The following is a 140,615-nucleotide window of genomic DNA, read 5'->3' on the forward strand; positions in this document are numbered from 1 at the left end:
ACTCTCAGCCCTTCCGACTCCAGCATGGCACAAAGGGCAGGGCCGCCCCCCAGCAGGGCAACTGCAGTGGAAGGGGAGCTGGAAGTCACCTGCGGGCTGCGCCGGGTGTCTCATCTCACCCACTCATCTGCCTCCCAGCAGCGCCAGGGAGGGGAAGCCCAGAGCGACTCATTTCTGCCTCGCACAGGAAACACGCAAACGTGGGACCTTGAGCATGCTGTGCAGGAAACCCCCGGCCCGGCGGCATCCTGGGCTTGGCCTCATCCAATGGGCTGTGCCATGTCCTGGCTGTGCTGTGGGTGCTCGTGGAGCTGGGGGCACACACCGTCCCACAGGTGGGATGCTCAGCCCCACGGTAGCTGGAAACCCTGGGAACCACAATCCCACCATGAGGAATAGCTCTCAGAATAGGAATTCTTTACCCATTCCGGTGGCAGAGTAACCGTGCTCCCTCCTCCTGGCTAGCAGGGCTGTCCCATAGGTATTGCCTTCAGCACTGCATGGCCTCAGCCTGAGCAAAAACAGGACAGAGAGCTGAGCCAGGTCCCCTGGTGCTTCCTAGTCAGGCTGAACGCCTTACAGCAATGCCATGTAACTCAGCAGAGCACCAGGCCCTACCTCTCTTTCCCCCCTTTAAGACCTTGGTCCCACTACACCTGATGGCTGCTAACCATGCCCACCTGTTCTTGGCTGTGCTCTGCACAGAGCAAAGAGCACGTAGAGGGGAGGTCACACGTGTTTCCATGCAGCACAGAGCTCAGATCATTTGTTCTTTCAGCATCAGTGAGTTTGAGCCTGAGCTTTAACTGTTTCCCTGACCTCCCTTGAGCCTTGGATTGGAGTGGATTTGGGGAAGCCAGGATTGCACTGAGATACAATTTCCAATTGACTCGCAGTGTCCTTTCTGCTGCCCTGGAGCCAGGCGGTGAAAACAAAACCAGGTGCTAAGCAGGTGAACTAGATTTGCCTGTGGAGATCAGGATGTAATGTTCTTCTTCAACCTAAACGTATAACATAGCCTTGTGACCCTGCTGTTCTGATTGTAGGGTGACTAATGCAGGATAGTCCCTAAGCTTCAGCGCACCCAGCGCCTTTCACAGTGCTGATTACAACAGAAAGGCAAAAGCCCTGAGACAAGGGGATTACCCCAGCACTCTAATCTGGAGCTCTGTCTGTTTGTCATGAGATAACCCGGCACTCTGCATCCCCTACTCCTGCTTTTTACTGGGGGTGTTACGTGCTGTGTCCCCGTAGGGGTCCTGTGCTACCCCTGGGTCATTGGGACCATCCATGGGTCTGTGCTGGTGGGAGATGGTGTGTGGGACGGCTGTGTAGGGCTGTCCTTGCTGCTCTGTGTGTGCTGCACTGACACAGAGGTTCTGTCTGTGCCTGCTGACTGCTGCTTGCCTTCAGGGACAGTCACCAGCTCTGGCCTGGGAGGAACAAAGCCCAGAGCCAGTTCCTGCAACTACGGAGCGTGCCTTTCTATCACTGTGACAAATTGGTTTGTCAGCAGCAGGAAGTGATGTTAGTGCCGTCCCCAGTGAAGGGAAACTCCTCGTGGTTTCCATGGGGACATAAGCAACTGTATAATGACAGTTTTACATAAGCTAAAACTCTACACACTCTTGTTGTGTGCTCAGTTCCTGGGGGTCTCAGGATGGAGAGAAGGGCAGGAGCTCAGCTGAGTACTACTGGCATGCGGAGAGACAGGGAGATGGAAATTCCAAGCTGTAAAGGCCACACGGTGAATAAATGAGGGAAAGAAGATGGAAAAGATCCCTCCAGCATATTCACAGGGAGTTCAGCTCGGCCACATCCATCCATCCATCTCCTCCAGTGCTGTGGCATCAGTGCAGAGCTCAGTGTTCCACTGCCAACCTCCTTCTGCCTGCTATTCCCCCCTTATCCTTCACCTGCCTCAGATGGGAGCAGTTTGGGCTCCAGCCATGGTCCCATCCACAAACAGTCTGCAGGAACTGGGGGCATCACTGTGCTGGGGGGGCAGCAGGAGGTCACTGCGCAGCCCAGGAATGTTGCACTGAGCTGGGGTGGCTGCACCTCCAGCTGGTACAGGGCTGTGCTTTGTGCTGCCGCAGCTCTGCCCCCATCAGGTGCCTGCTTAGGTTAGAAAAGCTGATCAGCTGCCAGGTAATGAGTTTTATTGTTCCAAGAAACACATAAACAAGCTCCCCCAGCTGACGGGGAGCGGATTTCTGTTTGAACTGTGATTAACAGGCAGGACTTTTTATCAGTTGCGCTGCCAGGGCTGCCAAGGTTGTATTTTTCCACTGAACAAGCCCTGCTTTGATTTGAAGGTGAAAGCTTGTTCCACAGGTGCAGAAGGGCTCACGTTTTCAGAAACAGCCTTGTGCGTCTTACTGGGAGCACAGTCCCATGGAGCAGCTCACCTGACAGGGGACCTCCCCAGGGGGAAGGAAAGGGCTTTGCAGGGTGGGAGAGACCTGGGATGCACTTTGAGGTTCTTCGCACTGCAGAAAGATGACTTTCTTTTCTTCAGCTCCTGGTGCCTGGGGAGCATTTCTTGCTCCCCTTTGGCCGCTCTGGGTGCTCTATCCTCAGCGTCAGGCTGGAGCTTGTTGGCTGCCAGCGGCTGCTGACGACAGAGCTGCGCATGTGGCTGCGCTTCCAACACAGCAGTGCCTCACAGCAGCCCGGCCTTCAAGGGCACCTTCTCCTGTAAGAAGGCTCGTGGATTTAGCGCTGTCAGTGCTCCAGGTAACGTGCAGAGTTTCAGCAGGAGTTGCACTCGGTGAGTCCTCAGTTATATGATGAGACTGCAGCTGCCTCGTGCTTAACAACCCCTACCTAGAAGCTTGGACTTTGGATTGTAAATACTAAGCTGCCTTGAATTGACACAAAGAATCATAACCCTCGGTTGTTTGCCTCAGCAAATCCACTTTTGATGGGGCAAGTGTAGCACCAACTCTTGAATTTCAGAGATGGGAAGACTGGTGCTCCCCCAAGCAGAGACAGAGCACCCAGCATCCCAGAGCTCTCCTACATGCCAGCAGCTGGCACTGCCATCACCACATGCTAAGAAAGCAAGCCTCCAGCTGCCCAGCTTTCTCTGGTAAGACATGTCACAGCAGCACTGCTCTCCCCTACACGTCACACAACAGTATCACACCCAACCCACAGCAGCTGCCCTACACTACTGGCTGTCACCCCACAGTGCTCACCCAGCTTTGGTTATGCTGGGTACAACTCCTCACGTTGCCTCAACTCAAGCACTGGGTGAAAGTCAGCCCAGTGGGGAAGCTGCAACAAGAGTTTATTCCAGTCTGGGTACAAAATTAGGTGACTGTGGGTTACCTGATCTGTTGTTATGCCCTGGTTTATTTACAGAGATGGTACAGTAAGCCAAATAACTCACTGTAGGGATCAGAAGGAGTTTGGGTTGCAAAAAGGAATTAAGAGGCAAGACAGAAAAAGAAAACACCCTGGCACAACCTCATACATGCTGGAGATCAGTTGGCAACAGGCTAAATTTTAGACTTAACCTTCAAAGAAGCAATAAGGAAGCTTCTTCCTTCCCAGGTGAGGACTCCTTTAAACCCACTGCAATCCATGCTCAGCTGGTTCCAACTCTTACAGCTGTGCAGCCACCACCACAGCCAAAGCCACCCCACAGCTGAGATCTGGCCCCAGCTGTCTGCCATGGCACGTAATTATACAGGGACAAAGGGCTCAGGCTAGAAAACAGTAGAACTTTCTAGTCAAGTGTGAGTATTTTAAAGCTCACTTTTTCTATCTAGTTAAGACCCTACTCAGTCACATTGCCTGAGGTTGAACTCCATCAGAAACTCAGACTTCTTTCTTTAGGAAGCTTCTAAAGTTAAGCTCAGGGACAGTAACACACACAAGGTTTTGAAGTATATCCAGCTTTCACTAGAAATATCATAATTTATTCTGTTTGTATAAAAAGTTATAATCAAGTAACAAAACTATGTCTTCCTAAGAAGAAATATATTATTTCACATCATAAATAAATCAAACATACAACCCTTGGCAACTTAAGAAGCACTCGCCCAGTGCTTTCATGTCAGTGCTTGGAAACAAGAAGAGCCGACAGATATATACACACAGGATTACAGTACCAAAAAAAATACTGAGGTATTTGGTTTCTCTAGAAATGCAACTTCAGGTTCATGAAGGCAAAACAATGAACTAACAAAAATAAATAAATAGGACTGTCATGAAAGGGGACAACATCAGTGTTGCTTAAAGTGTCCAGGAATGGAAATACTGGTGAGCACGCTACTGAACATGCAGCAGGCTTAGGACAAACAGAAGACAAGGGGAACAGCTCAGGAAAATGCAGCATCCTCTGATCTCTGAGCAGGCATCCCAATATTGGCTTCAGCAGCCAGCAATACACAGAACACTGGTTGAGCTCCTCGTGTTTACAACAGCGTTCTAGGACACGTGGATGGTTCCCCACAGGACAAGTGGCTGATGATACTGTCCCCATAGTTATTGCACTTCTGAGACAAGAATTCTGAGTTCTGGTCACGCTTCTGCCTGCCTTTCAGCAGCTTGGGGAGGTGGTGATGGGGCTCTGAAGGTAGCTTAAAGCACTGGATGAGGTGTGAACAGGGATGGAGACTGGGAAGTTGAAGACTGTGGTGGTCGATGCTCCTCTGTCCAATACTGACATAGCAGGGCTCCCAGCTTCTGCTGAGCAGTTGGGGGCAAGAACCTGCGACTCAAACTGCAGCAGCTGCCCCATGAAGCTGAAGTTTGGGGAGATGATGCTCCTTCTCTGCTTCACAAACTCAAAGGCTTCATCCAGCTTGACTCTGTTGGTCCTCATGAGATAAGCGAGGCAGATGGTCGCTGACCGGGAAATGCCAGCCTGGCAGTGCACAAATACCCTTCCTCCATCATTTTTAACAGAATCTGAAAGAATTAAAACACCCAGTTAACAAACAAGTCCCACTGCCTCCAGAGGTGGGAAAGCAAAGGCTGCTGCTTTCCATTTCTTTGTTTCATCCCCTCCTTAGGAGCCCAATAGGTGAGCCCTGTGCTTTGGAGACAAAGAGCCTTTGTCCTGAGGGAAGCTGCAGTCTAGCTATTCTCATTCTGGGCTCCAATTCCAATTATACTAATAGCTCCTCCGGGTCACTTTAGCAGTCTTGCAAGATTACTTTAATACTGATCCACTTAAATTCACTAGCACTTTTCTAGAGGATACCATTTCTCTTGGCTCTAGATTTCTAATGGTTTGGTAAAGCTGAGATTATCCCTCTCTCAGCCCAGAGAAAGTGATGGGCGCATCCCCTGAGAACACCTAAGCCTGCAACAAAGGTTCCCCGATCCCAAACGCAGGCAGCAGCGCTGGGGAGCACAATGCCCTAAAAACCACTCCCGAAGGGACGTCATCCGAGACAAAAGGATCGCAGGGAGAGCTCATTTACCTATGAAATCAATCGCCTCGTTAAACCAGGAGCTGATATCCGCTTTGTGGTTGTCCTCCACCGGGATGCTTTTGTACTGGTAGTGCCCCTCGAAGTGGTTGGGGCAGTTGGCCGACACGTTGATCAGCGCCGTGATGCCCAGCGCGTCCAGCATGTCCTTGCGGGAGGCGTGGTAGGCGCTGCCCAGGTACAGGAACGGCAGGATCTCCACCGGTCCGCCCTGAAACAAGAGGGGCAGATGCCCGGTTAACATCGCTCGGCGGATTTACGACTCCCGTCCTTTCGCCCGCGAGCGGCGGGGCAGCGCCAGCCCGGAGCCCGCACTCACCTGGTCGTACAAGGGGGTACCGCAGGAGCTGCACCCCGAGTCGGCGCTGCCGGGCGCGCTGCTGGCGCTCAGGGGCAGGCTGAGACCGGTAGGAGCGGCGGGTTTGGTGCACAGCTCGGAGCAGGCGGCCGAGAACGCTTCGTAACCTCCTGCGGGGCAGAGAGGAGAGAGGCGCGGGGTGAGCGCGGCGTGCAACGGGGCGGGCAGAGCCCTCAGCCGGCGGCGGGGCCGGCTCCGTCCCGCGGCGGCTCCCGGGGCCGCGCACTCACCCTTGAGGAAGCAGATGCGGGCTCCGCGGGCCTCTCTGCACAGCGTGCCGAGGGCCAGCAGCAGCGTGCTGTCGCGCTTGGGCAGCTCCAGGTCGGCGCTGCGCTCGTCCAGCAACACCACGGTGTGGACTTGCCCCTGGCGCAGCCGGGTGCGGAGCTCCTCGTTGGGGACGACGTGCTCCAGGGCCAGCACGCCCTTGGCGCGGCGGCGGACGATGGTGCTGAGGCGCACGTTGCAGGAGCCGCGGATGTGCGCGGCGTTGAAGGAGAAGAAGGAGCGGCAGTCGAGGACGAGGCACTGCGCGGCGCGCTCCTGCAGCAGCCCCCGCAGCGCCTCGCACTCCAGCGCACACACCCGCAGGTTCACCATGGCCCCGCCGCTCGGCTCCGTCCGGCTCGCAAGGAAACAACGCGCTGTAGCTCGCGAAACAACGGGGCTCCGAAGCGGTTCAACGCGGCCCCGTGCGCCCCAACCCGCCTTATATAGTGGCGCGCCGCGCGGCCGCCGTTTTCTCAATGGGGCGGGTCACGTGGTCCTCGGGGCAGACGTCACCTTGGCGGCGCGCCAAACAGGGCGCGCCCAGCACCGCCGGTATGACGTCATCTGCCGCGGGGCCGCCGGAGCGCGCCGGCGCGCACTGAGAGGCGCGGGGGCGCGCTGGTTTGTGTGTGTAAGCGTATATACACACACACACATAGATAGGGTTACATGTTACACGCGCACACACGTGCCTGAACATACACAGATATACACACATATAAATACTCAAAGCTATCACATTTCTCTCCAGGCATGCGCATACAGGCACACACCATGGATATATATACACACAAAGGTACATAAACACACATATGTGAGTGTGTTCACATGTACGTGTACAAGCAGCAGCACCGTGAGTGGATGCAGGCGTGGGAGCAGTCATACAGGTTCTCCTGCAGCACATACAGAAAGATAAGCGCACACAGACAGGGATTGGTGTTTGTGCATATGCATATATGCATGTACAGACACATCTACACATCAATATATGCACATGTATGCATATATTTGCATGCATATGTATAATGTAAACATATCTGAGAGCTGTTCTCATGTTCCATATGGAAGGAAAATCTCACAGTAGACCCGCGGAGGTTCATTTTCCACACAGCAAGTTCCCCAGAAGTCAAGGCAGCCCAATGACCGGCAGTGAAGCAGTTGGAGCTCTGTTTTTCCCCCCTTGGTAGTGTTTCAGCACTTCCCAAAAGTTTGCTTTTCCCCGTGGGCGCCCAGCTTACACCAAAGCTCTCAGCTGTTTCTTGCTTTCCGCTTCCCGTCAGCACCGCGTTCACTTCCCCTGCCTCCCCAGCGCTTCTCCCCCTCCCCACACTCCTGCCCCCAGCACCATCCCTGTCTTCAGCCCTTCTCCCCCAGTCCCTTCCCAGCAATTCCTCTTCCCCTGCTCCACCTGCATTGCTCCTTCCTCGCACCATTCAGCATCTCCAGCGTTCAGCAGCTTTCTCTCATCACTTCCTTTCAGAAGACTTCCTTTCTTCACCCCAGGTCCCCCCCCAGCCATCCTCTCCCATCACCCTGACAGTTCCCCACCCCCCAGCCCAGCAGCCTGCCGCTTCTCAGCCTTCTCGAATTTTCCAGTTGCTTCTCCACCAGTTTCCACCAATCTTCATCCATCCCGACCTAAAACCAGCCCGGCTCCTCATCAGGTTGAGTGCTGCAGGGCTTTCCAGGCTCCCCACAGGTGTCAGGAGGAGGGGACACGAAGAAGGATGCGGGTGAATGAGCTCCAGCTCTGAGCTCCTGCTTACTGCAGAGATGTCTCTGCTCTGCTGAGCAACGTTGGGGTGTTATTTGCCAGAACTGCAGTCTCAAAGCAAATGTGTTTTTTCAACGCATTCTTTAAAAATAAACACTGGATTGTGCTTTTCATTCTATTTATTTATTGCTGTTAAAAGAACAGCAGGTTGGAAACAGACTGTGGGAGAAACATCCATATGCTTTCAGTGCTGGGAAATGACTTTGCCTGACCACACAGTCACTGCTTGGTTACTGAGATGTGGTGGCCCATTGCTGGGTATGAGTGGTGGGACTCAAGCAGCCCAATGGGTGACACACATCCCTCCACACCATGGGGACACAGGAGGATCTGTGTGTGCCCCTGCGATGTGCTCCAAGGCAAACCTTCCCAAAGATGTGATATCACTGTGACAGTACATGGCCAGGTTACACTGATCTCTAAGACCCATCCCAGATTCCTCCAAGGAACAGAACAGTAGGAATTACCAGTGATCGACTGCTTGCCATCTTTCTCCAGAAGGAAACAGTGCAGCAGATGGCCATAAGACAGGTCTTTATTCAACATCTTTTCCTACAGAAAGTGTTCTCAATGTCAGCTGTCACCTTGCAAGGGCAGCTCATCCGTGGGGTCAGGATCAGTGTCTTCTCCCACAGGATCCCACCAGGATGCTGAGCTCCTCCAATGAGCTCACAGCTCTGTCTTCTGCAAGTGGGAGTGGGAGCTGAAGAGGGTATTTGATGCCTTAATGGTGCTGTGCCTTCTTGGTGCAAACCAGCCATGGCTCACAGATGCAGGCATCCCTGTGCTGCTGACCATGCTTTCTCTAATAGTCCAAAGCTCTTCTCAGTATTCCATACAGAAAAGAACACTAAAAGTATGCGATTTTTTCCCCCCATTTGGCAACCTTAACACTCCCATGTTTAAAGCAGCTGCCATATCTGACACCTGCATAGCAAAACACAGCGCTCTCAGTGGCAGCCACCTTGCCCTGACACCATACGTACTGTGGGACAGACACCCCAGTCCAGGTACCCAGGCTGCTGTTTGTCAGCACAGGAGGTGTTCAGCTGTGGCCTCTGCAAAGGGGAATCTGCCTCCATGAGAGTGCACAGCAATGGCCATCACTCTTGCATGGACTTATTAAATCATGAGTCTTTTGAGTCTGCTCTTGTTTACACCCAGCACGAATCAGGAAGAAAATTCATCACGTGTGGCAGTGTGTACTTAATCACTTATAACCCTGGACTAGCTATTTCCTTGCTTTACTCTATTTTTGTTTTCTTTTCTTAAATAAACCTGCCAGAAGAATGAAGAAAAGGAAAATACAAACCAGAACCAAAGAAGCTTTTAGGAACTCGGCCTGACCTGAAGGACTTTCTTAAGGGTTTGATTTCCTGTCTTAACAAAAGCCAGGAAGCACAAAATTAACCCCTTCCTCCAAAAGAAATCCATGTTTGCTCTCAGGCCACAATGCTATTGTGAGGGTAATAATAGCAGCAGCAGCACGAGGCTGAGCCCGGGCCGGGATGTGGGCGATGCTTTTTCTCAGCAGGTGGGACTCTCAATTGGTGTTATCCTGAGCCTCCACTATTCCCTGGGCTTCAGCAGTTCCCATAGAATCATTAAGATTGGAAAAGACCTCAAAGATCATGAGGTACAACCACCAACACGAGAGGCCCACGAGTGTGATCCTCCGCTTGTGGGATTGTGCTCATCTTGGGAAGCCCCCTCAGTGACTCTGAGTGCTGTCATTGTCTCAGCAGGACCTGGACCTCTCTGGCTTTGCTCCTGGACTGTGAATCTCCCGATGTTTGGCTGTGAGGGGAAGAGAGGGCTGCCCACAGCTTCTGCACTGACACAGTAGTGCCAATTTGTTAGCAGCTTGGTGACAAGCACAGATAAGCCCTAGCAAGGAACTGGCCCATTGCATAAGGCCAGCAAAACTGGCTGGTCAGGCCTTTAACCACTCACCCATGGCCAAAATCAGCCCCGAGCCATTCCAGCAAACACAGCATGACGGCACCGTTGGAGCTAAACGGAGCCTGCGCCTCAGTGCCCGTGGTGTGAGTTCTGCCTCAGTGGAGATGCAGAGCATCGGCCTCAGCCCTTGAGACAGAGCACAAAAATGCATGTGGGAACACTTGGAAAGCGTGCGGGATGCATTTCTTCAGCATGTGTAACATTTTCTCCGAATTCAGTTTCACAACCCAGCATTTCCTTTTGTAAATATTTGGACAGATTTCACATGGGCTCCAACTCATAAGAAACAGAAGGAAAAAGAAAAAGAAGACAGGAAAGATAGGACAGAGAAAGAACAGGAGAAGAGAAAGAGAAGGCAAAGAGAAGGATCAGTGATGGAAGGTCACAGCAAGCTGTGCATGAGCAGCATAGAATTAGCGATGAGTCACACTACAATGAAAACAGTATTTTTAATGCATTTAAATCCCAAAATAAAACCTTTTTTTTTTTTTTTTTGCCGGAGTTTGTTGTGTTCAAAGCGCCTCGGGTTCTGCGTGCTGAAGGATGGTGTGCTTTCATGGAGGACAAGTCCTGGTATAGATGTACGGCTGAGGAATGAGAGAATACATGGCACCTCCCGGCCTGAGAGCCAAGGGATGGAGTGCTCTGCTGCGGACCAACCCGGCTCTGCTCTGTAAGACACCAGGCAGGAGCTCTGCTTTCTCCTCTCCCAGTGACTCACCGGAGCGCCCCGGGGCGAGTTGCTGCTTAGCGCTGCGCCTTAACGTGATTACAGGCATTAAGCAGCCAGGCTGGGATACCACGGGTTTGATATTCCAAACCATTAAATACCTGCTTCCAAAAGAAAATCGCTGGGAATTAGTGGTGCTGATACAGTCCTCAGCACTGGACTCAGCTTAGTAGGGCAAGTGGTTTTAAGCAATTTAATCTTACACTTAATTGCCTCTATTAATCTGCTATGAATCACACACCAGGCGTAAGAGTATTTATTCAATAAAATCGCTGTATTTGTTAGGCTCCCATATTTCGAGATGAAAGGTATAAGGTATATAATAAAATACACTTAAGGGAAATTATTCTTCCTCCTGTCAGAGCGGGTGTTTTCTCACCAGCATTGTCTTGTGGCCAGCACTGCAAGGCAGGGCTTCCGTGGGAGGAGGGTGAATTTGAATAGAAAACAAGTGACGTACCCCGCACTGAGAGCAGGGAGAGGCGTGCTCTGCTACCCAGAGCTGAGCCGCGGGGTTATTGCTTGCCATGTGATGTCAGTGTTTTGTGGGCGCAGTGACTGTGTATGAGCTTCCAATTCCCAGAATCATCAGCTCTCATAAAGATTGCGATAAGGGCTGCCGAGGCTCTGCGATTGGCAGGTGGTTCTGCTGCTCTTATCTATGGGATCTTTATGGGGAGATGGAGGCTTTGCAAGCGTGCGTGGCACACAGGCAGGTTGGGTGGATAGAGGCGGCTTGGAAGAGCTTGGGACTCTCAGGGCTAAGGCTGTAGGTTTAGCTGTAGGCTCTCACAGTGTGCTCTCAGCACCAATTTTGCCTGACTACTGGCACTGAAAGGGGTCATTAGCTGAGAATCATAGAATAGAGTGCTGGAAGGGACCCTTAAAGGCCATACAGTCCAACTCTCTGCAATAAACAGGGACACCAACATCACCATCAGGTACTCAGAGCCCCTCCAGCCTGACCTTGAGTCTCTGCAGGGACAGGGCACCCATCACCTCTGGGTAATCTTTGCCACTGCCTCACCTCCCTTGTCATAAAGAACAGGCATTCTTATAGCCAGTCTAAATCCCCTTTCTTTAAGTTTGAAACCATTCCCCCTTGTCCTACCACAACAGACCCTGCTGAACACTCTGCCCTCTTCTTTCTTACATCCCCCCTTTAGATACTGAAAGGCTGCTCTCTGGTCTGGCTGGAGCCTTCTCTCCCCCAGCCTGTCCTGGTAGGGGATGTACTCCATCCCTTGGATCGTTACTGTGGCCCTCCTCTGGACAACAGGTCTGCATCTCTCCTGTACTGAGGACCCCACACCCGAACGCACTGCTCCAAGTGAGGCTTCAAAAGGGCCACAGTTCTCATGTTCTCATACTATGGAGTAACACTTTGCGAAGCCTTAAGAGTACACTTTGTAAGAGGATATAAGAAATACAGAACCGTACAAAGGAAACCAGGCATGAAGAAATGCCCGTGTACATCACATTAACACGCTCCGTCTGAGCCTCTCAGTACTCTATTTTCTGTGCTTTCTTAGAATGAGCTTCTAAACTGTTTATAGCCATTCTTGGTGTTTAATATGTAACTGCTAAAAAATATCCCCATATCAGTAAATATAGAACTGCTTATTCATTTTCTACTATGAAGTTTGTTAGAATATTTGCAATATGACACGATTCTCTCATGTGATAGAGTGAGGTGATGCTTGCGTGTAATAGCGGTTAGTGAAAACATACTATTAGTCATAGCAGAGAATAACACTTGACTGTTTTGAATGTGAAAACCTTTAGGCTGTGGAAAAAAGACAAATTCTGGCCCATGTGTTGTTTTCAGAAGTACATGAGAACCTATAGGGCAGAGTGAGTCATGGAGCAGTGTCCCAAGTGTCACTCCAGCTGGGCCAGGCTGCGATGTCCAGGAGGGACTCACACAGACACACTTCTTAGGGAGAGATACAGGAGTGAAAAGAAACCAAATCAGGAAGCCCCCACTGGGTATCAGAGCTGTGCTGAGATGTGCATTATTGAGGTGCCTTGAGTGGAAAGCAGGGATGAAAATTCAGGTGTTTTCCAGAGCCCTACCATAAAGATTTCCTCGTGTTCTTATGCACTCCTGCTGGGAGCAGTCAGCCCTCTCCTGCAGCCAGATGAACCATGATCAGCTCTCGGCGCTTGGCCTGAGACACAGCTGTAATGGGCTTGCTGGGAAACCTCAGGGCTGGGTAACTAAATAGAATAAGGGGCTTCTTTAAAGCAAGCTATGCTGGAGTTATCTCTGACACAATCCCTCGCTTGAATACACTGATTTTTGAAAGCACATGAGATGTGGGTCAGGGGCTGAACTCACAGAGTGGGCTCTGATGGATTTCATGATTCGAAGTCCTCTCCTCTTTTTCCTCTCTGTTGGATCAGTTCACACACCGGATCCCCCAGTGGGGTGGGTGACTTTGATCCTCCACACTCTTTTTTTCTTCAAAAAGGGGAACAAGAAGTGAAATGAGCTGCAAGAATCAGGCGCATTCTCAGATGGTAAATACAAGAGGAGCATGAATCATCTTATAGAAATGACGAGAAGGGATGGAAAAGGTAGTGGTTTGGGAGAAGAAAGTTGTGCTCTACACGGCTGATTCAGCTCGCCGGACCAAAAATGAATCATCAGAATATTTAAATCATATTACCAGTAAGAACACACACAACCCCCCCCCAAGCTCTGGAAGCTTTGTTGTGGAACAAAGTTGGTAACGGGTAAGAAAAGAACAGAAGGGCATCTCCATACCTGCACTGCACTCGGGTTGGTGTGTGCAGCACCCCGGCAGAAGAAGCTTCACAGCACCATGGGGTGCATCGTGGCACAGGCCTGAGTGGGAGGTTTAACACTGGGAACGTGGCTGTTCTGGTCTACTCGTGTCTGAGCCCAAGGTACAGTGTTAATGAAGCTGCAACACAGGAGATTTCAGGCAGGCTATGGCAGAGATAACAGATAGATTAACGGTGGTTTAAATCCTGTTGTTTTCCTCTCACCCCTATGGTACAGCCGGGCTCAGCTGGGATAGAAGAGCCCTGGTGTGGGGGTGTTCCATTCCATAGTGAAGGCAGCACCTCCTGCACACAGCACAGCAGAGGCAGCAAAGCAGACCACAGGTTTCTTTTACATAACGAGTTGCAAAGGATTTGCAGGAAGCACCTGGTTGCTATAAAGTACATCTGTGTATTCCATAACAGTTTGTCATGTTAAAAACTCTTGATACCAAAATTAATGTATCTGTTCAATAGCTGGAACCCTCAGAGGGATCACAATGAGGTAGAAATCCATCTCCAAATATTTTTAGTGTGTTTTCTTGTCCGAATCTTCTAAGTTCCTTTCCGCAACCCCAATTTAGCCTTCAAGATTTAACACTAAGGAACTACAGCTTTCAATCTCTGCGAGCAAGCAAGAATCATAACAAAGATTAGCCAAAATTCTGACAAGCTATTTTTAACATAAACTCTTTTAATGAAAGAATGTATATTACTGAAGTAAACATGGACAGGAAAGGCAGAAAGCGAGAGTGACGGGCAGAGAGACAAACACCGCTTTGCAAAGAAGCCTTCAGAACATCTGGAACGTTGCAGAGCGATGTTATTTACCAGGGACGTCAGCCAGTCCCCGCGCAGATGGTTCCCATTAGTGTAAGATCAAGAGACCAGCAAGGCTAAAAATATGTGTTTGCTTTTTTAGAAACTCGGTCTTCGTTTTCTGCGCCTTAAAAATAATAATCACTGTTACGCAACTTCTGTAACTTGGAACTGTTTTCTTGGAATATTGCTTGGCATGCTGGCTGGGCTCAGGCCCCGTGCCATTTCTATTACTCACAACCCTTCTCCCCAAGGACTCCATGATCTGTCTTTTACTTAGAAATAGGAGGATGGCAAATGAAGCTGGTGCCGATGACTTTTGGTTACAACGTGTCATTGACAATATGCTGAACTGAGGCTGAGACCAGATTCTTGCCTGGCTGTAGCGTGTGCAGCTCTCCTGGGGCCCATCTGAGCACCACACAAAGCCATCAGGGGACTGTGGGGACCACAGGGACACATCTCCATCACTGGAGCAGCAGAGAAGGGAATGCTGATAAAGAATCATAGAATCTTTAAGGTTGGAAAAGACCTCAGAGATCATCAGGCCCAACCCCAACCCATCTCACCGTGCCCTCTGACCACGTCCCTCAGTGCCACATCTCCATAGGCCTTGAGAATCTCCAGGGATGGTGACTGTACCACCTCCCTGGGCATACGTACAAGCCAGTCTATGATTACACAGAAATGACACAACTGAAACAGTAAAACTTTCAGGATTGTTGAGAAGATGCCTCAAGCTCTTCACGTTTAGTGTTTCAAAGCACTTTACACACAGCAACTGAGTCTGAATGAAACAAAGAGCTGAAATGTGAATGTAGTCTAAGAAAAAAACTGTTGACTGAAAGATTTGATCTCTCAGTGGAAATGCTGAAGGAAATTGTTCTTTCCTACGGGCCCCAAAAGAAAATCAGGTTTTCGAAGAATGCCTTTGATAAAACAGTTCCCTCTATCATCACAATTAGAAGCCTGATGGAGCTGTAGGTGTCCCTGTCCATCACTGAGGAGTTGGACCAGATGGCTTTTAAGGGTCCATTTCAATTCAAACCATCCTATGATTCTATGATTCTATGATTGGTCTTCCAGCATCACCAGCCTTAAGCAGAAGCAACAAGAATGCATTCAGCTCATGGGAACTTGTTATTAAAGCCTCTGATTTCAGGTGGGAAAGAGTTCAGGGGGAAGACAGAGCCAGGGGCACGGGACAGCACTGTGTTCCTGCAGAGCCCCATCAGCCCAGGTCTAGAGCAAGCACACCAAGCAGTGCAGTACAGCCATTGCCCCCAGCCTTGGCCTCAGCCATGGAGCAGCACAGCAATGTGACCGCCAGCAGGAGCTGCCCCGATGGTGAACTGAGCGACCCTGTCAGCTCGTTTAGCATCACATCCCACTTTTATTTTACTGGCACTGCTGGCAAGAAGAAAATAACAAACAAAAAAAACCCAACATTTGAATGTGATCAGCATTTCTTTTGTTAAAACATGGATGTATCCAATACGGTTTCTCAGAAGGGCCAACAGCTACATGAGAACAGATGATCGGATCCTGCCCTAATCGCCTTTTCTCCTGACAGGTGCTCTGTAAACATGAGTCTGGGGGTCTTCATCAGTCTTTTCTGAGCAGGGCAGTGCAGAGTGCACCTGCTGGTCTCCTTGTCTCAGAGGGAATTCAACTCAGTTGGCTGCTGTGATGGCAGGGAAGCCTCCTGTCTCACTGTGATGAAGCAGAGGCAGCCTCAGCAGGAACAGGGGAGCACTTGAGCATATCAGAATGATTTGTGGCCCACACCCATAGCATTAAATTCACCGCAGAACAAGAACAGAAGCAGATGCAATAAAAAACCAAAGTCCGAGCTAGCAGGAGGGTGGTACAGAATGAATAAATGAATCCCAAAGGCACTTGGTGACAAATTCCAAGTCCTTTTGTAGATGGAGCTCTTTCTTTTTGATCCATCACCATCCCCTTCTTAAAATAACCTCAGCCCCACGGCCAAGTGCCATCCAGGCCCTGCTTTGCTCGGCAAGTGGGCGACCTCCTGTGCCATGTATAATTCAAGTATCCAATACACAAATGATTGCAGAGAACATGCAAATGATGTCCCACATCCTGATGTTAGTCATCCCCTTGGGGGAACTCACCCCTACAAAGCCAGTATCCCAGAACACACTGTGTTTCCTAAGCTTCACTTTCTAAATGTTTCAACAGCAGCAGAAATCTCACAGCTCTTCTCTTGCCAATGACTCTCACTTAAAGCTGCCGGGGTGAAACACTCCAGTGTTTTTCCCCTAAAAATAGAAAATGAATTATCTGTTTCGTTTTATTGCTGCATAACAATTAGAGGCATTAGTTTCAAATATTATAGCAAATTACAGAGAATCTTTCATCAAAAGGGATTAAAGCAGCTTGCAGATTAATTAAATCTCAAAATAAGACTGAGCTGAGCTTTATTATGGGAGATACCGAGTTCTGGGGATCCATAGGGGCGAGAGGAAATCAGGACACCTGGCGATTTGGGACATGGGGTTTGTACAATCCCTGCAGGCTCTGTGCCTCAGCTTGTCTGTCTGTAGGAGAAAGATACTTAGCTTTGTTTGCAAAGTATAAAAAAATTCCTCTGGCAAAAGTGATGCTGATTGTTTATGTGGCAATTACAGCGCCTGGGCGTAGCGCGTGGGCAGAGATGAGCTGACAGACGCATCCAGGAGTCGTGAAGCTGCTCTGTCTCCCATCCAATTTCCCAGGCGTGACAGGCTGTAGCCAGCACCCTTCCCCAGACTTTTAAATGCTGGCACCAAGTAGTGCTCGCCATTGCAGCTCTGATATCTCACAGCCTTGGGAAGCTATCCCATTCACAGTGGCTTCCCCAGGTACCAACTGTTCCCAACTGACAGTTCAGGGCAGTTGGGGTGTTCAGGAGCTGTCAACAGGAATTAGGTGGCAAAGTTCCCTTTCTGTTTCAGTTAAGAGGGACCTCCAGAGCTATACAAGAAAACTTCCCTTCCCAGGAGAGACTGGAAGGAAAAACCCATCCAGCTCTTAGCACAGCTCTCAATGGAGAGCTAAGCTAGCATTAATCTCATCAAGTTGTCCCTTTCAGAGCACTGACTAATGGCAGCTTATGAAAACAAGAACCAATATCAAATGCCTTAAACAAAGGTCATCTCCAGCCGTACATTATTTAAACAAGCTGTGTAGGATCATAAAAGTATCTATGACTAAACCTGAACAGCCCAACATCACAAGACCAGTGATAAAATTATGAGAATCAGAAACAGAAAAACAACCCAAGCGTGGTGTCTGAGTGGATGGGTCAGCAGCATTTGATTCTTCATTGTCAGAGATATGAGGAACACACTGAAACACTCAGTCCAACCTCACGTGACTACAGGTCCAGACCGGACAGTGCTTCAGAGAATCAGAGAATAGGAGAATCACAGAATGGCTTGGGTTGGAAGGGAGTTCAGTCATCTATCTCCAACCCCCCTGCCATGGACAGTGTGAATCTCCACGCAAACAGAATTTGTGGTGTCACTGCTAAAATGTGCTGATTTCTGTTTGCTTTTTAGTGGATGAAGTGGTATTCTGGAGAGAGATCTGAGTTACAGGTCCATGAGTTGGGGGAATCTGTGTCAGCCAACGTCCATTTTTTATGTTTAATGATGCACTGGAAGTAAACTCATTTTCCCCTAAAACAGCCAGGAAGGGGTTCCCGTAACACACCAAAATGCCTGTTGTTCTTCTTTTATAAACTAAATCTGGCCAGCACCTGGTAAAGGGCAGCACTGCTGGTCCCAGTGTACTGAGGCAGAATTGGAGCCTGAGGAGGCGAGTGGCTGGGGGGCAGGGCAGCATTCTGGTGTGAAAACACCTTTCTGCAGCCAAAGCGGTGCTCCCCACGGGCTGCCTTCCCTCTTACCCAGCTGAAGAAGAGGGGCATTGTCAGCAATGCGGCCAACAGAAAAGCCACAAACGTCACTGCGGCTGTGCTCAGTCACGTTTGGCAACCGTCAGGAAGCCACTTCCCCAGACAACAGTTGTGCAGTTTGGGGCAGCAACGTCTACAAACAAGCCCTCAGTCACACAGACCTACAGTTCCAGCACCATCCAGAAGCAGTGAGATGAGCCCAGTGACCCACAATTCCTCGTGGGATGTGACAGAGTCCTCTCTCCCTCTTGTCTCATCCTCATGCAAACAAGGCACGGTGTGATGAGCAAAAGCAAAAGCTCACAAGGCTCTGAGCTGCCACTGCCACCACCGTCAGCACTCGGCAGAGCTGCTCGGGGATTTGGCTTGCTAATGTCTGAGGAGCTGAGATGAGAGTGACTATGGAGATCAGAGACAGAAGTCTGGGATGAATGTTCCTGGATTGCTTCTTATGGCGCATGTTCTCATCGCCGGTCCTTTGTAATTGCAAAAAATAGTGCCTTGCAGATACCTTGAAGAGACTGGAGACAGACATATGCATGTCATCATCAGGAAGTCTGTCTTGATAGTCAGCCAAGATCCCAGGGGAGTGTGCATTATTTATTATTATTATCATTATCTCTGCCACTAACCTCGTTTCCCTAGAGATCTGACTCCAGTATAAATGCATGAGACCATATCCTGGAGTTTTTACTCTACTTTTTTAAACATTTGCTCATACAAGCCACCTCTGTTTTCTCTGAAAACTTTGGCCAATAAAGATTGGGCTACACACTGGCTAAAGTCCTCTGGACACTGCTCTGCCTTTTTTATTGCAAGCTTCATTCGAGAGATGTATGACAGGAAAGCAAAAACCTGGATGTACTGCAAAGTGTCTGCAGAGAGTGCCTGGCTCCCTGCAGACATCAGCTCTATCGGAGAAAGGCAGAACAGCAGAAAATCAATAGCAACGAGCAAAATTGTTTATTTATGCAACCACCGAGTTACGAGTCCCAAGCTTTTTGCATATTGCATGTGCAGGAACATGATGTCAACACCGCTGTGCTGCAACAGGAAGCAAAAGATAAGACTTGGAGAACCATCAGCTTCCTGAGTACCAATCTGTCACTATGGTTTTGTTTATGTTTTATACCAAGTATAGGTTGGCATTACAAATCATCTTGGCAACGTTAGTCTTTTTTTAATGTCAGAAACTTGAAGCTATTGCAAATGCATCTTTTCTCTCAGAATTCTCACCTCTATGGTTTGTGATGTATGGCCACAATGCAGAACTTCTGGCCCCTTCGCTGGATGACAAAGAGAAACAGATCCCCAAATGAACCACGATGTGCTAGTTCTAATGAGTAGGCATTTCAGAATACATTTCTAGAGAGGTTATTTGTCCCAGAGATTCATAGGCCTTCTGTATAATTGTCAGATGACTATGCAAATATTAGCGGTGACATGACAAATCATATTGCCTCATGTATGGAAATGAGGCAAAATCTAAACTTACAATCTCTTTGTTTTCATTATTCATCTAACCTTAATGGCAGTGTTCCCCATGAGAAGCAGGCTGAGATCCTCCGTGCTGCTCATCGAAAGGAGCAGCAGCCGGCACAATGGAGCCACTGATTAATAAGAACAATTGTGGAGGATTTCCTATTATGCCAAGCTTCAGAGGAAAACAGTAAGCAACGCAAAGGAAATGAGTGCATTTGCTGAAAATGAAAAGGTCATCCAGCCACAAATTTTCGGCTCTGATATACATGTAACATTTTAACTCCCATTTTTATCACAAATTATAGCTTCCCAAGGCCTGCAGGAAGTTGACAGAGAGATTGGAAGGTTACTGGGTGGTGTGAGAACGGAACTAACTGTGATTTACAAACTTGTCATTGCAGCATATCCACTTCTGTGTGATGAAGAGCAAAGCAACCACCCTAATAGCAACCCCTTTGCATCCTCATCATAGAGTTTTAAATAACAGCTGAGAGAGACTCGAGACCTCTCTCCCGAAAATACCCAGCAAAGCCAGTTTAACAGAGTACAACGTGGATATGCAAAAATGGGCATTCTCTCGTGAATTGCAAATTTATGTCACAACTTAACAGAGCTTCTGCCAGATGCTCCTTCACACTGATGTCGCTCAATGACTGTAAATGTGGCAAAATGCTTTAAACAAAATATGGCTCCTTTGTAAAAAAAAACAAACGTACGGGACTCCTGCATTTCATCCACAGTGCTTCTATTGCCTCCCTGCCACAATGTAAGCCACGTCAACCTTAATTCCCTTGTTTACAAAGCAGAAATAATAGCATTTATCTTTCTGCCATGGGACACTGTAAGAAGTGGTGAATCTTCACCGAGTGTCTGAAAGGTCAACAAGTTAGTGTTGCTGGAGCAAAAGGACTATTTCTACTATTTCAGTGGCAACAAAGGGATTCATATTACTTCACGTGTGTCCGAGTTCCCTTAGCTTTCACATAGCCCATAAAAACAGCTGTGAACCTTTTGTGATGGGTGAGAACAGAAGCTGGATGCATCATGATGCAGATGTGAAGGGAGTTCTGTGTTTAGATAGGAAGCACACAGCGCACAAAGAGTGAAAGCAAGGAACCATTGCAGTTAGTGGGGATGCTCACAGAACATAATAAAATACAGCTACTGGTACAGCATTTATTGAATCTCACAGAGCCTCACTGACACATAACTAGAATTCCAAATTGAAAACCGTATCTCAGGACAAGACTGATAGGACAAAATTTCAGTCTATGGCTCTTGAATTTACAATGAAAATCCATTAGTGACTCACTTTTTCTAAGGATAGAAGGCAGCATACCTTATGAGTCAGCCTTCTGCTGAGAAAAAAAAGAATGCCAGCTTCAATGGGCAGAGAGATAAACCACTGAAAAGAGCATAATTATCAGCCATTACATTGGGGAACAGGCAATGGAGAGAGCAAAAATATATGAAGGACTTAGCTCTCAGAGGAGCTCTCAGCATCATAAGACCAACCTTTAGAGGATCAGTGAGAAATATGAGCTGAATCACTTCAGCACCTGTCTGGGAGGTTTAATGCAGACTTCTCTGGAAGTTGGAGCACACAGACTAGTTCTGCAGCTGCAGTGCTAGCAGGAGTAGGGTTAAAATAGGTAGGACTGGGTTGCCACACGCACAGACCTGAATCAGGTAGAAAAGGGGAAAAAAAACAGTCAAAAGTAATGAACTAAATATATTCAGCTTCTTTAAATTAGGATGATCTGTAATGTATGATCTGTAATTTTAGTGTTTACAATGGATTGGAAGAAAAACCATTGTGTTTCAGTCAGATGATATCTACAGGTAAAGGAGGAGAATCAGGTGTAAGAATGCACACAGCACTGAGAAATGCTCAGAAAGGATTTGAGGGAAGCCACCTGTACCTCTCCCAGCAGAATGACCCACAGTACGCAGAGAGCCACCCTTCTATGAACTCAGGACTGGTGAGAGATGTTTCCATCTCTCATTTCAGCTACTACTTCCTTATCCAAGCAGAACTCCATCTGAAGTCAATCAAATCTTCCTTCTAATTTTAAGTGATGTATACAATGCAAGACAAATCCTACCTAGTAAGCAATTTTTTTTCATATCTTTTGTCTCTCTGCAGTCCTCTGCAGGAGTTGTGGGTGCGTTTCTGTCTCTGCAAGCAATATGCATGCGCATGAGTCATCGCACCCTAGAAATCCAAGAAGGTAGACATTTTGGAGTTTGACATTGTCCTCTCATATTATTTTCACACTAGATTAATTCCACTGTCTTCGATGAACTTCAGCATGATTTATTTTTTTTGTGAGTGAGTCAGAGAATTTGGCCAACCACCTGGACTAATATTATCTGTGCCTTTGGATAGACACAATTCCACTGCACTGCTCTTTAGGGCTTTCATTCCTCCTCATTGCTCTTGCACAGGATAGCTGCCTATGTGAGGCTGTTGAGAGGGGCCATGAAACATCATGTCACTTAGCAGAAGGGTATTTTTTTTTCACGCTTTGGATAAACTAAATGAGATGATTAGCTGTGTCACACTTAGATGACCCACACATCTTACTAAAAATGACTAAATCCCAAAGAGAGAGCAATTTGCTGAAATTCTTCACTTCCTCTTCATCTGGCTCCCCTTCAAAGTTTACAGTCAGTGGCTCAATCACTTTTGCAACTGACAGCAAAAAGAGACAGTAAACTTTCTCTACACATTGCTGCTGGGAAGGAATCTTCAGCCTGGTGTTCCAGAGGTTTCACATTCACATTCACTGCTGGTTTTGACCTAATGTCCTCTCTGGGGGAACCACCAGGTCTCACCTCACATACCCACCCTGGCTCAACAACAGAGGGGACATGGGAATGCGATGTCACTGACGTGAACTTTACGTGGCCTCGTTGGTACAACAGGAAGCAACAGAAGATGTTCTTCATTTACATAAAGCTCCAGTCGTGAGTCATCTCTATCTTCTACAGCTCCAGCCTGTCACACTGACGAGCCTCAGGATGGTAAGAGTACGCAAAATGCCATTGCTCAGTCAGATGCCCACAGACGTCGGCCTGGATGTTTCAGCACCTGCACTGGGGAAATAGATAAATGTAAAATGGGCACACAAAATTTCCCTGCAGCGTGGGAAAATGGTGTGTTTAGCTTCCCTGACAGTAGAAGGGAGCTATTCGTTAACTGTTAACCTACACTAACACCAGCCTTTGTCTCAGTTTTAAGCCTTTGGTATCTACAGTTGAATATCCATCAGTTGTCCTTCTGGAGGAAAGTCAGAGGTTAGTTAACGTAATAGCGTAAATGATCTAACATGCAGAAAACTAAGGCCAAAAGGCTGCCCACTCAGATCTGCTTAGAAAAATCATCTGCAGAACTGGGAACAGAATGAAGGGATGTTGTCCTGTACATCAATTCAGCCATTACCCAGATAAGAACATCTTTGGCCACATCAGCATAAAAGGCCAATACATTTACAACAGTGTGAGTAGGTACTTGTCTGCTGTAACTCCTCTGAAGACAAGAATGGATTGCAATCTTTGTAAGATACAGAGTTTTAAGGTCTGTCTATACCCTACATTTTCTGTGGAGTGGGGTTCCTGCTCTGAACTGCCTATGGAGGAACCCTTCCCTGCACACAGGTTTTGAGAGAAAATCTAGGAAAATTATTAGATGAATGTTAACCTTTGTGAATACCCTTATAACGTGGTTTTACTTCTCCTCGATGCTGCTCACGCTACTGTCTCTAGCAAAAAAACATCCAGCAATATGGAAAAAGGGCAGTGGGGAAATTCCATTGAAATAAGTAGAATTGGAAACTTCTCTCTTTTTTTTTTTTTTTGCAGAGGGCTGTTCCGATGATGATTTCAGGGAAGAGAGTGTGTGAGTAAGAAGAAGATGAGGAGGAAGAGGTTGGGAAAAAAACAAACAGTCTGGTGTACACCATCAGTGGATGGATAAAATTTGAATGTCATTACTGTAGAATGGAAACACTTGGGAAACAGAATGGAAGAAAGTGAAACCCAAATACTGATAGACTCATGGTTTAGCGCTGGAAAACTTGTGATGAACAGGACGGTCATCTTTGCTTATATGTTTGTTATATCTATATTAAGAATCTAACCAAAAAGAAAAATATTATAACATAAAACCCAACCAAATACACCAGGGTTTATTTCTTTCAGATTGACACTGTGGTAACCAAAGCCTATATAGATTTCAGTGTCAGCACAGGCCAAAGGGTTGCTCTGGACATTATCGTTTTGGCTGCAAATGTTGAAGGCTGATGAAATATGAATTTCAAGAGAACAGAATACGAATGTTTTCTAGGCCTTGTGTTATTATAGAACTTCATCAAATACCAGTAGATTGCATATCAAGTGGTTCCAGTCTGCCCTTGTCTCAAACATATTCTCTGAAAGGGTATAGGCATCTCATTTCACACCATAGGATGCTGCAGAGCCAAACTACATTAACATACAACAGCTAAGACTAATGTTTGGAAGTGGCCCAGTCTCTGAGTCAGACTGATCCTTTCCGTTCATAAACTTTAAAGTGCCAGGAAAAAAGTTTAGAAGTCCAATTAAAATAAAACCCAGGTAGCTCCAGTGCAGGCTTATCATCACTGTGTGAGGAGGGCAGCATTCCACTCTTCCTCTGTGAGCTGCTTGAGCAAGAATCTTGAAGTGGCCTCACAAGAGACAGGCTGAAAGGGGTCTCCTTTGTTGAGGCTGAGTATGGAGACTGAGAAGCTTGGCTGGCAGATTTTTCTGTAAGTGTTTGTTGCTTTATTCAACTTGGTTTACTTATTTCTCCTCGTGCACACTAATTTGAAAGGGATCTTTCTCTTGAGCTTGGTTTCTGATGAACCATCTTCCCAGCTCATCCCATTCATTCCCATATTCATCTCCAGTCAGCTCCTGTGATGGCATGAAACTTCTTATTCTTACCTCTCAGTCCCTGAACCACCTGTGTATCTGCTCTCATTTCTTCCCTATTCCTTTCTGATGATTATTGACATCTCAAGCAGGTTCTCTCTTCATTCTTTCATATCTTTCCACTCCTTTTTGTGCGTTCTGTGTATTTACAGCACTTGCTTTTTCTCACTATCTCCTTTGACAATAAAAGAAAACCCTTGGAGACTATCGCCAATCTGGAGTCTCTCTTTGGCCAAACAGCAGATGGCTGCAGACAGCAAGAAAGATAGATGCCAGATTGGATCCTATGACATCTGAAATTGGCCACCCAAAACTAACCTCCCTCCTAATCAGAGGCCCTAACAATGGTGTATCAGAGATGCTGAGTCCACAGACTCCAGGTGCAATCAATACAGGGCAGAGACAGCCTCCTCTGGCTTCATTCTTTCGAGGTTACAAAAACCTCTTTTTGGAAGATTTTCTCTGGCCACACCCTGACTTCTGCAACAGATTGTTTAGCACTGAGAAAACCTTCCCAATCCGCTGACCATCATCCTGCTGGCAAACAACCAAAGAAGAGTGATGAAAACACAAGTGTTAGTTGTAGGAGAGGCCGCCTGCCAGCAAATCACAGAAGAAGCAGTTAAAAATCCATATTCTAATTATGACAAAAATGAAAAAGAGTAGGATTCTCTTGTCTGAGGAGTCCCACTGGGCTTATTCGGCTCCCCAAATGCTACACAATATCTGGAGGAAACCCCTGAGAAAGCTGATAAGGCAGCAGCCAAAAGTAAACAGGCAAAGTGCTCTTCAATGTCTCACTCCAGTTCTGATGGATCCAATGATGGATGAGAATGCTAAACTACAATACCATGACTGGGTGCCCACGGGTTGCTGCAGAAGGATTTGGTTGGTTTTCCAGCTAAGCTTCCAGTGTTTTCTTTGAAAAATTCCTCCTAGCCAAGATTTTGGCTTGTTTAACTTGTTCACTGCTGGGGGGGCAGTGAGTGGCCCAGTGCTGTTGAATCCTCACATACATGTCTCACCGAAAAGCACCACTTTCCATGCATTGCTGAGTACAGAATAGCATTCCTTCTGTCTGGGCAGCCACCTGAGCTGAGCCCGACTTCACACTGAGGATACTCATCCTGCCTTCCACAGCCCATGCTGAGAATGAACCCACCCACCCTGAGGTCACTCTTAATGCAACAAACCAGGCACTCGGCATCACCAGCCCTTGTTGAGCTCTCACACTGACTCCCCCACTGACACTATGCTGGTACGAGGTCTCTGGGAGAGATCCAAAATAGCACTCAGGCACTGAAGTGCAACTTGTGCAGACTGCTGGCGCCGGTGCTCCTGAGAGCAGCCCCAGAAAGCCTGTCCTCCCCTCCCTCATCTAAGTCAGATGCTCTAAGAGCCTACAGCTCCTGGTGAAAGCTTCCTCTGGCGCCTAAAGGTCTGCTGCCTTTCTGTGCCCAGCAGCCTCACAGCCCTGCCTGGGCTGAATTCTCATGTCTACTTCTCTCCCGAAATATGGTGGGCTTTTTTGCCAGTAAGGCAATTTAAAGGGCCCAATTTGCTAGGCATGTTGTGATTGAACAGGACACCAAGGACAAGGCTGAAGGGAAGGAACTCTTGGAAGTGCTTATGTGCTTATATGTATTTAACACTAGTAAGTCATGGATCCCCCCCCAGCCCAGTATCACCAGTATCCCAGCCCTACCATTACCACTGTTTCTGAGAGAAGGGCCCTAACCAGCCACTCTATTCCAGCACAACAGTTGGCACTCCTGGTCACACAACAGTTCATCTTTCTGACACTGGACAGAGAGAGCCCTCTCCTTTCTTCCCTTGAATGCTTGAAGTTTCTCACAGCACTCCCTATAAGTTCAAAGGTCCAGAAGTGAACATGGGAATATGCAAAACAACGGTGGTGGCTTATCTCCCAGGAAAATTTCCACAGAGAAGTCTGATTCAAGTGTCGATGCTAAATGTGTGACTTACTTAAAGACACAAATGATCACTTTTTGGTTCCATATCAGGGTTTCATAGGGACATCCTCAGACAACCCCTTCTCCCAGGTATTTCCTGCTGATTGATACAGGCATCTCACCACTCAGTGTACTAGCCATGGGCAAAAGTCCTTAGGTTCCTAATTATTCTTCTCTTGTGTACAGGGAATTTAGGCATTTAACTCACTGTAGAATAGTCTTCCCTTCAATTACTGAATTACTGAATTAAGCAAACACCTTTAGATGCTAAACTTTAAACTCTTCCTTGTTACGAACTGAAATCTCTTTGAGATTTAGCCCTCTGTTTTTGCGTTCAAAGTCCTTGATTACGCTGCTTACCTCCAGTTAATGGTTAACATGCATCCGGTTAACTCCATCACCTTTGGCCGTGACCCTGCACACGATTTCAGTCTCCCAAACTGCACTGGTCACTGATCAGTACAGAGGGGCTGTGTGAGGCAAGACTGACAGCAGCTGGAATTTGTCCGCGGAGTTCATTTCCACAGTGGAAAAGGAAGCAAACACAAAAACTTACTGTTCACTGTGGCTTTGCCCATAATAAATACCTGACATGCCGAAAACTAAAGCAAACAAGCAAGCAAAGAGAAACCTTATTAAACACAGGGTACATTTTCAGGGGCTTTTAAAGATGATTTCCATTAGCATTGCCCAGTTCAGTGCTCACTCAGTGTCATGGGGCAGGGAAGAGCCAGCGTGGCTGTGTGGGCCCCCTGCCCCCCCCCCCCCCCCCCCACACACACACACACATACACAGCCCTGGGATCCATAAAATGATTATGCTGTTACCTCTGTGTATTGAGAAGGAAGAAGAGAGGTTGTTTTCACGCTGTAAGGGAAAAACTCAGACACTCAATGAAGGACCTTTGTATAAGTTGAACAGATATGAATTTATCCCACTGTCCATTCAAGATGCAGTCTTGTAATAGATTGATAGTTATAGGATATAGGATAATGACAACGGCATCCTACACTGCGTGAGGATGTGACTTAAAGCTCACTTCTTTTCTCCCTGAGACTTGGAAAATGCTGCCAACAAGTAGCTTACTAAAATGCTAAGAGGAAGGGCTGAGCTTTCATTACTGATTATACTTAGCACAGCACTTGTGTTTGAATTCTTCACCTACAGGCGCATCCTGTTCCTTCAGAAATATTTCCTCACATGCTGTTATTTATATTTTTCAATGTTTTATAACTTTTCTTCTGTTCACTCTCTGAAATGTTTTTTCCTTTTCCTGAACGGCAGTTGTGTTCAATGCTTCATGCAGCCAAAGTCACGCCCTGCAGAATACAACACATAATCAAGTAAACACGCCCTGCGTAGCAATGTGCTCACTTAAATCCCAAACCCACCCTGACACAAGTGCTGCAAACATATCCTGTGAATACATGCACAATGGTAAAACATTGTGGAGTGCATAGCCTGTCACACGCTGTCCCAAACAAAAAGCTACAGTTCAGCTGTGAGCAAACACTGCTGTGGCAGAAGGGGCGAAGTGAATAAGCACTGCACCTTCCTTAACAGTCATCGTACATTCCCAATTGATGAACAAAATGAAGGTGACCTAAACGATGACTGTATGTACCCTGCTTTACCCTTAGCAAACAATGCTGCTCGTGACCCAGTCGCAGCACTTGCAATACGTTCCCAGCTCAGGAGTGGTAGTACAAGCCAGGGGCTAACATAAAGCTCAGCCATGTGTAAGAAAGCACAAACAAAACAAAGGAGGAAATCATACAAGGGCATTTTAGATTGTTTTATTGTACAGTATCATGGTGAATGAGTCGAGTCCTCACTGCACTTCTTTGAGAACAAGGAAATTTTAACAACTTAGAGATAAAAAAGAAATCATCACAGATTACTATAAGCTGCATTAACGTGAGGTTAAAAGCAAAGAACAGCATTTTCTAGGTATTTTCACCTAGAAACTGGGAAGATTTAGGAAAACCAGAGAAACAAACTGTTATTTGATTCTGGGCTATCAAGATGATTCAAACAAAGCAAGTGTGGGTCACTTGTTTCTAGGAAGGAGGCAGCAGTTTGTTTTTTTCTATGAAACATGAGTTAGGAATCCTGGTAGTCATCTGTGATCTGATTTATTTATAAGAAAGTGAACCGAAATCAGGACAATACTCCTTTTTGTGAACAGAACTATGAGCACAGATTTAGGAATGGGGGGGGGGGGAGGGGATGCAAAGGAGGGGGGCATTTGCTAATTTTAGAGGTGAATCCGACCTTACTCTGTAGCCTTAGCTCATCCAATTCACCCCTCTGCTTCAGTCTGTTCCCTGCTGAAAGAGTCATGAAAAACATTACTTGCTGATTTCAGAGTTGTTTCAATTAGTGTTATTAATACTGCTTGAAGAGAAACAATGGATAATTTTAGGGCTGCCGTTATTAGTAAACGTTCATCTATTACCTACATGGAAAAAAAAATGATAGATAACATTTAAATCAGCTGTCAGTATCAGTTTATTTATTCCAGTTCTAATGATAGGACAAGCGCCTCAAATAAACCCAGGCTTTCAGTTCTCATTCTCATACACAACATGATCTGAGCAGCCGCACCCAGCTGGACTGAGGACAAATTCCTGTGCTTATCTCAGGCTCACTAGAAGTCTTATGTAATTAAACAATATTGTGACGAGGGTCTTATCTCAGGGCATTAACTTCTTCTTCCCTTGGCAAGGATGTAAGTGAACTGGATCAAATTGGAAAGCTGTCTTGGCGCTGCTCCGGGCGCATCATTTTCTTCAGTTTGACCTTTTAGTTGGAAACAAAACTTCCCACTAAGAGCTCTCTCGCTGTGTTGCATTCTCAATCCTTGGGTCTGACAGAGGAATGAGTGTCCTCTCCATTTGTCTACCCTACAGGTTAAATACTTTTGTAACCACTTTAGCACTGCCTTGGCTCCTGAGTTGGTCTTTGCACAAGATGGTTAATAATAGCTCTAACGACACAGGGGCCTTGCCAGGAGCCCAGACTAGCACTGGATTGTGCAACTAGAACTTGATAGGCACTGTTTTATTGCTGCTTTTTTCTTTGTTTGTTTGTTGTTTTGCTTTTCCACTATAGATAAGACCCCCTGGCTACACCTACACAGTTAGTTTGACCTCTTGAGAGATGAGAATAGTCTCATTGGCTTCAGCGGGTTGTTCAATTTCGGAGCACGATGCACAGCATGGCAGGGTTTGGTGGCTGACCAGTCTGCAATCTGCTGAATGCACTTGCACAATGCAGTTTGGGTAATTTAGATGTCTGAGATCAAAAAGCCAATTAGGGCTTCTTTATCTGTTCCCTGGGGGGTTTTGAGGGATTGTGCCTCGTTATCTCACCCCAGGACTCCTCCATTTTACCTATCTAAATATGCACACAGCATATTCAGATAGCCACCATTTCTCCCTTTCTCTTGCTCTGCTTTTAGGCAGAGAAGACAAAAGCAGCTATATTCTATTCCTGCGTTGTAATCTAACACACACGGTATGAAGGCACCACTTCACTCCCTAATGAAATATTGGTCACAGTTTATCTACGGCAGAAGGTCTCCAACTGAGGCTGCAATGTGGAGCTGTTAAGGGCACAAGCTGTGCCGCAGGATAATGTATGCAGCACCGTGAGATCAGCGATGTGCACTGCATTCAATCTGGCAGGGACAGAGTCAGACAAAAGCATTAATGCTTCAGGCAAAACGGCAAGACGGCAGATCAGAGGGGCTCAGGTGATGGGGAAACGTCTTGCCTGCAAAACAGGGAGCTTTCCCTTACGTTAACTCTTTGTCCTCCAATAAAACATGCAGAAAGGTTTGCAAAAGAAAGTCAAGGAGCCAGGCTGGCACCAAGGGGTTTCGTTCAGCACCAGCGCGCTGCGTGTCAGCCTGCAGGCAGTGCTGCCAGGTGCTCTGCTGCTGCTGCTGCTGCCGCTGCTGCCGGCGGGCACTTCGAACCCTGACCCCAGAACGCGGGGCCGAAACAGCAGCAGCCCGACGGCTCCTCGCCTCCCGCCGCTGCCCGTAACCCGGCGGCGGAAGCGACGGCCGGTCCCAGCCGCCCAATGGGCTGAGCGCTGCGCGGCGGCGGGGCCGTCACTTCCTGGCCCTGCAGCCGGCGGCAGCGAGGCGAGAGCCGGGCCCGGGGGCGGCGGGGCCCTCAGCCTGCCCGGCGCCGGCCACCACCAGCACCATGCCCTTTGACTTCAGGAGGTGAGTGCGGCCGGACGGGGTCGGGTCCGCCGCTGCTTCACTCCCGACCTCGCGGCCCTGCGCCTCGGCGGCCTTCGCGCCTCCTGCCCGGGAGCAGGTGGTGTAAAGCGAGCCGGGCCCTGCGGGATGGGGAGGAGCGGCAGCGCGAAGTGGGTCTGGGTCGGGGCGTGGGAACCCGTGCCCGGCGTGCAATTATCGTTATATAATGGCGTTGTGCAAAGCAGAACGAGGCGTGAGGAGTTTCGAGCGGCCCCGGGAGCGGGGGGTGGAGCGGCCCCGGGCGGCGGTGGGGCCGTGGGGCGGCGGCGGGGGATCGGGCCTGGCGGGCGGGGTGAGGCCTGCGAGGCGCTGGGGCCCGAGCACTCCGTGTGCGCTCCCAAAGCGAAACCAAGGGACCCCTGGGCTGCTGCGGGGCTGCAGTGATAGCCGCGGGTTTGACCCTTTCCCGAACCAAAGCTGTGTAACTCTCCAGATTGATGCCTCCCGCGTGCAGAATGCACTTCTCTGTAGAAGCCTTTTCATGTCAGTTCTACCCTAGCGTTAGGGTTATCATAAAAATACCCCGATCTGGGAACTGAGGCTTGTGAGGTCTCACTTGGGGTACTGTGCTCATATGTGTACAGCAGAGGAGAGACATAGACCTGTTTGGGTGTATCCAAAGGAGAGCCACAGAAATGATCCAAGGATGGAACACCTCCTGTGGGAGGACAAGCTGAGAGCTGGGGCTGTTCAGCCTGGAGAAGAGAAGGCTCTGGGAAGACCAGAGAGTGGCCTTTTAGTGTCTAAAGGGGACTGTAAGAAAGAGGGGGACAGACTGTTTGGCAGGGGCTGTTGTGATAAGACAAGGGGAAATGGTTTAAAACAAAAAGATTTAGATTGGATATAAGAAAATGGTTCTTTATGACAGGGGTGGTGGCATAGGTTGCCCAGAGAGTGGGTGAATGTTCTGTTCCTACAGACACGCAAGGTCAGTCTGGAGGGGCTCTGTGGGTTTCCCTGTTCTCTGCAGGGAGTTGGACCAGATGACCTTGAAGGGTCCCTTCCGACTCAAATGGTTGAACTCATGTTTTGTATGTAGGACCACCATGAGCCGTGCAGAACTGTCCCTTTGACGTGGAGAAAAAAGCACAGTCCTGTTGTTCTGCCCTACAAAAGCTGTGCACTGTGTTTCTGCTGTAACTCTAAACCAGGCCTCTCATTTATACAGGATGGCAGGATCTTGTATGTGATCCGTGAGGCACTGTTGAACATGGAGCAGTTGCTTCTGAATGAAAACTTGATGAAGCTGGAAACAGCATCTACTGGATCATGTGGGATCCGGGTCCCAGAGCCCTGTTTCTTCCTTTGTATAAAGCTTGGTAGAAAAACCCTTCTCAGCTTTGGAGACATTCTGCCAGCTGCAAGCCCTGTTGCCGTCTGTTTTCAGACTTGTAGAATACACGAACAATGAGGGATCCTGGGTTGTGGCTGTTGCTTTGTAATAGCAGATAAAACGTTATTGCAGATGTCTCAAAAATGTCAGTTCTGTTGGATCTCAAAATGCACACGTGGAAAGCAGCTTCACAAAGAGCGATCACCTTAAGAGCAAGCACTTGTGCTGTGCTTCAGAACAGTGTAAAGGTGCTGAATAAAAGCTCAGTTAGTTTGGATTAATGAGTTACAGAGACATCAGTTCCCATCTGCACTTTAAAGATTCACAGGTGCAAGTAAGTTCTTTGTCATCGAGTTGGAGGAGTAGAAACAGACATGTCAAAGCACCTACTCATACAGTGTAAGCGTATTGAAGTTCATCTTTTCTGCAGAGATGAGACTTCAAAGGCTGCACTTGGTATAAACCAAGAACTTCATGGTACAGAGAAACTAATGTCACATACGACAAACTGCTTTCCTCTTTTAGCAGCTTGAACTGAGCTCAGGAACAACATTTTTGCAAAGGTTAGAGACAGTCTTTTAGCTTTTCTGATCACTGTGCAGTCAGTGGAACAAAATCTGTTGAGGTTGGAAAGTTTTACTTTAGTAGGTTAAGAATGATGCATGCGTTAAAAATTTGCAGCTACTTCCTGACAGTGATATAATGTAACACAACAGGCTGAGAGAAGAGGGAAGTTTCCACCTGTGGTGTATTTCTGAAGGAAGACGTGATGGTTTCTGTCATTTAAATGCAAGGATTTTCTGTCAGGGATTTCAACTGGATGTTCCCTTTGCGAGGTACAGTTTGACGCTCTGTCTTTACCACACGCTTCGAAGTGTGTGTTATCCTTATGAATGAGTAGAAGGTTGGATTTAAAAAATAAAAAGGAAATTAAAAAATTACATTCTAGAGTCCAAAATTTAGAGTTTCCAAGTAGAAAGATACTGGGTTTTTTCCGAAGGCTGCAGCTTTCACCCATGAAGACCCTATTCTCCATTGGTTGAAGTTTAAGAAAGCATTTCTGGCCATTTGACTTAATCTTTCCTGTCTCATAGACTTAAGGGTTCAAATTTGCCCCAGTTGAAGAACACAAAGTGCTTGGATACGTATCTTGGAAGGATTCTCCTTGGGGCAGAGTCTGAGGCGTACCGGTTGGTATCAGATGCGGACACGGCTTGTTTTATCACTCATGCTGTGCATTTATTTTTCAGTAAGACTTTTCTTGGCTTATCAACGATTCTTTTTGCCAATGTAAAGTGCGTTTAAATTATAAATAAAATAGTATTTTTGCAATGACTTCACTTTGCATTAACGCTCAGTAACTTCTGAGTGTTAGGGCGTTAATAATCCTTAGCTCTTGCCTAGTGCTTTTCATCTGTCAGAGCATTTCACGTTCCCTGACCTCTGCAGTCCTTTGATGGTGGTAAGGAATCGAGTTTTCATTTTATAGACTGGAGGTTTTGGTACGGATGTGTTTGGTGCACGTCACAAGACATCAGCCCTCCTGCAGAGCTCCTGAATCACTTTGTATGTACAGAAGGCCTGGTTCCTTCTCAGTTTGTAAATCATGTTCTTGCCTTTTCCATCAACACATTGTTGCTTTTTCCTTTCCCCGGTTTGTTAGTGCTCATCTCAGCAACGCTTCATACTTATTTGGGGATTTTGAGGTGCACATGCAAAACAGAGAGGGTACTTTACCCTTGAGCATTTAAGACAGTGTCACCTGTGTATTTGCAGCTTCTGTAGTCGTTAAAGTCATAATTAGATTAAACTGTATAGCTTGGGTAATCTTGAACAGTGATTGCAGGCCAGAAGGTTTCTCACATGTTACGTGATCTGCTCAGCAAAAGGCTTAGCTCCACTGGAGAACAACAGTGCTGGAGTTCAGCTTGCTCTAACGCTGAGAGTTACAGGCGTAATGAGTGACTTCTACGTGCTGGAAGTAGACATGGCGGGGAGAAGCTTGCTGCAAGTTCAGTTTGCTTCTGAATCTGATGGCTTTTCTTGGCATCTGCCTATTTGCATGGCAGTTACTGATGGCTTTGTTGCAGTTTCTGAAACTTCTTTGCTGTGCTGGTACCTGTAACTGGGCTGAGACAAACAAAAATAGACGATTCCGAAATCAAGTTTTTGTTCTAACTGGGGAGATTCTCAGTTGTGCCCTGACCACTTGTTCAGCAGAGAGTAGCAAACAGCTGCAAATCCTTATTTTTATGTTCAACTAAACACTTCGGAGTTTATTTCTCACTACTAATTGCGATGTTTTGATTAAGACTTCTGTCGTATTTGTCCCCTTATTCCCTGGTACCCTAAATGAAGTACTGTTTTTTGCCAGTATGCTGTGCCTGGATTTTAGAGGTCAGGAGGAAGGAACCAGGCTTAGGAGGGATTTTGGTTTAAGTGCTGATTTAGAGTGGAAGTTCTTAGTGGCAGATTTATTCCCTCTGAACAGTACAATGGGGCCCACAGTCAGTTGTTCCATGGTAAATCTGTAATAAATGATACGTTCTACATGGGTATTCTGATGGACTGCTGAACAGTGTTCTGGTTGTTCTGGGCCACGGGCAGGTCTTTACTTTGGTTCCCATTTGTGTTGTTGTGTTTTTTTTTAAGTCCAATCATCCAGTCAGCTGAAACTGACACACTTTCAGCATTATTGCCTTCAGGAGAGGCCGTGTGATTAGGGATGTTTTTAATTTCGACCTACGAGTTGTGATGGCTAATAGACAAACTGATGCCCGAGACAACTGGCCTGGCATGGTTGCGAAACTGGTGATAGAAACTGTTTCAGCAGCATCAAGGAGCTCTGTTTGTCCTCCTTTGATTCCCAGGCAGATTAGTGAGATCAGGCTGGCAGATAGGAGGTGATCTGCAGTCTTAAGAGAAAAATCTTTTCCAGCACTAAGCCACCCCTTTGACAAAAGTTTCTCACGCTCTTCTGAGCTTAAGAAAAATAGCTTGCTTTCAGTCTTCGGACTTAAGGAAAGGAGCAAAGCTCTCTCACATAATCCTACCATTTTTCTTTTGACAGATTTGTGAGGGTCACAACTTAAAAGCTTTCTTGTAACACCTCAAATCTCACTTCAACTTTTAGGGGAGTTGTTCAGCTTATGTGTGAATGTTTGCCAGTTGTAAAGCAAGAATAGGTGAGATGTTAGGAAGGAATTCTTTTCTCAGAGTGCAGTGAGGCACTGACATTGCTGCCCAGAGCTGTGGGTGCCCAAGGCCAGGTGGGATGGGGCCCTGGGCATCTTGATCTGAAGGGGGGTAACCAGCCCACTGCAGGGGTTGATATTGGCTGATCTTTAAGGTTCCTTCCATCCCAATCATGCTGTGATTCCATGAAAAATGCTGAGTGACATCCTGGCGCTGCCTAATGACTGTCAAATGCTAGTGGAAATGTACATATTTGTTCAGCAGTTTAATTTGCAATCTCTTTGTGAAGTCTCAAGCAGCTCAGTGTTTCTCATGGGATCACAGCGCACTGTGCTCCATCCACCTGCGCTCCCTCTCAGCGCACTGTTTAACAATCTGCATTAGTACACAGCGGTTCATTTGGCAAAGTTACTTGCTGAACTTACTTTACAAATAAGCTGTCTCTCCTGTAGAACTGCACGCTGGTGATTGCAGCAGGTATCACCTGTTCTTGGCTGAAAGATCACGGGGAGGACACGAAAGAAGAATAAGCGGCTACAGCCAGCTGGAACGGTTTCTCCTGGTTGGATGAGTTGTGCTTAGAGCTGTGCATGCAGCAGTATCGAGAAGGTTTGCATGTGCCCTATACTGAGTTGTGTGTGGTCATGCTCACTTCCACAGCCACAAACCACAGCCATGTATAGCCAGTGGCCGAAACACTGCTCTGTGTTGGTTAGCTGGGTGCCTCTTTACACATTGCAGGGACTGCACTTTTTTGTTGAGTTCCTTTAATGACAGCTGCCTGCTCCTGAGCAACTGGTGGCTCTGTGAGCATGCTCCTGGTGAGCGTGTTCCACCTCAGTATGTTGTGCAACGCCGCGGGGAAACAAGGCTTCACAAGGCTTCGTGGGCTGCTGCCTTACGTAACTGCTGGTGCCAGGCCGTGCCATGACTAACTGCATTTCAACAATAGCCCTTTGAGGGCACCTGAAAGATTATTCGGCAGTCAGATGGGCACATAGCAGTTGTACAGACAGAGCCTGTTGATGCCTGTGCCACAAATAACCAATTATACATTGAGTGCATGCGTGTAAATATTTCTTCCTAAGTCTCCTTAATACGTTATTTATCTTAAAATAGCTGGAGTGGAAAATTGTTCTTGATTAAGTACAGGAATATTAAATTCCGGCTTTGTAGGAAAGTTCTGTATTGTTCCTTCTGAACTTTAACTGTCCTGCTTTGTTCCCTCGTTGATGACACAGATGCTTTCTTCATGGCATCATAGTTCGTTGCTGTGAAAATGACTGAATCACAGTAAACAGAGCTGAAGCAATACTGTGGAAGGGAGAAGCTGTGGAAGTTGTTGAGCTTGTATTTTGAAGTGTGCAGGAGTATTTTTTTTTTTAGGTATGTAATTCAAATGTCAGAGGTGGTAAGAAAAGAACATTCTTGCAATGAGGGAAGAAGTAGTGGAATCATCTGTTTTTTTTGTCTTGTATCCAAGCACAAGCTCTGAAATGTCTACGTATTCCTGCACCAAGGCAGCTGCCCCCAGAATGGAAAACTGTTGTGCCAAAAAGCTGTTAATAATGATCTTGTTATGTTCTACAGGCCTTCCTTATCCTGAAATGTTGGTGTATTTCAGCTGTGATCATGGCAGCTGTGCACCAGAGAAGTCTGAGTTAGATGGACTGTGTTTGAATCGAGTGTGTTCGGATAGTTTTTGTTTTGCCTATTCTATTTCTTTTTAAGAATGTTTGCAGATGCAGTTATGTATCTGGTTTAGGCCAGATAAGCCAGAAACACAGACTGCCTTTTAATGCAGGAGACATCAAAGTGCTGTGTTAACGTAGACAGGCCTGCAGAGCTACCAGCAGAATTTCAGGCTCTCAGGATTGCTTAGTATTTATTTAATAATCATATCCTAAGGCAGACCACATGTTTTGTTAATTGCTGTCCACATCCATAGACCGCTGCGTACTGTGAATAAAAGGCTGGAGAGCCCACCACAGGACCAGCGCTGCCAATAATGTAAATAGGACCATATTTTCAGATACAGGTGAAATCTCAGACCTTCACTTGATTCCACATCAGTAAATCAAATGTGACCCTACTGAATCTGGTTGCTGGAGTGTGACAAGTTGTATCTTGACCAGCAGGTGCTGGTAAACCAGGTGCCAACTGCACATATGGGTGTACGATGGGTCTGTCATTCACGTTTTTCTGGCAGGGTGGGATCATTATGGCTATTTCTTGACAGCTGAGTCAAAACCAGGAACTTCATCTGGAAACCAGATGTTACTTTCGAGCTGTACTTCCTCATAAGGAGTATAATTGTAAACATCTAAAAGATAGCACTGAGTTCTAGAAGCGTATACAGAAATTCTCCTAGATTGGAATATAATTAGGACAGTCTGAACTGGTCACTTTCATGAAATCTCTTGCTGATGCAGAAGAATTTATCATGCAGTGGAGTGTGGACTGGTCTGCGTGCTCTTAAGGGCTTCGAAGCCTTATGAAGTTGGAGCTGTTTTCTTCACTTTATTGTTCTCCTCCTCCACTTCCCTTCAGCAGAGGTTATTTGTCTTCAGGCAGTTCTGTGTTATATAAAGGGGTGCAGTGCCAGCCTCAGATTTGCAGTCCTGGCTTTCAGAAGGCGGTGTTCAAAAAAGAAAGGCACAACATTCTGATGCTACGTTAATCTCGTTTAATTTAATTGTGTCTTGTTTGAAGATGTTCAGCAGGAATAGACAGAAACAAAGTCTTAATGTTTTCTGATTTCTAGAAACTATGAGAAAAGTATCTCTTATTTTTCCCCCTGTGGATGTGTTTTGGTTTTGCTCTGAATTCCACATAGGTAATTTCTGGGAAATTAGAGTTTTGTGGAGATCAGGACTCTGTCTGTGGGGAGAGCTGAGAAGAGGGGATGTGCTCAGGCACTGAGGCCAGCAGCACTGGGAGCAGCGAGAGACTGTAGGTCAGTGTGATAGAGCTGGGGGAGCATGGCAGGGAAGAGAAACTCTGTTCTGAGGGGTCTTTCCTTGGGAAACGGAGCAAAGTTCAGGACCAAGAGGCTCACAGAGGGAATGGGTGAGGAACAGGGCTGGGAGATGCGGGGGAGTAGTGAGGGCTGGAGCTTCTGAGCTTAAGGGGGATGGAGGCTCTGCGACAGGATGGCTGCAGTTTACCTAGGCTATTTAAGTATCTGGACAACTTAATTAGCTTGTGGAGAGCCATAAGTTTGATCCTGTTCCTCTTCTCTCTTCCCCCCTCCTCTCTTTCTGATCTCCAGAATATGGTACTGCCATGCAGACGTCCACTTGCTTTCAGCCCAGCGAAGGGCTGGGTCCCTTTAAATACCAGTCCTTTTACTTGAACATTTTTTCTTCATGACATTTTTCTCCCATTTTGATGAAGCAAAGTATAGTTTGCTCACTTTATTAAAAATACATTTCTCTTTCATCCTTCATTTTGACGCCTGCCTCGCTGCCTAAAAGGAAATAAAATGTTTGCTGGCAGGACTCCACCATTGAGTTTCTGAGATTATAAATACATTCCTCCTCCTAATTACCTTTGAAATATACTTGAGCCTAACATTTTATTCAGGAAAAATAAAACAACACAAAAACACATTAAAAAAGCCCCATGTTATACTGCTTCCTCTCTTCCATTCATCAGTGGCATCTAAAATAGTTTTCACTTTGGGGTTATTTCAGTAAAAGCAATTGCTGTGTATTCCTGGGCAATAGAAAACAAGGTCCTTACGCACCGAAAGAACAAGAACACAAAATTCAGAGCACAGCTGACAAAAAGGTATTATGCAGAACAGGACAGTGGAGTAAAGGAGCCTGGCTGAAGGGAGAAACCAGCAGGAATAGCTGCTTGAAAAGAAATCTGTATGAACGGAAGCTGAATCTATTCATTTTGTGCCCTCTTGATGTAAGTGTTGTGGGGATTCATAGTCTTTTGTCCTAGAAATAAATGATTTTGTTATTTCTCTATATAAAATCTTTCCTGTACCTGCTAAATAGCCAGAAGCCCAGATGACATAATGCCACACAAGCTGCTGCTGAGGGTGTTTCTCTCGGCCCCTTTCCCTAAATGTCCATTTACTTAAATGCTGTGTTATATAATGAATGACAGTCCTCATGGCTAACCTTGTTTTCTCATTCTTAGTGCTCCTCCTTGTTTCAGAAACTTCCTCTGTTAGTTTCATTATGTTCTTGGAACTCGAATTAAGAGGGAGGAGCCGACTGGCAAGGAAAATCATTCCCTCATTTCACTCCTTGGCCTTCAAGTGCGAAGAGTCAGGAAAAAACAGAAAAAAAAATAAAAGATACTGGAGGATTCTGCTTTGAAAAATGGTGTCATGTGAGGGTGAAATGTGAGGGTGAAATGTAAGTCATGCAGGGTTTAAGAGTTCCAGTCTTTTCTTGCTTGCAGTATAGATAAGCTAGTTTAAAACTGCATTAGTTCCTCCTTGTCCAGTCCTTGGCGTACCAGAACTGGCTCCAAGTAGTTCAGGATTAAACAGTTTCCAGTGTGATTTTGAAGCCTTGGGCGTTTGTGCATCAAAGCTCAACTTCTGAACTATTTGTGTTAATGCCCCATTGTGTGTAAATGAGGACTAGGTGATTACTTAACATTGTTTGTGTATTATCTACTGTTACGCAGGTAATAATCTTATTAAATGTGTTAATAACTGCTTGGTATTTACAAGTATCAGTTTATTAGTTGGGCTTTGAATCTGAATTTGCATCTTGAACTTGCGTTTGGGGCCAAACTTCAATACTTACATATAATGTGATTACATCCCATACATCAAGTTCTGTTAACAAGATCACTTATTTTACTTTACACGTGCTTCAAAGTTTAGGTCCCAATTCAGGAAACTGTTCCTAATAAAGACTGTTCATGGACATGCACTCTAGGTACAGCCCCGTGTCTGAACTGAGACTTGGCTCTTGCACAGCACATCTACTTTGTTTTCATAAACATCTTCCCAGAGCTTTTACTCCTGGAGACCTTCAGAGATACCGGGGCTTTGATCAGTAATACTTTGTATTTCCGTAGAGTTTTTCATCTGTAGGTTTCAATGTGTTTGGTGAAAAGCCGACAGATGTCACCAGCTGCCACTCTGCAAAATGAAGAAGCTGAAGTAGAACGACTTAATTGACTGGAGCAGCAATTACAGTGAGTCAGTGCTGGGAGCAGAAGAGAACTCAATTCTATTCCCACTGCTGTGCCCATTCCCTGGGATGGCAGCATGGCTCTGTCCCACAGGCTGCCTTGAGCTGCTCTCTGCACATCATGTTCTCATCTGCCGTCAGACAGGAAACACAGAAATTTCATTTCAACAAAGAATTAACAATCTCAAGAAGAAGAGTTCAGAGTTGGCAGTTCCGATTCTCTTTCCCTGCCACTGACTTCCTGCAATTGTTCTTCGCTGCCTATAAAAGAGGGTGATAGATTTCTCTTGTTGGAAGCAGAGGTGCTTCTTTTTAGCTCTGCTAGATTAGGCAAGAGCTAAATGTTTTTGCAGAGGTGTCACAGAGGTACTTGCCTTTGGGTGGACAGAAAAGCAGCAGCATCTGAAAACAGGAGTTCTGAAAGGAATCTTAAACTACTGTTTTACCTACAAATTGAAACAATAATACTTCCTCTGTATGTGTAGGGGAGGGCATTAGGATGAGGCATCTGTCAACTTCTTTTTTGATTTTCTTGCTCTTCCCCACTCTCTTAAGGAGGCCCTCTGGTATTTTGACATGACTTGGAGGAAGTACAGCACTTCAGATAGGTTCCTTCTCCAAGTCAATCAGGGGTCTCCGTTCCTTCGTTTCGCTCAGAAACTGCATCTTTTCTCCTCTCATGCTTTCGTAAGGTGGGAAATTGCTCCAGGCTGCTAGTCAGAGCAGGTCTGGCTTTGTTTTATAGCAGCTTTCAGACACCTGGGGTGCACAATGCCGCCCACACAAGTGGCTGTGTCCTTCTATGCCACCTGCCTGGCCGGCTGCGTACTTCTGCCTCACCCATGGGAGCCTGGTGACATCTGGGCCCTATCTGGGTCAGTAGGCAGAGAGGCCTGTCTTCCTTGTTCCTTGATCATCACTGTCCCAAGTACCAGCTCTTCTGGGCTTATCTGCTATTTTGATCATTTCAAGCATGCTGTTGGTAGGTACATGCAGCGGGGTAATTGATCTTTCAGGCCATCTCTTGTGCCGTAGGAGTCAGCCTGCTGTTACACTGTTGAATAAAATCAATTTAACAAGTAAAGAAAGTAATTTTTTTCTCTCTAGGTATGGTCACAGTGGCTCTGGGTATGGATTTAACAGCTGTGAATGGTAACAGTCCCATCAGCAACTTCAAATGGGTGACTGAGATTTTAAGTAGATGGCTTTTTGTTAATCAGAAGAACAAACTATGTGTGCAAACCTGACTGTGCTGTTTATTCTACCTTGACGTTTAATTTGGCATGAACAGTCAGACTGAAAACTAAATTGGTAGGTTTATTTATTTCATGATACAAACGCAACAGCTCTGCTTTGAGAGATCTTACTGTGAGTGTCTGACGTGCTTCGAAGAAAAGGAACAAAGCCAGAGGGGTCCACCCTGTGCTAAAGGCAGCAGTCTGTTTGTGTATAAGCCTGCTCCTTTCCTTGGGAGGTGAGTGGCCCCTAGGAAGGTTAAAAGCTCACAACGTACAGCTGAATGCATGGCAGCTCCTGACATTTGCTGTTGATATCAGGCCTGCTCTTACTGCTCCATAACTCAAAGGCTGTTAAGGCAGTGTTATTGACAGGCAGGGATGAATTGTCCCCAAGCCATTATTAGCGAGCAGTGACCCAAGGAAACAGAGGAATGGTTGCTGCCTGTTAAACAGCTTTGGTGTTTTGGTGGAATATTTTTTGTTCAGCTCTTAGCTGAATTATTTGATTTCTTTGGTTAAAATTCTTTTGCTCTTCTGGTAGCACTGGAGTTTGTTTCTCTGTCTGACTTGGTTAAAGGACTGTGAGATGTAATGCTCTGGGGCAGCAATTTCTTCTCTGTTTCGTGCCTACAGCCTGAGAATCTGTTGTACTTTCTGTCTGTGTTGTGGAACATGAGGAGGTGGATGGGGCTGCTGGTTACTGGATGTTTCAGTGGGTGCTTTCAGTAACCCAGCATTTTTGCTAGGTTGCTTCCTGAAACTTCAGCAGTGTCGGTGAGCACAGATTCCACAATACCTCAAGCTGCTGGGGTGGCAGGTTTTTGCTTACATGTTTTGTTCTTCTGATTCTTGTTAGGTGAGGGACATGTCTTTGCCCAAGCAGAATATCACAAAGGTGTAAATATTCCCTGACACAAAACTGCGTGCCTTTGGTGGGAAGGTTTCTCTAGAATTACTGCTGGAACTACAAGAAGGGTATTTCCTTTCTGCCATCAGTTTCCAGCCTGAAGGAGCTTGCTCTGGCAACAGTGTGCTGCTATACTCATTTTGATTCCGTGAATTCAGGCTGAAGGTATCCAGTGTAGACACAGTGTTACTGTCTTTTCCTTCTGCCTCCAACCTGCACTGATGGCTGGTGGCAGAAGGAACATCCTGAGACAAACACAGTCACAAAATGCTGTTCTCCCCTCTGGAACTCCCACCTCCTCCAACATTTTCCTGGAGAGATAAAATGGAGTCTGTTTGCACGCAGTTGTCTTTGAATGTTAGATGGACTTAGTCCAACTTATGGTGAGTTTCTTCCTGCTTCCCATCTCCTCCTTACAAATGATAAAACATTTTATGCAAAGCGGATTGCAGAGCTTTAAGCTGTAAGTGGTATCTCTGCTAAGAGCCTTAATAGCAACAGGTACTGAGTGAATCATGATCCATAAATTCTTATGCTGTCTCCAGAGATGCATATTCCAGATGTGGTAGCAGCAGTAATAGAAGGAAGGAAAGTTGTGCAGTACACTTTGCTGTGGACTGGTGGGGAAACTCGGTGCTGTTGTTCAGCTCATTTTGTGTGCACATAAACACGGTTCCTAAAGTGGGGTCAAGCATGCTCATTCTCTTCTCCCCACTTCACACCTGCCTTGGTTTCATGAACTGCTAATGCAACTCTTCTGTCTTTAAATGACAAACTTAAGAACAGATGCAGCTACGTAGTCTTATGGGAAGAGTTAGTTGTCTGTCTTTGTGCATCGGCTCTATAGCAGCCAAATAAAGGTGACTGAACCCAACCATCTCTGCTCCCTGAATCATTTGTCTGTAACACAGGAGTGAAACAGAAGGTTTTGAGGAGGCAGGTTGGTCAATGGTAAGAAGAAGAATAAAAGAGCATGAAGAGTAATGAATCCCTGTCTCCAGGGAAAGTTAATCCTTCTAAGAGTTAAAGATGGTTTGTCTCTTCTATGGCATCTGAATAAAAATTGTCAGGTGGCTGGACTCACTGATGTCTGCATGAAGTAATTAAAGAGTATAGTGTAATTCAGAAGGGTGCATCCTAAAGATGAGTTAATTTAGCGTGTCTCAATAGTAGGTGCTTACAAAGATGTTTTCTAAACTGTTAGCAGACAGAGCTGCCTTGGGCTGGCTATTACTGAACAGGGAATGTGTGCAGGGGTAGGTGTAGCTGTCCAAGGCACTTTGATGGCTTTGCTGCTCCTTGAGTCCCTTCCACAGTGATGTAGCTGTCATCAGAGGCAGTCTGTGGTGGTTGTTTAGATACAGATGTTCCTAGAAGTGCACCATGTGGTTTTCCTGCTCATCTGGGAAAAAAAGTGAAATCAACAAATAGAGTTATTTGCCTTCTGTAGATGAAAAGGACCTTTTTCTTCCTTTTTTCCTGAGTTTCTTAGTATCTAATCTGTGTAAGATACCTCTGTGTTGTGTATTTCTTGAACGTACAGCTCAGGGTACAGGGTGTAACGGGAGAAGTCGTCTGTTCTATGTCGTAACCTCACTTACTGGTGAGTATGCAGTGAATGAACTTTGTAAGGAACAGGCAAGCTTTGTTGTGCTAGTCAGGAATTGGCGTCCGTGTGGAGCAACACTGACATCAAGCCCTCTTGGACTGTTTTTACTTGAGGCCTGCAGCCATACTCTGATTCACCCTTCTTTGGTTTGCAAGAAGGACTTGACAAATAGGAAATAAGAGCATCAATGTTGTACTTGAATGTACCTCTGATGTGTAGGAGCTGTGCAACTGAACCGTTCAGCTGGGTGAGGGCACTACCAGCATGTGGGCAGAAGCTTTTTCAGTCTGCCACCCCTCTGTTTCTCTGAGGAGGGATGTTTCTTGCTAAGAAGAAAGCAACTGGGGACAGAGCTCTCACTGACCATAAGAGCTCTTCGGGGCAGTTCAGGCTGGAAGGCCTCACCAGCCAGCCTTTTCTTATCTCTTTTTTCCCTTTGTCTCTCAGGAACCCCAGGGAGGTCTCCCCTACAGCCTTTCTTGTCTCTTCAGGAGATGTTGCATATGATGGGTTATGGTGTGCCCCACTCATGCTGAGTGAGTGCAGCAGGCGGCTCAGCACCACTCAGCTGCTCACTCACTCTGCCTGGGTGGGGTGGGGAGGGGAGTTGGAAATATAAACCTGGGAACTCGTGGTTTGAGGCAGTTTACTGGGCGAAGCAATAGCCATGTACACGAGCAAAGCAAGGCAGATATCCAGCCCCTCCCAGGAGAGCAGGGCTCGGCACATGTAATGGTTTCTTGGGAAGATGGATGCTACCACTCTGATCGTCCCTTCCCTTCCTCGTCCTTTTCCCCAGTTTGTGTCACTGATCACAGCATCATATGGTATGGGACCTCCCTTTGACTCAACTGGGTCAGCTGTCCTGGCTACATCCTCTCCAGCTCCTTGTGCACCCCAGCCCTTGCTTGTCCACCACCTGGCCTCCAACCCGCGACGTGCTGCAATACAAACTCTGCAGTTCTTCTGATTTCTTGCTGTAGTAACAACAGAGTCTTTACAGTATTTTCAAAGTTATCTTTCTGCATTTATACTCAGTAGTCCCCACTCTCCCCTCCCCCCTTCCCCCCTTTTGTTTAGTTGAATCTGCTGTAGAATCTTCAGTTGCTTGTCTAAATAAATCACAAAGTTATGTTTCAGCTGTTAGGTGTGTGGTGCCTGCAGGTTGCTTCCAGTGACACTTATTTGTTAACAAGGCAAATTGGTTCAGTAACACCACACTCTTTTTCTTCAACAAGCTATCAAAGCTACCGATGTCTTGTAGAATTAAGGTTGTTTTTCACTGTGCACTGGGCCAGCTATTGGGAGTGAGTAACATCACCAGAAACTAAGGACCTTGGCATCAAACGTGGCTTCAAATATGCCATCCTTTCATTTGGCTCCATTGAGGTGTACCCGTCTACAGTTTCACATTGCCATCCATTTGTGCCACTGCAGTAAGATAAGACCAAGATGAGAGGCCTCTTGCACACCCATCCATCAGGCAGCCCTCGCTCCATCACCCATCTCTGTTCAACCATGCTAGGATTTGTGGATTCTGTTTGAGCTGCTCAGTGGAAAGCTGCACAAGGATCGTGCTCACAGGAGCCATTGGAACTGTTCATTGATGCTCCTGTCAGGGAGATGAGAAAGTTTCTTGCTATGTCCTCAGCATTGGATAGTAAAAAAACTGTAGCATTCCCTGGCACTGGTCATGAACGTTGGTTCCATGGAACTCTGACATTACCAAACCAAGTCTTTTTTTGTTTACATCCGTGCTGCCATTGAAACAAAAGACAATAGATACACTGGATGTGTCAGGAAATTCCTTTGTAAGGAATGATGACAGCCCAGTGCTATCTTTAGCTTTGTGCTCTGGTACTGCAAGGTCCAGCCCTCCCTTTGTGAGGATCTGCATGACCTGGAGGAAGAGCTTTCCTAGCAAAAACTCTAGTTGTTTCCATACTTATGGCTATGTCAGCTGATGGACTCAAAGGTGTTCCTTCACCTTGCGAGTCTTGCTTTCTGAGTAAAGGAATATAGTTGCCAAAAGCCTGGTCTAAATAACCTGCTTGCCGGCCTGTGGAAACTGTGCCTGCATGCTTTTAAGTGCAAGGTCATGTCTGCCTTTGTGAAAGTGGGGTTAACTGCTCCACAATGCTGCCAGCTGAGTTCACAGTTACTTGAGGTGATGAATGTGCTGGAAATCTACGCCCTGATTGTTAAGGATAGAAGTACAAGCACATCGAAGGGGGATATTCACAGCATGGTACAGCGTGTCTTGCTGCTCTGTGGGCTAACTGGTACACTTCTGAACGTCCAGTCTCCCTCCAGTATTAGTAATACCTTCCATTGTGTTGAGTATGCTGGTATCAGGCAGCTTTTGCAATAGAGAGGGCACAAGGTTCCTCTCTGTTCCCAGCAAGTAAATACTCTTCCAAGTGACCAATGCTTCAGGAACCTAAAGGCTTGCTGGAATTTTTCCTTCAAGTGCTTACAGGAACATCTGACCTGAGGGCAAGTAAAACCTGTTCACTTTTCCATGCATGTAACTCTGCATCCTATAGGCAAATCAGATCCAGAGACTTGCTTAAATCTCTTAGCTGTGTGTCATGGTCAAGGAGGGAGATAGATAGAGTATAAGGTAGTTGAAGAGGTGGGAGCAGAACAGCACATTGAAAGGGTGAACTGCCTTTTAAGCACTTGAAGCCAGCTGATGAGCTTGGCTGGGAACCATTGATCATCAGCTTTCTGTAGAGCCTTTGCCTGTTCCTAGCTTACTTGCACCATGTAGAACTTAATTTGTTGGTTTTGGGTGTTATTTACATGGTTAAAATAGCAGGCAGAGAGGAGAGAAGCATGCTGTGACATCAGCTTTCCACTGAGTTAAAAGATGGGATTATTTCGCTAATCCTGTGATGGATCATCTTTTTAAAACCAGTAAATATTTCTGACCTTAAGAAAAAATTGCCTTTTATAGTATCCTCAGACTGCTGTTTTTCCTGACTCCAGTGTGGAGGTATTTCCCATCTCTAATTGTTCACTCACACTGAAAAGCTCTTGCATTTTCGTGTGCTTTCTCTCAGTTCTTGTAGCTGCGTTGATGTATTATTGTGACCATAGTGAGATGCTGCCAGCTTTCAGCATTTTATGGGCTGTGAGCAGGAAAGATCAGCTACTTCCTCCGCCCGTGAGACCATGATGTCACCAGCTGCTCTGGGCTGCTTTATCATCCGCTGCTGCTGTTGCTTTGGTGTATGTGGAAAGAATGTAAACAGCACTTTCCAGATGTTCTCAGGGCAGCTGGAGAACCATAAAAGGACTCTTTGCTTCAGGAATATTACTGATCTGTTTAGGCGATGGCAGGGAATAGAGTCATGAGAACATATAACTCCGTGTGCATCCCGTGCAGCGTGCTCTGTCAATTATATCACATGAGCAAGAGCTGTGTTCAGTTAGCAAACGCCGCTCTGTCTGCTGCTGTGGCCCTGTTAGCTGCGTTTGGAAATGCTTCACATGCTGAGTTCATCCTCACGAGACCCTGAACAGATGTAGTCTTCGTATTTCATAGGTGAAGCAGTGGTTCATCAGGACACTTAAGTGATTGCATAGCAAGTTCAGGACATGAACTGCGTAGGTGATGTTCATGATACCATCCTTCCTTCTCTTCTCCTTTCTTCCTCCAGTTTCACATCCTGAATAATACAGCAATAGCGTCCTAACCTGATGTGTGGCAAATGCTCACAGTGTGCATCCAGATGGTACTGATGATTTATATAGGTGCTGAATAAAGGAAAGAATGCCGATGTAGTTTTTGAGCTCTCTGTGTAACATTTGGTGTAGCAGGAAGTACTAAATCAGTGCAGAGCTCCTTCCTCTTGGTGCCATAGGGGGGAGGAATTTGGAAGTCGGCGTCTCTCATGCCTGTCCAGGACTGGAAAAAGCATCAAGTCTCACTTGCTAGTGCTGTATCCAAAAAAAGTCTATTCAGGGGGAGAACCAGTCACTTCCTTCTTTAGGGTGTGTGTGTGTTTTTAATGCATTAATTAATTTTTATTGAGTGGTGGAAAAACTGATGTCAAGAGCTGCATTGCGGCTGGACATGCAGCAACACAACGTGGTAGGAAATAATACAGCATCATCATAAGGGCAGTGAAAGTTTAACCATGGATAGTTTAAAATAGCAAAGCTGAGCCATATGGATATTAAAAGATATGACTGAATCAAAACAACCGTCTAATATTAAAATGGATTTTGTAAACTTCTTGGGTTAATTTCTCCTGTGTATCCAATGTCCAAGGGTCAGTTTCTTGTCTTAACATCATGATTTCTGGCTCTGGTTTTGGTGAGCCTTGGCTGCCATGGAATACAGAACACAAGTTGAAATGCTGGTTGTGTCTCGCTGGTGTTTTTTTTTGCCAGGCCTTTATATTCAGGAGTCTGTAGAGTATCCTTTTCCTTTTACGGTGGTCTGTAAGCTTGTCCAGCATGACTTCTTCCTTGGCACCTGTAGCAGCTCAAATTGCAACGATCCATGGCAGCAAAGCCAAGGGAGGCGGAGGGAATTGCTTTGGAAACTGGAGCCCGAAAGCAGAGCAGTTACATAACTGTACAAAAGAAAAAGGACTTTTTGTTTTGTTTTGCTTTCCCTTCTCATATCCTTCTGCAAACTCAAAAAAATGTTGTTGGAAAGCTGGATGGAAAAAACTTCAGCATCGTTCGTCCCTGTGGGGACGTGAAATGTATTGAAATATTCCACCTGGTTTATGGCTGTTACTTTTCCTCTTTCAGGTTTGACATCTACAGGAAGGTGCCAAAAGACCTTACACAGCCAACCTACACAGGGGCTATTAGTAAGTAGCACTTCTTTTTGCTGTCCTTGAATTCCCCTGAGCTAAAATTAAAGATCTTTTGGCTTTTGTGTCTTAAAGGATATTTTAAAAGGGATATAAGAGACTAGAAAAGATGTCCTTTGTTGCTGAGACAGCTCTTCTTACTCAATACCTAAGGTTTCAATAAATGATGGAGGAATTTGAATGGATTTGGACTCTGGGCGTGTAAAAGTAGCAAAGGGATCTTCTTGTGAAAGGGAGCTCCTAAGAGCTAAAGCTGGAATACCCACTCTGCTAGCTACTCAAGTAGCTGTGAGTCTGCTCCAAACACTGGGGGAGTGAATGACGGAATCTTTTTGCCTGTCTCTGATGGGCATTTCTTCATTGTGAAGAACGGCTCGTAGGTGTTGTGTTCACAGTTACGTTTCTTATTTACTGAAGAGATTTGAGGAACCGAAGTGCTCCAGATAGGGAATCCAGGTTTTGGATTCTGGTTGCATGAAGACCTGAGTGAATGGCAACGTGCCGTGGCCATCAGAGAGGTTGGTTTAGGAAACACGTATTTCTGTCACAGTGTACTTAGGGGATTCATCTGACATTGTAGATGGGGATAGTGAGCAAAGATCTTATTTTATTGTCATTTGTCATGCTTTTAAAGGAGAATAATTAGTTTGTCAGAAACCACTGATAGCAATCCACTCTCACTGCTGTGTATCAGTGCATAGACTTCAGCTGATACAAATCTCTTGCCTCAAGCCTCTTTTCCTTCCTTCCTCCTCCTGAGGTAGGCTGTGGGCTGAGTAATGCAATTTCACACAATTATATCCAGTGAGTGCACTGTGCAGAGTGGTAAACATTGATCAGGTTGGTCCTGCCAAGTCTGTAATTAGGCACCTATTGCAGCTTTCCTGTTCCATTGAACAGTGACTTCCTTTGATCATATAGTTGTGCTCCATTCATCCGTTTTTGTAGATGGGTCAGTAGCCTTGTATGTCATTGCTGACGTGAGTGATGTCATATCCCTTGGTGACAACAGGCACCAAATAGAACTGAGTCAATAGCAGTGAATCAATGGGACACGAAGCAGAGCCTTTTTGTGAGCTAAAGGAACTCCTTGCTTCTTACTATGAGGGTGGTCGAGCCCAGTGATGTGGAGACTCCAACCTTGGGATATTCAAAACAAGTAAACCTGACCCTGAGCAACATGCTTCATCTGACCCTTTTTTTTCAGGGGCATTGGGTGGGTTGATCTCCAGAGGTCCCTGCCAGCCTCAACTATTCTGTGTTTCTGTAAAGATAGCTTGTTATTGTCAATATTTGCTTTCAGAGAGTCCTTGTTCCCTCTGTTATCCTGACCACTGAATTCCCTCGATTCCCTCTTTGCTTTGCTAAGACAGTGTACAAAGAGCTTGAGTAAAACTGTTCAGTAATTTAGAGGTATATGAGATTGAGCGTTTTGAAAGAACACTTTGAACTTGTTTTGTTGATCCTACCTTCTCTTCTGTTTTGAAAACTAAGAGTTCCCACACTATAACTGGGCTGCCTTTGAGAATTTGTCTTGTTATGAATCACCTGCAAAAGAGAATGTTTTAGAAACAAAAAAACCCATCAAAGGCCATCCAGCAGTATTAGGCTTTCAGATCTGCAGTAAACAGCTTAAGTGATAAGTGTGTTGTGGGAAGGCTTGGAGGCTGTGACTCTCACTTAAAATTATTAGCTGACTTATTCCTCTCCATTGTTATTTGCAGCTTCTCAGGCTTTAATTTTCTTCTCTAACTGGTTCTCCTTCTTTTTGTCAGTGTTTGCAGAGGCTGATAGAAGCTTTTGAACCACACAGACAGCCAACAACCTGTGGTAGCTTTGCATGTGAGGATCCTGGATGCAGCTTTCCTAATGGATTTTCTGTCTGACCAAGTCTGTGACTTATAATTTGAAAGCCAGTAATCTTGAGTGTTGTAGGAGTCCATGAATGAGACAAGCCCATTGCCATGGCAGTTAGAAGCCTGGGAAGGTCTCATGAGTTTGAGATAACTGCTTCAGGGAATTCAGATGTTAACCATAATAGAAGCTTGGAGGTAGGGGAAGGTGCTACTCTTCTTTTACGGGGCTGATACAAAACAGCCTGTAGTATCTGGCTATTGTAGTCTGTCCTGTGTGATTTCAGCTGAGACTTCAGAATCATTTCTGGTGCTTTCTGGAATGGGAGCAGATTAAAGCAGGATTCTTTCAATTGTGTTTGTATTGGTGTGGAGGGGCAAAGCCTTTTTTGTGTGTGGGTTGTTTGGTTTTTTGTTTGTTTACTTGTTTGGGGGTTTGTTTGTTTGTTGTTTTGTTTTTGAAGCTTGAGGTTTATTAGAGAGGAAGAAATAGATCAAATTACAAAAGAAAAAAGATGTAAGTACCAGCACTGCTTCCAACCAACAGGGGTGAAGGGGCCAACTGCTAGGAAAGAGGCAGCTCCAAATAAGCATGGAAGTATTTTGATGGAGAAGAGCAGGCAGTCTGGAATGCAGGCAGATTCAGTAGCCAACTGGAGGCTTCTGTTCTGTAAGCTTTTGTAATTTCGAAAGCACACTGCATATATGATACTTTGGGTCTGTGCAGCAACCCTTCTGTCTACTGAAAACTAGTAGGAACAAAGGAACCCAGTAGTTTAGTGTGGTGGGGTTTGCACAGAACTGTACGCACACAGACTACTCAGAAAGGCAGGCAGTAGATAGCTGCCCCTTGTTCTTAGTAAAAATCTCTTCTTTCAGACTATGTTCCAGTTCATGTGCCACTAAGACAGTCATGCTGTTGTCCCTCTTCCACCAGATGTTGTCCCAGTCCTCACAAGCCTTCTGACCCTGGTGCAGTGTGTCTGTGATGCCAACACATGGCCGTTCTAACAGACCTGATTAACATGGTGACGAATTGGCCATGTTTGGGTATGTAGGCAGCAGTGGCACATGCCCTGGCTGTTTGACAGCTGGCATCTGGACAGCAGCAGTCTGACTTCTTGAGAGAGAGGCCTGCAACTCGAACAGCTGCTGTAGCAATCCTCCTGCTTAACAGTCAGTGTGGGTGCATAGTTTGCATGCATGTCTTGTATGCACACATGGTAACGTTATCCAGAAATACTCTATGCTGTTTGGAGGCTGGAGTTTTAAATACACATCAGGAAATATCAAAGTTATGATTCACATGTCATTTGTAACAAGACCCAATCCTTGCATTTCATAGCAGTTTGCTTCATTGTACAATAAATACTATTAATTTTATGCCTTAATATAGACAAAGATTCACTCCTTTGGTCTGTATGCTGTTAAGCAGTTTGCATTTCTTTCATTTATCGAAGTGTGTGGAGGAAGAGTCAGGAATGTGCCTAGATGGCGGTGTGTATCAGAAGGGATATGTACATAAGGGTGAGGATGTAGAAGCCAACGTTGAAAAGAGTGCTTGGTAGAATTTCTCTTCCTTTTGGAGTTTCTCATTAACAGCATGTTCCAGTGTGTCTACAGCAAGCAACCTTGGATATATTGATCACCCTGTCCTACTAGAGTTTAAAGAACCTGTCTCAGATTGTCCTTCAAGCTCTGTGGGAACATCACAGAGCTCTTGCAGTTAATCTAAGCTTTATGCATTAATTTTTCCTATTCTGTCTGATCTTTGTCTTTAATCTGCTCTTCCAGATGCATTGTAGTTGTCATATGTGAGTGGCTGGAAACATGCATTTGCATGGAAGCAAGTGCAGGTCTTCACTATGGAATAAGTAGCAGAAGCACTGTGTGTGTACGTTGTCACACTGAGAGTGTTGTATGTGCTCTCCAATGTTGCAGATCTCCATTTAGCCAAGTGTACTTTTTAAGGTAGTGATAAACAGTAGATGCTGAGAAAGAGCACGAGGACAAGTGAAACAGTGCCCAGACATCCCTCATTTGGCAGCTTTGAACTTCCTGACACAGAAGTGGTTCTTTAGTGTTTAGTGGCCATCAATGGATTTCTTCTTCTAGGCATGTTTGATTCTTTTCCTTTTTTTAGTCTTTCAGACTTTTCCTAACACTGAGAAGTTTCAGAATGCCAAGTATCGTGTAGAGGAAAAACTCTCCTCTTGTTTTGAAGCTTGGCCTTCCATTGCATTCTTTTACTGGGAGCAACGGTGAGTTGTTGTTTCCCATTCATCTTCTCCAGACTTGTCTTGTGTCCACTCTCAGTAATCTCTTTTGTAGGCTGAAAACTGCCTATGCAGTTCAAACACTGACAGAAGTATCAAAGGCCTTTGGAAGTCAGTCCCTGCCGGGCATTTCAGGACATTCTTGCAGGACTTCCTATGTGCAGGTTCTTGTAATTTTATTGTACTTTACGTAGTACATATAGTCACAGGTCTTCACTGGAAGAGCTGGATTGGAAAATGGACCTAAGGGAGATAGTACTTTGTGTACCAAGAAGGTAGGAGGTAATTTGATAATGAAAATGATAGAGAAGAAAGTGAAAAGTTGGAAAAGGAGGAAAGCTCTGGGTGAGAATTGACATCAGTACCGGGCTTGCAAAGAAGTGATGGAGAGCAGAGAGGTCTGTCTGATGGTATAGTAAACTGTTACAGGATGAGAACACAGCAAAAGGGAATATATGGAAGGCAGCTGAGAGAATTGTCTCTATCTGTCATACATTCTCTCCTTCATACTGCCAAGATCAGAGATCATATGTGTCTGCTGTTCGGTGATGACTGGTGAGAAACACTGGATCAACTAGTCTTGTGCCTGACTGCTTTTCTTTCTGCTCTTATGTAGCTGCATATGTTCTCATAAGAGTTTGTTGCTGCGTTTTAAGTAGATCCTTCTCCATGCCCATGACACACTGTGCTGGTGGCTTAGCTGGGTTACAGTAGTGTGGTGGTCTCTGTTTTCAAAGCCAGGACCTGGGAGTGACTGTCTGACCATCTGAGGTTTCTCTTTTCTGATGAATATCCTCATTGGCTTTCCATTTTCCTACTGGCCTTTGACTTTATTTTCCCCCTTTTATTCATCCTTCTTAATGGCTTTTTGGCATCACTTTTAATCCCCCGCACTTCCCAGAGGGTCAGTAAATGAATCCACACTTGAAATGACTCTGATGAAGAAGGGGAAGCTGTGTATTTCTCTTTCCTCCGAACTGCGGGCTGACTAATCTGAAGAATGAGGCACAGGGCTTTAGGTCACTCAAGGGTCTATCTCAGTGTTTGCCTTAAGTACCTCCATTTTCCTTCCCATGCCTCCCATGCTCTGTACCAAGGGACTGTGGACAGGCACAATAGTTTGATTAAAATTGCTCCCCAGCCAGTTGTTGCTTGAGCCTTCTGGAGGAAAAGATATTCAGGCTGCGTAGGTGATGTGGAGTAAAGCTGAGGAACAGGGTTTTTCTTACATGTTTTTCAATCTTAATTAATGGCTGTGGTAAAATGGTCATTTCCAAGGAGTGCTTGGTCACTGTTACTCTGCTGGGCTGAGGGTTGAACCAGACTGTCGGCTGTCATGCCATTTCCCGGTTTACTCTTTTGTATAATGATTCATGATGAACTTGGATATTTTACTTAATACAACCCCGTCTCCTTGAGTTGGCACATCCGTGTCTAATCATCCCTACTCAGTGAGATTCACAGCCATTCCTTCCTTCCTTCAAGTCTCTCCAGTATAGGAAACTGACCTGCTGCTGCGTGAGCGTCACTGTACAATGTTTTGAAGTTTTCTGATGAAAAGGAACAAAGAACACACCAGTAACTTTTGGCTCCCTTCTTTTAACTATAGGTTGGCTTTCTTAGAACTGGCACAGGACTCGCCCAGGTTCTTAGCAATGACTTTGCTACAGATTTTTCTTTCCTGAAAAGTCAGTATGTTGGCAAATGGGGAGATAAGAGGAGAATGAGGCACTGTTTAGACTAGTCCATTATCACAGCAGTCTGTGCAGTACCAGTTCTGTCTCATGTGTAGTGCAGGTTTTAGTATAATAAACTTCAGCATGGAGCAAGGGATCCGAAAGAAGTACTGATGAGAAACGCTCCTGTCAAAGGGGAGGGAGAGCTGGTTGACCAGCATAGTGTGTTGGAGGTGAGGAACACAGGAGCCATGGCAAGATGGAAAACATGGTGGAAAAGGTTAAGTTAAGATAGCCAGCAGGGCGCTGGCAAGTCATTGAAGTCACTGCTTGGATGGCCTGGTGTGAATCATTGTCTCTACAGAAAAGTTGTTAGATGTGTCTGGGTGATATGTTTGCAGGAGGAATAATTTGCCTGCGTGAAAACAGTTTGTGTCTATGTTAGAGATATAAACTAACCTTTTCCTCAACTTTCCTCTTTTCCAGTCTCTGTCTGCTGCTGTCTCTTCATACTGTTTCTCTTCCTGTCTGAACTCACCGGATTCATAGCCACTGAAATGTAAGTACAACCATGTTTTCTTTTGTTTGAATGTATGTTTATATATGATTTTTTGCAGATATCCTCCATTATCTTGGAAAAATGTGCTGGTAATTTCACTAGCCGGTTAGTTCTCTCATGGGTTAGGATTCCTTTTGGTAGAGTTGAAATTCTCAGTCATTCATTCAGCTTTTTATTTTATTGAGAATGAATATTTTCATCAATCAAATTGTTGTGGTTTTTTTTCTGTTCTTACGCTCCCGCTGCCTTAAAGTTGACTTTTCTTGGTAACTATTAACCTAAGTACCTTTGTGTGGGGTTCTAGGAAAAGTTCTCCATAATCCTACTGACGTGGCAGTGAGCTCATCCAACTGTGATGCAGTTTTCCTGGAGAGTTAGGAAGGGCGGAACTTCAGTCAGATTGGCATGATGGTCCACATAGCCACAGATGTCACTGCCGAGCACAAAAGCACTGAAGTGCACGAGACTCCTATGCTGTATTTTGACCAACTGTGCTTTGCGTTAGTTCTGATCACCCTGTCCCTTTTCATTGTTTTTATGCATCTCTGACTTGGATCAAGAATTTAATTTAAAGAATAATTTTAACCCGGAGTAATGTTTAACCTTAAGACAATAGTGCAGTCTGGCTCTAGCTGATTTTTATGCCTATTGCGCTTTTCTTTCAGAGATGATATCTCACGTTTCTTACTCCCTTACTGTTTCTTTGAATTCAATTCCATGTGATTCTCTGAGGCCTCTTTGTGCTTGTTTCGTATTGTGACTTTCTGAACATTCTCCATGAAGATACTTAGAGGTGCTCTGAGTTGTGAGTACTGAGGATTCTTGCTGGAACCTCAGAGAGTTGGTAAGCTGTCTTTCCCAGAAGGGCCTACTTTGGGAGGAGATGTTTACAAGCAGTAAAGCAGTAACATTTTAGGGAGGATGTCATGGAAGTATCAGAGGCGAATGCAGGAAACTGCTGTGTCACGGACTGTCCAACACAATAGCTCACTGAACGTGATAACCTCCTTTTGATGAGTTGTGGATCATCCAATTCTCTCTTTCTGGGAACAGCTCACCCACTGTGTTTGTGAATAGGCTTGCTCCGTTACAGCGGAAATACTTCAGAATGACACATAACAGGTTCTTCCCAGTTCAGTGACTTCTGTAGTAGAAGTACACTCTTCTCTTTCCATTTCTTACTCATCGTTTTCTCTTCTAGGAAGCCCATAGCACTTTAGAGGTGTTCAGAGATGCTGCTGACCTCTTCTGATTCCTTTTAAAATGTGCTACTGACACTACATTGTGAGGCAGCATAGTCTCATGGTTCGGCACACGGGTGCAGATGTGTGGAGCTGTATGTGGTCTGAAACAGTGTGGGAACTTTGTACACCATCATTAGAAACCAGGTGATGGCAAGTAACAATGGAGATACTAACTCAGAAAAATGTTTTGAGCTTTGTTTGCCAAGAACCAAACACTTTTCAAGATGCAGAAGATTCCTTTTGTGCAAACTCAATACCCATCACCTTTTATTGCAAGCTTCAGCTGTAACAAGTTTCTTTTATATCATTTGTATCTCTTGCACAAGATACTCTATCAGCTTGAAATTTCCTAGCCACAGCCAGAAGTTGAATGACTGACTAGATTATGCTCTTGTACAGGGTGAGCTTTCCTGCTTGGCCACTGCCAACTGAATTATAAGACGGCATCAGTCTTTGTGTAATATTTCCCCTAAAGCGGTCACACACTTTTTACAAAGCCAGATTGTGTTGGGGTAGCTGCACATTTTTGATGGCAAGTTGAAATCAAGAGCACCTGGTCTGGTTCCTTACATCAGAGACAAGTCAGGTTCACTGATGCTAATTCGTGCTTACCTCATAGCCCTGTTACGCCCACTAATAGCGTGTGGAGTGTGTGTGCACTGACATCAGCTTCAGGGCAAGGAAGGAGCAACCTCAGCAGCAGTGGTACCCACAGGATCAGCTGTCTGACTTACCAACGGGTTCCTTTGGTCTCTAGATTTGAAGAGAATGATCGGTATGGTTTGCTGAACTCAAGTGTTGTAACACAAGAAAATAAGATCTGCTCTGCACTACATTAGCTCCTGATACTAGCTGGCTTCTCCCCACTGTTGGACTTCCTTCTGCATTCATATGATTGTAGCAATTTAAACTCCTGTTATTACTAGAAATCTGTGTGGTCACTCTTGCCTAACTTCAAATCTCTTTTTTCCTTGACCGACCCGTTGTCTTAGTGCTTGCAGTTTCAGCTTGTCTAGGTGGCAGAAGGCCAAGAAATTACACCTTCATCTTGAGGGTAACAGTCATCACACTAAACCCAAACAGATTATCGATGTGGGGAAGACTGTGCATAACAGCTATGTCATAACTCAGTGTGTGGGCATGTCTAATGAACACCCAGATCACGTCTGTGGCAGGGAAGCTTGCTTCAGCTAGGAAGCTGGATTAAGATACTGTACACATTACAGTGGACATGCAGGAAATTAACGTGGCATAGGTAACACACTATAAGTGCACATCCTATTTTGTTGCTTACTAGCTTCCTGTGTAAATGAGTCCAGAAACAAGCTAGAAAATTTCTGATTTCACATGTTAAAGATCTATTGCAGGACCCCAGCAGGCAGTCCTCTGAGCAGCCGTGAAAGAAGCTGAAGTTTGGTTCTTAGATGGTACTGCATCCTTTCCAGGAAAAGCACTGTGAGGGAAGAGCATTTTCTTCCTCAGCTCAACCACAACCTATCATTGCAGTTAGGAGAAGGGTGAATGAACTCTGGAAATCAAGGATGTTTATGATGGGTAATTTCTATCCAGACTGAGAGTGACTGAAGACTTCTGGACAGACAAAGCAAGATCTTAGATTTAACTCCCCAGTTCTGTAAAAGACAGATAAAGCAAAGGATGTCCACGTTCCACATTTGAACATCTGTGAAAATGACAGTATCAAACACGCTTGTCCCACTGAGCAAATGACTCAAATGGCTGAAGACGTGAAGCTCAGGTGTTAAACGTGTCAGGTATTTCCTGAGCAGGACGGGCAGTAGGTTGAGGTTGAGGGCTTGGACTTGCTTGGCCTACCTTTAACAGCCTTCCTCATTCATCCTGCTGTTATGTTGCAAATCAAGAATGTAGAGATCACCTATCTCTTTTCTAATTAACCCAGATCAGTTCCAGAAGTTAATAGCTGGCAAGATGATAATTCTGCAGTTTTATGGCTGTAATTAGGTCATGAATTATATTCTGTATGATCAATAAGAGTTTTCCAAGTATCTCCATTAGGAGGAGAGATGTAATTAAGTAATCTAGTCTTCATTGCATTAGCAGCTAGGGGAAGGGGTAGGAGGGTATGAATGTGCTATTTGTGGTATGAATGTATCTGCTAACCAACAATTTATCTGGCACAACATACTATATAGAAAGCAGCAGACTGTTTCTGCTGGCATTGTTGTTCACTGTTGTTTTTTGCTTGTTTTTGTTTGTTTTAAATGAACTTGCTGGCACTGAACAGGCTCAAGTGACAAGTTTGCTGCTTGAATGTCTGTGTCCTCCTGCAAGGCATCTTGCAGTTAGTTATGCAAGCACAATATCTGCAATAAAAAGCTCTCGATATAACCATAACTTACCAGCAATGTCAAAATCAGCTGTTCATTTAAGGTGGCCAGATCACTCACTGAGGACACTGCCTTGTCCTAATCTTTTTGAAAATATCTTTGCTGATCTGTGAACGTCACACAGTCCAGCTCTGGTGCTGGGGCTGCACTACACACAGCACAGCTTGTCTGTGCAGGCTATCAGCTACTCCAGAAATGGGAGGAAGCAAAGCTAGCTGCTTCTCAGACTAATATTGCTTGATTACATGGGGTTTGTTTGCATGCCCTAGACTGATCCTGCAGTGAAGCAGAATTGTTATCATACCTTGTCATCTTTTCTGTCCCTTAGGCTCTCCAGGGTATTTGAAATGTGTCTTGTGGCTTTGTCTCATAGTGATTTCTCATAATGACTTGTAGGGTCAGACTGTAGCTGTTGTGAGCAGCATAGGGCGATCCTGGTGCAATAAGCATTCCTCCTGCAAGAAATGGTAGCCTCAGAGCATGAGCTGTCTGCAGCGGGAGCACAATGCTACAACTTGTATGTTCTGATCTGGATTCCAGACACTAAGCTGGAGGTGTGGGTTCAGTTCCACTGACTCATCCAGTTGAAGCAGATGAAATGGTAGAGCAAACTCAAACAGTGGGTAAGGGATGGCCTGGTAGTCAGTGGGGAATGGGAGCTGTAATCCTGCTCTCGCCATGGACTGACCTTGAGACGGACACTTTTCTGTAGGATATAATGCTTAGCTGACTACCTCAGAGGTGTTAAGAAGCTTAATTAATGTTTGCGTAGTAACTTGGAGATTACCTAATAAAAGGTGTTATATATCTGTGTTGTTGTGCCATTTGTCCTAACGTCCATGTATAGGTTAGCAGGAAGCGGAAGGTGGTGTCATGATGTCATTTGCAATTTCTGATTCAAATCTACGTTGATGTCTTTGGAAGCCTTCTTCTTCCTGCCTCCTGGAGAGCTGTAATTCCTTCCGTTGTAGGACAGTGTGTTTTCTGTGCGTCACAGCTAAGCCAAGGACATAAAGTGGGACAGAGACCTTCAAATGGTGAACTGATGAGATGCAGGGCAGAGAAGAAGCTTGAAGGCAGCAGAACAACAGATACGCACAATTTATTACACAGCAGAGAATTTGCTGACTTGCTTCTTGTTTCTTTGCACAAATTGTGAAAATGACGTTGCAGTGTGTTTTTTTTCTCCAATATCATGCCTTCTCTTGTTTGGCACAAATGAGGAGAAGGCAGTAACAGACTTTTCAGTTTAGGATGGTTGTGTCTGTGGAAGGTGAATGATGAGAGCTGAAATGGCAAGCAGAGCCAAGAGGACCTGGAGGATTTGCTTGAGAAAGTCCCTTGAGAGAATCTTTGGACTCACTCAAGAAGAAGTAATTATTTTTCCCCTCAGGCTTAGGGGCCTGGAGAGGGCAGAGTGGCTTCCTGGCAGTCAGAGGATGAGGTAAAAGGCAGCTTGTGGAGTAAGTGGCTGTATTTTCTATCTTTATGGCTGATGGCTGGGAGAAGGGAGCCTGGCTGTTTGCTGTGAAAGAGGGAGAAAAAACTTTGCAATTTGAAGCAAAGGCTAGGCCATGGGATACAGAGAATGAGGATGATGTGCTTAGAGAGCACCCAGGCAGAGCATGAAGCACTGAACAGCCTGATGCCTCGTGGCCCCTCTTGTACTCACAGGACCACAGGCTGTTAGCCATGGAAGTGCAAAGCATCTATTAGTGGCCAGGGTTTCTAGTTTGAAATAAGTTATATGAGAAGTTTTGTTTCTGGGGAAACAAAGCTGTTGTGTCATAGATCGAAGCATGGAGAATGGCTCTGTCTGTCTTTGGATAAAATCTTAAAGAAACACTCAGCCCTCCTGCTGCTCTTTTCCGCTCTCATTCTGTCTTGCATACCATTGCAAGATCTGCAATCTTAGCCAACTCTTTCTGTGTAATGCTATGAGTTTGTAAGCAAATGGGATGAGCATCTATCTCCCAGCAGCATCACTCAGGAATGGGAAGTATTTCAAAGTGGCTCTTTCTAGAAGTGAAGCAGATTCTTTCTGTGTGGATCACCACTCCTGCTGCGTAGGGAAACTTTCCTCTGTTTCCTTGAAGCAGCGATGGGAGGCCCTGCTCAGGGTGAGCTGTATTTTTAAGTGTCCTGTTGCCCTATTACACGTTCATGGCTCTGCATTTCACCTCTGCTTTATTGTACCTCTTTTGTTCAAATGGACTTTTAACAACAACCAGTAAAATACCAATTCCTACTTCCTTGGGGTCTTTGGCGGAGGTAAGTACCATCTCTGGTTTTACACTATGACCCTACATGCTGCCTCTCTAAAGAGCTATAGGAGCAGCTGTGTTTACAGTGTCCTTCTGCCTGACCTCATTTTTTATTTCCCTCATGACCATCTCATATTCACTGTTAGGTACTGTTGCTCTAATCCTGGGATACTTTGCATTCCAGAACGAACAGCAGTAAGTTAGAGCCAGCTTCTTTTTTTTCTGCTGGAGACGTTATCCTCGCAGGGGGAGTTGCTAGAGGTGCCAAATGCTGCTTTCCTCGACATCCCAGGATTGTCTGGTGAAATTATAGGAAGGCTGCGTGCAGTTTGTTTTCCTAGCCCTGGGTAGAAGGCCAGTAACTGAGACAAGAGCACCAGACCGGACTTAGCAATGGTTCAGGTAGAGGCCTGTGAAGTAGCAGCCTTGACTCTGGGTGTCTCCTTTACATGTGAGATTTCCAGAAAGCATTTTGGGAGTAAAATTCCCAGTTTGTTGAAAGAGGATGAATCTTCTTTTGAAGTTTGCTTTGGCAAGTTTATCCTGTGGTATGTTCCCACTGGGCCCCAGGGCCCCCTTCATGAGATGCATCTCAGTAGCAAAGCAGGCCAGTGCAGAGCATGATTTTGAGCCCCTGCTAAAAAACCTTCTGGGAACATAGTTAAGGAGAAGAGCAGGGTGAAGAGGAGGAAATGTCTGTGAGCCTTGACCAGGAGACAGGCTGGAAACAAGTGGTTTCATGACTGGAGCTCCAAATGGGAAGCCAGTGTCCCTTATCTCTGCAACTAATGGGCCACATGATGTGGGCACAGTGGCCTACTTCTCTTTGCCTCAGTGATCCAGTCTGTGATTGAGTGACCTCACCGCATTGCTTTCCTATGTAGGAGCTTCGAGAGGCTCTGTGTGCGCAGTTTATCCTTTGACTTCTACCGGCAGCCACTTCTTGCTCACCTATTGCCATAAGGCCTACAGGCATTTGCTCACACACCACACCTGCGGGCCCATCCTCTGACTTGTTCAGAACTGGAAATTTGCAAATACAACCTTCTTAGTGTTTTACTCCAAAGAGCTGGGCAGCATCAGCTGAGGTGCCAAACCTGATGTCCTCTTGTGCTACCTCTGACACAGATGCTCCCTTTCATCAGGAGCATGGAGTTGGCTGTGGTGCTGGCCAGGTGTGGTCACACCTGAGACAGTGAAGAGCTGGGGAGAAACCAGGCACTGCTAGGAAACAGGCTGGGGGCTGGAAGGGAGGAGAGAGATGTAGTGCTTCAGAGGAGTAACACCTCTGCTGCATGGAGTACTCCTTACCTCTGTATTTGGGCATATGACTTAATCCCAATCACTGCCTAGTCTGCCAGTGATGAATACATAGTAAGATTTAACACATTCCACCTGGAAGGAGAGGGCTCAGCCAAGAAGCTTCTAACTAGGTCACTGATGAGCAATCTTGCCTCTCCCTCTGTGTCATTTTTGTTAATCACTTGAAAAATACGTTGAGTAATGATTGCAAGCAACTTGTCAAGCCAATTAAAAACAGAGAAAGGTAGGGCTGTGAAGCTGAAGACAAATGCTGTGCTGGTTTTAAATGAGTGTCTGCAAACCTCACTGACCTGTGAGTAATTACCTCAGAAAGAAATAGGCAGTTGTGTGTTTCTCAGTCTGAAGACTTGTTTCTTCTGAATCCACAGGGCAGGCAGTTCACCGTGGTCCAGAGATGTATCACCAGAACAGAATCGCTTTGATTCTGTCTTGTTAGCTGCCCTTGGTCTGGTGTGTCTATTAGCATATATACTCCTCGGCAAGGGCTCGTCAAAGGATTTCACACACTTTGAGCATTAAACAAAAATAACACAGAGCACTTAGTAGCAATGATAATTTATTTTATGCAGCTTGCTTGAACATAAGTTCCCATACCTTTATTATTTATCGTGCTGAAATTCTCAGATCTTCTTCCTTGAGACTGAACAGTGTCAGACTTTGATAGAGATGGAGCTCTTGGGTACCCTCACATCTTTTTTCTGGAGTGTGTTCTCTAGGACATGTGGCTGTGCTTGTGTTGGTTCATTTGGTTTATATTGTAGCTGTCAGATGGATTGTTTGTGCCAACAATAAATATTTATACTTCTGTATCCCTTTTGCTCTATATCTCTATTTTGTCTTCCGTGAAATCTGTTTCATAGCACCCACAGTGCTGGCACATCACTGCTCTTTGGGAGGCTATTGCGTAGTGTTAGATCCTGCTGTCCAGGATGTTTCATCCCATCTGTTTCCTGACTTGAATCCTCTTCTCAATTTTAGTTGTTGCTTTTGATTAGAGTTCATGGATTGAAATGAAATACTGAGGGAGAAAGTTGCAAGCATAAGAAAAGTGAAAGAGGAGACCCTGGCAGCCAACAACAGAGCACTGATGATGGGAAGTGAAGAAAAAGCTTTTGTACCTGTCATGGTCAATCACACGTGAGGGCTCTTATGCCCTTTGGCACGCTGTGCTGTCTGCTCTGTGCTTCAGAATCTCTTTCTTTTTTTTTACTTCACATGCGAGGCTGGTTGTTTGGAGTTTGTTTTTTTGAGCCATCACATTGAAAGTAGCTATATGCATGGACCCACTTGTGTCTTCTTTCCTCTAGAGTTAATGAGCTGTACGTGGATGACCCAGACAAAGACAGTGGAGGCAAAATAGAAGTGAGTCTGAACATCAGTTTACCAAATCTGCATTGTGAATGTGAGTACCTTCTTTCTCTTACCTGTTTTAATTCATATTTGAATGGGCCAGAAGTTGTGCAGTGGCCCCTCTGTAACAGGATGTCACATCACTGCAGCCTTTGCCAGTATCCCGTTACTTGGTATTCCAGGTGAGGCCAGGCCATCAGTTTTCCTGGACCTTGTGTTCTCACTGCAGCCTGTGTTAGCAGCTGACCCCCCTTGCTACCTTCTTCAAAGTCCTTTCCCTTTTTGCAGTGACCTCTCAGTGTCTGGGAGCCAGAAACCTCCCAAGGTTTATTTGTAACTGAATACACCAGACAGTTGTTGGCTTTTCACAGATCACCTGCCTTGCCTACCTGAACTTGTACTGTTTATGCAGTTCAAATTGAAGTTAACTGGCAGGGTATAAGATATATGTTTCTGTCAGTCTGCAAAGTTTGGTAATAAAGTTCATTCCGGTATAAGGATATTTGACACATGATGTTATTTTATTAGCACACTTTACTGAAGGGTCAGGGAAAATGATGTGGACTTTTTTCCAGTCAAACTGTGCGTACTTTTCCTGTACAATCTTTCTGTTTTTCTCACTTGACTTTTTTTCTTGTCTCCTCTCCTCCCTCCCATGCAGTAGTTGGACTAGACATCCAGGATGAAATGGGAAGGCATGAAGTGGGTCACATAGACAACTCGATGAAGATACCTCTCAATAATGGGGATGGCTGTAGATTTGAGGGACATTTCAGCATCAACAAGGTGAGTAGGAATGACAGTGAGTTTGGCCTGGCTCAGGAAATGCTTGTAAGATCTATTTGTAAAACGCCATGCAAATTTATGTCTCTCTCTCCCCTTCAGGGAGTTCATGTAGGGAGTCCCTAATCAGCAGGTGAAATTGATTCTCTTGGTGTTGCAGAACAACATGGGGAGAGGAGGCTGTGTAGTTAGAGCCATAGAGGACATGTTAGATCAGGCTTAGTCTTACCATTCTCCAAAGCAGGTAACCTGGATAGCATTCCTTAGTAGTAGAGTGGCTCTGTGTTGTGGCCAGTGACATCTCTTTGAGTGCAGCAGCCTAACGTATAGGGGATGTATAAACACCTGTCGAATGCTGAATGGCTTCTGTGTTCACTTGTCACAACTTTTGCACCTCCAAAATGTGACTCACTATGCAGAGGTCTTTGGCAGTATCTCTGTCCAAGTGCTGCTGAATTCCAAGAGCTGCAGAATGACAGGAATGTTCCCTAGTAGAGGATGCCAGCATAACAGGAACGGCTCCATGCTGAGATGTTTGGAGTACATGCACAAGGCTTGTGCGCATGCTTTGTAGGGATGCTTTGCTTCTGCCTCAAAGAATGAAAATCCAGGCCTGGAGGAGGCTCCTCTCTGGGATGGGTGTGTTCAGGACTGAATAATCTCGCTATGTAATGCTGGAGATGACTAGATGGGGTGGGGGAGGCAGTGGTGGGGCCCACCGATGTCCTAAGAAGGGCGCACCCTTTATACACGCCTCCTCATGTACCACAGGCTACAAAATCCTACTTCCTTCTTCCCCGCCCAGGTCATGTTAAATCTCATCTAAAAATAACAGGCAGAACCTCTTTACTGATTCTGTGACATGGAAGGGATTAGGGATTAAAAAGATGATGTTTCTTTCCTCACCTCTAAGTCACCAAAACTACTGGCAGCTGGTAGTCCACAAAACTGGGAAAGGGCTTCTACAAAGGTAGGTAGTTCTCGTTCTGCTAATCCCAAGAGCACAGTGCTAAAACAGTTGGGGCTTTTTCTTGTGTACGTGGTCTGTTCTACTCAAAAAAACACTTAGAAGCTGTATTTGAGCACGAGAAACTCCCTTTTCTGCTTCATTTGTGCAAAGCCACCAGTTGTGTGGTCTCATATAGTGGCTGGGAATAGAAGGAGGGAACTTACACCAGGACTTCTGGCCTCTCTGAGTCCCTCACATATGAGGGGAAAGAAAATCTTCAGTCCCTTGGCAGGAATTTCACATGCTTCTATGTGAGCCAGCATCTAGAGTGGGATGTGGCCCTACTTTGAAACATGACTGTGCGCTGCTGTTGGACACTGTTCTGTGGGACTCTTAGCTTACATAACAAAGAACACACCCCTTTGTAAAGAGCTTATGTGAAGTTATAGGAGTAACTCTAGGCTTGATTAGAGCCTAGGCATATGGTAATACATGGCAGGGCATCAAACCTGGAGTGGGAGAACAAGGTAGCGTTGTGTACTTACTGCAGACTGCCACCCTGTTTACTGAGCTTGTGGATGACACAGCTCATGTCCACGCCTGAAAGTGTTCCCAGAGTACACTGCTGCACATCAGGTCATTTAATTTTGCTTTCCTGAAAGCACATGTAATCAGCATGTGGCCTCCCTTGGCACTGACACTGCAGTCTCTACAGCAAGAACAATGGGCACCTGATGTGCAGTTGTTTTCCTGCTGTTGTCTGAGACTGATTCTTAGTGCCCTTAAAGCCTTTCCAAGTCAAGACCATTTAATTTCCAGCCCTTTTCTCCCTAGGAAAAATGTCTCGCACCCTCTTTAACAGCTATTGAGTTGGATTTGTTGAAAGACTTCCCAGTGTAGGGGTAGTGACCTGAAAACTTGGTGCATGCTGGAGTGATTCAGTTAGAACGACACCAGTGCTCATTTTCTGCCTTGGAACTGAGTCCTTAGGGGAAATCTGTATTTTTTCAAAACTTTGCATTTCCCTGAATTACAAACAAAATACAAAAGCAAATAGAAAATCTCCTATTGAGAGAACCAGGAGCTAAAAGCCAGCCATGAGCCAGGGCTACAAGATGAAGATCTGGTTCTGTTTGTCCAGGATACCCCCAAAATTTTGTGGGTAAGGATGGGTTTTATATATGAATAAAACCACCGATCTTCTGCAGTGTGAGGTATCTTACGATTGGTACTACTGTAAAAACAAAAAAAAGCACAGCTTTCTTAGGTTGTTCTGCAACAGTGGTCCCATTTACAAATGTGAGATGTGGGAGTAAAATGTTAAGCAACTGTTGATTGAGAGACTTGAATCGTATTTTAATGGGAAAGAAAGACATAGCCTGAAGTGTTAGGAATCGTAGAGCTGGCTGTGATCCACTCATCACTTCCTAGTCAGCAGCTGTAGCAATGAGAGCCTGACTCCTGGGATGTAACAGGTCTTTGCTCTGCATGCAGTATGGTGGCATTGGTCAAATGCAGGAAGAAATTTCAGAGCCTCACTGCAACATACCAGAAGTTGTCCACTGTTAAGTGATAACACTTGCCAGGCTGGATGGATCTAGGCATTTCAACTTCATATCACAAAGCATAGCAATGCCTTGAGGGATAAAATGAGAAATCCTGTCTTCCTTGTCTTGACTAATTTTAGGTCCCTGGTAACTTTCATGTGTCAACGCACAGTGCCACTGCGCAGCCTCAGAATCCTGACATGACTCACGTCATTCACAAGCTCTCATTTGGGGACAAGTTACAGGTGAGTTTGCTTCCCTGAAAATTCCCTGTCTCTAGGGGACTGAATGCAACCACAGTCACTTTGATACTGGATTGTTTGGTTTTATGGAAGGGCCACATATAGTGTGAGGAGGACAAGAACAAGCTACCTGGGTAGGCAAGCCCATCCCTTGCATTCATGCAGTATACATTCAGTCCAGAAGAGTCTGCAAACTTTACATGCCATTACTCCAGGGAAGAGCAGCATTCATCATAGAGTAACTTTGCTTTCTCCATCTGAAACTGAAAGTGCCTTTGGAAAACTGTAGTTATGTTCCTGCTAGGAGTGGCTCTGTGAAATACCATGCAGTACTGTTTGTAGTATTAATTTAGCAAATGTATTTTGACCTTCTTTGCAGAATAGCATAGAGTATACTGAGGGAAGATGTATGCATTCTACTGTCTTACCATAGCACCAGTCAAGTTCTTTTTAATGTACGTCACCGTACTTCTATAGCAGACACCTATTAGCCAAATTTGTTCTGTGAAACACAAGTCTAGCTTGTGTTTCACCAGTTCCCTGCTGGGAAGAAGCTGAACGCATGCACTTGCCCTGTGGATAGAGTTTCACCAGGTGTTGCAAGTTATGTAATGATTGCTGATTTCTCAATGAGGACAGATTACAGCATTTCTCTAGCCTACTTCCAAAGAGCTAGCATCACAGGTGGGAGTTGTATATGTGCACACCCAGTTTGCGACTCGCCCAAAACATTGCTTACCCATAGTCTCTCTGTAATCTTCTTTCCTCAGCACAGACGTCTCATTAGTCTGCTTCTTGTACACCCACTTCCAAAACCCTTTTTCATGCTAACAAGTCGAAGCGTTGCTTTGTAGTCTTCTGACTCTGCTCCCGGCTTCTTTTAGGAAATATCTTGTGTGGGAATGCTGAAATATTAGCATATAAATAAGCTTGGCTTAATGTCTGTAAAGCACACTGAGATTATGAGAAATATTAGGTAAGTGCTAATAGGGAGTTCTGCAGTTTGTGTGGGAAATCGACACTGTAAGGCACTGTTCCCATTGTTTTATCATGAAGTCCTTGAGCTGCATAGCCCAATTCATGGTATAGCTTCAGTTCACAGTGCTGAAAATAAGTATCACTGGGATGAGAAACTTGGACAGTTGGGGGCAAAGGAGCAAATGTCTTCCATGCTGGTAGTGAGAAACCTGTTCAGCAGACGTGTAGTTGACTCATGATTTGGACAAGCTCTGATTAGTTTTTTCAAAGCCCAGAATAACTACTCATTGTCTGGCATGTAAGTGCTGCTGATCCTGTAGGCAAACATAAGTTTAGCAGTACAAATTAAAGAAGGCTGTGTTCACTAAACAGGTGCTATCAAGACTCAGCAAGCAGTGTAGACAGCCAGCAAGTACTGAGAGCTGTGAGGCCGTGTAGATACATCTTTAAATATTTAGCTGTGTCTCCACCTGCTTTGATGTAATATGTGCTCATATTTCTTAAAGGGAGTGAGAAGCTTGTCTCATTCGCTTGTGTCAAACGCTGAGACCTAGTTCTTTGTAGGATGTTGCTTGCTCTGCCAGAATTATCCACTAAGGCACATAAGGAACAGCCTGTTTGAAATAAAGATTCAAATCTTGTCTGGCATTGAATGATAATAGCAGATGTATAATAGTGGCAGGCTTTGTGTTGATTTTTTTCCTAATGTAAACAAGACCAGAAGGTTATTGCATGTTAGGTAACCAAATGAAAAGTTGGAGGTCCCTTCCAACCCCTGCAATGCTGTGGAACTGTAAAATTCTCTTGAGTGCCAGATTTCCGTGTTGAAAAATAGTAGTTTTTAACCTTTGCAAGAGGTCTTCCCTTTTTACTTGTATAGTTGCAAGTTATTGTAGCCAGCTGTTGGACTCTGTCTGATTAGTCAAGCTGTATATCTTTGAATACCTTCATAGAAGCTAAAGCCGAGGATGCTGAAGGGCCTGGCAAGTATCTTGTGGAGGTCTGTCTTGTGGGAGGACCAAGAGTTGGCTCTAAAAAACAACTGATTCGCTTTTTTTTTGCTTCCAATACCTCTGCTCAAAGCCCTGGATTTGGCCTCAGTACTGCAGTGTAGTCCTGAGAATGTCTGGCTATACACCCTTGATTGTTTTCTCCTGCGAAGCAATTTTGTTACTGTGGCCAAAGTTTTATTGCTTCTTGAAGTCCCTCCAGGTACTTAATGAGGTACAAACAAGTTAATGTTCCCCCAAGGAACACACCTGTGCGCTTTGTAGCACAGTGATTAATTAGCAGTCTATGGCAGCAAGTACTGTAATGGGAATCCAGAATATTCCACAAGGAAAATCATGGTAAAACATCAGGCTGGGAGTTACATATGCTATCTGCTGCAAAGGCAGGTGCAGCAAAGGAGCTGATGACACAGAGGCAGGCAGCTGTGGAGATGTCTGGTGACAGTGTCTGTGTGGAAGCCCTGTAACTTGCAGCTATACAAACTTGTTCAGAGAGACAACAGAGCAAACAACTCTTATGTATAAACAGAAGTATGGATGGTGGGGAGCCAAGGACTAAAATATGCAGATACCTCACAGGACAGGCACAGTTGTTTACTGAGCAGCAACTCAAATATTTATTGTTGGAGTGTTTTAATGGAATTTTAACATCCCTGGCCCAGACATGCAGTAAGCTACTTACTTCTCAGCAGCACTGAGAGGGGAACTTGATACTGTAGCCCAGCCTGGTGGCTTTTCTTTCTTTGTAAGCTTTTTATACTGACACTGCCTGTGTATATACAGTAACCAAGCAAAGAACATATGGACTGCACGTATAGTTTGGAGATGGTTACTGTTGTGCAAAGCATTTCCCTGCAGAGTGGGAGCTGCTGTAGAAGGTTCTGTTGATGCTTTTTCTCTGTGCCTGTAACCAGCACCTTGCAAGTTGAACTTGCTGTTAGTTTTGTGTCTTTAGTTTTCTGTCTAGGAAACTAGGTCAGTTGCTTCTTCCTCCAGACCATCACCTAGTCCATTGCATTCAGAAGAGAAAAATAGCCATATACGGTATGTTTTGTGAAAGATGCAACGTCTAATCTACAGCTCTTGCTGTGGGGTTTTTGTTGTCTAGAGAGTTCACAAATTGATGGTTCTGTTGGTTGACATTAGATTCCAGATGATCAGAGTATGGGGAAGGTATGGAGTGGAAATCCTGTTATTCTGGGCAAACAGATATTTGCATGCCTGGGACCAGCTGCAGGAAATGCTGAATGGATGGCAGTGTTGGCGTGTGACCTTCTCATCTCCAAGGGCATATTGTGCACGGTGTGAGAGCAGGGCTGATGTGTAAAGCTGTGCAAGCCAAACTGCTCTGACATGAGTTGCCTTTGCATGAAGACTCTGTAGAGTTTATCCTGAATCTGATTCCCATTTATTTCCATTTAGCCTGATAGGTAAATTTCAATGTTAGCTATGCAAAGCTCTTAAGTAATATTTCTCAATGAAGTTTCATAACTGGCCTTTTCCATCTGCAGTTCCTTTAGCTTTGCAGTGGCTTTGAGGAGTTTCATCTTTTAAGACATTGTGAAATCAACTTTTTTCCCCTGGAACCAACCCTTGGTTGACGGACACTGAGAAATATTTCATCTTGTAGTGCATTGAGGCTTTGTTTTTGGAAAGGCTGAATCAGGCCGATCTCCTTGTAACAGGATACGATTGGGAAGCAAAGGTCAAGACTGCCAAGTTGGAGGACTTCTTCACATGTCTTTCTTTGTTCCAGGTCCAGAATGTTCATGGAGCATTCAACGCATTGGAGGGAGCAGACAAACTCAGCTCAAATCGTACGTATTCTTGGTGATTACAGATCTTAGCTGCTCTCTTCAGGAGGGAAAACAAAGCTGATCATACAACACTGATGTATCCAGAAGTCCTTAATTTGCCTCTGTAACCAAACCCAGAAAATGGGAAGATAGTTTTTCTTTTTATTCATTGACCTTCATGACCAGCAACAACAAAAAAAAAAGGAATTTTTCTCTTCTATGTCTTTGTGTTACTCAAAGGATTCTGCAGAAAAATAATTCAAATTTGGTTTTAAAACTGTTTCAGCAGATATGAAATAGAGAATGGCCCCAACCATTTAAGTAATAAAAAAGGATTGAGTAGTTGTTAAGCAGCTGCGGGGGAAGGAGGAGAGAGAAAGAGGTAAAGTTGGGTGCTCAGAAGAAATGGGACCACACAAGTAGTAGTGCCTCGGCGCTTTCTGTCAGAAGCAGCTGAGTGAAGCTGCAGTTCTAACCTGAGCCTCATGCTTGATCTCACCAGGACAGCTTTTTGTGGTGCCAGTCATTTATAGTTGCAAACAGGAGTTTTCAGGTGACCCAGATGTACAAGATAAGGAGGAAGGAGATACCTTTTCTGTCAGTTGACATGTTTTAGTTGATTTCCCACGTTTACTTTGGAATGTTACGAATGCTGTGATTCCTTTCTCTGAGTGCTAATGTATATTTTCCTTCTGTGACCGCAGCTCTAGCCTCTCATGACTACATACTGAAGATAGTCCCAACAGTGTACGAAGACATGAGCGGCAAGCAGCGATACTCCTACCAATATACAGTTGCTAATAAGGTAAAGGAGTTAGTTCTTGGAAAAGCTCCTCATTGCAGCCCAGTGGATGCATGGAGGATCGTCATTCACCCTTCAAACTCCCTCTTACACATCTGCTCTACAGCCATGTACATTTGTTTGTAGGTGAGCAGTAGCCTCTGCTGGGAGAAGGAGGAACTGAAGCTCTTGAGAGCAGGGCTTGCTGTTGCTGCTGGTGCTCACTAGGATTGGGATTGGGAGGGCAAGTCAGAGCAGATATTGGTCTTCTTTCAGAGCACGGTATTGTTACTCCCAACTATGTCATGTCAATTTAGCTAATGTAGATTTCTGTAAGATATGTGAATGATTTCTATGTGCTGATTGTGATTTGAGTCAAGAGGGATTTGAATGGAAATTGGAATCCAACAGAACATGCTTCCACATAGTTTTATTAAGGAAACAGTCTCAGTTGTGATGGATGTGTCAAACAAATAAGTTGTCAAAACATTTGACACCAGAGCTGACTTACAGAACTCTCAGTCAGTTTAGCTGACCAAGGGGGTAACTTTCTTAAAGATTTTCTATCTGTGGTATCCACAGCATCAAAATATGTAACACTTGACTAGTTGACATCATCCACTTTATCACAGTGGATAATGATAGCTGTTGTAACTTTATAATTCTTGAATAAATTTACAGTAAATAGATATAAGTAGATGTCGTAATAAAGTGTGTTGGGAGGCTGGAGGACAAAGACCCTATTTAATTATTAAGATAAAATTTCTCATTCAATTAAAAACAATTTGCCACTCAGGTGCTAAGTGAAAGTCTAGAATCTTCTTCAAGTGTCTGTGACTACTGGTGTGTCACAGCTGAGATTCAAGCACACGCTCTTTTGGACCAGCTCTCAGATTAGTGTTCCTGCCTTGTAGCTTTGGGGTTTGCTTGTACTATGTGTCCCAATGACTTGGATGTCTCTCTCTGTTCAGCTTACAGCATATTTTTTCTGCTTAATGTCACTGTTGCTGTTCTGATAAGACTCTTGTGACACAAGTTGTGAAGGCAATTTGGAGAACAGACAGCAGGAGCTCTTGACACTTCTGTGATTATGGTTGGAAGTTCAGCCAAGACTGACTCATTGTGGCAGAACTGTTGGTGGGGAAAAGGGGAGAGGAAAGAAAAAATGAAGCCAGTTCTGTCAGAATGGAAGCATGGAAGAACAGTTCTGCTTCTGTCGTTTCTCAGTAAAAATAGAAATCCATGTGTCACTGCGTTTAGTCTTTGACTCCCGTGCTTACTAGTGGGAGACAGAAATTGGAAGCCATTAGAACAGTCTGCCATAGGTTGGCTACTGTAATGAGATGAAGGAGGTGTGGCTGGCTGTCTTCTCTCCCCCTTTACCTTCTAGGATTTCTGTTTCCCCACTTAGCCAAATGGCCACTATCTTAAAGAATGTCTGCAGTAAGAGCCCTGAAAACACTCAAACTAGGCATTGCAGCACAGTTCTGCTGCTTTTATTGTCTTTGAGGGGAAAAAAAAAAACACTAGAGGGAAATTTGGGAGTTACATATGACCAGTTAAGGAGATTGATGCTGTTTCGTTGGTTCCCTCTGAGCTCATGGAGAGTGAAGTTGTCTTTTTTGTATTGTGCTCATGGGTGTTCCACTGCTTGTCGTTTCTTCATCCTTTCAAAGTATATGAGCTTGTCTTTGCCTGTGTGGGGAGAACTGAAACTGAAAAGGTCATCTGAGCTAGCAGTCCTGCCATAGGGATAAAAGAAGAACAGCCGGGTGAAGATGCAGGGTGTGCTGTGCACGTGCTGCTGGCTTTGTGCTGACTCCTCAGCAGATTTTTGTTCTTTTCCTATTGAAATCAATGCCTTGATCTTTAGAACTGAGAGCACAGATAAAATATGAGCTCTGAAAGATGTGCCAATAGATGCTAAGCTGATGTTAGTGTTTGCTCTGCGTTAGCATTGCACTCTGTGCTTTAACAGAGTATCCTCCCATTGCTGATACATTGCACTGTAGCAGTTATTACAGAAATGGAGTAAATGAAGTTATCACTGGAAATCTAAAGTCTTCATCCAGCTTGGAATATTTTTGGGACCTTGTGACAGGTTTTTTCTGTATATGGCTGCATTCTGGTTTGCAGCATGATTTTTAAATGTACGAAATGGGTCTTTAGAGGCTCCGTTTTAAATTGCTCTGCATGCATAATTCATACTGAGCGGGCAAACCATTCATGTTGTTTGTTTCAGTGTGCAGGGTCTCACAGACAGGAATTGCTGATTGCTGTTCTGAGTGCACAGAGAAGCAGGGATTTTCAGGCTCTTGCAAACTAAGTTCTGTTTGCTTGATGAATTTTTTTTATGATTTACATACTGACAGTACAAAAACCTCATCTACAACCATTAGCAGACTCGTATGTAAGTAGAACAGATCTATGCTAGAGGAATCAGTGATAGGCTGTTCACTACTAAGCACCATCACTCTGTTCCCAGCTGTATCACAGTCAGAATATGACGAAATTGCTTTCCTTTTTGATAAGGGAAAAGAGTGTCATGCCAGAGTTAATTGTTTACTTCTTCAGTTGATCTTTAGTACAGAGCAGTAAATTAGGGACCAGACACTGTATGCGGAATGGGATTGTTCACTCTGTGTCGTTTTCCTCTGCTTTCTTTTCTAGGAGTACGTAGCCTACAGTCACACTGGTCGCATTATCCCAGCTATCTGGTTTCGTTATGACTTGAGTCCCATCACAGTGAAATATACAGAGAGGCGACAGCCTTTGTACAGGTTTATCACATCGGTGAGTTGCTGTGATTCTTCTTTCTCCTGCCTGCTTTCCATTTCTCTTCTGAGCCTTACTTTCCCAGAAGAACTGAGTTTCTGCTTCAGGGCATTGTGACATGATTGAAATAACATAGTACATCACCACGCTTGTACTATGAAGTGTAAGTGAGGTAACTGGCTAATCCTATACTCTGACAATTTGATTTAATAGTTAGGCACAAGAAGAAAGAAAATTATCCTATTCCAGAAGCGCTGAACTCTGTCTAGGTAGGGCGAACACAATTGCAACATGCCAGAAACTTGGAACTAAACTAACGAGGTACGCAGTAAAGCAGGCTGCAATAAGCTGCCTCACTAATGATGAGGTCTAACTTGCAGAGAAGGCAGGGTGGTTGTTTAACTCAGTATGCCTGCTTGGTTTAATGTGGGTATACCAGCTCCAGGTGTCTGCTCCCAGGCAGAAGTGGAGAAGAGCTACATCATAACATTCCAGAGGTGTTTTCCTGACCAGCTATGTTTGATCCATCCAGATAACATCCTGCAATACCCATCTTGGTGTCTGTAACAAAGCTGTACTGCCCAAAGTGCTAACTAGACAAAACGTTATTTCAGGATCTTCCAGACCTTTAAAAAATGTGTCCTGAGGAAACTGGCTTAAAACATAAACTGTGGTCTTTTTTTGCCAGTGAGGCATGGTAGAATGTAATAAATTGGCTGGAATGAAGACCTTGGGTTTTGATTTTTAAACGGTTTGAGTATGTTAATAGAAAGTAACATACAAACAGTATGGCTGTGTTGCACTTAAGGATTTCGGTTTAGGAGCTTTTGATGAACACTAAGTGCCTTTCACTTAACATCAGTGATGTGTGCGATCTCTGGTATATACAAATACCAAGATAAAAAGGTTTGAAGCAAAACCTAACTGTCACCATTGAAGACTTTCTCTTCTTAGCACACCTGCCTGGCTTCAAAACGTAATCCTAAAAAGATCAAACTTCAGCATTTTATCATTTGGCATCTCATACTGCCTCTACTTCAGTATTAAGTAAGAATATGACTTGTGGCATCAGTGGTAGCGCTGACTTACATGGTGAATTTGCCATGGATCCTGCCTGGGGTTAACCACACGCAACTGGAGCAGTGTTAAACATTGGAGTTTGAGCCTCCTAAACCATACTGCTTAAAATTAAGGGATTTCCCAGTAAAGAGAAGTCATTCATGGATTTGTGGTTGAGGTTACGGAGAAAGGGAGAAAGTTTTGCTGCTGAAAATTTGTGAGTTCATATAAGTGGCCAAGCTGATAGAAGGGTTTTATCATGAGGTCAGTGTAGAGAGGCTGGAAGGGGACGGCAGGCAGAAAATTAGACAAATTTCTGGTGAAGCATTCAAAATTCAAGAGAAGAACAAAGATTTTTTCCTGATATGAGAGGAGCGGTCAGCCTACTTGGTATGAAGGGAATTAAGCTGGAAATAAGGAGGAAAAAATGGTTGCGGGGAGAATTATTTCCACTGTGGGACTTGTTGCCAGCAGGTAGCACAGATTCAGTCCATGGAGTTTTTACAGCCAAGATAGTGGTGTTCTACAAGACGTGCTGCAGGTCGGACAGAAATCTCTGGGTGGAATTCTGCAGCTTACCGTATTGGGAATTACCTGGTGCTCCCACAGGTCTCTTTTGACCCTTAAAATCATCTTCGTGTTTTAAAACATCTTATGGGATGAGTTCCACAATCACGTACCCGACTTTTGCCTTTCTGTCATCTGTCTTGCTGCATTTCCTCCCCCATACCCACTGGTGTCCTTCAGCCTGCACACCAGCTTCTGCACAGAAATAATACTCTGTTAAAAAGCCTCCTGTGTATCCCACATTGCACTGTCTCTCCATTCTGTAGTTATTACATTCCTGTATTCCTTTTCCTTCCTCTTTTAATGGTTAGGCCTGATTCAAACTCACAGGGACGAACACACATCGTTCCCAGTGTAAAACACCATTAAATATGAGTAAGTGCATGATGCCTGACTTCCTCCAGCGCTGGGAAGGAGCAGTGCCCTGTGAGCATTCACATGGCAATGATTCGGAAGTGCGATGGTGCAGCTTCTGTGCTGACCTTGAGACCAACCCCAGCGCTGCCTTTTTTTGTCACAGCAAAGCAGAGCTGTGTGCGTGCTGGGAGGCAGGCTCCAAGCAAATGCCAGGTGTGTGTGACTCATAAACACTGTGCAGTACAGAGCAGTACAGTACAGATGAATATATATATATATATTTTCTGTTCCCCCCCACACTCTCCTTGCAGTGCTGCACTGAAATCAGATTTTCCTGCTGTATGATGCAGTATCTTAGTGTTGGACAATGTCTCTGTTTGCGGTGTAAATATCACGTCAGCTGAGCTGCCCGGAACTGAAATAACCCAACTCCATTGCTGTCATTTTCCTCATAAAGTCACCCTGCGTCACGTTGTGGATGGGGACAGCAGGCAGAGGGGGACACAGAGGGCTTGTCCCCTAGAATTGCTAGCATTGCCTCGGGCTGCTGCTCTGGTTTCTGAAGCCTTTATCTTCTGGAATGCCAGCCTTCCTCTAAAAGTCACGTTTCCCTTGCCTTGCTATCTCTGCTGCTTCTCCTATCTCACTGAGCTCACTGAACACAAATATCATAGTTCTAAATATGCGTGTAAATGAGGGGTGTGTTTCTTTCAGCCTTCGCTCAGCATTAATGACCAGTTTTTTCTGTAGCCACTGCAAACTCCCTGCTGAACCCAATGCTCTTGCTCTCCCATTATTCTTTTCTGTGTCACTTTGCCCATTGGATTTAATGTTCTGTGGGGACACTCAGTAGGTTCACTGCGGCTCCATTTCCTCTCTGTGCCAGCTGCATTGAATTTCCCTGTTACTCTAGTTTACTAATCTGGGCTTCCTTGCTTTCCCTCTCAACTCCTAGATCACAGTAAAATCCCCTGTCCCGAGGCAGGCCCTGCTCAGGAGATAAGCTCTGTGCCTTGCCCTGGCCTTGCTGGCACAGTGTCTCTTGCTCTCAGAGCCACCTAATCCTACACAATGAATTACGTGTGAAAGACCAAATTCAAAGAGCACTGCAATTATGAAGGCAAAAATGTGGGCGTTATGAAATGCCAGGTCTTGTGTAATTATAACTTGGCTGTTAAATGTTATTAGGTTTCATTACTCTGTATCATACTTTCCATGTGAGCGTAGCCTTGTTCAGTGCACGCAGTGGGGCAGCACCCTGCAAGCAACGTTTCTTCCCATCACACAGGGTTTGCCTGCTGCCTTGTTTCTGACAGGTGCTTTGTGTGAACCTGGTCCAGCACACAAGCTGTGTGTATCCACAAGGACAGCTATAACATCAAACACTTCAGAAGCATTTTCCTTCACAGCTTCCTTAGGGGGGCAGATATTGTCCTTAATTCATAGCTAAAAGAATGGAAGCAGTGTGTTGTGAAGTCTGAAACTGGTGCCCTCTGGTTTGGGGTGCTCCAAGCAGAAATACCTTTCATTTCAAATGTCATTCTTTGGTGTTTTTCTAGCGTTTGAGAACTGACGTAAACTGTTACGAATATCAGGAGACTGGTTTTTTCCCTAACTGTCTTCTTGAAAATGATTCTATGTTTTTGCTGATTTGAGTGTGTTTGGGTTTTTTTTGTTTGTTTGTTTTTAATAATTCTACCCAAAGCATCTTGTGTGGAAAACCTTGTGCCATAAACAGTTAAGCTGGCAGTGCTTTAGTAAGCAGCGCTTGTAATGGAAAGTGTTAGACAAGCTTGGCTGTAGGTGTCGTTGGTAGCGACGCGCTTCTGTTAGTCACTACCCTTAACACTATTTAAGTGTCTTTTGCCTGTCTGCAAATGCTGCATCTTGTGAAATAGGGAAAAGACTACAAGGCTGTGATATTTATAATAGAAAACAGAAGTAGGAATACATGAGCAACACAGGGCTTCTAGAAGGCTCTGTTAGGTGAAGGTTAGCCTAGAAAGGAACAGGATTCATTCTGAACTCTCTTAGGAGATGGGTTTTATGATTGGCTCAGGATGCAGTGATTCCAGATTAGCACCAAGTTATTCCACCGTACAGAACAGTTTTGTTGAGTGAGTATCATGTAATTACATCCCCGGTACCATTACCCAATTCTTACTGTGCTTCCAAAAGACACCCTACAGTAGGTAATACCTTTCCCCTCGGTTTCAAGCTGCGTAAATGTTTGCCTCATCGCTGACATTTGTTTCCTCTTTCATACTTTTCAGATATGTGCCATCATTGGGGGAACATTTACTGTAGCTGGGATCCTTGACTCCTGCATTTTCACAGCATCAGAAGCCTGGAAGAAGATCCAGCTGGGGAAAATGCAGTAGCAGTGAAACTCTAAACTAAGTCTTCAAGGACAGGAGCAAAGATTGAGAAACCTACCACTACCTGTTTTTGTCTTTATTTTCTGTTTGATTGAATCAGTGCGTTTTTCTCTAATCAGGCTGTTCAGTGAAGACCTCTTCAACTAATCAAAGAAATCTCCACGCATTTCAGAGCTCTGAGAGCACAACAACAAAAATGAATGCAATCATGTCTTGGATTTCAATTCTGTACCCCCAGAAAGAGAGGTTGAAATGCCATATATGAAATACACTGTCTGATCTATGTAAGGATAATAGCATCTTCTTGGAGAGGTTCCTATGGCAGCATACAAGCTAGGTAGTAGATTGCAAAGAGTTAAGCTGTCTTGTGGCACTTATTGGAATGTGTTGGATTTGCATGATTAGACAATCGACTTACATATAAAGGCAGAATTATACATTAGGAAGGAATTCCACCCGTGGTGCCAAAAAGGTGATGTATCTGTTGGTGAGGAATGGAAAGTGTTAGTTCCCATAGCAGGCTTTAGAGACAGAGGGCAGAAATAACATCAAGAAATGTCACATGCTTTTATGGAAAGCTCTTCGGTTCAGATATGGCCTTTTTCATTCAATGAGGAAATTTGAGGAGGAAATCATCCCCCAGCTACCTTTCCCTGGACGATTTGTGGTCCAGGCAGAGGAAGGTCTTTTACTCTGGATGTAAAAGTGATTCCATTTCTTCCCAGAAACTGAATATCCAGTCTTGTGTTTACAGGTGGCATGAAGTAAAAACCAAACCGAGCAGCACAGTTTTATGTGGCCTTTGCTTTGAAAGGGAGTAGTTGTCTTTACGGTGTTAGCTTTTATTCTTTCTTCTCCCGGTTTTCTTCTCGTTGGGTTTTTTTTACTATTATTTTAAACACAGACCACCCAGAGATCTGGACTCAGCACTTCTGCATCATTATCACTGTTGTTATTTTGGAAAGCAGTTTTCCATTCTGTGTGTTCAGAAAACAAAACAGCGCAGCCTTCTGGATGAACGAGCAACAGGCTTACTGTCTTGCTCCGTGTGTGTATATTGAATATACACCTGGACAACACAGAAGTCTGTCTTTTCACGGTTTAAGGTGCCTACCTGTTTCTTTCCTATTCAGCCAGGCATCTTTTCTGAGCCCTACACTGACACTGTTCACCCACAGGTACAGCAGGGCAGGCATTCCCACAAACACCCCTGCTACTTGTTCTGTTCTATTCCTTGAAGTGGTACTGAACTTCCGTGCCCATTTGTTCAGGCCTTGTCTTCTGAGCCCTCCAGTAACTGGAGGCACAAGGGGAGAACTATTGCCAGGTGCGGCTTGCATGCAATGGTTGACGTGAGTTCACTACAAAGTAGACCAATGCCCACTGGTGCATTTTCCATAGCCTCCTAGATGTTCCTCGGTTAGTAACTGTCTCTGCATGCTTTGTATGTGTCTGAGCTGAAGATACATGGATTTTAAGCGTTCCAGAATGGATAAAAATCCTTAAATCAATGCTATAAATTCTAAGACGGGTGCGGGATTTCTCTTAGGTAGCGTTTACTGTCCATTGCCCTTTCCTGGAGGCAAAAGTATCCAAACATCATGTTGGAATGATACGAATCTTTGAATTATCAGTGTTAACTCTAGAGTCAGATGCATTTCAGAAGTATTCCCAATACGTGTCTGTTGAAATTGTCCCATTGCTTTGGAAGGTCTCCAGTTTTATCCACAGACACATAACAAAGAAAAATGAAAAGGCCAACAAATCTCACCCCCCCCCCCCAATTCTCTGCCCTGTAGTGACTTCTGACAAGTTACAGCATTGGAATTATTCCCTGTTCTTATTATGGACCGATGGCTGTTCCTTTAGGTGTAAACTGGATTGTGTAACTTCCTGTATCTGTTAATGTACGGATAGATTTTATACTTTTTTTGTTTTTTTTCCATTTACAAAAATCAACTTGAAAACGAGATGTTTGTCTTCATTTCGATGCGCGTCCGTCTGTCCATGAACAGAACCCACGAGGTGGCAGCGATACCTGCTGGCAGCCTGGGGTTTTCCCATTGCAATTCCTGCTTGCTGCTGCCTGAAGGATTCCCTCCAACCCACTGCCACCAACTGAAGCTTAAAGCAAAACCATCCTCGTCTTTCCCCCTTGATTGTGCTGAATCTTTGCTTATACCTTGTGGATTACAAGGGTGTCATTTTAACGTGTGCTTTTCTTGCCCTCCTCTCTCTGGATGTAGCGCTGCAGTCCCAGCTGGTTCTTTAAACCAGATCACTGGGATGGTTTGGCTTTTATTGGAAGTAACAGATGCATCCTTCAGTTCAGTGTGTCGGCTTTCGCTGCCAAAACGTCCGCTGCCATCCCGTCATAAATCACGTTTGTTGTGTTAAATGTGGGGATCAAATTGTACTCAACTTCTGGCAAAAGAAACGGCCTGTACCTCAGTTCTGTGAGTGAAGCCTCTGAGTGCTGCCAAGCCAAGGTTGGCTTTGGGGCCTGCAGTACCTTGCGGCACACTTACCCCTTGGATGTGGCCGGCTGCATCACGTAACATTGCTGCACCATTTGCTTACAGAAGCATTCACTTGCACTCTCTCCAGATATGAAGGTGATGTTACTGCTGTAGCAGCACTGCCCCGTGCACCTGGTGTCATTGCATTTCACTTCTAGTCTCAAACACGTTCTAGGCACAAAAGGAGCACAGCTACGCTTTTAAACATCAACGCAAGCAAAAATGTTTTCAATCCACAGTGGAAGGAAAACCATTTTTGTAGGTGTTCATCCATATGCTTGAATTCGCTCCTTCCAATCAGTGTTTTGACAGAAGGATTTGTGGTTTCCCAAGAGAAATAACCCTGTAGGAAGTAAAACACGTACAGCTTGTGTATGTGCCGGTTTAAATAAGCCTCTCAAGCTACGCTCCATCATGCAGCTCCATCATAGGATGCTGTGCAGTGCTGGGGTTAGAACTGCAGCTCTATTTCTCAACAGTCCTTGGGAGGAGGGGCAGGGGGGCAGGGATTGTCATCCAAGGCAGCGTGTGAAGCACAAGGCTCTGATATTTTTACATTGGAGTTTATTAAGGAGCCCTCAAAAAGTTTCCCTTTTAATTTGCAACCTGATGGTAACAAACTATTGGCTTTATTTTATTTTATTTTATTTTATTTTTTAAGTTCTGTAATGAAAAATAAAACTCTTCCGTGTCCGGATTGGCTTCTTGTTGCAAAATCAACGTAAAAGGGGTTTTGTGGTTTGGTTTTAATTCATATTTCAATGAACTGAGCGTTATCACAGGATGGAATCACTTCAGGCCGGGTCACCCTGCAGAAAGTTGCTATAAGTTTCTGTTGTAATCAGCACTGAGTCATGTCTGGATGTCCAGAGCTGGGTTTGAACAGTGTCCTCACCTCTATTCATTGCTTTGGATGAGGTGTTTTGCTTCTCTCACTTGGTGTTGAAGTAACTCCCCTTTGTCCTCCTTTAATACCCTTTCAGCCTTTACTTCACAAAGCGTTTGGTAACGCATTGAGGCCATTAGCAAAGACGAAACGTTCCACGCAGTGAATTTGGACACCACGTCTGGTGCCAAGTGGGATTGCTCCTGCCTGCCAATGGGAACCCGCAGCCCCCCGAGGTGCTGTGCTCTCTGAGGGTGGTTTGGGGCATTTCTGTCAGCAGCACTTTGTGCTTTGAGGTTGAAAATAAACTTGTGCCCAGGGAGAGCAACAGCAAAGTAACCACACAGTATCTATGGGGATGAATGCCGGCTGCATCTCGCAGCTGCAGGCCGGGTACCGCAGCCTTGCACAGTTGACCTCCGGCCGCAAGGGGGCGCAATCCGGCTCCGTCTCCTTAGGCGCGGGTCCCGCGGCCGCTTGCGGAAGCGGAAGTGCTTCATCCTTCTCTTTCCGGGCGACCGTCGCGGAGGCTGCAGCGGGTGAGGCTTCCGCGCTCGGGGCGAACCTTCCCAATCCGCCGCCATCCGCCGCGTGTTGGCCCCGAGCTGCTCCCCGGTGCCCGAGCCGGGATTGGGGCTCCGCGGCGGCCCCGGTGGGGCCCGGTCGAGGAAACGAGAGGGGGGCGGGAGATGGTTCGGTCTCGTCGGGCCTTATTGCTGCCGCCGTGCGGCCCGAGCCTTCCCGGGAGCTGCTGGTGGGGGAACGGGCTGGTTGGGTGCAGCTGCCACAAGCCATTGCGAGCTGGAGGAGAACAGATGTGCCGCGCTGTGTGCTGCAGGGGCTGCTGTTATGTCTTATTAGGGATCCTTTGTGAGCAGCGAGTCAGGGGAAGCCTGCAGTGCATGGCCTGTTCTTAAACAAAACAGCTGTACAGCAGCAATAAAGCCAGTCAAATTAATAAAGCCAGACAGGCGTCCTGACTTGTGTCTGCAGGAACTCTGTTACACGAAGCTGTCTTGAGTGCACACAGGCCCATCTGTCAGTGCATGGAGTCGTGGCTTAAACCTTGTTTGAAATCTAAGTTGGCTGGATATACCAATTGGGAACGAGAGTAAAAGCATTAAGTGTAGCTGTAACATCTTTAAGTTCTGGTTTGCTTTACGTGTGGTGATGATCAGCGTGAGGTACGAGTCCCTCAAACTGCTTTTCTTGGTGCAGCCAAAATGAAGATCAATCCATTCGTGACTTCGGACCGCAGCAAGAACCGCAAGCGGCACTTCAATGCCCCGTCCCACATCAGGAGGAAGATCATGTCCTCCCCGCTGTCCAAGGAGCTGCGGCAGAAATACAACGTGCGCTCCATGCCCATCCGCAAGGATGATGAAGTCCAGGTAGCTGCGATGTCTGATGTTTTAAGTCATGCTTTTTAATCAGGTTTTGCTTTCTTAGCACCGCAGTCGTTTATAGAACGTTGTCACAACTCTCGTGAGAGCAAGAATTGATGTAGTCAGTGATTTGTCCTGTTGAGTGTTTCCTGACCTCACATCAGTGAGATGGGAGATAAAATGAGCCCCGTTTGCTGGGGATCACTTCAATTGTCCAGTAATTCATCTCTTCTGACACAATTAGAGTCTGCAGTTCTGCTTTCCAATTAAGATAATTACATCGTGTTCCTTAAGCTCTGATCATTGCTACGGGAGTGTTCTGGATGTCCTGGGAAAGAATCCTTTGTATCTCCTTATTTAGGTTGTCCGGGGACATTACAAAGGGCAGCAGATTGGGAAAGTGGTCCAGGTGTACAGGAAGAAATACGTCATCTACATTGAGCGTGTGCAGCGGGAGAAGGCCAACGGCACCACCGTGCACGTGGGAATCCATCCCAGCAAGGTACGGGGAGCGAGGGGAGCTCTGCAGGGCACTGGGGGACCTGGCTGGATACTGAAGAAACTGCTGCTTGCACGGGTAGAACTTTGTTACTGCCCGTGGAATAATGGATTGAAATGGCTTGGGGTGTGCATTAGTAATAAACAAGGAGGTTGCTTACGTGCTAACAGAGAAGTAATGGTTAAAAGCAGGAGCTTTCTGAGGCCTGTTTGGCGGAGTGGCCACAAGCTGCGGGATGTTCCAACAATACTTTCTGGAAGAGGTTTGAGTTCATAAAACATGGATTATTTAGGGGATGGGTCACTTAGAACAGTCCTTTAGCTGTTCTACACGGCATGTGCACTGATTCAGGAGGTGGCCGAGATGTTTAAATAGACGCTCAGAATGGTGACGTGTGACAGCTGTGCACTAATCTCGTCTGGTTTCAGCACGGAGTGATTTCAAGGACTCATAGAATCACTGAAGTTGAGAAAGACCTTTAAGATCCTCTATTCCAGATGTGCACCTGTGGGCAATATTTCCCCTGTGACCACGTCCCTCAGTGCCACATCTGAATGGTTCTTCAATGCCTCCAGGGATGGTGGCTCATTCACCTCCCTGCGCAGCCTGTTGTAACACAAGAAGGAATACACCTGGTGTATCTTGAGGCCAGTTGTAGAGAGCAGTCAGGTCTCCCTTGTGTCTCTCTAAACAACCCCAGCTCCCTCCACCACTCATAGGGGCTGTGCTCCAGACCCCCTCACAGCTTCACTGCCCTTCATCAGACACACTCCAGGGCTTCAGTGTATTTCTTGTAGCGAGGAGCCCATAACTCAACACGGTACTTGATGTGCAGCTTCAATAGAGCTGAGTACGGGGGAACAAGCAGCTCCTGTTCCTGCTGGCAGCACTATTTCTGGTACAAGCTGGGATGCCATTGGCCACCTGGGCACACTGCTGGCTCGTGTTCAGCATAGGCCAACACCCCCAGGTCTGTTCCTTCTGCTGCCCCAAGCTGTAGCTCTACCTGGGGTTGTGGCCAAGGAGAGCACCCAGCATTTGTTCGTGGTGAACTTCATCCCGTTGGCCTCGGCCCAGCCATCCTGCAACGTTTAGAGTTGGTACAAACCTGGCAAAGCCTGTTTAGGCCATAATAGCAAAGCATTCAAAGAGAGCAGGAAGCCTGGCCAGAAACCTGGTTTGAAGCAGATGAAATCAGAGCGCTCCAGTCCTGCCGTGTGGGCAATGTATACTGAAGTGCTGGCTGCAGCAGGTTTTCTGATCTAAATGGTTGTTATTAAGGGGAGAACAGAATGATCCCATAACAGCGGGTTGTGTACAGTGATCACAATCGAGGCACAAGGTGACATTGTGCTGGAACCAGTGTATGTATCATTGTATCATTGGGTATTACAGCTTTGGCTTGCAGTGCTGAAGCCCCGTGTTCTTCCCTGTGCAGGTGGTGATCACAAGGCTAAAACTGGACAAAGACCGCAAGAAGATCTTGGAGCGCAAAGCAAAGTCTCGCCAGGTCGGCAAAGAAAAGGGCAAATACAAGGAAGAAACGATCGAAAAGATGCAAGAGTAGATGGCTTTTCTATTGGACGCCATTAAAAGAACTGCTAAAATTCACCCTGCTGTTGTGTGTTCTCCTTTGGGAGGTTTGGCTGCAGGTGTCGCAATGCTCTGGTGCTGGTTTCGGAGCTGGCTGGGCTCGTTGTGCCCATTGCTCTCCCTGGACTCGCTCCGTTCTGTCGGACTCGCTCCGTTCTGTCGGTGCCCCGGGGCTGCGCTGCGGAAGGGTTCAGCCCTCCCACAGGAGCCGCCCGGCGCTCTGATGACGTCGCGGCCGCTGATTGGTCGGCGGGGCGGAGCGTCGCTCTGAGACGCCGCGCTCGGTCGCCGCCCGCCGCTCCGCTCCGCCGCAGCCCCGCCATGGCGTACGGTGGCCTGACGGTGCCCATCATCGTCATGACCGTCTTCTGGGGGGTGGTCGGCGGCGTCCTGCCGTGGCTCGTGCCCAAGGGGCCCAACCGCGGGTGAGTGGCCGGAAGGCGGCGGGCTCCTTCTTCTCCATCCCCGTAACGGCGACCGCGGGCCCGGCCGTGCGGCTCCGCGCCCTTGTGGCCGCCCGGGCCGCGGCCTCGCACCGCACGGCGTGGTTCGGGCCGTAACGGAACCCGGGCGGCCTTGCGGGCGCGGCTTCCTCTTCCCTCCCGCTGCTGACCTTGGCCTTCCCGGCCCGCAGCGCAGGGAGGGGCTGCAGGAGCCGCTGCGGGTCTCAGAGCGAAGGCCGGGCAGGAGGAGCCACGTTCTGTCCGTCTCTTCCCTCCAGGACGCAATGTCTGCTTGTCGCTCCCTCTCTCTGCCATCCCTCTGCTCCGCAGGTACTAACGCCACTCTCTCTCCGTTGTTTAACCCTGTCGAACCTTGTCTCTCCTGTCTTACCATGAAGGATCTGGCCTCAGCCCCATCCTTTCATCTTGGCTGTTTGCTGCCTCTTTTGGGCCTGAAGTGGGTTTTGTGCCTGGAACCTTTTCTGTTCTCAGGAATGGCTTTGAAGTATCTTCTAGATGTGTCCCGAAGCTTTGGGAAGGGGCAGCAGCAGGTGACCTCCAGTTCTTCCCACATTTGATCATTGAACAAATGCAACTGGAGCGTTGCTGTCTCCTGACGCTACAGTAACACTGTATATGCTGATTACTTTTCATCTTAAAGAAGAAAATCCAACCAGAAACACCCCCAGAAAGCGGTGTTGGGTTCGGCTGATTCATTTTCTAGCAGAAGTCAACATAGATCTGAACTGGCCCACGGCTTTGCATTGCCTGGGTTGTTAACGTTTCCAGGCAGTGCCTCCTGGCTGTGGCACTGCCTGCAGAGGGCCGCTCCTGCAGCTCCGTGCAGGCTGTGCAGCTCCGTAGGCTCAGTTTGGGAGCAGACCAGTTGATTGTTGGTGTGAGAACTCTTTGAATCTGTGTCACAAAGGAGCTGGGTGTTGCTGTCTTAGCAAGTGTGGCTGCTCAGTCCAGGGGTAGGTGTGTAGAAGGGAAATCCCTTTAGGGAAGAAGTAAGAAACAACCCTCCATTTTCCCACTGAGTTCTATGGGCTGTATGGATCACCTCGATGTTAGAAGCCCTCATTCCCTTCCCTCCCATTTCAAGATGGTTTGTGTGCAAAGCTGCAGATTCATTTCTCTGCCTGTCTCAGGAGAAAACAGTTTATTGTTGGCATCAGAAAATCCAGCTCTGATAACTCGCTGGTGCACGTGGCTGTGAGATGGAGCGAGGACACTGCAGAAGGTTTAACTCTTGCTGTACTTCCCCCTGGCCAGGCTGTGTCAGTTGTGCCCAGCCACGGCCTCTGCAGCCTGCTCAGCTGGGAGAACTTAGAGTGCTGATGCTGAGTCAGTTGCATGTGATCAAAGCAGAACTCATTGCTGCTGGTTATTCATATGGATCTTGTGGTCAGTCATAACATGAGACCTAACCTGCTGTGCCTTTCCTTCCTTTCCGCAGCGTTATCAACACTATGCTGGTGACGTGCGCTGTTTGCTGCTACCTGTTGTAAGTATAAATAACGCTTTGACTCTTAATCAAGGCACGTTTCCACTGCATGAAATTTAGCAAGAAACTTGAGAAAAACGAGTCAGGTTTTGACACGTGCTGTTCTGTCACACCTCTGAGCATTCCCTGCTCTAAAGGCCTCCAGTGCTGCCGAAGGAAATGTTTATATGGTGATGGAGACTGCAGTAAAATAAACCGGAATTCATCTGCTTGTCCTCTGACACCTGCATTGAGCCAAACTGTGTGTGCCACATCGCTTGTCACGCTTGTGATACTTTGCTATATTAATAAGTCCTGTTCTAAATGTGACCGCTACGTTCTGATGCTGCCTGCTTGCTCTGTATGACAATGATGAGTAGACGTGCACGCTGACTTACATTATTTATATGCTCCTCATAGCATGTGTTTGCCCAGAGCTGAGCCAGCTGTACCTGGGCTCTGCAGGAGAACTCAGCCTCCTCTCTCTGGATTTGTTTCTCTGTGTTCCAGGCTGGGCTGCCTGCAGCTGTACAGACCTTTGATTTATGTTAGTTATGTGGTATTCAGGCTTTATATAGGCTGCGAAGGCCTCCCTGTCCTGCACACCAATTATTTAGCAACCTCACCTTGTGCCAGATGCTTGTATAAGTGTGGGCTCCTGGGTGCTCCCTATCAGCGAGCTGCAGCGTTCGGGTGGCTGTAGGATTCTGCTGGCAGCATGTGGGGGAGTGCTTTCCTCGGTGCTGTTTAAGTTTCTGTTTCTCACTGAGGTTTTCCCTACGCTGTGTTTTAACAGAAATAGCCACCTACTCTTCCAAATTCCTCTCCGTTCAGGTTTTGTTCTGTTTCTTTTTGTCCTTGTTCTTTGAGGATGGGCAATGTCTGTGAAGTCAGGGCCCTGTGGCAGCCTCGGAACCCTCAGCATGGTGGTGTGGGGTTTGTGACGGAGCTCCTGAAGTATTTCACTCCTCAGTTCAGTGGCTTTTGCACTGAAGCAGATTCGTGGCAAATCTCAGCAGTGTGACTGATAATCTGCTTTTACCTGTCAGTGTCTGGGGGCTCCCCTGCCTTCATCTCATCTCTTGTAACTTGGGTTCCATGTTTCCTTTCTCCAGTTACACCGTGATAGAAGGGAAGCAGCACAATCTTACTAAGCTGTCGATAATTATGCCCAATTATAATGGAAGTTGTACATGAAATGCTCCAAAAGTAATGCCTGCTATTTATTTCCACGGAAACAGCAGCAGCTGCAAATAACACAGTAACACTGTGATAGAGCAAATGCTTGGCTGCAGATCACTGCTTCTCAACACCATCACCTCCATTAGCTGTGTGTTCTTACCAGCAATGAAGAAGAGCCTTCGTGCTGCAATCACAGAAATTGGACTCGATTTCTGTTAGCTGATTTTTGAAGTCAGTCTCATTCACTTTGCATGCATTTCTGTGTTTAGATTTAAGGGATCATTCCGAATAACCATGTTGATTGCATGGCATTAATTTGCTTATTCTCTGCAAGGGTTTTCCACGTGCGAGTGTGTACAGATGATGTACCCAGCACTCCTTGAAGGACAATATACAAGCCTCGGGAATCTGATAAAAGAAAAACCCAAGCATATGGAATTATTGCTGCAGAAATCCTGGGCTGCATCGTTTTGTGAGGTGCTCTTAAGGTCTGAATCTGTGTTGCTGTTTACAAAGCGGTGCCTGAAGCAGCGCCATGATATCCTGCTGCCGGAGGACAGGATGTCTGAGAAGCGATACGGTTTGCTGCTGATTCGTAGAGGATTAAAGGATGCCTGCCCAATTTGACATTTAAACAGAGATAACAGGACCTTAATTTGTAACACGCAGCACAGACAGATGGCGGTTATGGCAGAAGGACCTTTCAGAAATCTTTCTGGTAGAACAGAAGGGACTTTAATTTCCTTGTATGAGCCGGGTAATTAACAGTAGCGGTTGTAACCGGTATCCGGCAGAGCTGGAGGACCTGTGGGTGGCTTGAATGCCATACCTGATTTTAGCAGCTCAGGAACATGAGCTGTTGCATGCCAAGGCTCGCTTTGTTTGACTTGGAATGCTGCATTTTGTATTGTGTTGTCACGATACGTTGCTGTATCGAGCAGCATCATTTAAGCAATGTGTAAGGAAAGCTTTTCCCTGGCTTATCTTGAGTGCTGGGGAGCCACAGGGCTCAGTGCCTGGCTGTGCTTTCAGCCCTTTGGTGCCAGCAGCGTGAGGAGGAGGCGTGTGCTATTGTCCTGTAGTGCCACTGTGGCTCAGAGCTTTGGGCATCCAATACGGCCCCGACAAATGGCTTCTGGAAAGTGCCCGGTGCTTGCATGGAGCGCGGCTGTACAGCTGGGTCGTGCCAATACTCAGAATGTGCTTCCAGCTCATTTAATTCACAGCCATGCTGGGCTGCTCTTTGGACGCATGGAGAGGTGAGAGATTGGTGCACAGAGTTCCTTCAGTACAGCGGGAAGGAGAATAATGTGCTTTAACAGGCTTTTGGTGTTCCTGTCCTCCTCCCACTGCTGTTAGCTCAGGGTGCTGCAGGCAGATGGCACAGTGCTCCGGCACCCCTTTTTTCTGCCTCTAATTAACCACTGCAAAATAAATTCCCTGTGATTTCCAAGAGCTAATTTGCTTTTACCTTAATAGCAAACCTGAAGGATGTCAGCCTGCTGGCTGCTCCCGTTGGTACCTTGCTGCTGTTTCAGCTGCTCTGTGAATGCTGCTCTGTATTGCAAAGCTGTCATGGCCGATAGGCTGCTGCAGGCTCCGCTCTTCATTAACAGGAGCCCTAATTTGTGCAAAACTAAAAGCAGCACGGAACATAAAGATCTGCCAGTTGTAAGAGGACGGGTGCGTTTTCTTTAAGCCTGGCCAGCATCTTTCCCTGTGGCTGTTCCAGCTGCCTCCCAGCTGACCTGCGCCTCGTTTGCTGCTCAGAGCATCAAGGTTTGTGTGGAATTTTCCATGACTGCCTAAGCACTCTGATACATTTGTGGCAGCTCCCATTACAAAGCCGCTCTGCTTTTTCTCCTCCTTACAAAGCGTTCTAGAAATAGCAGATAGATGAACCAGTGCGCGCACTAAATGTGTTTATACAGTTAGGATTTAATGTAGATTTAAATCCCTGGAAGCATTCACAGCTCTTTCGGAACCTTGTAATATTTACAAAGCAAATGTATCTCGTAACAGTGGAGTATTTATTTCTGTTTAGCTTTCCTGGATGTTTTCCACAGGCTGCATTCCTCTTGTTCTGGGTGGTGGCTGTGGCTCCTGCGGTGCTGCTTTGTGAGCTGCTCCACTGACAGAATCCCTGGCTCAGACCACGGGGGTTAGTTGTCACATTGATTGATTATTACTTTTTGTTCCTGTGTGTTTTCTGAGGGCTCCTGCTCCAGGCTTACCAGAGGGGTCTGCAGTACCATGAAAATCATGGGAGTGAGAAAGAGTACTTTACTTATGTATTTTTTTCTGTCCTTCAAAGGATGCTTCAGAGGCACCAAGAAAAGGTCCAACTCTTTTCTGTTTCTATATTCTGAACTCACACGTTGCATGTATTTTTCCAAAGCAGTACACTGGAGAAATGCTGTCAGATGGTTCTGTGTGGCTGTGGGCTGATCGGGACCACTTCTATCAGGTGTGGGATGGTTCAGCATCAGGTCTTCATTGACTTCATCCAGTGTGTGTATCAGCTGGAGCATGACCTTGATACTGCACCTTCCAACACACTGTCTTTTCCCCTCTGATAGTACGTGTGCTTTGGCCCAGCCCTCCCTGTGCCATAAGCTTTGTCCTATGGCTGATGGTTCTCTCTCTCGGGTTGTTTGGTTGTCTTGCAGTTGGCTGATTGCAATTCTGGCTCAGCTCAACCCCCTCTTTGGGCCGCAGTTAAGCAATGAGACCATCTGGTACCTTAAAGTTCACTGGCCTTAAGGATGGCGGTTCCCTGCTGTGCTGCCCTGCACTGTCTAGGTGAGTATGGTCAGGTCTGTTAATGCGTTTGGTGTGTGAAATGGCTCAACAGCAGTGTAAGCTGGAGGGTTCGGAACTGCTGGGGTTTGGGGCTGAGAAAGCTCTTGTTTTAGAGATTGCAACCAAACAAATGCTGGCTGTTAATTTTGATCCTGTGCAGATTCTGCCTTTGCTGTCGTGTCCTGTGGTACTGCTTTCAGTAAACAGGTGTGTGTAGGGAAGGCACTACGTTATTCACCTTACCAAAAAACAACTGGGAGAGAAGTGTTCTCCTATTAGCAGCCAGCATAAGTGGATTTTCTCATCGTTACTAATGAAGCCTCTCATCCAAGCACCAATTCCCAAGGCAGAGGACAGTGCTGTCCATTCACTGGGGTAGTCTGAGTGAGAATTGCAGCGGTGGCCCTCAGACTCCTGTCAGTGCAGAGCATTAGCACCAACCTGCAGGCAGGTGGCCGCTCTCTTTCTAATGGTGGTATGAGCGACTTGAATGAAGATGAACCTGCTGCTGGAATACCACTGTGGTGTTTCTTGAGGCCTGTCCTGGTGTGACCTTATTAAAAGCAGCACTATGACTTTGGGTATCTCTGTGAGGGCAGCCTTTAGTATTAAACGTTGAAACAAAGGTTTTGTTGTGGAAAGAAGCACCCGTGGTTTTAGTTCTTGCACTGATAACATTTAGTAATTCAGCACACTTAGCTTTTTTTACCTATCTTGTTTCTGTGGGTTTTCTCCCACAGCAGTTCAGTTGCCTATTCCTCTGCTCTTATTGCTTTAATTTCTGTTCATAGAAGTCCAGCATCAGCAGACGAATGACAATTGATGTTCCAGTTCAATTAAATGCTGGCTGTAGAGCATTCCGTAAATCTACCATGAATCAAAGCTCCGCAGCTTCAAAGTAGGATACATCTGAGCTGTGGTAGCGTCAGACTGTGGGATGTGTGTATGTTTGCATCTCTTTTTTAAGCATCAAGCAGAAGCTAAAGGTAGACTTGGTCCTGCTTTGGGTGGAGGCTGTGTTTAATGCATCAGTCAAAGTGAATTTCCCAGGTGCATTTCCTCTGTGTGTTAACATAAAAGTAGTTGGCAGAAGCAGAGAGCAATCTATTCTGGTTCTGGGCACACAGATTCCTGAATCCCACGGTTCCCTGAGACCTAAAATTGAACTGTAGTTATCTGAACAAGTAGATGCTTTGGATTTTAAATGTGGGCTTATCTGGCTGGTAGATGAACCGTGTGTTGTTAGCAGCAAAGACAAACGGGAGTTGGGTTACAGAGTCTGTAGACTAAATGTCTGCAAAGAGGATCGGGGTTTACCCTGCTCTGCTCTCACCCCTTTGAGAGAAGTGTTTCCCAGGGAGCTGCAGTACATTTGCAGTGTGGAAGAGAGGGATCCGATGCAGTCTGGGTTGGACAGAACACTGATGTGAGGAGCTGACATTTGTAGGCTTTGAGTGGAGAATTCAAGTTGGATATAGAGCTCATTGTGTGATATGAAGTAGTGTTTTTTTATCTTAGATGTGTCTGGTTTCATTGACTTAATTCTGGAATGAAACGAAAGTTCATTTACGTTAGGAACAAGGCTGCTTTAAGAAAAAGTATAGGATGATGCTCCACTGTGAGGTACCGTGTTCTTTCTTGCCTTGATGCAGAAACAAGCTACTGCTGTCCATGCAGTGCTCTATGGTTGAATTAGAGTTACTTGTGCTGGGTGAGCCTGGCTGCAAGGAGGGGCTGCAGCGTCTGGCACTGCTGTGCGCTGATGCACTTAAAGGCTGTGGATGAGTTTCTCACTAGGCAGGAGCTGTCAGTTAGATTACATCTGAAGGAGCTGCGTTATCTCTCTGACATTGCACAGCACTCCATAAATGCACCCAACCATTGCTGGTTTTGACCAGTTATTTTTGGCTTTTAAGATGCGCTTTCGCAGCGTTGGAGTTGCGTACGCTGTATTCATTTCTGCCTCCGAATTGTGGATGGATGAATATGGGCAGGGTGCAGTTAAAGGGAATGAAATGGTATCTGCCAGGGAACAGAGACTGAGGTTAAAAAGGAAGATAAGTATAAGCGAACCTGTTTCGCTTTACTAGAAGAGCAGGCTGAAAAATACTTGTGGCATGCTTAGCACAGCCTAGTGAGGAGTGCCTGCAGATGCTGACTTGCTTGGTATTCCTCTGTGGTCGCTATCCCTCTAATTTAAATGGTGATGATGTCTGAGATGACTGTCTCTATAACCATGTTTGTGGCTTGAGAGCAGCGCATAAGAACACACAGCTGTACTACATATGGGTTTCTAGGCTCTTTCCTTTTAGTCAGTGAGATGTAATGCCTACTGAAGTTTGTCACTGCAGTCTGTGTTGCCAGACCAGGAACTGCCTTTATAGAGTGCAGAAGGTCCATCTAGATGACTGGATACTTTTACCACACATGTATTTAAACCTCTCTGGTGGCATAATAGTTCTGCCAGCTTATAGCATAACTAAAGACACATGCAGTAACTTCAGAAAATTGAGCCACGAAGAAAGAAAGGAAGGAGAGTCTGATCTCCTACAGTAAATGATCTACAGCTCTCAATGGTGTGTTTGTGGAATACAAATAGTTGTGGATAACTTCACAACTTCAACTAGTTAATCACCTCCACGGAAGCGAATAATTAATTGCCTTTTGCTTTGCAGGTAAAGAAGTGATTTCCTTCAGATGAAAAACCTCCACAGATCCAAAGATGCCCTTAACATACCTGGTTGGATACCAGTCCTGCATTAATGCCTTAACACGTATATTGTGCTTCAGAAGGCTTGTTGAAAAGCCCTCTATTTTTCCTACTTTACCACCTACCAGTGTGCCTAATCTAACTCCTCTTCAGTACTGTGCATTTTTATCTGTTAACTTCAGGTATGATTCAAGTTTTTACAGGGACGTTGCCAGCTCCCCTGTGCACTTGACTTGCTTTGTAGGAATGCTGCATCTCAGAGGTTTGTCTGTAGCTGTTCATTCCTGTTCTGTTTGACTGCACTTGAAAAGAAACGTCTTTAAGAGGAAATGAAACTGTATGAGGAGAGAGAACCAACGCGCCACATGTTGATGGCATTTATTTTTTAAAAGGAGCCGTGGGTTTTTGGGAAATGTGGTCTTAAATTTCTCATACCGGGAAATAAAAGTCATCTTCTGCTTTATATGGATTGCTCCGGTGCCGTGTTTTAACTCTTGGCGTTGTTTGAACTGTGCAGCAGTTAGCGGGGCGTTCAGCTGGGGACTGCAGCTGTGCAGGAGGGAGCTCCAAAAGAGAACAAAAAGACTGGTGAGTTCTGCAGGGAGCAGTGTTTGCTTGAGAGCCTTTCCTCAGTGAGAGAAGGGCTTAACTAGCAGAGATGATGGTTTGAATGGGGTGTAAATAATGCTTTTGATAGGAGGTGAATTTACCCCTTGGCCTTCTTGGGGTCACGTATAGTTGTAATAAGCAGTGTGGAGTGAGCAGAAGTCACAGCAGCGGTGTTAGATGGAGTGACACGTACATATGGGATGGGAGCACGTGGAGGAGCAGAGCCCACGTGGAGGGCTTCAGAAATACAACGCTTGCTTCCATTCACATCTACACATCTACTTTCTTACCTCCTTAAATCAAGTCCAGATACCCAGCAGCTTTGCCTGGCTTTGTTTTATTGTTGCACACAGGGACGACGGAGCATTTTTTTTTCCTTCTGAACACGCTGTTAACTTGTTTGGTGGGATGGTATCCATTACTGTACAGGAAATTCAGCAAGCCTTACACAAGGCAGTACACGGGGTAACCAGAAACAGGCAGCAGAAAGCAGTAACACTTGTTAGTGCAAGCAGGATGGCCGGCAGTAACACTGTTAGTGCAAGCAGGATGGCCGGCAGTAACACTTGTTAGTGTAAGCAGGACGGGGATGGTCGAAGATAAAGGAGAAGTAAATCAGTTCCTGGGGTGTGTTTTGATGTTTGGCTGCAGGTCAATCTAAATGCTAAGAGCTAATTAAAGCCGGGACAAACAGACCATCCTTGCGTTTATATTTAGATGCTTTCCAGATAAAGAAATCTCCATCCGAATGCTTAATGTTTGCTGTGGAACAGATAACCCACAAGGAGCGGGATTAAATCAGTTACGAGGTGCTGTTTTATTGCCGTGTCTGCACTGCGTGTGTGCCAGCAATTAACGCTGCTGAGAGCGCCTGACGCTCCTTAAATACCCCCGAGCGCCTCCTGGCTGCCGTCACGTGACTGAGAAGGCCCGGCCCTGCGGTTTCCCATTGGTCAACGCAAAAGAGGACAGCGATTGGTCGGTTTCACCTTCCCCCCTTTCCTCCCTCCCGCCCTCCCCACGTGAGGGGGCGAGTCACGCGATTTCCGGGAACCCGTCAGGAAGGGACATAAACAAAACAAACCCCAAAGCCGCATGGAGGGTCCGGGCCGGAGCGAGCGGGGCGGCGCCCCCTGCTGAGCCCACAGCGCTCGGTGAGTGCGGGACGAGGAGGGGAGAAGGGGGGGGAGGCGGCTACTCAGAACCCGGCCCCGGCCGGCAGCTGCGCCCCGAGCAGGAGGGAGGGCAGCGCCGAGGGCTCCGGGCAGCGCCGTGTCCGCCGGGCCGGCCTTGTGCTGGGGGAGCCGCGTCGTGTCGGTACGGGGGAGGCGGCGCCGGGGGGAGGAAAGGGGCGTGAGGCGGAAAAGGGGTCCGGAACGAGGGAAAAGGGGTGTGTCTGCCCGGAGCGGAGGAGCCGTGCGGTGTGTGTGTGTGTGTGTGTGTGTGTGTGTGTGTGTGTGTGCGCAGCTGGCGGCGCCCGGGGGGGCTCCGAGCGGGGCTGTGCGGGGCGCGGGCTCGGCGGCGGCTGTCAGCTGTCAAGGGAGCGCTGCTGTGAGCGCCGGGGGGCGGCCGTGCCTTCCTCGCTCCTCGGAGCGGCTCCGGCCGTGCGCTGCGGAACAGCTCGCTTCTCACCACCCGGCGGCGGGACACGGCCGCTCCTCCGGGCTGGCGGCCGCCTGCCCTTATGGCTTCACCCGTCGGAGCGCCCGGAGCGGGCGGCGGTGTCCGGCTGCGGGGGGAGACGGGGCGGGACCCCCCTGCTCGGCCGCAGGCTTTATGTAACCGCCGGGGTGTCGCGGAGCTTCATCGCGGAGCGGCCCGACCTGCCCGCGGTCCCCGGGACGGCGCTCTGCCCCTCGGGATGAGGGCAGCGAGACCCGGGCAGAGCAGCGCCCAGCTCCTTGCGGGGCGGCGGGGCGGAGGCAGCCCCCGGGTTGGGCAAAGGGAAGCGCCCCGCGCCCCTCCCGCCGCACTGAGGCCGGGGTAGGAAGGATCGGCGGCGCCCCGCGGGGAGGCGGTGCGGAACCGGCGCGGCCTGGAGGCGCGGGGCTGCGGCGGTCCCCTCAGGAGCGACGGAAGGGGGTTTGTTTACATGTTGCCTCAACCGAGCTTGAAAGGGCCGCTGGGCGAGTGAGTGGCGCGAGCGGCGGCCAATGGGAACGAGAGTCTTTGAACGGCGAGCCAATAAGCGGGCGGGGAGGGCGGGGCGAGACGGCGGCCGAGTTAGGCTGCGCTCCGCTCCGGCTGGTGGGGCGGCCATGTTGGCGGGGAGGTGTGTTAGTGGGTCAGGGGCGGGTGCGCGGCGGGGCTGGGGCCGCCCTGAGCGGGCAGCCGAGCGGGGCGAGGTGCGCTGCGCTCCGCCTCCGGGACTTCCCCGCTTCTGTGGGCTCCACCGGAGCTCGGTGTCGCTCGGCCTCCTGCCCATATCGGGCTCGTTACCGACCCACCACTTCGTGCTCCCATCCCCAGCCGCTGTGCCTGGTGTCCATCCAGAGCCACGTCCGTGGCGTTGCTCAGGGCAGCGCCTCGCAGAGCTGCTCAGACATCAAAGATAATTTAATGGCATCGGTTCAGTCTGTCGTGCTCCAATATAAACACGTGCTCGTTTTCAGGCTTCCCCATCCATCCCGCTGAGCAGCGCCAATCTGTCAGCGACAGCAGCTGAGAGCAGCTTGTTGGAATCGAGCAACAAAACAGAACCGGGTTCTGGTAGAGTTCACTTTCTAACAGCTTCAAGTGCTGTAAAGAAGGAGGGTTCAGCTTTGGCCTACAGTCCCTTACCCAAGTGGCTGCTTAGCATCCCTGTGGGGAGTGTCAGTTATTACTCAGCGTGTGTCCCTGTAGTGGCAGCCATGGGCAGGCACTTAGAAGCTGTGGGCTTTTACTTTTTGCACCTTAAATGAGGCAATAGGTTAGAATCAGAATAAAATGATAGACTATAATGATGGAAGACACCATAGACTCATAGAAAGTCCTGGCTTGGAAGGGGCCTATAGGGATCGCTGAGTGCAACCTGTGGCTCCGTACAGCATCACCCCAAATCCAAACCCCGTGTCTGAAAGCACTGCCCAGCCATCAACCCAACACCACCGTTGGTTTAGCAGCAGGGATTTCTTGTAGAGATCAGTGCTCAGCAATAGTTCTTTTCAGAGCCCTCTCAGACAGCCCATTAGCTCACTTGAACAAAATAATTGCTCTGTGTTTGGTAGGAGTGTTACCTGCTGAGGAGAGAGATGTGCTGCGGAGGCATTTAGCTGCTGAGCATCTCACTATGGCTTTCTAAATACCGAGAGCTGAAAAAAAACCCGCCCTTTTTGGAGCACAGAGGTTGGAAGTCCCTTCAGAATTAACAGCAATTGGGAATAAACAGAAGCTTGTGTTGGACTGATAGCGTGGTATAAACAAGTTGATCCCTTGGTTTCAGTTCCTGTGACTCGCACGTCTGCGTTAAGTGGTTTGTGAAACCTTACTGAAGGATCATGTAGAATAAAAGCTTTAAAAAGAAGTGCTTGAAAGTTGGCGTTACCTTGAAAATTAAGCCAGAAAGTTTCTGGCAATGTTAGCATTTAGGATCCAGGCCCTGCAGTAATACCTTCACCTTCCCTCGTTATGTCATGGTAAGAAAAGAATCCTCCTCCTGTTTTAGAACCTTTCTGTTGGTGTGTGACCGTGTTGGCTGATGGTGCTGCTGTCTGATTTCTGGCTTGCCCTCCTCGTTTCATCTTCTAACTCCGAAAGGCTTTTTAAATGAAGTACTCACTATAGTTCTGTCCAATGTAACGTGCTGCATTTCCCACACTTGGCCCCAAAGTAATAATAAAATCTCAGTCTTTGTTCCAGAATGTACAGAAAAGCCACTGCTTCTAATAGAACATCCAATTCTGGGCACAGCTGCTATAAAAATACGTAGGTTCAATACAATTGCATACATGCTTTATTTTTAAATCACTTTTGTACCTCTTGCATTGTGATCAGTTATTGATGCTGCTTATTTGCTTATGCAGTCATGCTGGTCTGGTACACCCCTCTGCAGTGAGGTGTTTGGGTCGGCATGGAGGGGTGCAGTGATCTCAGCAATGCAGTGCTGTTCCTTTCGGTCGTTCAGCTCTTTGACCCGCAGTGCTGTGTGTGCTGTTGGAGCCGGGAGGTTCTGTGTAACAGTGTTACTTCGAGGTCCTGAAGCCTGTCTGCTCTGGATATGTTGAGCTGAAACATAATGTGAGGGGAAGATCAGTAGAGGAAAGGGAATGAAGACAGGGAAGCAGCAGTTTCCGGCCCTGAAGGGAAGAGGTTTTAACAGAAGTGAAACAGTCTTTGTATCTTCAGTTCTTTTAAAAGGCAACGCTCTATCAGACTTAGGATCTGCACGTCTTGGGCAGCTGTTATTTATCCTTCGGGATACGAAAGGCAAGAAGCAGAATGTCTGAGGTGCTAGCACTGTGTTTTAGTGCCTGTGGTGCTGGCAGTGCTTTGCTGGGTGAGCAGGGAATGGCGCTGGGGCAGGATGAAGCTCAGGACCTACAGACAGTCTTGACTCAACTGCTACCATAAAAAAGCTCCATAAAATCCCGCAGTGCCCCTCTGAGCAGTTCTGTGGTGGGGAGAAAAGGAAATGTGTTGGGTTTTGCGTTTTCTTTTAAGTCTGGTTAACAACTGAAGATTAATGTAGAAATAAGGAGGGAACAAAAAAAACAACACAACACAAAACAACCCAAGAATGTTAGACGGAAACAAAACTAAGAAAAATATGTTCTGTGCTTGAAGGCTGAGCTGAGCAGAGCATGTTCTGTAATAGGAAACAGATTGGCACCAAGTGTGGCAGGAAAAAAAAGTTCGAAGAGGAGCTGAGAACCTGGTGCTCCTCTTTCTGAAGCATCCCGACACAGCAAAAGGTGCCTGGTACGTAATCGTTCCTCTCATATACGTGGCAGAGGTTGTGTGCTTTTGAGGCTGAGTTTTGGCTCTGAATGCTGTAGCCCAGCACTGACAGGCTCTCATGACGTGCTTTTTATTGTTGTTATTACTTGCCTGAAAAATGTAACTGTGACAAACGGCGCTGTGTGATGCACAGCCACTGCCATGGAAAGTGTAATTGTTGGCGTAACGTGCTTGCAACAAGTATTTAGCTGCTGTGATAATGGGCACTGTGCAGGCAATAAAATGGTATAGCTGCGCTCGGCGTGCTTTTCAGAGTGTGCAAAATGCACATCTGAATTGAGACAGAAATAGCAACTTTGGTTATACCGGCGGTACAAATGATTCATACAGGTGGCTGGGGAGGACTTTCAGACTCATCAAGCTGTAAGGCGGCGGTTTGGGTTTTTCTCTTATAGATATGGAGATAGCGTGTAGTTGCTGGGGGTGTTTCCCTCATCTGGGGAGATGGCACATGCCTGGTAAGTGCCATCTGTCTCCTTGATGCTGCATGCTTCGAGTTTAGGTCCTGCTGTCTGCCCATTTAAAGACAACTTCATCAGTAATGGCCTCTAATGAGCCTGGCATTAGAGCCTTGAAGTTGAGGCTTGCTGGGCACTGTGGGACCTCTGTTAGGCTGTTCTGAATGTGCATTTCCAAACAGTAAGTAAAAATACAGAGGATTTTTACTAGGATTTGGCCTTAGATTAAAGAATTATTGACTCTACGCAGCAATTTTGAGTTACTTCTTGACTTCTGGAGGTTTTATCCAAGCATGAGCTTTGTCTATATGCATGCCCTCATCACTGCCCTCGGTTCCTAAATGTCCAATGGAAGCAGGTGTTCCCGAGGCATCCTGCCCTTTCTCATGCTCAGGTCCACGAGCCAGCACTGGGCTACACCACCTCCATCCACTGCATGGCTGTGAGGCAGCCATGGGATTTCACACTGAGAATGGGAGAGGGCAGCAGAAGGTAGTAATGAAAGTTGTCCTAAAGTAGAAATTCCTGCTGTGTTTGTCTCTGGTAGTCTTGCTGTCGAGCTCTGCTGAAGATCATGTGCTTCATTCAAATGTCATAGGTAACGTAACAACCTGCAGACTTTCCATTGCAGGTGGTTCAGTTTGCAGCTGTGTTCCCTATCTGATACGCTCCTTTGACCTGGGAGAACATGGGCTGCCATTCTTACACAGCGCTATAAGGTTGTAGCCAGATCAGTTTAGGGAGGATAAAAAGTATTTTGAACATTTAATGTCTGTTTTCAGAGCTTGGAAACACCTCCAGATCTCCCTTGTCCTGACTCCTGGCAGCATTTGTTGGTTGTTGTCAGTAACAGTTAAATTGAATTCCTTTTTAGTAGCTGTGTATAAAGGACAGTGGAATTTCTGGAGGGACGTGTTCTGACCAAAACATAGCAGTGAGTGATAATGACAAAGCAAACTTCTCCTTTCGTTCCCCCATGTATCACGCAGTGGCCCAATGGATGGATGGTCTGCCACATGAATGCAGATGTTGTGGCTGTGACCTGGTGCTGGCACCAGAGAGCATCCATCTGATGTGCTATTGAAAAGACGTCAATCTGCTGCTCTCTATGGAAAGAAAGGAGGATGCTGCTAATGTATTAAATCTGGTGTCTTTCTCACCTCTTTCCTTGCATATGGGAAAATAGTTCATTGGTTTTAAAAAGCAGCTCCTTTCTCCAGCATTAGGCCAGCCTGCAAAGTGCATTTGTCATTCATGCCACATTTACAGCAGAAGAAGGACTAGTTTTGTGGCTGTGTAGTCTTTGCCATGCAGAGGAAGACGAGGTTGTTTAGGCACGTTGCCCTGGGATGCAAGCTTAGCTTTTAAATGTCACTTTAAGATAAGTGAAAGGAGTTCCCTGGATGCCTTAGAGCAAAAGGAAGATTGGGTCAGAAGGAATTGGCTGCTAATGCACCCAGGACCCTACGCAGGAGCAGCGTGCCTTGGCAGCAGCAGCTCGGTTTTATTGAGAGCTGTAATTTGTGCATGACTGGACTTGCAGCTTTTGTTTTCTTCTTTGTGCTCTGATATTTGAAAAGCAGTATGTTTCGATGAGTAAAGATGGGTGTTTTTTTGCACAGTATCTGATAGAATATATGCTGAATTTAACAAAATAGCTGAGATAGTATCTGAGAGCAGGAATAACCTCTGCCATGTGCTGGTGGGAGGAGGCAGCTCAGCGGCATAGAACACTTTTACTTTGCTGTTTGCTTTTCACAGTAAGCAGATAAACATAGCCTGAGCAGATTGCACTGAACTGACTGAGGAGCAATGTCTGGCGAAGAATTCTATTCAGAGAAACAAATGTATTTTCACTGTTAACGCTGAAAAACTTCAAGCGTGGTGCTGCTGCTTTTGGATTGTGGCCTTCTGATGGTTTTTTCTCTTAAAGGCACTTTACACAGCAGTAGGGGTATCACAGGAAAGCAAGGCAATGGGAAAACAACCTCTATGAAGCCAGCGTAGTTATATTAGATGCTAATTTGATACCAAGGATTCTCTCTTCCTTCCTGTCCTTCCTTTCCTTCCTTAACACATTTTTCTACTTCCTGTTACTTGTTCTGTTGGGCAGTTGGCTCTTCCTTCCCTACACTTCTGGACAGTGAGTGTGCTTGCTGCAATCCCTCTGCCGCTAGATGTTGCTGTGTGAGTGATTGATAGAATCTTATCTGAAGCTGAATGGATTCAACTTTTAAGAAAAGGAGGAGTCTTGTTAGTGGAGCAGTATCACTGCCTCTTCTGAAACTAATATTTGGAGATGTCTGAGATGATTTTAGGCTTTATTGGCTCGGTTGTATTAGTCAGAAAGGTTGTTAGTCTCTTTTGTGTCCCCAGCAATATGCTGGACGTTATTTCCAATTAGGCAGGCTTGGCTTTTCATGTGTCTGTGGAGTTCATGGTGTAGGTAGTGAGGAGAAAAGGCATCCTAATGTAACTCAGCCAAAAAAGGGTTTTGCAGAATCTCTGTTCTATCACACCTGTGCCCTTTCATTTGGTGAAAAATGGCAGGGGAGATAACCATCGTACATTCAAGCATGGGGAATAATCACTGTTCGGAGAGAATCTTTGTCTTTAGTTTACTTAGTCAGCTTTTTAAGCCTTGTCTTGTTGGTGATGGAACACTTATCTCCTTGGGCTTTGCCCTGTTTATTCTACACAGAAAACTGCAAACAGAAGAGCTCCGTAAGAGTGAACTGAAGTTACCATAAGGAAATATTTCATTACATGGATTGTGTAAACTCCCGGAGACAAAGGTAAAGCTGGAAAGAAATCTACAAGTGAATAGAACAAGAAGTTTGGAATTGGATTTGGGGAATCTGGGCTTGGAAATGCCTCAGGTAAGTCTGGAATGTTGCGATCGTGTTGGCTTCTGTGAATTTGCTTCTGTAAATTGCTTTCTTATTTTAAAAAAAATATGGAAAAAGCACACGAGCAAATTTGGCTGTCATCAATAAGGAGAAATTAGGAGAGGCTGAGCAGTATATAGTTTTTAGTGTCCTGGTGGTGTCTATGGTGGAAGCTGTGGGCTGCTCTTGGTGCTATTTGTTCACACAGCGAGCATCAGCCAGGCTGTCTACTGGATGGGGGCAGCTGCCTGGAGAAGGGCCCTTCCTTTCTGCAGTGGTTCACACAGGGGCGCACTGAAGGACTTCCCTGCAGTGCAGTGTTTCTCCCTTTCCAACCCTCAGGGCGAGTTTGTCTGAAAGAGAAATAGAGGTCTGGAAATTGAATGTAGCAGCAGCTTGCTTTGTGTCACTTGTTTGCATAGCCATCCCACACAGTGTTTGTTTGCAAAATTCTGCTTTGTTCTTAGGAGAGACAACCCTCTTGATTTAGTTACACTTTGCTATTGTTACAATCTCAGGTAGAAGCTTTACAAGTTCAAATGGATCCTACGACCAGCTGCCTTAGTACGCAGTGACTCCTAATAGGGTGAAGGCCTTGCCAGCAGGTAGTGTCTCTTGGTACTCCAGGGTCTTGCCAGTAATCACTTTCCTCTTCTGCAAGTGCTGATGTATCCCTAATCTTGGCAAACACCTGAGAGTTTCAAACTGACAAAACAGAATGCTCATCTGTGGGTAAACACCTTTCAGATGCCAGTATAGCACAAATTCAGACACTTGGATACAATAGTAATACTCGTGTTTTATTGAAGTAAAAAAAATATGCTTTTTTATGGGATGCTTCAACATTCTCTTTCAATTCTGTTGCAGCCCAGTGTGAGTGGAATGGACCCTCCTTTTGGGGACGCCTTTCGGAGCCATGTGTTTTCAGAACAGACTCTGATGAGCACAGATCTCTTGGCAAGCAGTTCAGATCCAGACTTTATGTATGAACTGGTAGGTCCACTTTCTGTGTGCACATTCTTCCTTCTCCTTGACTGACACGCTTAGTTCATGTAGTAATAAAGGGCTATTTGCTCAGGAACGCTGGATGGTTATTCATTACTGCTTACTATGACTAGGGTAGAGCCTAACTGCTTGTTAAACCTGGCCATCAGGAGTGGCTTGGTACACAAGTATCCAGTGGAGCTGTGTTGTTGTTACGTCGTGGTGATGAAGACTCTTCCTTACAAACCATCTTTTCTTCAAGAGCACTTGTGTGCTACTTCACTCAAGTTGTGGATGCAGGGGAAGCAAAATAAAAGTTGACTCATGAGCTGTTCACAATAGCACTTGTTTTTTCCTGCATGGGAAATGAAAGGTGGTAAACTTGAGTGATTTCTATTATTCACATAACAAAGTTTGACCTAGATTAATGGAAACCAGAATGTGTTGCCTGTGATTTTATTTTTTTTTTTCATGTTTTAAGTACATGAATATTGGTCCTATTCTAGTTTCTAATGACCAATTCAATAGCAGAAAAAGAATCCAGGGTATTTGACTTGTATTTCTAGCAACCTTCCCCCAAGGATCTGCTTCTGAACCAGGGAAACTAGGCTCCAGTCTGACCCTCAAAGAAAGGTGTTAGTCAGAAGCTGAGATATCTTCACATCACTGTCCTACTCTTCACTTGAATTAGTCTTAGCACGTAAGTTTAAGTAGAGAACAGAGATGATTTGATAGTACTTTTTTATCTTAATTGTAACTTATGTTATCTTGCACAGGACAGAGAAATGGACTACCAGCAAAGCTCCAGAGACAACTTGCTTTCAATGGAGGACTGCAAAGACCTTGAGAACTTAGAGTCTTTTACGGACATCCTGGACAAAGAAGCTGCTTTCACCTCCAAGTGGGAGCAGTGGGACACGTACTGTGAAGACTTAACTAAATACACTAAACTAACCAGCTGTGACATCTGGGGAACAAAAGAGGTGGATTATTTGGGCCTTGATGACTTTTCAAGCCCATACCAAGATGAAGAGGTGATAAGCAAAACACCTACTCTGGCTCAGCTTAACAGTGAGGACTCCCAACCTGTTTCAGATTCACTCTATTATCCTGATTCACTCTTTAGTGTAAAACAAAACCCTTTAAATTCTCTGTTACCTGGAAAAAAAATTGCAAGTAGAGCAGCAGCCCCGGTCTGTTCCTCCAAGAACATTCATGCTGAGGCACCTTTGTCGGACTATGTTCAGAAGGCAAGCAAACCTGCCACACAGCCTGCTTCCAGTACACAAATCATGGTGAAGACCAATGTGTACAATAATGAAAAGGTGAACATTCATGTTGAATGTAAAGACTATGTTAAAAAGGCAAAAGTGAAAATCAATCCTTTACCACAGAGCAGACCAGTGCTGACCCAGACACATGCGGATGCAGCAAAGGAAAATACCTGTTACTGTGGTGCTGTAGCAAAGAGACAGGAAATAAAAGAGACCCCACACAGCCACTGTACGCCTCCTATTTTGCCTTTTAAAGAGACTCAAGAACTGCTCCTCAGAGCACCCCAAGAAACTCCAGGACTTGTTGTGGGGGAGAGCAGTCTTTCTGCCAGCGCATCAGTGTCAGATTCATCACAGAAAAAAGAAGAGCACAACTATTCTCTTTTTGTAACAGACAGTGTGGGTGAACAGTCAGCCAAAGGAGAGCCTGAAGAAGATGAGGAAGATGAGGAAGATATTGAGGATGAGGATCATGATGAAGGATTTGGCAGTGAGCACGAGCTGTCTGAAAACGATGATGAGGAAGAAGATTATGAGGATGATAAAGATGATGACATCAGTGATACTTTCTCAGAACCAGGTACCAGCAATGTTGGGGTTTGTTAATACTGAGGTCAGTGAATTTATCTGCCAAGAGGGAAAGAATGCTTTTGAATGCTTTGTGATTAGAGATGAACACTTAAATTGTGAACGTTCATCACAGATTTTATAAGTGCTTTTCATAACATAGTTAATGAAAGGTACACAAGGCTTTTGTTTTCCCTGTTTTGGAAGGAAAAAAAAAGCACATAAATGGTGGTCAGAAGCAGAGGTCACAATAGGCAATACAGAAGATTGAGCTTGTAGCCAAAAGTCATAGAGCAACGACTGCAATTGTTATCTCCCTTTTTGTGTTTTGATGATAGGATGTGCAGAGCTTTCTAGTGCTTCGGTGGGCTGTGCTAAGGTTGTATCTCTTGATAGCTGGCACAAAATCATAGTCTGAGTGAAAGTGTTTCCTAATTACTTAAGTGCTTCTGTGGTTATAGAACCATTTCTCAGTGGTTTCCAATGGCGATATTTAGTGAGTCTTCAAAGAACATGGAATTCTTCTTTTCTGTGAGTAGAAATGGAGCATTAACACCAAAAATGAAAGCTAACCTTCCACTAAAAGGTAGCAAAGTGGCAGCATTTTATGAAAAGAAAATCTTCAGGGACGGGACCGTAACCAAGTATTAGCCTAATTGTAGAAAGTGTTATTGTATTCACATTTTATACATGATCTTTAGTAGAGCATAAGAATTAAAGTATTCAGACATTTGGCAGTGTGTAACGCTGGGGGGGGGGAAGAAAAACAGCTGAAGTATTCCCTTTTTAAAAGGAGCAGCTTCCCTCAAGCACGCTGTTGTTTGTCATAAAGAACTCTCCGATTAAATTATTTTCTAAGTAGATTTCCCAAGCTGGCGTTAAACCTGTTAAGCATTGTGCTCTTTATGTTACTTTTTCATGTACACAACACATATATATTAGCATTTTAAAATCTCTTCCTCCCTCCTTCTGAATTGAGCTCTCTACTTTCTGAGGTCTGAGTAGCTATTAAAGCTCCGTGCTGCTTGCTGTGCCACACAGCGCTTTGCAGCCCACGGAGGCTTGTTGCACAGAACAGCTGGTAATCTTGAGAAAGAGGTGTATGAAAATGTTGGGCTTTCAGCTGATAGAATTACATTGCCTACTTGCTGTTTGTTCAAATCCTGATGACAAGCTCTCGCCTTCTAAACAAAACCACGTGGTGCACTGCAGCAATCAAAGAGTTTGGCTTGCACAAGTCCATGAAACCTTTCACCTCGAGTACAGTGGTATTATCAGAAAGCATCCGCAGATGTTTTTGATACATCAGGAGGTAATGTCTCCAGATACTTTAATTATGCCACTCACACTCTTATGTTTTACCATTGCAATAGAGGTAAATACTGTGGAATAAGCTTCTACAAAAGGGCATGGCTCCGGAATACTTAACCTTTCATGTCTTCACTGAAACCAAAGTCAGTTACTAAGTTTAGAGTGACAATAGGACAAAAGCTTTTTGTTTGCTGACCTTCTGATAGGCGTATTTTATACACAGTCAGCTTTGGTTTATCCTTTTTGTTTTGGGAATGCACGATGCACTTTCTTAAAGCACTGGAGTTGGTGTTTTCTGAGGAAATACGTAGGTACATTGAACTCCAGGGACGTGGGAAAAATAACTGGATGTGATACTGGATGGTAACAAAGCTGGTGCTATTACTGGGATACAGATTTAGCAATTTTGGTCCCATTAAAGTTAATTTGTTATAGGAATGATAAGCCTGGGCCTGTTTCAGCACTTAAACTTTGTTTGCCGTTACTGGTATTTTCCCTATCTAATTTAGCAGAAACATGTAAATGCTGCTTCTGCTAACAAGTAGTCCAGAGATTCCAGAAATGAGAGATGCAGCAGTTAATTCAGTTGTTAGAAGCTCTGGGGAAGAGAATTAAAGGGAAACGGCCTATAGTGACGAGGAGATGACATCATGTGAAGGAGTCTTGCTGTGTGTTTGGGCACTGTGCTACCAGGAGCAGTTTGATGGAGGTCACAGTGGTTAAATAGTAAAGAGAAGAGGTTATTTGGGTTTGCTTTGGTGTTGTTCTTTTTGCATTTAATCAGCTACAACGCAGAGGTGTCAGTCCCGTTCTCTGTCTTTCTTAATTCAAACCTTGGCAGATTTTAACCTAAAACCTTGGTAAGGGTTGTGAGCAGACAGCCCTTAGGAGTGGCTTGAAAAGTATATGGAGGAATTGTTTCAGATTTCACAGAAGCTCGCCCAAGAAGGTGAGAATGCTGCGTGATATTTGCTAGGAGGAGAATTCAGGGAGGATGGATGCAGTGCAGAAGAGATAAATAGATTTGTTGTGGTGCTGTGTGCTGCAGAGCAGGGCAGGACGTTGTGCACGGAGCTGCTCCAGGTAACTGTAAAATGGTAGCAGGTCAGTGTTAGACTTGCAAGGCAGGATGCATTAAGTCAACATAATTCAAGTAGCCAATTTAATTATGGTTTGAATAAGCAAACAGGAAGTCTCGATTTTAACCTCATTTTACATTTGTACACATCAGCTCTGAAAGGGATTTGTTTTCATTGATTGGCTTAACTTTGCGTTATCACAAAGCTGGGCTGAATTTATACCTGCCTATATAATAAGTAATGAGTTTCATTGCCTAACATATTTTGCAGGTGGAAGGCAAGGGAGAACATTTGGATATTTATGCCAAACAGCCTTTGGGTCCAAGGAAATGATAACTGAAAATATGTGCAGTACTTGAAACTATATTTAATGTAAATCACCATAATCACTTTGACTCTACAAGAAAGAAAAGTGTTTCATAAAACATATTTTGTTGCTTGATTTTTCCTTTAAAACGCTATCCTGTCAATAAACCAGAGAATCAAACAAGTTTAGAAGTGGTTGCATCCTTCTGTGTGCTATTTGTGGTTGGCTTCTGAGCTGAGGGAGAGTCAGACCAAAGCAAGCAAGTTTGTTTTTCTTCTTTCAGCTGCTTTCTCAAGTGCAAACAGACTAATTGCATGGACTGTGTTAAAACAAGGAAAGCTTTTAAAATAAAGAAAGCATTCTTTGTGCTGCTGCTCAAAGATGGTGCAGAGCTGAAGCATATGGGCCCAATGCAAATTGCACTTAGAGTCCATTCAGTGCTTGGGTTTTCCTGAAGCTTCATCAGTGTATGTGATATTTGAAGTCTGTTACAGTGGTGATATGATTATGGTGATTGTGTCGTTACTGCTTCTGTATATTCTAAGAACAGTTTGTCATGTGCAGTGCATTGTAATACATCTCTAAAATCGTGGATAGCTTTATCATGGATCATTTGTTTTCGCCCCACTGAAGACATGAAGGAAAGATTGAATGGGTTGTGTCTTGAATCCTTTCCATTTAGATGTTCTTTTCTTGTGGAACTGGGTCCATTCCCCATTCCTTCATTCTAACAGAGATGGGTAGCGTGATTTATTTCTCAAGGGTATATAAGCTTAAGGTAGAGCAACATTTTTGCTTTATTTATTAGCCTTTTGCTAATCCATCTTTTTTTTTCTTTTTTTTCTTTTTAATCCATTTCTATTTCTATGCTTTTGATTGGAGATAAGATGTGGAGGAGAGTTAGGATTATGTTTCTGCAAATGAATGGAGAACACTAACAGCAGAGGGGTGCTCTCCAACAGCTGTTGTCTGCTGTACAGCAGTGAGATGGAGGGGAGAGAAGCAGCAGAGCTCAAGGGGTCAAGAACCGGATGGGGCTTTCCGTGCATGAATCATTTGTCTCCATTCAGCTGATGGAGCACCATCACTGCCTTGGTGTCTGTCCCTGGTTTTAAAGCAAATACCCAGTGGTAGCTGAGGCTGAAAACCGAGTAGAGGAGATAATGTAATACAGGCCATTTTTTCATGTTTGAGTGTAACACTTGGTCCACAGTTAGAAGGCTAGGAACCGTCTTAGAAACAACTACATGAACGATGCAATGCATTCTTTTAGGGTATGAAAATGATTCTGTGGAGGATTTAAAAGAAATGACTGCAATAACCTCTCGAAAAAGGGGCAAGCGAAGATACTTCTGGGAGTACAGCGAGCAGCTAATGCCATCCCAGCAGGAAAGGATGCTGCGGCCATCGGAATGGGACCGAGATACATTACCAAGTAACATGTACCAGAAGAACGGTCTGCACCATGGTAAGAATAGAGTCCTAGCTACAAGTCACAGTCTGTCACACGGGCACCTTCAGTAACCAAACTGCCCTGCCTGAATTGCGATTCCAGTCACAAGTTTTGACCCTGAAAATAAATCACTAAAACACTGAAAGTCTGTTGCTTGGTGAGCTGAGTTCTGTGCAGTGTCCAAAGGAAGGCACAGTGAGGGTACAGTAATAACGTTCAGTGTGGTTTCTTCCAGAGGAGGTGGATGAATTGAGGCTTGTAACTTCTAAAGGCCTTCAGTGGCAACCCCAGGAGTTCAGAATTTTCTCAGTGTGGTACTGTAAACATCTGGGGTGGGTCTCATGACTGATACTTGCCCCTGGCTGTTACACAGTTTCAGTCTTGCTTTTGTTAAAGTAAGCTGCAAGTGGCCTGAGGTGCCAGGTTCAGGTTAACTGCAATATGAACTAAAGGACAGGCAGGCAAGAACCTGAAGCTCCCTTTTTTTTTGTTCTTCCCTCCCTGTTCCTCCCACCCATGTCAATGTGATACAGTGCAGCAGTTACTTTTCTGTGAGTAACCTATTTATTAAAAATACCCTTGCAGGACCTTAGCCCGGTAGGTCTAATAACTGGTTTATTCCCATGACTTTCTGATTACCGACTTGTTCTACTTTAAACACAGCTAACATCACTGAGAACAAGCCGCTCATAGGAATAATATTTGTTTTCTTGTCACAGGACCTCTTTGGTAGGCTTGTTCCATTTGATTGTGGCTCCGAAGGAACAAAATTAATCCAGCTTCCCTGATTGCAATGTTACATTCCCTTACATCTGAAAATAATCTTTAACATTGCAGTTTAACTTCAGATAAATGAACAGATTTTTGTATTTATTTTATAGATTTTTTTCTTTTTTTTTTTTTTCTGGGAAGAAAACTTCTTTCTTTTTCACATGCTTGATTTTTACACCCTTATCTTGTAGTCAAATACCAGTGCCTAAAGCCTCCATCGCTAATCATTGCTATGAAGCCTTATATCTGTGTTTATTATAGAATAACAGATGAACAGGACTTCAGGACTCAGTCTCACAAGCCACCTGTAGGAGCAAGTACCCTTTAATGGTGCTAAATTATCAGCTCTCTGCTAAATAATTATGGCGCAGGTTTTGTCAGTCTATTATCACTTGCGTACAAGTATCTGTAACCACTGGCATTTTTAATAGAAATCTAGAAAAAGACACAGCAGTAGCAAAAGATCTTAATAAGGATTTTGTCTTGAAAGCAAATTTCCTCCTTGAAACCAGCTCTTAAATAGCTTCAAATGTATCTAAAGAAGGTTGCCTAGCCTTTGTGTAGGTCATCAGTACTCGGTCTCTAGAGCCTCTCTTAATGCTGAGCTTTTAGAATAAGATGATTTGGGAATTGAATCAAGTTTACTGTCCAAGAGAATATGTTGGCTGAACATATGAATTAGTAAGTTACCGATGGGGCAGAATGCCTGTACATTTTTCAGCACAGTTGTTTGCATGCTGTCTATCACATCAAGTACATTTCTAGCCCAGCCAGCAGAATTTGCTCTTATCTGATCTGGATATAATACGAATTGTACAAAGCAGTTTGTCTGGAAATGCTCTTTCTATTGTGAAAGGCCACAGAGATCACAGTATGCCAGACCATTCTCTTCTGACAAACAATGGAACTTAAACTGCACCAAAAATAATGCATATGTAAGAACGTTTTTTCGTAGGTTTGCCTGCCTATTGTGCCACCTACCACCCACTTTTCTGCATATTCAAAACAGGTAAATACGCAGCAAAGAAGTCACGGAGGACTGATGTAGAAGACCTGACTCCCAATCCCAAAAAACTTCTACAGATCGGTAATGAGCTGCGGAAGCTGAATAAGGTGATCAGTGACCTGACGCCAGTCAGTGAACTTCCCTTAACTGCCAGACCAAGGTCAAGAAAAGAAAAGAACAAGCTGGCTTCCAGGTAACGTATTAGTTAACACTCATTGGATGAGTAAATTTGCGTTACTGCAGTCGGACGAATAAGGCTAATTTTTGTCTTGAGATCCTGCTTCAGTGTGGCAGTCCCTATTGATGGGTTTATTACCCGTGTATCAAAAAGCGGGGCGACTGGCACTGTGGAGATGTAGTTTACCTGTTCCTTAGCAGGTAATAATGCACTTCTACTGGAAGCTGTCTCACTTAGCTGCAGGGGCAAATTATTGTTGCAGTAGTCAAATCCACCAATGTAAGCAAATACAAGTAGTAGCGCGCTTGAAGTGAAGATGAGTGAGTAGATATGTGTCTGGGAGCATTGGTTGCTAAGTTGGTGTGGCTAACTGAAACGGATGCTCTTAGTATTCTGGAACATTTGTTAAAATGTTCTAATTCTTCCACTCTTCTTGCTATAGGGCTTGTAGACTAAAGAAGAAAGCCCAGTATGAAGCCAATAAAGTAAAACTCTGGGGTCTCAACACAGAATATGGTAAATACAACTCTTCACATGTTAGTTTTTCTTATGTTCTTAAGGCAAGTCTGTGTTATCAGTGTGTGGACAACTGAGCATCTCTTTTGTTCCTGGGCGAATGCGGTGCATGTCTAACCGAGGTCTTTTCTTTGCAGATAATTTGCTGTTTGTGATCAACTCCATTAAACAAGAAATTGTTAATCGAGTGCAGATACCTAAAGATGACAGAGGAGTCAACATGGAACAAAGGTTGAACATACTTATTAAAGATACCCTCGGTAAGCAGAATTTCTAATGTATTCACCCGTATGTGAAGAGACGTCATCTGTGGTATGATAGATCACAAACTGGTTCTGGAACAGAGAAAGGAAGCGCTTCCTCATTACTGCTGTAACCAAACCTTTTCTTTGGTTACTGACCATAACGTTCATTCATTGGACTTGTGTCACTTCTAAGAATGTAAAATGCGTATGATTAATAGTAACCTTACAGTGCATTTTCTTACCCTCTGTTTTCAGGACTTCCTGTAGCTGGACAGACATCAGAGTTTGTGAATCAAGTGTTAGAGAAGACTGCAGAAGGAGACCCCACAGGTGGCCTTGTAGGATTACGAATACCAATGTCAAAAGTTTAAGACGTGACTTCACCCGTTCTCATTGGTCACATTCTTCCTGTGTTGTCAAGTACTTCATTGTAAATTGCATTCTGGTCTGCATGTCAGTTTAGCATTACGTAAACACTTACAATTAGGTTCCATTATTTTTAAACAACAGCGTAGGAAAAAAAGAAAAAAAATCAAAGCATGGAATAAAATGCCTAGTAGCATTTTCGGAGCATAAATTAGGGAGTTCTAAAGCTGCTTTGAGACTGCATACAGAGATGAGGGTTCTTTTGAAAACTAAGTTCTAGGACCAGACTTAGCACTTTTGTTGTAGAAGCATATTTTTGCTAGTAAAGTTATTTCAGCGTATGCCAGACGTGGTGGCAGGTTTGTGCTCCAGGCAGAACAAGAGGAAGCGTTTTTGTTTTTTTGCTAAAGCTGACGATTCAGTTTTTTGTTGTTGTTGTTTTCTTGTTTGTATTTGGTCCTGTTTGCCGTTTTGAAACAATTGGGTTTCCTTTGTTCTCCTTACAAACAGTAAGCTTTCTTTGCAACCATTCACTTGTACATAGCACACGTGGCTTCAGAGCTGCTGTGCCATAGAAACTTTAATTTTTTCTGAGCTTAATATAGTATTTAAATGTCTGTGCAAGCAAGAGAAAAAAAAAAACAAAAGTATATTCTTTGTGCCTTGTATTTTGAGGGGAGAGCTATCAGTGTAAGCTGGTAAAGTTTTGTATGAAGAAAACCCCGAGGGGAAAAAAACAAACAAACCAAGATGTACAGATGGTGAGATTATAGGTTTTAATGTATTTGTTCCAGCTCTTAAAATTTTTTGAATGTATATAGGAATATGTTGAAAATGTAGATATATGCCACAGAGTCTATGTATTGTATAAAAGATGGCTCTAGAAAACTCTATTTCGGTACTTTGGCCGGAAGAAAACATATACTTGCACATTAATGCGATTGTTTATTTTTGTACCAAAGACAAATGCAACTGATATGGCGAACTGCCAGTCTAAGTAAAGTTTTGCACAGCTTATATGATACTGTACTGAATGTAAAAACAAATGAAAAAAAAAAAAAAACACAAAAAAAAAACACACACACAAAAAAAAAAGAAAAACAAATGACAAGGTCAGGGTTAGGGATCTTACTGAACTGTGAATTTTTTTGTTTGGGTCCAATTATCTACAGAAGGAGCATTCATACATAACAATATTATTTTGCTGTTCTTGTAGTTCGCTTCCATGGTAGATAAGTTGGTGGCCGTCTCGGAGTCTTTAAATCTTTTTTCTCTGCACTTACTGTAGGAGATTTTAATATATTTGGATTTTAGTAAGCTATTGGTAAAATAGTTTTCAACTTTGAGAATTTCAAAGAAATCTTTAGCTTGTTGTAGTATACTTCCAACAAACAACCAAAATAAAATTATTTTTATTGTAATGTGTATATATGTAAAGAGGAGAAAAAAAAAAAGAGCTACAGATATCTAATTCCTTAGTTGCCACTTTTCCAGTCGATGTATTATTATGCATGTGATGTTTCCAAGGATCAACACAGGCTTCAAAACGAAACGAGACACACACAGAAAAGTTTATAGACTTTTATATTTTTGTACAGGTATTTCAAAAGTAGCTTCTTCAAACTTATATGTGACTTATTCTTGTTGATTCAGTAGTTTGTATGATTGGGAAATATTAACACAGAGTTCTTATTTGCTCTTCTGCTAATAAGAGTTGGCTTTGTAGTCAGTGTTAACGTACCGATAAAAAGCTTTAGCCCTTGATGAAAGTCCTTTATCTCAAGGCAAGATCATTCTCTGGTTTCATGGACCCTCTTTTCCTCCCCGTTCTTTCTCTCCCTATTTAAAATGACAGAACACTGTTTACTGAAAATAGAAATACCAAATATTTTCAAATGTAGCTGCTGAAAAAAAAAATAATGCGAAGTCCATGAAAGCTTTCTCTCTCCGCTCCCTTTGGGGAATCTCTCCACTTTGTTTCTAGTTTGTCTATGTTTGTACTGTGATTCCTTTTTGTTTATATGTAGGTTATTTTTATATCCGAGCTTGTACTATAAAAAAAAACGTCTATAATAGTGCAGTGAGGGTCGCGGATGAAGGTGGCAGTCCTGCCACGTGCTGGTGAGTGTGCACACAGCTTACTTTGTATCTAAATATTTTGGAAGACTCAAAAGGGAGGAGGAGGCCAAAATACCACTACTGAGCTGTACGGAAAGTTTTTCCTTCACGAGACTGAACAAATACCCAGAGCAATTTAGGCTAAACTTTGTAAATCCGCTTAAGGTTTGCAAAATCAGAGTGGACTTTGGGTGTTCTTATTGCTCTCACGGTGAGGTGAGAGTCGGCTGCTGCTTTACACAGTGGGTCAGATGTATTCCTATTGTAAGCATTGCCAATGTTACACTTATTCCAGAGATGCATACTGCCCATAAAACCCCGACAAAGAATGTTTCTTGTGAAGATAAGGCCGTGTCTGTGCAAGGATTTGAATGGAGTCGTTGCTTTCTGCTGAGCGGTGTTACCGCACTGCTGCCATAGGAGAGGTTCCTTTTGCAGGCGAAGGCGGCGCTTCTAAACGTTACGAGCAGTTTTTGCAATCAGGTAAAAACTTTTGTGACAAATTGAACTGACAAGGTATCAGAAAAAAAGCCCCTTTTTACTGCTCAGAAGTGCTGGGCAAATAGAACTTTATAGGTCTGTATCTGAAAACCAGAATATGATTTTGGTCTAGCATTTCAAAGTAGACTTTGAATCTTATAGTGAATTCCATACCCTTGCATTTCAGTGTTTTCTATGTATTATTTTAAGTTAAAGCTTTGGAATAGTTGAGCTTTTTAATGTTGACACTTTATTTTGTACCTATTTATATGTATGTATATCTTAGAAAAGCACTTTGTTTAAAAAGGAAACAAAACAAAAAAAAAGAAAAAAAGAAAAAAAAAAAGAAGAAAAAAAAAACAAAAAAAAGAAGAAAAACAAACAAGAAACTGCGTTTTATATGATTCCTGCCACTTGCTGCTAACTCTGGGCTGGTCAGAATGCTGCAGCGATACTTGATCTAAATAAAACCTGGCAGTAAAATGTAGAGTACAGATAAGACCTTTTGCTGGTTTAACTTTATCGTAAAGGTGACGTAGGCAAGCTGTGCAGCTTTACATTTTAACCAGGGGACTCTGTGGCATTTAAACCGTCTAGAAATGGTCGTACTTTAATGCCAGTAACAATCTGCTTCCTCTAGTGTCATTACAATATATACATTTAGTGTATACTTATCACAGACAGAATCTTTTAAGGGTATAAAAACCAACAAATGTACATGTTCTGTTTTTTGGCGATTGTGGCATGCGTTTTTGGGTGATCTTTAGAGAAGAGCATTTTCTAAAGATGTTCAGTGTTCATACATGGTCTGTGGATCTTAATGAAGTCCTGGATTCTTTTTTTTTGTTTGTTTGTTTGTTTTTGAGTGTAGGCATTGTGAATATTCACTCTTAATCCTATATCCAAAAACAATTATACATCTTTGAGTTAATACAAACAGAAGTTCTTCCTTTTTTTCTGATACACTGGATTCTCTAGGATTTGTTTCCATATTAAAAGCATGCTGTTATAACCGCTCTTGTTCAAATCTCGTCAGTCTGAACTATAGGTGCCACACTTTCTGACTCGATGGACTGCTTGTTCTACTGTACCATGTATGATTCTCGTCCTACTTCCTTCATGAGAGATTATGACGTGGCTTTATATTGTGCCTTACTCGTACATCTAGAACTAAATGTTTTTCATTACCCTTGAACTCTTCAAACCTAACCTTTCCAAAAGTGAATCTGAACTGGTAAAAGCATCCTGAAGAGAGTTTGGATAGATCTATTTTTGTTCCTCTCAATAGCAGTCGTTTTCTATTTATACGGATGACCAGTTTTTGGATGGCCTTGCAGAATGTGGGGGTGCTCACAAAGGGCGTTTTTGAGCCCTTAAACCCCTTTTTGCTAACACTTCTTTTATGGTTTATTGAACACACCGATATTTGGTGAGTTCTTTTCTTGGTTGAGAGAGACTTACTAATAAAACTATGAGGTGTGGGTGAGCTGGATTTTCTTACCGTGCCAGCTGAAGCGTGATTGCATCAAGTTGCTTTGCTGCAAGGTTGATGTGAGAGTCGGGCTCAGCTGTGTTCAGTCCCTGATCCTTTCTAGATAGCAGACCCTTTGCCACTGTTAAATAAAGCTGGGAACAAGCTGAAACCAGAAAAACCTAAAATCCAAGTGGCTGAAGGGTCTGTTAGCTGACCTAAAAGCAACCGGACACCTGCTGTCGTTACTTCTTTTATCCAAAAAGGTCCCCCCCCGCCCAACATTTATCCGCTATTTGCCTTCGTTAATAAAACAGCTTATTCACAAAATACAAAGAATGGATGTGCTTTTTCTTTTTTCTTTTTTTTCCATAAGTGATTTAAATATAGCTATTTTTGAAAGCTGCAAGAGGCTTTATCAGGAATATTGTAAAGGGTTGTATATAAGTTGCCTTTAACAGAAATAGCAAACGCCATTCTGTTCCTCTAACTTGCTTGCTAGTCTTCCTGAGGTTCTGTTGAGGCGTAACCAGTTGTGTACCATGAATGTTAAGGTCTGTGTTTGGCCTTGAGACCTGAATTGCAAGAATGCATCGAATCGTTGTTATTTCGGAGGCTTCAGTTGGAATTACTGTGTTCAGTGTGCTGCTAGATGTGGTCTTGGCTTCCTGACACAGCCATGCACAGAGCTGAAATCTGTTTTGTTTACCCCAGGGATCGTGTGAAGTACATTTCAGTTACTGCTTCGGTGACTGATTCTTTTTGTAACTGTATTAAGGGCATTAGTATGTTGAGAAAACACCACTCTTGAATATCTCCCGATACAAATTGGGACTCCTACATGTCATTAATGAAAGATGGCACTTTTAGGCTCTGTCTTCTTTGCAATATACAAAAGTATCTCAATCTTTGTCTGATTTCCGTTTCACCACGTGCCGTGTTTTTCCCCAGTGCTCCTCACGTGTAGCAAAGGCGTGTGTGTGCATTGCTTTACAGCCCTCAGCCTCGCAGACATCCGTGAACTTCCACAGGAGTAAATGCTGTGGCAGTGCATTTGTTGTCTTTCTAATGAGCAGCGGAGCTAAAAGCGGAACCAGAACTATCTTAAGCCACGCTGTTTCTTCATAAAATGAAAGGCTTTTAGGATAACACCAGCGTTCCAAGGCTTCCCTGCGGGTAGTTGCTCATTACGTGTCTGGATAAGTCACATTTGGGTGTTTATCCATCTACAAGAAGGAAAAATGTCTGTGCTGGATTTCGTATTGACAAAAGCACAATCCACCCGAGGAAAACCTCTCAATTAAGAACTGACCCCGGGAGTAGCATTTAATTGTACTGATCTTTCGTATCGTACTTTCTCCTTTGAGTCAGCTGCCCCCAGCACGACCCTCAAACTTCATTGCTCAGTATCTGTGCTCGGGTGAACCCGAAGGCTGATGGCACGGGGCTGGAAAAGGCATTTCCAGCAAAACATGGCATCCTCCATCACTGGCTTCCAATGGGAGCTCAGAGAAACTCCATGAAAGCCTTGTCTCTGTTAGGAAATCAATTCTCCTGTTCAAAGCATGATCTGTTCAGAGTTGCGATGTTCGATGTTGGTTAATAGCTGTGCGATTTTTATTTCTATTTTATTTTATTTTATTGAAAAGAGGCACAATCCCACCATTGACTTTGTTTCCTGTCCCGTCCCCCCCCCTCCCCACCTCCCCACCTCGGTCCCTCGCAACTTCTATTCAGACTCAAATTTCATCAATGTACGCAAACATCCTTTGTAATTTAAAATAAAAATCGTGGAGGAAACACTGTCTGAAATCATCGCGTGTGTTTGTGTGTGTTGGGGGGGATGGAGCCTGTGGGGCCTTGAGGCCTTTCCCTTTCCCACACTGGAGGACTGGAGGACCGGGCCGTGGGGGGGCGCTGCGCGCTGCCAGCAGGGGGCGCTCTATGTCACGACGTTCCATTCCCAAGATGGCGGCGGCCGGCTCAGTGCCTGTGCGGGTGTGCCACCAGGAGATCGTCAAGTTCGACCTGGAGATCAAGGCGGCCGTGCAGGTAGAGCCGCCCGCGGAGCCCCCTTTAGGCGAAGGAACCCTTCAGCGGTGGTTGCGAGGCTCCCTCGGCTCGGCCCTGCCTGCCACGTAGTGCTCCGGGCCGCGCTGACCGGGCCGTTGTCTTCCAGGATATCCGGGACTGCCCGGGGCCGCTCAGCGCCCTCACGGAGCTCAACGCTGCGGTGAAGGAGAAATTCCGGCACCTCCGAGGCCGCATCCAGGTGGGGTTGCGCTGTTTGGAGACCCGGTTCCCTTCCCTTGGAGCTGCAGGTGGCAGCGGTCGGCTTAATATTATCCCGTTTCTGCTTTTTGTCCAAGGAGCTGGAACAGATGGCGAGGGAGCAAGATAAAGAGTCGGAGAAACAGGCCTTGCTGCAGGAAGTGGAGAACCATAAAAAGCAAATGCTCAGGTAGGCCGTGTTGTGTACAGGTGCCCCCAGTCCTCAGAGGTACCCGCTTTCAGGGCGCTCTTTCAGATCCTGTTTTGCAGACCCGGTCAGTGACGCGGTGCTGCCTTCAGTAAGAACAAGAGCAGGTCCTGGCACAGGTTGCCCAGAGAAGTGGTGGTTCCCCATCCCTGCAGACACCCGAGGTCAGGACTGGAAGGGCTCTAAGCACTGATAGAACTGTGGGAGTCCCTGTTCATTGCAGGGGGTTGGACCAGATGGCCTTTAAAGGGCCCCTTCCAACACAAGTGGTTCAATGATTCTGTGATCAGGGACAGAGAGAGGAGGACACCCACCTCCTTCCTGGCTCTCTGAGCAGGTATGTCCGTTTGAGTGAGTAAACCTGTAATGATACACTTAGGAAATGAAAGAACAACATATTGTCACTCGGTGGTATAATGCAGAGAAAGTCTGTGCATACGTGGATCTTAGTTATGGTGACTGCTCTGTGAAAGTGATTTCTGCTTGCAGGGTGTTGCCATCGCGCTGCAACATTGCACTCTTGTGATTTCAGCAATCAGGCGGCTTGGAGAAAGGCAAATCTGGCTTGCAAAATCGCTATCGACAACTCTGAGAAAGATCAGCTGCTGCAGGGAAGAGACTCCTTAAGGCAAAGGTATGAAAGTGTCCCCTTGAATGATGTGAGACTTAAACAATGTGTGCCATACTCTCTAATACAAATGGAAGCGATGTGATGTGCTTGAAGTGATTGGATTGTACTCAGAGCATAGCTTTTATTTTAATGGAGCGCTGTTGTCTAATTGTGGAGGCTTAAATTGTGAAGAACTGTCAGAATTCCAGGGTTTTTTTTAGTGTTTGCATGTCAAAGCAGAGATGAGGTTGTGATAGGCCTCGTAATTTTTGTGATTGTCTTTTATATTAATTCCTATCAGGGTCATAAACAAGTAGTGGATCGCTGTGCAAGTTGTTTTATCTTTGTAGACGTGGATATAAGTTTGTGTAACTTCTGAACTGAGAAAAGGAGCAAGGAGGATAGCTGAGAAAATGAAATGGTAGTTTGTATCAGTGCTTCCACGCCACCTTATGAAGTTGTGCCATCGTGGCTGCATGACTGCTGCAACGTGAGCTCTGTGAGACTCTGAGCTGCAGTTGTTAAGGTTGATGTCGTCAGTAATTTGTGATCTTTCTTTGGTAGTTCAGCAAAGATTATCTCCAGTTCTCATGCAGTAAAACCTGCTTGTATCTTTTGTACACAGAGCACAGCTGCGCATTCCTGCTGTACCAAAAACACTGTTTTATGCCTCAGTGTTTTCTTCTTTTGCTTTTTCAGAAAGACTACAAAGGAAAGTCTGGCAGAGAGCGCAAGTAACATCACGGAGAGTCTGATGAGCATCAGCAGGATGATGTCACAGCAAGTCCAGCAGAGCGAGGAGACTGTGCAGACTCTGGGTACAGATGGAGCTGGACTTTGGGGTGTGGGTTGGGTGACTGCAGAACCTTTCAGCTGTCCTGATAGGATGAGGGGAGCCAAAATGTCGTGATATAGAGCACGGTGGAAATACACATTGCATTAGGAGAACTTGCTCTGGTGGTAATTCAGGGATTGTTCAGCAGAACCCCTCTAACATTTGAACAGAATTACTGTTGTATGTTGCATGAAGGTTTTTTGCTGGAGTTCTTGTTTAATGTTTGTGGAACTCGGTTTTATGTGAAAGCAGTTGTGGAAGAGGTGTGAATTCACACTGCGTTAACAGTGTGTATGATGTTACTCTGTGCTACTGTACTGACATGCATTTGGCAACAGAGAAGTAAAGAGCACAGCTACAAATCCATATGTAGAGGAAACAGTCTGACTAGGAAGGCTGTTTTCACCCCATCTCCAGCTGGGATGACTAAGAGACAAGGCAGTTGAGTGACTTGAACCTGAGGTCACTTGTTCTGTCCGCTGTGCATCAGGGACTGTGAAACCAAGACTTTGCTCAGTTACTTGGCTTAGACTCCTATGAAGATAAATCAAGTGACCTCTCAAAATCAGTGATTCATGAACCATTTGGCTCTCTGTTGCCTGGGCCTCTTTCTAGCTGTGCTGTTGAGCAGAAGAGAGAGCAGTGTAAAGGCTGGGATAAATGCCACAACTTTCACCTTCTTCTGGGGGTTTTCTGACCCCATCTGAGGATGGCAGCTGGGCCCAGTTTGTTCATGCAAAAGTAGCATGTTTCTTCTCCCATTAAAAAGACAGTTTGGCAGACACTTTGTCGCCCTGTTTCTGACTGAGCAGTGCTTGGAGTTCATTGAGGGAAAGATCATTTACAAATCCCAGCTGCAGATTCTGAATCAGCAGTAACAGTTTCCTTGTTTTCTGGGCAAGTCATATCCTAGCATGCAGTGAATGCGTGCGGCTGGGAGGCTTTGCTTTGTCATCAGCAATGGAAGCAGCAGGTTTTCTATTTTCACTTAGACAAAATGTCCCTTTAAGATGGGACATAATGCTTTGCAAAATACTGCAGAAGTAATTCCACTGTGTTTGTTTTGATGAGCCAGACAGCACAGGGGAAGTTTGACCTTCCTTTATTCAATCAGTTCAGCGTGGAATAATACACCAGCTCTTGCTCTTTATGCATTCTGTTATGGAAGAGAAAGGAAATTAGTGGACTTTTCCTTTCTGTAATTCGAAAGGAAGGCTGCCGTGGCTCAGGGATTTGCTTGGTCAGTTGGCTCAGGGAAAACAAAGCTGGGAAGGACCGATGTTCCATCTTGCTGTTTTGGCAGGCTCTCAAATTCTGTCTTTAATCAAGACTGATTAAAATCCATCTGCAGCCGATTTTCTCTTTTTGTGAAGGAAAACGAAGAACTAAAAAGAACTGTTGTCAAAAAGGATAACCAGGACAAATGTGTGTAATTTTCAGACAGAATCACAAAGGAACTCGTGCTGTTCCATGCTCCTTTTTCACTCTCTTTAACCCCAACTGATTCATGCTGATTTACTGCTCTGGCTTAGGCAAAACGTTTTGCTTGTCCATTGGGTGTGTTCACTTACTGTTGTGTGTTGCTGCTGCTGCTAGAACTGATGCTGACTGATGGCAATTCATTGCTCTTAAATCAGTGGTTCTAGCAGCATTCCTACTTCACTGTGCTTCCAGAGAGCTTTCAGGTCGGACTGTCTTTATTCATAAAACTAGATTTGATCTGTAACCTAAAAACTAAAGATTGTGTAGTGGGACCAATGGCCTTTAAGCTGTTGATTACTTTTATTTTGCTTTACATCTTTCCCTATCAGGTCAAGACAACTGATCTGTGGAAGCTTCTGCAAGAGCACAATGTGCGTTTGTCTTAGCCATGAGTTTGGTCCAGAAGGATCTCATGGGCACTATCCGTATTGCCAAAAGCTGCGTGCTCACATCCTGTGATGGGTACAGTTGAAGCACAACCAGCTCAATCTTTTTCTTCTTTGTTCGTTTCAGCCAATTCTTCACGAACCATCCTGGAAGCAAATGAAGAGTTTAAGTCCATGTCTGGGACGATTCAGTTGGGGCGAAAGCTGATAACAAAGTACAACCGCAGGGAGCTGACTGACAAGCTGCTCATCTTCCTCGCCCTTGCCTTGTTCCTGGCCACCGTGCTTTATATTTTGAAAAAGAGACTCTTCCCATTCTTGTAAAATGCCAAAGTCAAACTGGACTGTTGTGAAAGATCAGAAAGGGACAGTGTGATATTGTTAGGCTGTTAGAAAAGGGATATTGCAATAGCTGAAAGAGCATTAAAACAGGCATGACTTCCTGCTGTCCCTGTGGAGCTCAACCTGCCGAAGAAGAGCTTAGATGAGCGCAGGTTGGGAAGAAGTGCTTGGATGAAGGAGTGAAGAAGCTCCGATCTGCCTGTGGGTTTGGGTGCCTGGACGAGCACTGGAGGCCTCCGAGGTGCTGCTCTTACCTCATCCTTTCTTCATTTTGCCATGAAATTTACTTTGGCTTGAAGTGGAAGCTGCATTGATACCCAAGTGCAGGGTGCTGAAAACAAGAGGCAGGATGGAAGAGAGAAATGCACATTCATTCCATGAATAAACTATTTATTGTATCCGTGTAAGCAGGGTTTTGTTTAAAAACAAGTTCTAATGGATTGAAAGAGCCAGAGTAAGTTCCATGTAGAAGTGGTGCCTAACAAACACTTGCAGCAGTGGCTACTTCTGGGGTGGCTTTTCCAGGAGTGTAGCACTCTTGCTTTGTTTTCTGGTGTTGGGAAGACTGGCCAAAGCAAAAATGGAAGCCTCATTTGTTACTATTAATTCATGCAGTGTTGGAGAATTACGTGGTAAACCTGTTGAAATCAAAACCCTTTTTTGCTTTTCTGTATGAAAGGCCACGAAACAGTTTGGGTTTGCAAAGCAGGTTCTACATTTGAACGTTTCTGAGAGTTGATATTTTTCTCAGTAAAATCTTGTACAGTGACTGCCTTTCCTGTCTCTTGTGCTCTCGTACTGGGATTTGATTTGATGTAATAACATAAATACCAGCGTGCTGCCCTTTGTAGTACCAGAAATGCACTGCCACGTTCTTAAAACTGCTCTCACCTTCCCCTAATGAAATGGGTTCATTGCTTTCTCAGGGCTGACCAGTGAGGTTGGTTTTCTCTTTACAAAGTTCTCATGGAATGGTTAAATACTGCTTTTACATGGCAGTGCTAAGTATATGCTAAGAAATATGGCAATAGCCTCTCAGTAACACATTCTAGGTTATCTTACCGTTGCAGTACTGGTTTTTCTAGGTCTTACCAGTGGTATATTGTGCCCTTTCACCAGCAGCTGCTTCAACCTTAGTTAAATAAACAAGGCATGGTAGATTGTAATAATGCAAACCACTGTGCAGGACAGTAGAAGTGGTGGCTGTGTGTCCATGGGCACGAACAGTAGAAGCTGGAATTTATTTAGGTCAGAATCAAGGCCTCTGCCTGAAGAGTTAAGAATGTCTGAGCCTTTCTTCCCAATGGAATAAAAAGGATTTGGAAACCTTTGCACTAGGCCTGATACATCCCATAGAGGGCAGTGCTGCGTGTCTGCCGTGAGCATTTTCTGGCTCAGCCAGTCCTGTGATAGCCAGGCTAGGCACGATGGATGTGACTCTTTCTCTATCATTTATTCATCATATTTCAATGCAACCTTCCTTATCTCCTCTCCAGAGATGCAGGAATATGCAATGATTGAAATAAAGTGATAAAGTCAGCACATTTGGGCATTTTTAGTAACAATAAAAGCCTTGCTTTGTAACAAGACTGACAAATAGACTGTTAACCAAGGAAAGCGCCATCATCCACGGGTTGGGGCAGCAATGGAGCAATTTCATCCAGCGTTGCATTCATACGTAGTGCCTCCAGCATCAGGCTGGAACCTTCTCACCCCGGTGTCTCTCAGCACAGGTGTGCAAAAACCTTTGTGTGCAGCCTGGCCTTTGTCCTCCAGCCTTGGAAAGTCTTCCAGTAATACTTAAAACATAATTTAGATGATAAATGCATCCCAAGTAATGATGAGCAATGCAGTTTTATGCAACATTTTTCTACTATTTCCTACCTGCAGGCCAGCTGTAGCACAGTGCTGTTCTATGTTTTGCAGCCCCATCTCTCTGAGATGCAGTACCTGCAGGCAGTCAGGCCCCTGTTGCCTCAGTGTTTCCTCCCTGGTGTGGATGCAATACAAAAATAGGCCGTTGCTAATCTCTGAGATACTGGGACGTTAAGCAGATGTTAGAGCTGTGCTGTAAGCAGCGATGCAGCGTGGCTGTCTGCAGGAAGTTTCACTTGGTTGATCTTGGCTACGTGCTCCCCATCAGAGTATCGATGGACCTTGGAAATAAAGAAGCAGCCTTCTCGTGGTGCTGAGTTTGAGTGCACTGTTTTGAAGGGATGGTTGCTACCACCAGGCATTGCAAGGGAGCAGTTCAGAGAACTGAGTGTATTAACGAACATCTTGTTCCTTTCCCTGTTTTTGCATTGCTGATATTTTAGCTTTCAGACATGACTTGCTGGAACCCACTGAGAGCAAAAAATAACTGCTAAGGACCTTCCCCATGACGTTTATTTTCTGTCACATCCAGGTTTCACTAGAAAAACTCCAGTCCTTTTGTAAATACAACTACCTTCCCTGTATAAACTGACTGAATTTACAGTCCATAGAGACAAGCAAAATTAGTGATCAAAGAAAAGCCAAAGGCAACAACATTTTGGGGTGTGGGAGAGAAGCTTCCCAAGGACCCAAGGGTGATTTGGCAGCACTTGGTACTTGACCTGTTCCTTCCATAAGCCAGAGGCATCCAGCCTTCTGCTGGGCCATAACCTGGAAACAAAGCAAGTGGAGGTAATGAGTTAAAGGCTGTTTCTCCTCCGAAGGAAGATGAGTGCTTTGTGCAAACACCATCTGCAGCACAGGAGACCAGTGTTGCCTCAGTGTGCACCTGGGGTGGTGCTGGAATCAGCCCATATTGTCCCCAGCTGGAGGCAGCTGAGGACATTCTGACGTTGTCTCTCCAGTCTGCAGCATGGCATCCAGCTCCAGATCTCTCCCCTTGGCCTGAAGGTAGGTGTCTGCGCCGTGGTTTTATTGAGGGATGGTGTGGGGGGAAGGAGGTGACTGTGCCTGGCTTTTTGTTGTCTGCTACTTGTTATGTTGGTTCAATAAGTGGGGAAAGTTAGCCTTGTGTGGCCCTCCTGTGTCTGAAGAAGGGATCTGTTTGTATCTCTGGCCTTCTGGGCAGTTGATGATCTTGCTGGTCATAGGATGATGCATCTCAGGGCTTTGCTTTGGTTGTGTTGTGGAAGATAAAAGCTGGCATTGCAGCTATTTATTTGAGAGGCATAGTGTTGTCTATGGCACTTGACCCTGCAAAGCATAGCAGAAGCTCTGGGAATGGTGAAGACAGCCTCCATTTCCAAAGTGTGTCTGGGGAGCGTGGGTTGGAGCTCTGCTGGAACAGGTGGTGGGGAGGGGAACTCTGGATTAAGAAAGAAAAAGGTTACAGAGTTGTGGTTTCTTTGCATTACCTTCAGTCCCATTTAAGAGGCATCGATTTTGGTGAGCTGGTGCTCGGGCGTATTGTTAATACATGAAGGTGCTGATATGACAGCATTGCTTCCAATGGTTCAACATAAGGCAAAGCCAACAACAGTGCTCCTGGTGCTCTCTGGACTGTGGCTTTCCCTCAGGCAGTGAGTGCCAGATGTAGTGGCTGTAAACTTGACAGTGGGTTTCATTCTCAAAACAGTCATAGTTAAAAAACTGTTTTCTTCCAAGAGTAATATTGCTTTGAAACGAAGATCCTGTAACTGCTATAAGCTTAAAATGGACTGAAATGCCCTTGCCCTGCAGTGTGGGGGCTGAGGCAGGCAGCTGGCAGCAATCAGACAGCTGTGGGTTAATGAGCACCTCATCAGCTGAGCCTCATTAACGGTGCAGCCTCCAGCCTAGCAAGGTAGGAGCTGATTGGAGGCTAACAGTGGTTGGTTGTGGTGCTGGAGCAATTGAGGATGGGGCAGCTCTGATGGTTTGGCAGGTTTAGAAGTTACTTGTTGAAGAAGTTTGCTGGTTTGTGAGTTTAATTACTGAACTAACCACGTGCATGTTGAGGCAGCATTAATAAACGTGTTGCGAGCAGACTGCGGTAGTGGTTACATGTGAACCTGAGGGAAATGAATGGAAATGGTTTTAACCCACAGTGTAACTGTGCCGGGAGTACTTATTTAATTTGTTAGCCTCTGACACTGGATACAGTATCAGCAAATAGGGGAACACTGCAAGATATCTCTTTGTGTGTGAAGATAAATGAGCAATGCAACCTTTTCTTTCCTCTTTCTAAGAACGATGGGGAAATGAAGCGTGCGTTTGAACTTCTCCTTTCAAAATGCTTTCCACATAACTGGCTTTACCAGAATGGAAGGGTGAATTCATAGCTTGGATGTTTCTAAAAATGTCTCTGCCAAACGCGTGTGGCTGCTGTCACATGCCAAGTGGTCCAGAGCGAGCCAGGCTGGAATCTCTGGGGGCTGAGAATATCCAGGGGGTATGTGCATGCTTGTCTACAAGTATGTTGGGCTCTTCTTTTGAAGGGGAGGGGGGGTAAATCAGCTAAACATATTTGTAATGGTGTTATCCCACCAGATGGGAAATCTAAAGCAAATATTTTAATGAGATGCCGTGCCTTTGTGATTCCTTATTGCTGTAAGGTGAGCTGAGCCCTTCACAGAACTGCTGCCTGAGTGTTTGTTGCGCCTCTGTTCCTCCAAGGTGGGGAAAGAGCTCCCTGGGCAAGCAGCAGATGCTGTGCACGGAGGTGCTCTGCTCTGCCAGCACCCATTGTCAGCTGCAGCATGGGCTGCTCCTCCTGCTCTGGGGGCAAGGCCTGGGCACCCCCAGTGATTTCTTCTTTAAGGGTAGTCCTTGAGAAAAGGAGCTGATCTCCAAGAAGCACTTTAATAGGGTTGGAAGGTTGCTGCTGTTCAGTTTCCCTGGTTGGCTGTGTTTCACAGTCTCAGAGTGGTGGAGGCTGGAGGCACCTCTGTAGGTTACAAGTCCAGTCCCTGTGCCAGTAGAGCCACATGGAGCTGTATATGGCAGCTTCTGGAGATCTCCAGGGAGGAGAATCCGTGAGCCGTCTGGGCAGCCTGCTCAGTGCTCCAATACCTGCACAGTAAAGGAGTGTGTACTGATGTTCAGAGAAACATTGTGTTCTCATTTACGCCCATTGCTCTTGTGCTAGCACTGAGCACCACTGAGAAGAGCCTGGCTCTGTGCTCTCTGCACCTCCCTCTGGGTGCTCCTATGCATTGATGGGATCCCACTGGCCCTTCTGTTCTCGAGGCTGAAATCCAGTTCTTCCTCTTCTTGTTGGTGACCCACTGAGTTCTCTAGAGGATGTGTATTCCTGCATCTCCGTTGTAACTTCAGTGGTGCTGCAGCTCTTGATAGGCTCCTTCCTTACCTATTAGTTCTGTTCTGCCTATAAATGGGTTTGGTGCAGCCAGTGGCCAGGGCCTTGCGCTGTGCAGCAGCAAAGCTCTGACAAAGAGCAGGGCATGAGAGGGAAGATGCTTATCTAAGTCCTTTACACTGTAATTATTCACACTTCTGCTCAATAGCAGAGAAGGCAGTGCCCACCTCCCAGGCCAGGGTAGTCTATGTGCTGGGGCTATTGGCCTCCCCAACGTGAGCAGCATTAGGAGCGAGCTCCCAGCTTCAGGCACTGTGCAATTATTAGAAGAAAAAAGCAAATTCTACAAGGGCATCTCTATGGCCTTCATGGTTATAAATGAAAGTGTTACACGTGAACCCCATGAAATGTTTCATAAAAAGCAGCTTTTATTTGTCTCTGGTTTGGGGTTTGCTCTTGATATCATAGTTTTAGACTGACGATGTAAATGGTGGATGCCTAAATCATAACCTTGCAGCGTTTGGGATTGCTGGCTGTTTTTGGCCTGGCTGCATCTTCAGCCACAGACTGTTCCCATTGATTCCATGTGAGCAAGAGTTTTCTGACCCTTTCGTGTTTGGGCGGCACTGAGGATAAGGGTATCAGTGTGGCCATAATGCGCAGTGCAGCAGTGCTGGGTGTGTGTCTATCATGAGCCGCCGATGCCAAAGTGAATCATAAGGTTTTTGCAGCTGTGTGAGTCGTGTTGTAGGGCTCGCTCAGCCCTCATTCATCTGCTCGGGCTTCTTTTTATTTTTAAGCTCTGTGAGTGAAACTGCTCAGATGTTATCGCTGCTGACCTTGGTGTGGTGCTGCGATGCTGGGGCTGAGCCGCGTTCCCTCAAGGCACTCTGCCCCGTGCTGGTGTGCTTTTCTGCATGAAAGGAAAATGGCACTCGGCCGCTGTGAGCCTGGCCTGGAGATAGTGCTGCGTGCGTCCCTGCGCCGCGATAAGCGCCCAAAGGGCAGGCAGGGAGAACGTCTGCTTGGGGATCAGCACACACCCGGCCCTATAGATAGAACCGCGTATATATAGAACAACATGAAAGCTTTTTGCTTTCTTCTTTTCAACAGTGTGATGGCCGTGTATCGCCAGCAGGGATGCTTTTGGACCTGACCCCCTCCAGGGGTCTGGGCTCCGTGCACCTATGGTTCTTTGCTTGTGTTGTTCCAATGGGAACAGAGGTCTGAAACTGAAACCTAAGGCCACTGCAGAGCCTGGTTGTGCAGTCCTGATAAACGCGCATGGAGCAGAGAGCTGCGTCAGTTTCCCTTTATCTTCAGAAAGGACAGCGGGGTAAAACGTTTCTGTTTGGGTTATTGGCTTTTTGTAGGTGTCACCCAGCTCCCAAGCAGTCATTGCTGCTGCTGATCTGAGATAACTCTGTCAGTGGCATCTAGGTGCTGACATTATTGCTGGCTAGTCTGAAATGGAGATAAGATTTTTCTATATTGAGTAAGTCTATTGATCCAGTTGGCCTCCCGTTCTGTGCCTGATAATAGCACATGCTTGATGCTTCCAGGAGAAGAGCCTTCCTTTAGTCCCTGTCTGTACTCTGATACAGTGCTGTATACTTGGGTTTAAACAAATGGAGAATTCCTGTCCAAGCCACGTTCATCAAAGCATTCTTCTGCTGCTTCTTTTCATTTGGATATAACACTGCAAATGCTGTTAAGATCGTAATGTTAGTCAGGTTTGTTTAAACGTCAGACATGATATTTGGAAATAGCTGAAGCAAAAGTGCAAGTAGCTTAATGCACTGAGCGAAGGGGTAACTCCGGCCATCACTTAAGGGCTGGTCTGTGCCAGTGGTCTGCCTGCTTGTTCAAAACCAACCAAGAAAAAAAGAAGAGGGCAGAGGGGGGAGGGAAAAGTTGCCTTTATCTGCCAGTTCATTTAAAATAGCTTTGTCTTTGTGCCAGCACCTTGGGCAATAGCAGACTCGGGCCCAGACTTACCTCCTCATCTTCCACAGTCCTAACTGTAAGCAGCTTTGTGCAGGCAATGAGGTAATACTCACAAGTGGGAATTTACTTTCTCTCATTACTGAGTTTTAATTAATTTCTACAAAGCTGTGTGAGGATGTTCAAGTATTTCAGTGAGAGCATCTGGTCTTACCACCTTGTCTAGCGTGCATTAAGTAATGTCTGTTAGAGGAGTCCACAGATGATACCAGGCTTTAAGAGACACTGCCAGGAAAGCAAAATGACTGAAATAAACAGTAAATACAGACTGCTCCTTTCCAGGAGAGGAAAAGAAAGAACAACAAAACCCTTCTGCGTTTAATTAAACTCTAGTTAAAGAGTTTGCTTCTATCCCTGCAAGGAAACATAGCTATTTTTGAGGCTTGTAGCCAACATTGGCAGCCCTTTCCACACTGTGACGAGTAAGGTGCTGCGGCCAGTGACAGCCTAGTAGAAACATGACACTTATTGTCAATTAACAATCCCAATCTTCTAAAGTGGGTGAAGTCCCTCAGGTGTGTGGAGCTGCCCCATGTCTCACAGGGTTCCTGCACACCTCGAGCTGCCCTCAGTCTGCTCCAGAAATGTGCTCATCAGCCCCAGGTGCTGCTGGTGACGAATAACATTACTTTGCCTTTGCACACTGGGGCGTATGATGTGGGGTTTCGATTCAAGTTCTATTATTTTTAACTGAAGAATGATAGCCGTGTGTCTGAATTATCTTAGGGCTTAATTCACATCAGTTAAACCTTTTCAAAGGCTTATTAAAATTCCTTGAGTGTGTCCAACTTATCAGCAGTTGAGTGTCAATGGCATTGTACAAATGTTGCAATTGGAAATAACTTGGGTTTTGTTTGACTGCATGAATCTCACATATATACGTATATACATATATGTATATTGTGCCTGTGGCTATTAATACTACTTAGTACTTACATGACTCCTTTCATCTGGCAATCAGAGGGCACTGCCCAGGGAAGCCAACACTGTGATCCCCTTTCTAAATATGGCCTTTTCTCATAGAGTGGTTTAGCAAATCCCACCAGATCCTGCCAGACCTGGCTCCCATCTATTCTGATGGGTTTGAAGAAGGCCTTGTCTGCTCGTACTGGTGTCACGCTGAGCACTGTGGTTCTCCATAATATCCAAACTGAACCTCCATTGGTGCAATTTAAGATGGTAAAGCGGTGCTGGGCTGTGCAAAAGGCAGTGGTAAGAGTTGGTCTGTTTTGGGGAGCAAATGGAAGCTGGAAAAGTTCAGGTGGTGATAAGGGTGTGTGGCTGCTTCTATAGTGTGACCAGTGCTGGGAGGAAATGTGGGGGAACAACAAGTTATGTCTGAAAATCTCATCAGAGCGTGGTGTTGGCATCTTGATACTGAGAGAGAATGAAAGGGAGGGATGGGATCTGAAAGCTCAGTATTCCTATGCTGATCACCACTGACAGCAAGGGAGGGTGAACCCTCATTGTCAGCCTAAGCTGCCGTCTGCAGCTTAAACTGCTGGAGTTTAGGTTACTGCTGTGCATGTGTGTATAAATGTCTCATCAGGGGAGCTGGGGTTCATATCTGATGATATGACCCTCCTCTCTTCCTCGCAGTGTCAGTACGCTGTTTCTGCTCCTCTTGGGCAGCTGTGGAGGTTTGGATTTATGCTGTAAATCTGTATTTGCTTCAGATGGAGCTTCTGTACCAGGCCAGGCTTTGACCAAGTGATCATTTATTGCAGAAACCACTAGGTAGCACTGTGAAATAATGTTCTGCCCAGCCCTGTGCTGCTCCAGCACTCACCTACTCAACTCTGCCTCAACTGAGCAAAGAGAGCCCAAATTCTACAACGTTTGAGTTCAATACAACAGAATTAAGGGCTGTTTTAAATCATTCTCACGTTGGGTCGGCAATCGCATCTGGGAGAAACCAGCCATGGTACACATTGCTGTGTGTGCTCTTGGGTGTTCAGGGCACTGCAGCAATCACTTCAGAATGCATCTGTTGGTCAAGGAAAGCTGGGGTTTGCTCCCATGAAAGCCCCAGCAATGCATTGCCTTTTACTGTGCTTCTAAGTGACTGTTGGCACTGAAACGCTGCAACACAGATGCTACCAACACTTCCAAAATCCTTGTGCTATAGCAGGGACAGATGCATATTTTAACTGGGATGTAATGTGCTCAGATTTATCACGTTACTCTCATAATAATCATTTCTGCTCTTATCAAATGTGTCTTTTGGAATATAATATTCTAATGATGTACAACCTGTGGAAAAAGTCTAATATAATTTGCTGCTGGATGCTCAAAGCCATTTTAGGTTAAACTGAGTTTCTTCAATCCCAGAGAGATTCCTAAAGTTTTCCAACTTCCTTTTACCACAAAGGAGAATATATCACCTTGATCTTAATAATTACGTGCTATTCTCCTGAAGTAAGAGTTGGATAAGGGTTGTTGGGTTTTTTATTGGGATTAATTTAGTTAATCCAATGTATTTCTCTGATGTATTAACCCCCAAATTATTCCAAATAAGCAAAAATGTTTGAGGTTCGTCACTTTAGCAAGTTATCTTTCTTTGCTTTGTTCAACACATCTATATCATAGCTTCACTCTATAATGGCTTATGTACCCTTCCTACATTGACATACCCAGCAGCTAACTGTAACATGTGTGAACCATAGCGCTGCTTCTTACAGTCAGAGCTCACTCTGACAGCTGTGGGGAGAGGAGCATGATGAAGGAGTTGGGCATCACAGGCTGAGCACTTGGCATGTACAACTGCAGAACCACCAGCACTGCTTCTGTTTTGGGGGCTAGGGGATCATACCTGGGTTGTGGTTGGGCACCAGAAAACCTGAGTGTGGGCATTAGCTGAGGAGCTGGAAACAAAGGCTGAGAAATTCCTTTCCCTGTGTTTGCTCTTGCGGTGCCTGCTGGAGCAGTTTTTCCATCTGCAGAATAAATGCATTTGCAAAAGTAGTTTTGGAACCAGGTACGACCTGGGGCTGTCAGGAAAAGAATGCACTGACCAAAAAGGGCAAAGCATTCCTGTGAGCCAAAGGCATCCCAGCACAAGCTGCAATAAATGTCCTTTCTCTGGCCTGACCAGCACCTGGATAGGTCCATGTTATCACCTTCTTATACATTCATCCACCCTCGTGTACAGAAACCAACACTACAGCATCACCAGGGCTCCAGCAGAGCCTGCTGGTGGTTGCTCTACCTTATCTGGTTACTTCTGTAAGATCTGCAAGTAAGTTATGTGGTTGTTGTCATCCCCTGAGGATTTATGGTGACCTTCTGTGGACCTCAGTCATTGGATCAATACGCTTCTGACACCTGTAGATCAACATAAACTTGACCCTTGGTCTTGACAAATCTATCACCACAATGCCCTTTATTGAAAGCATCCCCAGGGCTGTGAGCAGAGGGGTTGGAGCTGAGTGGAAGTGCTGGTGGTGGCCGGGCAGCCCCACACCCAACTCAAGGTCAGGAGTCAAAGCAATACAGGGTGTGGGATGTAGTGTGTCAGGAAGGGCTGCTGTGGGGTGCAGCCAGCTCCCCAGTGAGGCTCCCCACAGGCATCCCATGGCCTGGCTGTAAAGCACCATTTTGGGTGAAAGCTTTGCTCCCTTTTCAGGGGGCTCGCTGATAAGATGAGCTGTGCTGCTTTAAAAAGCTGCTCATGGCGCTCATCCTATCTTTAGCTCCGTTCAACCAGAAAGTGTTTTCTCCTTTGTGAAGTCTGTTCCTCTTCCCTGCCCTCACCCCATCCCGTCTGTTTTTCCATCCATTTATCATGCAAGTTAATCCCTGCTTCATGGGCTTCTGCCCACGTCCTTGCAGCCTAACTGCATTCAGAGGGCTAAGGAGGGCCTCGTTACCACCTGAACCTTCTGCCACAGCTTGCAGTGCCGCATGTGGGCTCTCCTGACCACCTCAAGGTTCTGCATCAAGTGGGTGTCAGGGCTGGAATTAAAATAGGGCCTTCCCATATTCATGATCTCACCAACTCTGAGCTTAACGGAGAATGTAAAACCATGACAAGTGCTTACTGCAACAGGAACAAGCATAAATGAGGAGCTTCCTGCTATCGCAGTTAGTCTGAGAGTATAAAATCAATGCCTGCGGCCCACACTGCTTTTCTCAACTACTTTAGAAGGTGGATGACCTGCTGGTGCTTGGGACGATGGGAATGCTCTTGATTCACTTGGAGGGAGCGATACCCTTCAACTGACACACAGAAATCTGCGCAATCTGTTATTTCACCTGAATTTATTGTCGCTTTTTTTGTTTTGTTTTGCTTTTTTATAAGCTGAAGTAACAAGTACGGTGTAAGTGCGAACTAATTGCTTGAATGGCCTCTCCAGTGCCAGACACCTGTACCTCGGGCTGAACTTGACTCCTGTCATTTATGCTCTCTAAGTGTGTCCCGTTGACTTCTGGATGAAAGGGCTGAGTAGAGCTAATGAGTGCCAATGGCTTGATCTTGGCTGCAGTTGGGAACAGCTGCACGCAGGGAAGGAACCTGCCCAGAAAATGAAAGGAATGGCCATCTGGGAGGCAGGGGGAGGAGGAGATAGGAGGCATTTCCTTCTGCTCAGCAGTTAATCAGGCTCTCTGCCTTTTGAGACAAATCTTGGAGGGCCAGCTTGGCTTTCCTGGAAAAGAACCTTCTCATTTATTATTTTTGCTTTTGTAGAAGGGGTGCGTTACTGCTGGAAGCAAATATGTGCCTGGCTTTAGCACAGTAACCTCTCTTCTATTTTGGTCTTACACTGTGATTTGGGTGGATCTACCCCTCATTTTCTATGTGAGACAAGTTGAGCATAGCAGTATTGACCCTCACCACAGGGACTGAGCGTCTCTGAACTGCAAAGCTGGAATAGGGTCCCAAACTCATGCTTGGGAAGAACAAATGAACTAAAAACCGCTTCTTTCCCAGCTGTCCTTGTGGAATGTAGAACGAGGTGAGCATCTGAAATGGGTTTTCTTGTTCAGAAATGTTCACTCAGCTGCTGGTTCAGGATCTGGGGTGTGAAAATTGGGGGGGTTGTCCATAATTTGACTCAAATCCTTCTGTCTGGATGCATCATTTCAGCAATGTGTGAAATGGGGGTCTCAGCAGTTTACATGGCGAGTGGTGCTCAGATGGGTAATGCTGGAGTGTGTGCTGGTTTAAAATGCTAAGTTAAAAGAACTGAAGAGGTATTGATATTTATTTTCTAATGTGTTCTCAAATAAGTGCTTGGAGGCTGTAACTGCCCGGTCCTGTGGGTGCCCCAGTGCACAACAGGTGGCTGCTGCTGCACAGGTTGATTTTAGCACGCGTGATCTGGGTGTGTATGGCCAAAAGGCATCTGTCATCTCCTGTGGTGACCTTGTACCACCTGTCCATCCCATGCAAGGCCAGCAATTAAAATGCAAGGTAATGAACACAGCGAGACATGAAAGGACTTTTCACGGGCTGATCAAAGGGGCAGAGCATGGTGTTTTCACTGCCGGAATATTGAGACTAATAGGATGAGAAATGTGATTGAGAAAGAAAGAAAAGCAAGCCAGGTGTTTGGAAATGAACCTACAGCTATCCCTGTTTCTGCTGGGTATAACTCCTGTGCTACTGCTTCATTTCGTGAGGAAAAACATCAATTGCTCATTTCCATCTTACCTGGGGAATGGCCTTTGTGTGTGCAGAAATGACTAGCAGCCATTTGGTGCCAAGGGCTCAATGGGGAAATTTGGTTTCCAGTTCATATGCCTCATTATATAAGAAGTTATTTAGATGTAATTTCTCAAGGAGAAATACCGATGGGCTCTGGGTGAGTGTCCTGGGCCCGGCGCTCTTGTGAGTTGTTTGTGCATCATCTCAAAGGAGGAATTAGCCCAAGGTCCCAGACAGGCATGTGAACAGTGGCTGAGAGATACCACAGAGCATCTTTTTTAATAGCAGCAATTCCGCTTTGGGGCTTTAAGAACTACAGTTGAGTAACGTGGATTTTTGGCATCGCTTTATAAGGGCTGTCTGTAAAGATGTCAGTGGAGAACCTGAGCTCTTTGTGTCTGGTGGTGATAGCATGAATCTCTCACAGTGTCTGCTGGAGTGCGGGGTATGGATTGCAATCTGGGCACCTAATTGTAAAGAGAAACTCAGATATACACTGTACCCCAAAGCAAGTATTACCCCATTGACCGTCACAACTAGAAATAAACAGCAGGATATGAGAGACTCGGCATGGGAGGGTGCCAGCAGTGCTGCTGGGTGTCAGCGTGTCCATCTGCTCCCCCTCTGAGCCCTCGCACTGTCTGTATCGGTATGGGAACCTTCAGCAGGATTAGCCATGTCCATAAAGTGAAGTGTGTGTAATTGTGGGGTGGGTCTGGACGTGTCTCTGTGGGTATGCAGCAGGGAGGAAGCAGCAGCTGACACTGCCCAATGCATAAAGCAGTACACGAAACCTCAAGTCAACCGAGATTTATATTTTCCTTCCCCGAAATAGCATAAATCATCCCACTGATATCATTAGAACTGACTTGCTGAAGCCAGGTGGTACAAACTTGCTCTGATTTTTTTTTTTTTTTGGTCCTTAAAAATAAGAGAAATTTGCTTATTTGACTGAAAGTCTTTTTTTTATTTCCTTTTTTTCCACCCCTTTTGGTAGCCTGTTTCTTAGCAGCTCTTCTCAATGACAGCCGGCCAGCGCTGTGCGCATGTTGGTGCGCTGCACCTCCACTGCTGCAGGGGTTGCTCTGAAAGCAGCTTTTATTCCTCACTAATAGTCAGGAGGGCAGCAGGAAGATGGGATTTGGGGGCAGTTTCTAAGAGCCAGCACTGCGACTTCCTCAAAGCTTATGCTGGAGGACAATACAATCTATTTAGGAAACATCTGCCACGCTAAAACAAATGGTGGCATATTCCTGCAGCAACAGCGTGTGCTGAATTTTATTCCCAATCTGCGGAACACAGAAAATATTTCTGAGATGAGATGTTTTTAACTGTGAAACAGCCAGAGTTGTTAGTTCTAAAAGCAGAGCTCGAAAGTACCCTTTTAAAATTGTTTGTTTCTTAAGAAATAACAGAGTGGTTCATGGAATATGAAATGCTTGACAAACTTGCTTTTCTTTGCCTGCTTGGGTCTGCTAACTCCCAGCCTTACCCACTCTACAGTAGCATCATTCATGTTTGTTTCTCCTGCAGCCTTGCCATCTCCACAAATAGCAATCCAGCTCCAGAATGTCTCCCCAAGACCAATAAATGCAATCCAAACCCAAACTTTGGCCACTACAAGCTTCTGCCCCTTCCCAAGTTTGGACAGCTTCTTTTTGCAGCACATCAAACCACGCAAGCATTGAGCAACCTCTGCAGATCCCGTGGGTGGATGTCACACTCATGCAGCCCCTGCTCGTGTCTGTGTAGGTGCAGGGTCTGCACTGACCTGCTGTGAATGCAATGCTCCTCTCTGTAACAGAGCTGGGAAAGCTGTGCTCATCTCCTGCTTGCAGAGCCGTGTTTTAGCCATTAGCCCCTGCTGCCTGTTTGACACCAAGTAAATGTTATTTTAAGCAGGGGTGATTTAACAAACGTTTTATAGGCTTGGTGGAGTCGGCGCATCAGTAGCTGAGCACACAGAGCTGCATTAAGAATGTCCTGCTTTGCTCTTCTGATTTCTCATCTCTCTTTCTGGGCTTCTGTCATCTTTTCCTTTTGCTTGTAGTCAGGGAACAGTTTGGGGTTTTTTTTTGTCTCATTTTGCTGCTTAGCGCATCCATCTGGACACCATTTACACAGCTTGTAAGCGATCTGCAGTTCCAGTAACTCCTTTAAGCAAAGACAAAAACAACTCACCAGTTTTCTACTGGTTTCAGCCATCCCGTAGGTGCTGGGCTGCATTTTGGGTGATAGTGTGGGCTGAGCACACGCAGCACTGCGAGACACTTCAGAGCTGGCTGGTTAGCTGCTGTGAGCACAGCACAGCACTCTGCTCAGAGCTTACTGAAGATGAGCCGCAGTGTGAGAGAAGAGAGGGGGCTGGGAACTGTGTTGGTACCAGAAAGAATATCAGTGTATGACAGTGCGTGGTGTGGAAGGAGCAGTAATGGTGAGATCTCTATGTAGGCTGGGGTAAAGGTTGCACTAAAAAATAAGTCAGGGTGTTCTGAGTGAGGGGAAAAAACAGTGCCATTCCCTTTAGTGTGGATGTGCATCAAAATGCAGCGTGCAGTCTGCACCACACTAAGTGACCCCCGGCCAAGAGGTAGAAGCAGACTGAGAGCTCCACCTCCCCTCTGGACACAACAAGGAATCACATCTTAAAGGTGTTGATTCTTCTTAATAATCCCCATTAACGAGAAATCACTTAGTGCTGATACTGATCTAAACTGTTGTCAGTGAGATGAATTAGGAGCTGGGCTGGGGTTGTTTTTCTGTTGTTTTCCTGCCTGGCTTCTCCAGAACGCTTGGGCTGATTCCTGCCTGGACCAAACTTCGTTTTCCAGCTCCACAAAACATGCAATGCAAAACATTCCCTGAATTTAAGGAATAAAGTTCTGGGTTCAGCTGCGCTCTGGGGACTATGTGGACGTTATTTAGCAATTACCTCCATTTCCAAGAAATTGCTGAAGAGCGGGGATTTGCTATCAGTCCCTTACAGCTGGCACCTTTATTCATTATTTACTTTGTTCCCTTTTCAGTGGTGTGAGCTCTGGGGAGTTTGTACTGTTGGTCTGGAAACAAAGTAGTGCAGCGCTTTGCTTGCTCTTGTCACCTTCAGGTGGAGTGGAGGCACTGAATTCTTCCAAATGAAGCTGGTATCGGGGAGGGAGATGCTGATGCCTGACTTTGCTGAGGAAAGGGCACTGAGATCAGATCCAAGTGCAAACCTTATTAAAACCTCTTTCTTTCTCTCCTCAACTTGCTCCCAAACACTGACAGGATGTTCAATTTCAGGCTCTGGGGGAAGAATTGCTACCTTGTGCTTTCCCCTGGAATGATGCTTTCTAAGCACAGCCTTTTCCATATTTTGCTATAGACCTGAAGCCCTTGGGGCTTACGGTCCCATATCAGGTTGGAAACCTCTCACCTCCCAGCCTCACTGGCTCTGGGGCTGCTGGGCTGAAGCAGCCAGTAGTGGCAGTGTGTATGGGCATGTGTGGTCAGTGAGTCCTCAAGTCCTAGGCATTCATTCCTAACGGGGGTTAATCTGAATGCTCTTCTCTCAAGCCCAACTAATGGAAGGTCACCCTATCCGTGCTTTGTGCTTTGGCTGTTGGAGCAGGGCTGAGCACTGCTCTTGGCTTCAGCCAGCTGTGGCTGTGTCCTCTGTCTAAATTGCAGCCTCCAATTCTTCAGCTGCTGATTCAAGCCCTGGCTGTGCCTGGCCATGCATCTGCTCGTGATGCAATCCCGGCAGGGATGGGAAAGCATGAGGAGGAGGGGAGCATGTGAGCAGCCCAGGGCTGGGGTTACATCCATCCCACAGACAAATGAGAGCAGCACAGTTCTGGCAATTGGACCCAAAGTCTGTGCCCAGAACAGAGAACATCAGGCCCTGCTC

The 140,615-nt window shown here is 45.6% G+C and overlaps 6 protein-coding genes across 7 annotated transcripts; 5 read left to right on the forward strand and 1 right to left on the reverse strand.

Moving 5' to 3' along the window:
• Positions 1–3,893: 3,893 nt before the first annotated feature.
• Positions 3,894–6,534, reverse strand: DUSP1 (dual specificity phosphatase 1). 2 transcript variants are annotated; one of them, XM_072348167.1, is made up of 4 exons: positions 6,039–6,532; positions 5,770–5,918; positions 5,442–5,661; positions 3,894–4,923 (listed from the first exon to the last, which is right to left on the reverse strand). In XM_072348167.1, exons 1-4 carry the CDS (start codon positions 6,406–6,408, stop codon positions 4,553–4,555), a joined length of 1,110 nt encoding a protein of 369 aa, XP_072204268.1. In that variant the 5' UTR covers positions 6,409–6,532; the 3' UTR covers positions 3,894–4,552. The 2 variants fall into 2 exon arrangements, with proteins under 2 accessions (XP_072204268.1, XP_072204266.1); XM_072348165.1 differs by having other exon boundaries at positions 3,900–4,923; positions 5,770–6,534.
• A 24,034-nt stretch (positions 6,535–30,568) lies between these two features.
• Positions 30,569–82,397, forward strand: ERGIC1 (endoplasmic reticulum-golgi intermediate compartment 1). Its single transcript, XM_072348391.1, has 10 exons — positions 30,569–30,727; positions 48,987–49,048; positions 55,343–55,415; positions 63,920–64,014; positions 64,624–64,748; positions 67,382–67,486; positions 71,228–71,288; positions 71,972–72,072; positions 74,719–74,841; positions 79,080–82,397. Exons 1-10 carry the CDS (start codon positions 30,708–30,710, stop codon positions 79,185–79,187), a joined length of 873 nt encoding a protein of 290 aa, XP_072204492.1. The 5' UTR covers positions 30,569–30,707; the 3' UTR covers positions 79,188–82,397.
• A 671-nt stretch (positions 82,398–83,068) lies between these two features.
• Positions 83,069–86,084, forward strand: RPL26L1 (ribosomal protein L26 like 1). Its single transcript, XM_072348211.1, has 4 exons — positions 83,069–83,128; positions 83,808–83,980; positions 84,336–84,476; positions 85,912–86,084. The coding sequence occupies exons 2-4, from the start codon at positions 83,813–83,815 to the stop codon at positions 86,038–86,040; spliced, it is 438 nt and encodes a 145-aa protein (XP_072204312.1). The 5' UTR covers positions 83,069–83,128; positions 83,808–83,812; the 3' UTR covers positions 86,041–86,084.
• Positions 86,085–86,325: 241 nt separating this feature from the next.
• On the forward strand, positions 86,326–95,152 carry ATP6V0E1 (ATPase H+ transporting V0 subunit e1). The gene is made up of 4 exons (XM_072348629.1): positions 86,326–86,491; positions 87,969–88,016; positions 91,847–91,979; positions 94,655–95,152. The coding sequence occupies exons 1-3, from the start codon at positions 86,388–86,390 to the stop codon at positions 91,938–91,940; spliced, it is 246 nt and encodes an 81-aa protein (XP_072204730.1). The 5' UTR covers positions 86,326–86,387; the 3' UTR covers positions 91,941–91,979; positions 94,655–95,152.
• Positions 95,153–96,324: 1,172 nt separating this feature from the next.
• CREBRF (CREB3 regulatory factor) lies at positions 96,325–114,676 on the forward strand. The gene is made up of 9 exons (XM_072347982.1): positions 96,325–96,452; positions 103,396–103,573; positions 104,450–104,575; positions 105,343–106,420; positions 110,378–110,572; positions 112,338–112,527; positions 112,955–113,028; positions 113,166–113,288; positions 113,529–114,676. Exons 2-9 carry the CDS (start codon positions 103,565–103,567, stop codon positions 113,642–113,644), a joined length of 1,911 nt encoding a protein of 636 aa, XP_072204083.1. The 5' UTR covers positions 96,325–96,452; positions 103,396–103,564; the 3' UTR covers positions 113,645–114,676.
• A 4,933-nt stretch (positions 114,677–119,609) lies between these two features.
• On the forward strand, positions 119,610–124,616 carry BNIP1 (BCL2 interacting protein 1). Its single transcript, XM_072347983.1, has 6 exons — positions 119,610–119,760; positions 119,888–119,980; positions 120,078–120,169; positions 120,720–120,821; positions 121,497–121,615; positions 123,628–124,616. Exons 1-6 carry the CDS (start codon positions 119,653–119,655, stop codon positions 123,822–123,824), a joined length of 711 nt encoding a protein of 236 aa, XP_072204084.1. The 5' UTR covers positions 119,610–119,652; the 3' UTR covers positions 123,825–124,616.
• The last annotated feature ends 15,999 nt before the right edge of the window (positions 124,617–140,615 follow it).

This window comes from Excalfactoria chinensis, chromosome 13 (assembly GCF_039878825.1).
Source record: "Excalfactoria chinensis isolate bCotChi1 chromosome 13, bCotChi1.hap2, whole genome shotgun sequence".
Classification (NCBI taxonomy): domain Eukaryota; kingdom Metazoa; phylum Chordata; class Aves; order Galliformes; family Phasianidae; genus Excalfactoria; species Excalfactoria chinensis.

Bases quoted from the DNA above. Each gene is read 5' to 3' on its own strand.
- CREBRF (XM_072347982.1), top strand. The intron at 110,573-112,337 runs GTAAGAATAGAG...TATTCAAAACAG, and splicing joins GAAGAACGGTCTGCACCATG to GTAAATACGCAGCAAAGAAG. The intron at 113,289-113,528 runs GTAAGCAGAATT...CTCTGTTTTCAG, and splicing joins ACTTATTAAAGATACCCTCG to GACTTCCTGTAGCTGGACAG.
- ATP6V0E1 (XM_072348629.1), top strand. From the start codon at position 86,388: ATGGCGTACGGTGGCCTGACGGTGCCCATCATCGTCATGACCGTCTTC. The intron at 86,492-87,968 runs GTGAGTGGCCGG...TCCTTTCCGCAG, and splicing joins CCCAAGGGGCCCAACCGCGG to CGTTATCAACACTATGCTGG. The intron at 88,017-91,846 runs GTAAGTATAAAT...GTTGTCTTGCAG, and splicing joins GCTGTTTGCTGCTACCTGTT to TTGGCTGATTGCAATTCTGG.
- ERGIC1 (XM_072348391.1), top strand. From the start codon at position 30,708: ATGCCCTTTGACTTCAGGAG. The intron at 49,049-55,342 runs GTAAGTAGCACT...CCTCTTTTCCAG, and splicing joins AACCTACACAGGGGCTATTA to TCTCTGTCTGCTGCTGTCTC. The intron at 71,289-71,971 runs GTACGTATTCTT...CTGTGACCGCAG, and splicing joins AGACAAACTCAGCTCAAATC to CTCTAGCCTCTCATGACTAC.
- RPL26L1 (XM_072348211.1), top strand. From the start codon at position 83,813: ATGAAGATCAATCCATTCGTGACTTCGGACCGCAGCAAGAACCGCAAG. The intron at 83,981-84,335 runs GTAGCTGCGATG...CTCCTTATTTAG, and splicing joins GCAAGGATGATGAAGTCCAG to GTTGTCCGGGGACATTACAA. The intron at 84,477-85,911 runs GTACGGGGAGCG...TTCCCTGTGCAG, and splicing joins TGGGAATCCATCCCAGCAAG to GTGGTGATCACAAGGCTAAA.
- BNIP1 (XM_072347983.1), top strand. From the start codon at position 119,653: ATGTCACGACGTTCCATTCCCAAGATGGCGGCGGCCGGCTCAGTGCCT. The intron at 120,822-121,496 runs GTATGAAAGTGT...TTGCTTTTTCAG, and splicing joins AGAGACTCCTTAAGGCAAAG to AAAGACTACAAAGGAAAGTC. The intron at 121,616-123,627 runs GTACAGATGGAG...TGTTCGTTTCAG, and splicing joins GGAGACTGTGCAGACTCTGG to CCAATTCTTCACGAACCATC.
- DUSP1 (XM_072348165.1), bottom strand. From the start codon at position 6,408: ATGGTGAACCTGCGGGTGTGTGCGCTGGAGTGCGAGGCGCTGCGGGGG. The intron at 5,662-5,769 runs GTGAGTGCGGGC...CTCTTGTTTCAG, and splicing joins GTACCCCCTTGTACGACCAG to GGCGGACCGGTGGAGATCCT. The intron at 4,924-5,441 runs GTAAATGAGCTC...TAATTCTTTCAG, and splicing joins CGAGGCGATTGATTTCATAG to ATTCTGTTAAAAATGATGGA.